The 115494-nt window shown below is 42.4% G+C and overlaps 3 protein-coding genes, 1 long non-coding RNA gene and 1 other non-coding gene across 22 annotated transcripts; 1 reads left to right on the top strand and 4 right to left on the bottom strand.

The window, feature by feature from the left end:
* Positions 1-24280: 24280 nt before the first annotated feature.
* On the bottom strand, positions 24281-57331 carry SLC11A2 (solute carrier family 11 member 2). Of its 9 annotated transcripts, XR_003108526.2 has the most exons (18): positions 57281-57328; positions 45889-45960; positions 44004-44155; positions 43182-43307; positions 42277-42396; positions 40619-40725; positions 40011-40081; positions 39834-39901; positions 38231-38386; positions 37424-37582; positions 36499-36585; positions 35494-35613; positions 35190-35339; positions 34587-34660; positions 33617-33770; positions 31953-32006; positions 26434-26644; positions 24281-25522 (listed from the first exon to the last, which is right to left on the bottom strand). XR_003108526.2 is itself a non-coding variant. In XM_006058525.3 (17 exons), the coding sequence occupies exons 1-17, from the start codon at positions 57321-57323 to the stop codon at positions 25445-25447; spliced, it is 1791 nt and encodes a 596-aa protein (XP_006058587.3). In that variant the 5' UTR covers positions 57324-57327; the 3' UTR covers positions 24281-25444.
* Positions 57332-73783: 16452 nt separating this feature from the next.
* TRNAE-UUC lies at positions 73784-73855 on the bottom strand. Its single transcript has one exon. It is a non-coding gene; the product is annotated as a tRNA-Glu (tRNA).
* Positions 73856-83008: 9153 nt separating this feature from the next.
* On the bottom strand, positions 83009-83994 carry LOC112584601. The gene is made up of 2 exons (XR_003108906.2): positions 83483-83994; positions 83009-83294 (listed from the first exon to the last, which is right to left on the bottom strand). It is a non-coding gene; the product is annotated as an uncharacterized LOC112584601 (long non-coding RNA).
* Positions 83995-84011: 17 nt separating this feature from the next.
* LETMD1 (LETM1 domain containing 1) lies at positions 84012-91702 on the top strand. 9 transcript variants are annotated; one of them, XR_006550600.1, is made up of 9 exons: positions 84014-84177; positions 84726-84877; positions 86481-86596; positions 87223-87305; positions 88628-88814; positions 88937-89038; positions 89139-89291; positions 89714-89818; positions 90638-90773. XR_006550600.1 is itself a non-coding variant. In XM_044941745.1 (9 exons), the coding sequence occupies exons 1-9, from the start codon at positions 84056-84058 to the stop codon at positions 90640-90642; spliced, it is 1017 nt and encodes a 338-aa protein (XP_044797680.1). In that variant the 5' UTR covers positions 84015-84055; the 3' UTR covers positions 90643-90773. The 9 variants fall into 9 exon arrangements, 7 of the variants coding, with proteins under 7 accessions (XP_025139960.1, XP_044797680.1, XP_025139959.1 ...); XM_044941745.1 differs by having other exon boundaries at positions 84015-84177; positions 89722-89818; XR_003108905.2 differs by having other exon boundaries at positions 84015-84177; positions 90696-91702.
* Positions 91703-92180: 478 nt separating this feature from the next.
* On the bottom strand, positions 92181-108095 carry CSRNP2 (cysteine and serine rich nuclear protein 2). Of its 2 annotated transcripts, XM_006058523.4 has the most exons (6): positions 107826-108095; positions 107004-107173; positions 102170-102407; positions 100625-100884; positions 97352-97648; positions 92181-95648 (listed from the first exon to the last, which is right to left on the bottom strand). In XM_006058523.4, exons 2-6 carry the CDS (start codon positions 107025-107027, stop codon positions 94725-94727), a joined length of 1743 nt encoding a protein of 580 aa, XP_006058585.1. In that variant the 5' UTR covers positions 107028-107173; positions 107826-108095; the 3' UTR covers positions 92181-94724. The 2 variants fall into 2 exon arrangements, with proteins under 2 accessions (XP_006058585.1, XP_006058586.1); XM_006058524.4 differs by lacking the exon at positions 107004-107173.
* Positions 108096-115494: the final 7399 nt, after the last annotated feature.

Here is a 115494-nt window from a genome sequence, read left to right on the forward strand (position 1 = left end):
GAAAGCTTCATGGCAAACAGATGGGAAAACAATGGAAATAGTGACAGACTTTATTTTCTTGGGCTCCAAAATCACTGCAGAAGGTAACTACAGCCATGGAATTAAAAGATGCTTGCTCCTTGGAAGAAAACCTATGACAAACCTAGACAGCATATTAAAAAGCAGAGACATTACTTTGTTGAGAAAAGTCTGTATAGTCAAAGCTATGGTTTTTCCAGTAGTCATGTATGGATGTGAGGCTTGCACCATAAAGAAAGCTGAGCGCTGAATAACTGATGCTTTTGAACTGTAGTGCTGGAGAAGACTCTTGAGAGTTCCTTGGATTGCAAGATCAAACCAGTCAATCCTAAAGGAAATCAGTCCTGAATACTCTTTGGAAGGACTGATGCCGAAGCTGAAGCTACAATACTTTGGCCACCTGATGCAAAGAACTGACCCCTTAGAAAAGACCCTGATGCTGGGACAGATTGAAAGCAGGAGAAGGGGACAGCAGAGGAATTGACGGTTGGATGGCATCACTGACTGAATGGACATGAGTTTGAACAAGCTCTGGGAGTTGGTGATGGACAGGGAAACCTGGTGTGCTGCAGTCCATGGGGCTGCAAAGAGTCAGACATGACTGAGCGACCGAATTGAATGAACTGAGATGAAAGCATCAGTTACTGCTATATGACAGTTATTTACACACAGCATCCACAGACTGAATAAAATACCATGGACAAAATATCATGCACTGCTTGTAGACAGTCAATTGGAATTTGCTGTATGACGCAGGAGTTCAACCTGGTGCTCTGTGACAACCTAGAGGAGTGGGATGGGGTAGAAGATGGGAGGGAAGCTCAAGAGGGAGGTGACATATGTATACCTATGGCTGATTCATGTGAATGTATGGCAGAAACCAACACAATAATATAAAGCAATTATTCTCCAATTAAAAATAAATAAAGTGTGAGATAAATGGAGAGAGTAGCATGGATACATATATAGTAACAAATGTAAGTAGACTGCCAATGGGAATTTGCTGTTTGGCCCAGGGAACTCAAACTGGGGCTCTGTAATAACCTAGAAGGGTAGGAATGGGTGGGAGGTGGGATGGAGATTCAAGAAGGAGGGGACATATGTATACCTATGGTTAATTCATGTCAATGTATGACAGAAATCAAACCAACATAAAAAAAAATAAATAAATAAAAAAAGAAAAATATTACCATGAATTAGTAACACTTTTAGATGGTTCAATAAATTGTATTTCAACAAAGCAAAAATTTGTGCTTTTGTTTTTAAAATTTTTTACCTATTATTTTTTAATTAATTTTTATTGAATACAGTTGCTTTACAATATTGTGTTAGTCTCTACCGTACAGCAAAGTGAATCCCTTTTGGACTTCCTTCCCATTCAGGTCACCACAGTGCATTAAGTAGAGTTCCCTGTGCCGTACAGTATGTTTTTCATTTGTTAGGTGATTCAACTTTTAAAATTAATCCTAACATTTATATTCTGTGACAATGGTACAAAATATAAAACATGGTTATTTAGTCTCAGGTAGTGCTTGGCATGGATTCAGACTCCCACAGGTTTGCAAAGCAGAGCCTAAGAACAATTTTCAGATAAATTTAAAGTTTAAAAAAATTGTAATGAAAAGGCAAACAACAAATGGAGGAAAAACATTTATAGCATACGAAGTCTAATTATACTAAAAGCTCTTACTAATCAGTAAGAAAAAAACAACAGCCTATTAGAAAAGTGATAACAGACATTAAGAAACAAATCAGAAAAGAAGAAATCCAAACAACCAATAACCTTTAGTAAAAGATGTTAAGATTAAAGATATGCATGTTATCAAAAATACCACATTACACATCAAATTGACAAAAAGTTATCAATATGCATTTATTGAAAATGGGCACTCACATCTATTGCTGGTACGAATGCAAACTGCTGCAGCTTTTCCAGAGGGCAGTTTGACAACTGGGCTTCCCAGGTGGCTCAGTGGTAAAGAATCTTCCTGCCAGTGCAGGAGACACCGATTCTATCCATGGGTCGGGAAGATCCCCTGGAGAGGAAATGGCAACCCACTCCAGTATTCTTGCCTGGAAAATCCCACAGACAGAGGAGCCTGGCGGGCTATAGTGATGTGACTGGGCAACTGAACACACATGGAATTTGACAACCTGTACCAACAGCTTTAAAAAGGCACATTTTTGGTTCAGCAATTCCACTTTTTAGCAAGTTATTTATTTGGAAATAATTTAGATGGTCATGAACACTTATGGGTAAGGATGTTCACTGTAACAGTACTTACAGTAGTGGAAACCTGGAGATAGTCTAAATTAGAATGGTTAAATAGGAGATGGTAACTTTAGTGGTGTGAAATACTGTGTAGAGATTTTTTCTTTCTTTGTGTAAAGATTTTTTAAACCATGTTTTAGAATAATACTCAAAATCATAAATAAAAGATTATAAAATAAAATGTGTATTCAAATCCTAGTATAGGGGGAAAATACATTTTTATATGGGCTTCCCTTGTAGCTCAGTTGCTAAAGAACTTGCCTACAATGCAGGAGACCCAGGTTTGATTCCTGGTTTGGGAAGATACCCTGGAGGAGGAGATGGCAACCTCCAGTATTCTTGCCTGGAGAATCCCATGGACAGAGGAGCCGGGCAGGCTATATAGGCCATGGGGTTGCAAGAGTCTGACATGACTTAGCAAATGAGCAGGTAACAGGCAGGAAGGCCAGGGGTCTCCAAATGCAGGAAATAGGCTGCAAGTGTCAGACATTTCTTGTCTCTCTTAAGAGGCAGGAGGAAACAAACTAGTGTTATATTTTTTTCCATTCTCTATACAAATTGTAAAAAAGATTTTTCTTAAAATTCTGTGTTACCATAATGACACCTGGTTCCACCTAAACTTAACTTTTCTCAAACCTTGAGCTAACCAATGCATTTTTCTTATGGAAATGTTTGGCTATGTTAATATACTATGCATTTATCCTAGACTCTATCTTCAAATTGGTTGCGCCTAAAGGCTCAGATTTAGGCTCAGAACTAACTTGACAAACCAGTATGTTATACTCATACATTGTCCTCCTAATCTATGTTAATGAAACTATATATTTGTATGGTAATCTGCCTTTCTTCAAGATCCATGTCTATCCTTTTATGGTCTGGGATGACTCACCTGGTGCCAATGTTATCTCAAAATGCATGTTGTGGGTGAGGGGCCTGGTGCCATTCTCTGAGTTTTGAGACATTTCCATTCTTTAATTAGCAGACTGCTAGTAGCTATATAACATCCAGCTAAAGACTAGCAGTGGGGTACTCTTTCTGCCCCCTTCTGATGTCTATGTCAGAAGCTTTCTCTATCTCTTTTATACTTTAATAAAACTTTATTACAAAAAAGCTCTGAGGGACCAAGCCTCATCTCCGGCCCCAGATTGAGTTCTTCTCTTCTGGAGGCCAAGAATCCCGGAGTCTTTTGTGGTTTAGCAACAACTTTTCACAAGTAAACCACCACACCAGCACCACATTTTCATAAAAAAGTACACACAAAATCTTAACAGTAGTTATCTTGAGGAGATGACTATTTTTCTTTGTAAACTTTTTCTCTATTTTCTAAATTTTCTAAAATAAACATATTGGTGGGACAGTATTACAAGCCTCTGGAGTCAAACAACCCAAGTGAAAAACGTGGTTCTGACATAGGTTGTATGATGTCGGACAAGTTGTTTATTATCTATGTGACTCTGTTTCCTCATCTGTAAAAAACAGGAATGATAATAATATTTACCAAATAAGTGTATTGTGAGGATTAAGTAGGTTAACATGTGACAGACAGGTACTAAGGATAGGACCTTGAATACTTTAAATTGCTTTAAATTTTAGCTATTATTATCCATTACTCTATGAACAGAAAATATGGATTGGCAACTCTGTATACAATCTGACAGAAGACGACACTATTAACCACAATGTTATGGTAGTAAGTTTGGATTTCTCCATGTTTTCTCATGAAGTTGGCCTCTGGGGCCACTGAAATCTGACATTTAATCATCTTATCGATTTGTTTTCCTCAAACTAAAAATCCTTGGTGTGTGTGTGTGTGTGTTTTTTTTTTCCTCAGGGACAAGCTTTTTATTTTATGGAGCATGTATTAGTAAAAGTAACTTGGAGCAAAAGTAATTGTGGTTTTCCATTTCTGAAATTTTCCATTAGATACTGGAATACGTTCTTAAAAAAATGTGGTTATGTTATACATCATTTTAACGTGCATGTCTCACTTTATGTTTTTTTGCTAATGATTTTTTCCCCAAACTTTAAATTTTTTATTTTGAAGTATAGCCAATAACAACGTTGTGGTAGTTTCAGGTGAACAGTGAAGGGACTCAGCCATACATATATACATATCCATTCTCCTCCAACCCCACTCCCATCCAGACTGGCACAACATTAAGTAGAGTTCCATGTGCTATACAATATGTCCTAGTTGGTTATCCATTTTGAATATAGCAGTGTGTACATGACCTTCCCAAACTCCCTAACTACCCCTTCCCCCGGACAACCATAAGTTCATTTTCTAAGTCTGTGAGTCTCTGTTCTGTAAGGAAATTCATGTGTATAATTTCTTTTTAGATTCCACTGTCTAAGGGATGTCATACCGTATTTCTCCTTCTGTGTCTGACTGACTTCATTCAATATGACACCCTCTAGGTCCATCCATGCTGCTATAAATGGCATTATTTCATTCTTTTAAATGGCTGAGTAATATTCCATTGTATATATGTACCATGTCTTCTTTATCCATTCCTCTCTCAGTGGACATTTAGGTTGCTTTTGTCTTCACTATTGTAAATTGTGCGTGTGACACAGGGTGCATGGGACCTTTCAGATGTTTTCCTCCAGATATATGCCCAAAAGTGGGATTGCAGGGTCATATGGTAGCTCTACTTTTAGTTTTTTATGGAATCTCCATACTGTTCTCCATTGTGGCTATACCGATTTACATTACCACCAACAGTGTAAGGAGCCTTCCCAGTGGCTCAGAAGTAAAGAATCCACCTGCAATGCAAGAGACACAGGTTTGATCCCTGGGTCAAGAAGATGCCCTGGAGGAGGGCATGGCAACCCACTCCTGTATTCTTGACTGGAGAATCCCATGGAGAGAGATGCCTGGTGGGCTACTGTCCATAAGTCATAAAGAGTCAGACACGACTGAAGTGACTGAGCACACAACAGTGTAAGAGGGTTCCCTTCTCTCCACACCCTTTCCAGCATTTGTTGCTTATGGATTTTCTGAAGATACCCATTCTGACCAGTGTGAAATGATATCTCATTGTAGTTTTGATTTGCATTTCTCTAATAACTAGCTATGCTGAACATCTTTTCTTATGTCTGTTGGCCATCTGTATGGTCTCTTTGGAGAAATGTCTATTCAGGTCTTCTGCTCATTTTTGCAGTGGGCTATTTTGAAGCTGTTAAGCATCATAAGCTGTTTACAAATTTTGGAGACTAATCCCTATCAGTCACACCATTTGCAAATATTTTCTCTCAACCTGTGGGTTGTCTTTTTGTTATATAGTTTCCTTTGCTGTGCAAAAGCTTTTGAGTTTAAGTCGGTTCCAGTTGTTTATTTTTGTTTTTATTTCCATTATTCTAGGAGATGGGCCAAAAAATATGCTGTGATTTATTTCAGAGAGTGTTCTGCCTATGTTTTCCTCTAGGAGTTTTATAGTGTCCAGTCTCACATTTAGGTCTTTATTTCATTTTGAGCTTATTTTTGGGTATAAAGTTAAAGAATACCATGATCAAATGGGATTCATCTCAGGGATGCAAGGACATTTCATCATTCACAGATCAATCAATGTGATAGACCACATCAACAAACTGAAGAATAAAAACCATATGATCATCTCAATAAATGCAGAAAAAGTTTTTAACAAAATTAAGAACGCATTTATGATAAAAAACTTTCCAGAAAGTGGACACAGAAGGTACAAACCTCAACATAATAAAGGCCATATATGACAAACCTACAGGTAGCATCAAACTCAATGGTGAAAAGCTGAAACCATTCCCTCTAAGATGAGCAATAAAGACAAGGATGTCCACGCCCGTTACTTCCATTCAACATAGTTTTGGAAGTCCTAGGTACAGCAATCAGAGAAGAAAAAGAAGTAAAGGAAACCTAAATTGGAAAAGAAGTTAAACTATCAACTGTTTGCAGATGACATGATACTACACATACAAGATCCAAAAGATAATACCAGAAAACTACTAGACCTCATCAATGAATTTGGTAAAGTTGCAGGTTAAAAAAATACACAGAAATCTGTTGCATTTATATGCACTAACAATGAAAGATCCAAAAGAGAAATTCAAGAAGCAATTCCATTTACCATCACATCAAAAAGAACAAAATACCTAGGAATAAACCTATCTAAGGATACAAAAGACCTATACCCTAAAAGCAATAAGATGCTGATTAAAGAAATCAAAGACATAAAGAGATGGAAAGATATACCATGTTTGTGGATTGGAAGAATTAACAGTGTCAAAATACCTATGCTGCCCAAGAAAATCTACAGATATAGTATAATCCTTCTCAAATTACCAATGGCATTTTCCACAGAACTAGAACAAACAATCTCAAAATGTGTATAGAGACACAAAAGATCCTGAATAGCCACAGTAATCTTGAAAAAGAAAAAGGGAAACTGGAAGAATCAGGCTTCCTGATATCAGACTATACTACAAAGCTATAGTCATCAAAACAGTATGGTTTGGGCACAAAAACAAAAATAGAGATCAACAGAAGACAGAAAATCTAGAAATAAGCCCATGCACCTATCGTCAATTAATCTATGGCAAAGGACGCAAGACTACACAATGCTGGAAAGACAGACCCTTCAACAAATGCTGCTGGGAAAACTGTGCACAGCCACATGTTAAAAAATAGGAAAAATAGAAATCATCCTTTGAATGTTGTTCTTGTCCTGGGCTAATGATATGTGGTACGATACTCTCATGATGGTGCTGGACAGCAGCAGCTCCCAGTCAGCCTCACCATCATGAAGGTAAACAACCAACACAGTTACAAGCACTTTGTACCCAACCATCCTGTTTTTCACTTTCAGTACAATATTCAATAAATTACATAAGGTATTCAACACTGTATTATAAAATGGGCTCTGTGTTTGATGAGTTTGCCTAACTACAGGCTAATATAAGTATTCTGAGCATGTTTAAAGTAGGCTAGTCTAATCTGTGATGTTCAATAGGTGTGTGGGAGTGTGCTCACTCTCTTCAGTTGCGTCCAACTCTTTGCTACCCTATGGACTACAGCCCGCCAAGCTCCTCTGTACATGGGATCCTCCAGGCAAGAGTACTGGAGTGGGTTGCCATGCCCTACTCCAGGAGATCTTTCTGATCCAGGGATTGAACTCATATCTCCTGCATCTCCTGCATAGGAGGATTCTTTACCACTAAGCCACCAAAAAAAGCCCATTCAATAGATGAGATAGTAAATGAATTTTTGACTTACAGTATTTTCAGCTTATGATGGGTTATCAAGATGTAACCCCATCGTGAGTTGAGGAAATGTCTCTTTGTCCTCTAATCAACTCCTTTACGTTTTTGTGTCTGATGTTTATAGATTTTTCAGTTTCTTCCATTATTGTTGGGTATCATCAGAAACTTCTGCTTCTAATATTCTGTGTTGCCAGAAGCTAGAAACCCATGCCCAAAAGAACTGAGTCAATTCAGAATTAAACAGCTCTGAATGAAACCTTGGGAGCATGAACTATGTGGTGTTTGTGCTCTGTGACCGGTTGCTGGCCTCCTGATGTGTTCCAGATGCTAACAATGATGGTTAAATAAACTCTAGTTCAAGAAGTATCAATATTATTATAGTTGTATCTGCAGTCTTGGCTTTTTTATCCTTTCCCAATAGATATTTAATATTTATATTTTTAACAAATACTGTAAGTATGTGACTTGCTATGAGTCGGACACGACTGAGCAACTTTCCTTTCACTTTCATGCATTGGAGAAGGAAATGGCAACCCACTCCAGTGTTCTTGCCTGGAGAATCCCAGGGACGGGGGAGCCTGGTGGGCTTCCGTCTATGGGGTCGCACAGAGTCGGACACGACTGAAGTGACTTAGCACGTAAGTATGTAAAGAAAGCTGAGCACCGAACAATTGATGCTTCTGAACTGTGGTGTTGGAGAAGACTCTTGAGAGTCCCTTGGACTGCAAGGAGATCCAACCAGTCCATTTTGAAGGAGATCAGCCCTGGGATTTCTTTGGAAGGAATGATGCTAAAGCTGAAACTCCAGTACTTTGGCCACCTCATGCGAAGAGTTGACTCATTGGAAAAGACTCTGATGCCGGGAGGGATTGGGGGCAGGGGGAGAAGGGGACGACAGAGGATGAGATGGCTGGATGGCATCACTGACTCGATGGACCTGAGTCTGAGTGAACTCCAGGAGTTGGTGATGGACAGGGAGACCTGGCATGCTGTGATTCATGGGGTTGCAAAGAGTCGGACACGACTGAGCAACTGAACTGAACTGAACTGATAAGTATGTGGACTTAAGAAAAAAAAAAAAAAACACCACACAGAATCTAAACACCAGTATTTTGTTTCAAAAGCTAAGTTTTCTCTTCCTTCTCTTTTGGATACTTTAGCTGCCCTAAGAATTATTATTGTATACTTCAGCCATGCCTCTTTTCTTGTGTTTATTTTGTCTGGAAACTATTAAAATAACTTATTTGAATCAGACATATATACAGGGAACTATACTCAATATCCTGTGATAAACTACAATGGAAAAGACTATGAAAAATACATATATAACAGAATCACTTTGCTATATAGGAGAAATTAACACAAATTGTAAATCAACTATACTTCAATAAAATTTAAATATATATATATAAATCAGACATACATAAATTTGTGATTCCACAAAACCTTCTAAAATAGGTATGTCATGTTTCCATTAAATGTCACTACAAATCTAGCAATTTTATAGGTGTCATTATTCACATATGAAAAAGAATCAAAATTTTATTTTATAGTAATATTCCATGTTTAAATGTTGCACTTATTTTTTTATTGAAGGATAATTGCTTTACAGAATTTTGCTGTTTTCTGTCAAACCTCAACATGAATCAGCTATAGGTATACATATATCCCCTCCCTTTTGAACCTCGCTCCCATCTCCCTCCCTATCCCACCCCAAATGTTCCACTTAATTTGATTAAGGCTTGTAATAGCAAGAAATGGTGGCAAACAATTTTATAGTGATTTCGTCTTCTTTAGCATTTTTAACTAGAAAAACAATTCAAGAACTCAGTGTCACTTGAACAGATCACTATAATGAACAGAGATTAATCACTAATCTATTAATTAATCACAGAAATTAATCACAGATTAACACTGTGTCTGTTGTAAATTATCTTGTTTTTCCAGAGACATTTAGGGTGACTAAACTAGAAAGATAAAAGTATTTCCAGCTAAACTCAATTATATACAAATTACAGAGAGGCTGTATGGAAAGCAATAAAGGTTCTGACTTTAATCTCAAAAAGAAAGAAAACAAATTTCAGTAAGAACAGTGTCTTGATTTGATAAGGGAAGAGCGTTAAGCTTTTGCTAGAAAAATAAATGATAAAATTTATATATATATATATATAATTAGTTTGTTTCATTTGTTTTATTAAGAATATCTACTTAGTATTTTACACTGCACAATGAAGTAACCTGTGCAGATAATTTACAGAATATACTTCTTAACTTGTCATTATAATTGATTTATATTGTTTAAAATCTTATGATCACTGCTAAGGTCTATGTGTACATTACGTGTATTTAAACTCTGTGGCAACAGATTATTTGTTTTTGCTTCTTTCTCAACATTGCCTACACGTACAATATTTTTTTAAGGCTATGGTAGTTTTTCTTCTGCTTGGGCCATTTGGGTTGTTTTGTTTTTCCTCATACATTGTTGATGTTCCTCAGTCACTCAGTCGTGTCTGACTCTTTGTGACCCCATGGACTGCAGCACGCCAGGCTTCCCTGTCCTTCACTATCTCCTGGAGTTTGCTCAAATTGATTGAGTCAATGATGCCATCCAACCCTCTCATTCTCTTGTTGTGCCCTTCTCCTCATACATAGTGTAGCCATAAACATCTTTGTGTCAACTTCTTGACTTTTCCTTTGCTTAGTTCCTTTGAGTATGTTCCCCAAAGTAAAATTTCCAGGGCAGAGAGCATCTTCAGCTTAATACCACTTATTATATCTTTCCAGAAAGATTTGGCTAAACTTACAGAGCTTTCAGCATTGTACCTCTTTCTCAATATACCTGCCATCATCATTTTACTATTATTTATTTTTTTGCTGTTTTTGTCATTTTTATTTCAATTTCCTTTATTGAAGCTGTGATATGTGAAAGAAGTGAAAGTGTTAGTCTCTCAGTCATGTCCAACTTTGCAATCTCATGGACTGTAGCCCACCAGGCTTCTCTATCCATGGAATTCTCCAGGCAATACTGGAGTGGATTGTCATTCCCTTCTCCAGGGGATTTCCCAACCCAGGGATCAAACTCACCTCTCCTGCACTGCAGGCTGTCTTCACCATCTGAGACACCAGGTCTTAAACAAAATACACCAAGAAACTACTGTGAAGTAATATGTTCCCCCTTTCATCATTCAGCAAACACTTATTGAGCATGTGCTATATGCAAGGTACTGTGCTGGTCTAGAAATATAAAGATAAAATAACTGCCTACCCTCATTGACTATGCCAAAGCCTTTGACTGTGTGGATCACAATAAACTGTGGACAATTCTGAAACAGATGGGAATACCAGACCACCTGACCTGCCTCTTGAGAAATATATATGCAGGTCAGGAAGCAACAGTTAGAACTGGACATGGAACAACAGACTGGTTCCAAATAGGAAAAGGAGTACGTCAGGGCTGTATATTGTCATCCTGCTTATTTAACTTATATACAGAGTACATCATGAGAAACTCTGAGTGGGAGGAAGCACAAGCTGGAATCAAGATTGCCGGGAGAATTATCAATAACCTCAGATATGCAGATGACACCACCCTTATGGCAGAAAGTGAACAAGAACTAAAGAGCCTCCTGATGAAAGTCAAAGAGGAGAGTGAAAAAGTTGGCTTAAAGCTCAACATTCCAAAAACTAAGATCATGGCATCTGGTCCCATCACTTCAAGGCAAATAGATGGGGAAACAGTGGAAACAGTAACTGACTTTATTTTGGGGGGCTCCAAAATCACTGCAGATGGTGACTGCAGCCATGAAATTAAAAGACGCTTACTCCTTGGAAAGAAAGTTATGACCAACCTAGATAGCATATTCAAAAGCAGAGACATTACTTTACCCACAAAGGTTGGTCTAGTCAAGGCTATGGTTTTTCCAGTAGTCATGTATGGATGTGAGAGTTGGACTGTGAAGAAAGCTGACCACTGAAGAATTGATGCTTTTGAACTGTGGTGTTGGAGAAGACTCTTGAGAGTCCCTTGGACTGCAAGGAGATCCAACCAGTCCATCCTAAAGGACATCAGTCCTGGGTGTTCACTGGAAGGACTGATGTTGAAGCTGAAATTCCAATACTTTGGTCACCTGATGTGAAGAGCTGACTCATTTGAAAAGACCCTGATGCTGGGAAGATTGAGGGCAGGCAGAGAAGGGGACGACAGAGGATAATATAGTTGGATGGCATCACCGACTCAATGGGCATGAGTTTGGGTAGACTCCAGGAGTTGGTGATGGACAGGGAGGCCTGGCGTGCTGCAGTCCATGGGGTCGCAGAGTTGGACATGACTGAGCAACTAAACTGAACTGAACTGAACATAGCTTGGTGTGAGAGGTGAATCAATCAGTGTTTGATGAGACTATAGAACTACTAGTAATAACACAGAGTAATAAGTTTGTTATAGGTATTTGGATTTATGTAATTGTAAGGCTGTTGCTTGTGTTTTAGTAGCTGTGACCTGAATTGGTCAGCGCAAGCAGTTAGAAGCGGTAGATGAAAAAGGAGAGAAGCAAGGAAAATCTGGAACCTACACGTATAACCTAGGACACACAGGACAGTCTGGAATGCTTATGGATTTCTCACCATTTCAAGCCTCCAAAGTAGATGCTGGGAGTGACATAGAAAAAGCTAATGCCCCTCATCCTGGAGCTAAACATGGACCTGGCCAAGGAGTCAGAGAAAACGAAAGAGGAAATTCAGCAGGAGCCATGGTAGCTGCACTCCCGATTGCCGTCCTATGCCAACAAGGTGGGCCAGCAGATAGGAAAATCATGCTGCAACGTTCCTTCCCAAGTTAATAGAACCTGGGTGCTACTTTACTTCTGCCTTCTAAATCTCATGCAAAAGTCCCATGTGCAGTTTTTCAGGGAATGAAAGAGTTGACTTAAAATGCACAACGTGAGAGTTGCGAGTTGAGTTCTACTTGGGGCATAAGGAGGACTGCGGTCCGAAAGACAGCACCTCAGATAGCTCTGAGAAACTGCTCCAAAGAGGTGGTGAGAGGCAGGGGCAGGGCAGTATACTGTTTTTGGTTAAGGGGAAATGCATGCAGTCAACACATATTTTTCCAGAAGGTTTCTGCTAGTCTCATGAAGCTTTCTACTAGTCACAAGAAACAGTTATCACCATCAAGTATTTTAGTGCTTTTCTAGATATGAGGAGATAGAAGAATTGGACTCATAAAATCAGTTCCTGAAAATATCTAACTACCTGAAGACCTGTCTTGCCAGAATTTCCCCAAGCTCTCCACCCTAAGCTCCTTTCATGGGGTACGGAGAATCAGCAGCTGCAGCAGTACATGATTTAGGGTGCTGCAGCACCTTGTAGAGGTAGATGGCAAGTGTCAATTTGTAGTTGACAAAAGGAAAGGAATTCTGGAACCTAGTTATAGTTTAGCTAAGTTGACACAATACAGATCCATCACTGTCTACCCCTTGTCAACCTGGTCTCCATATATACCTCTCTTAATATACTTACCTTCAAATAAACACAATGGGAAAACCAACCATTCCTTGTATAATCAAAAACAGGCTAACTCTCTCCCAAAAGAAGATACAAAGTCCCTTTGTACATCTTTGGATGCTGTCAATTCATCTCTGAGCTATTGTGTTCCCCTTTTCTATCCTGAGATATGAGGTTAACTACTATTAACACTTTTTATATTAGATGGTCGGTAAATGGAGGTGGCAAACAGAAAAAAACAATTGGTAAATGTATACACAAGTATATTCATATCAAAATAAGGAAAAATACACGTAACTATCAGTCTTGTTTCTGAAACTGGTCAGATGATCATGGCTTGTATTATAAATACATTTTTCCACTAGCCATTTAATCCATCCTTTGCCTTCTGCAAGCACAGTGCTTATTTGCCTGGGTTGACCCAAACCTGGGTCATTAATCGTCCTTCCTGTTTTGGGTGTAATTTTCCACTTTCTTTAATCACAGGACATTGGAGTACTAAGAAATGCCCCAGAAGGTATACATTCCAGACACGCTCCTCCTTATCCTACCAATATAGTAGCAATTTCCCCTTGATAGATCAAATCAATGTAATGGACTGATGTGATATCCTGTAGATAGACAGAGAGATGATCAAGGTCTTACAGACTAGATTGTGGCATAGGGCTGGAGAGTTCACACAGCCCTGAGACTGAACACTGAAAGTATACCGCTGGCCCTGCCAGATGAAAGCAAACTGCTTCTGACAGTCTTTTTATACTAAAAGGTGTACAGAAAAAAACAATCCATCGGATTCAGTTCAGTTCAGTTCAGTCGCTCAGTCATGTCCGACTCTTTGCAACCCCATGAATCGCAGCACACCAAGCCTCCCTGTCCATCACCAACTCCCAGAGCTTGCTCAAACTCATGTCCATCGAGTTGGTGATGCCATCCAACCATCTCATCCTCTGTCATCCCCTTCTCCTCCTGCCCTCAATCCCTCCCAGCATCAGAGTCTTTTCCAATGAGTCAACTCTTCACATGAGGTAGCCAAAGTACTTAGCATCATTCCTTCCAAAGAACACCCAGGGCTGATCTCCTTTAGAATGGATGGGTTGGATCTCCTTGCAGTCCAAGGGACTCTCAAGAGTCTTCTCCAACACCACAGTTCAAAAGCATCAATTCTTTGGCACTCAGCTTTCTTCACAGTCCAACTCTCACATCCATACATGACCACTGGAAAAACCATAGCCTTGACTAGACTGACAACAGCTGCAAACCAAATACCAAAAATTATGTTGATTTGCTACAGGAATGAAACCACACCTGTACAGCAGTTCCAATTAGATTGACCACCTGATTATGTTTATAGAAATCCATTCTCACTCTGGCCAGAGGCAAAATGAATAAAGATGCTGTAGAAATCACCACCCTGGCATCTTTATAGTTATTACTGATGACACTAAGCTCTACAGTCCCTCTGAGAATATAATATTGCTTTGGTAACAGAAGCATTTAGAATGGTTTATACTTCGCATTCCCTTCCATAAGAGCCTTTACTCCACAGGTCAGAGAACCAATGTGAGGATTCTGATAGTTACTGAGTATGTAAAAGATGCTTACTCCTTGGAAGGAAAGTTATGACCAAGCTAGACAGCATATTCAAAAGCAGAGACATTACTTTGCCAACAAAGGTCCATCTAGTCAAGGCTATGGTTTTTCCAGTGGTTATGTATGGATGTGAGAGTTGGACTGTAAAGAAACCTGAGTGCCAAAGAATTGATGCTTTTGAACTGTGGTGTTGCAGAAGACTCTTGAGAGTCCCCTGGACTGCAAGGAGATCCAACCAGTCCATCCTAAAGGAGATCAGTCCTGGGTGTTCATTGGAAGGACTGATGTTGAAGCTGAAACTCCAATACTTTGACCACCTGATGTGAAGAGCTGACTCATTTGAAAAGACCGTGATGCTGGGAAAAGATTGAGGGCAGGAGGAGAAGGGGACGACAGAGGATGAGATGGTTGGATGGCATCACCGACTCGATGGACCTGAGTCTGAGTGAACTCCAAGAGTTGGTGATGGACAGGGAGGCCTGGCGTGCTGCAGTTCATGGGGTCGCAAAGAGTCGGACACAACTGAGGCTCTGAACTGAACTGAACTGAACTGTTCCAATTAAACATTCCATCGCTGAGGAAACAACATAAGGTAGGTTCAGGGACCCAGCAGACCAACTATAAAATAGACCCACAGCACACCTCCACTTATCTGATCATAAACTCCTAGTTTGCTGGTAGAACTGGTTCACCAGGCTTTAGTGTCAATTCAGAGCCAATATTTAAGCGTCTCACAAATATGATTATTTCCCTCTTCCTCTTACACAAGCACCCTACTGAATAGTCACAGGTTCCTTGGGGAAGACTAGAAGGAAGATATGTAGTATTAGCATTTGGGGCTGTGAAACAGAGTCTGTCCTTAAGGAGATCTGACCTCTTTACTGCAGCGACTTTGGGTCTGTGAGTTAAACTCAAATTCAGGAACTGGTTGAGGGGCTATGGCTCTCTACTGTGATGATTTAAGTCAAACTTTTGCTCACCAAACCCAGAGCTTTTCCGCTTACATGCTGCTCACCACTTGTAATTCTAGGTACATGACATTGAATTAGCCAATATCAAAGATCAAACGATCTTAGACTACGCTGATTACTGCTTAGGCTTTGCTGCCCATTACAGTCACCATACTTTCACTGTTTTTGCCAAATAAATGCTGCCACTTGACCCCTGCCAATCTATAATCTCATCATTCCCACTGAATTCAGGAAGCTCTGAAATTGCTACTGTCATTTCTGGTTTACAGAAAACCATTACCATAGATCTCTTCAAGGAGACCAGGGCTCACTTCATAAATGTATTTCTCACAGCTCTGTAGAAGGAAGGAGATATATTTAGCCGCTGGATTAGCAGGATAAAGGTGGCTCGGTAAAGAATCTGCCTGCCATTGCAGGAGATCCAGGTTCAATCCCTGGGTCAGGGGTAGGTCCTCTGGAGGAGGAAATGGCAGCCCACTCCACTATTCTTGCCTGGGAAATCTCCTAAGACAGAGGACCCCGGGGGGTTATAGTCTATAGGGTTGCAAAGAGTCGGTCACAACTGAGCACACATGCATAGCACACATGAGCAGGATAAATCAAATTTAACATTCCAATCTCCCTAAGGCCTTGGATACCTTCTTTTATGGCAAAGTTTCTCAACCTCAACAGTATGACATTTTAGACTGGATTATTCTTTGTTGTGGAGGACTGTCTGTCCTGTGCATTTTAGTAAGTTCAACAGTATCCCTGGCCTCTATCCACTAGATTCCAATGGTACCCACCGCCCACCCCCGCCCCCCGCTTTGTGATAACCAAATTATCTCTAGACATTGTCAGATTCCCCTGGGCAACACAATTACACCAGTAAAGAAGAATCACTGCTCTACCATGGAAGTATACTAAGGAAGTTCTGGTATTTCAGCTTCTTTAAGTGGAGACTACTTTTTGGTCCAAGTTTCAGTCATTATTAGACAGAGATCAAAGGACTGTTTCTCCTGGCAAAGGAGTGTCTGTAAGATACTGGGGCTCAAGGACCCATTTTCACTGAAATCTGCCCATTTGTCCCCATCTCAATTTTCAGAGTCCTACTCCTTCCAAAGCTATGCCCTAAACTTTAACACAAGAGGTTGTGAGGTTGGGAATTTAATTTGTGTTGTAATTCATCACTTACAAGATTAGCCTCTTTGTATATTTTTCAAAAATATCAATCTCATGGCTAAGGAGTTAATACTTTCTTTTTCAAAGTCATAAAACTTTCAGGTCCCTCACACAAACTTAAGCTAGGAATTAAGAGCCATGAACCCAGGGATTTCCCTGGTGGTCCAGTGGCTAAGACTCTGAGCTTCCAATGAAGCAGGCCTGGGTTTGATACCTGGTCAGGGAAATTAGATCCCACATGGTGCAACTAAGACCTGGTGAACCTTAATAAAGAAATAAAATTGCTTCTCAAAACCAAAAAAACAACCCATGAACCCATCATATAGTTTTCCCAAGGTCTCCAGCACACTTAGAAGTAACCAATTGTAGTATACTCCTTATTTCCACTAAATGTTCTATGGCAGTAAAAACCTGATCACCCAAAGCCTTGCTTTCTATAGGCACCCGATTAAGGGTATCTGCAAAGTGATATTTTGTTTAATGTTTTGCTAATGCATGCCATGGACTGCCAGCATACTCTTTGCCACTGGAGTGGGGGAAAAGGCCATTAACATCTTGTATCAGATCAAGAGAACCAACCCCAGATAACCCAGAATCCTCAGTTATGTTCCTCTGAAAGCTTCTAATACCAAATTTTGTCTCAGTCTGTTCAATCAGATAAGCAAAACTACTAGTTGTTTTGGTTGTTGTTTAGTTGTTAAGTTGTGTCCAATTCTTTTGCGATTTCATGGACTGTAGCCAGGCTCCTCTCTCCATGGGATTTTCCAGGCAAGAATACTGGAGTGGGTTGCCATGTCCTTCTAAAACTACTAGTGAAGTGAAGTCGCTCAGTCGTGTCCGACTCTTTGCGACCCCATGGACTGTAACCTACCAGGCTTCTCCATCCATGGGATTTTCCAGACAAGAATACTGGAGTGGGTTGCTACTTCCTTCTCCAGGGGATATATAAAAAGAGATTTATTATAAAGACATGACCTCAAGCAATTTGGGAAGCTGGTTAAACAGTCTGTGTTAGGCTGTTGGTTATATTTCTAATCCTGGTACCCAAAGTTAACCTGGCAGCAATTGAGAAGGAAAGAGAAACTAGAATCTGCAAGGATGAACTAGAATCACAAAGACAGGTGGAAACTTGAGTCAGAGTCTTTATGACTCTAACCTTGATGGCATGATCTTTAGGAAAAGCTGGCAGCTTCTACCATGGAGCTAATTCACACCTGGCCCACGAGCCAGACAAGCTGGCTTGTGGAGGAGATCCACAAGCAACTGAAGGATCTGTGGGCCTGACTGCTGCCCAACAACTGTGAGGTGAGCCAGCAGATAAACAACACACACAAACTGGAATAGCACCGCTCTGTACCAAGCCTTCCAAGTGCAAAAAGAATTTGGCAGCTGCTGCTTCACCTTTCGCCGTCTATGGGGTCACACAGAGTTGGACACGACTGAAGTGACTTAGCATAGCTTCACCTTTCACCTTCAAATCTCAAGCAAAACGCCACTCATGGCCAAGCTAACCCATAACTCTGCAGAGAAGGCAATTCTGGAAAACATAAGAACAGGTTAGCTAAACTGATATAAAACAAATCCCCCAATAGATTAACATGGTTGCTAGTTGAGGAGTAACAAGATGAAGTAAGCCGCTGAGGAGTTTAAACAGGGGAGTGAAATAGAATAGCAGTTGAGAAAGATGCCTGCTAGGGGATTTCCCTGGCAGTTCAGTGGTTAAACTCCCAATACAGGGGGCATGGGTTCAATCCCTGGTCGGTGGGAATTAAGATCCTGCATACCACACTGCAGAGCCAGAACCAAATCTTTACCAGTAATAGACTGACTATAGTACATTTCCATGGTTTATAACTGCACATTTTGAGCAGCATGCTCAACACTTATTATTATTTTTTTTAATTTTAATTGGAGGCTAATTACTTTACAATATTGTGGTAGTTTTTGCCATACATTCACATGAATCAGCCATGGGTGTGCATGTGTCCCCCATCCTGAACCTCCCTTCCACCTCCCTCGCCATCCCATCCCCCAGGGTCATCCCAGTGCACCAGCCCTGAGCACCCTGTATCATGCATAGAACCTGGACTGACGATCTATTTCACATATGATAATATACATGTTTCAATGCTATTCTCTCAAATCATCCCACCCTTGCCTTCTCCCACAGAGTCCAAAAGTCTGTTCTTTACATCTGTGTCTCTTTTGCTGTCTCACATATAGGGTCATCATAACCATCTTTCTAAATTCCATATGTATGCATTAATATACTGAATTGGTGTTTTTCTTTCTTACTCTGCTCTCTATAATAGGCTCGTTTCATCCACCTCCTAACTGATTCGAATGCATTCTTTTTAATAGCTGAGTAATATTCCATTGTGTAGATGTACCACAGCTTTCTTATCCATTCATCTGCTGATGGACATCTAGGTTGCTTCCATGTCCTGGCTATTGTAAACAGCCAACACACTTTATTTATATTGGCTCAGATGGTAAAGCATCTGTCTACAATGTGAAAGACCCGGGTTCAATCCCTGGGTCGGGAAGATCCCCTGGAGAAGGAAATGGCAATCCACTCCAGTACTATTGCCTGGAAAATCCTATGGACAGAGGAGCCTGGTAGGCTACAGTCCATGGGGTCGCAAAGAGTCAGACACGACTGAGCAACTTCACTTTCACCTATGGGAGGCAGAAACGTCACATATAATATAATCTATATATAGGTCTCACACCCAGAAGACAGATCTTACTTGCCTACCAGTGAAGCAACAGGTGTGAACGAGGTGAGAAAAGGGATGGGATCAGAGCTCTGGGGAACACCTACATTTAAGAAGTAGTGTGGGTGTGGAGTCAGTCGTGTCCAACTTTTTGCAACCCCATAGACTGTAGCCCACCAGAAATTTTGTCTGTGGGATTTTCCAGGCAAGAATACTGGGTTGGTCCAAGTGGGTTGCCATTTCCTACTCCAGGGGATCTTCCTGAATTAGGGATTGAACCTGAGTCTCCTGCAACTCCTGCATTGGAAGGCAGATTCTTTACCATTGCGCCACCTATAAAGCCTTAAGAGGTAGGCAAAAGGTTAATAACTGTGTCTAATAAGCACAGGGAAATGAGTCATATAATTCTCTTTGAACCTGAGAATGTTATTTCCACAGATACCACAATGATTCAAGTTTAAACTTGAATCATGTTTTGGCTTGAATTTTATGCATCTTTGATAGTTACAGTACTATTTCATTAGAAAATGATGCAGACATATGCCTCATTTTGCTGATTAGGATGAGAACAATGAACTTACTGACACTATAGACTCTGTGTACTCTGTAGTTATTAACAAGAAGTGTCATATATAAAGCAGAAGGAAAATGAAGCAAAGGTTTAGTTTAGACAACCTAAGATAGCCGATGCCTTGACAACTGTTATGGAATGTAGTTTAATTCTGCTGCTCCCTATCTTGCTTTGGGTATGAACATTTGCTGACTTCCCTGAATTCACTGAATCAGCTCTTTCTCATGCTATCTTTCCAGGCCCTCCCCCATTTCTGCAGGGCCCTAGGATCTCATTCTTGGGGAAGATGTACACCTGTCTCATCTGCCTAAACACAGCTAATTCATCCACTGAATGGTAAATTCCTAGAAGCAGGGATTACAATCCATTCACTTTCCTTTTTATCAGAATACTAAGTACAATACTGAGAACAATAATGAATAGATGTTTGCTAAGTAGAAGTGTTTATTGTTTTTAATCTCAAGATCTTGCCAAATCTTCCCACTTTCCTTTTTAATATTTTAAAATTCAAACTTTAGGGTGGCATAGTAACATCATAAACTCAGATTTATACTTATCCTAAAGGGCTCTTAATTTTTTTTTTCCCCCAGTTCTGGAGCAAGCTGTATGATCCAAGCCAAAAAATAATAAGATAGAGGGTGTTTGCTTTCAATTGTTTTAGAAAAATACAAGTGATGAAATTCAGTGTTTGTTTCCTATCAATACTCTATAAGAAGTCTTCTGAAAAGTACTTACAAAAAATGAATTTTCAATATGTAGCATATTATACTGCAGAAATTTCAGTCAGAATTCTCACAGCCTTCAATTTTTTAAGACGTTGATTTCCAAATCAATTACCATAAATAGTCAACTCAAAAATACCTTTGTTAATGTCCTTTAGAACCTAGAACCGGAGAAGGCAATGGCACCCCACTCCAGTACTCTTGCCTGGAAAATCCCATGGACGGAGGAGCCTGGTAGGCTGCAGTCCATGAGGTCGCTAAGAGTTGGACACGACTGAGAGACTTCACTTTCACTTTTCACTTTCATGCATTGGAGAAGGAAATGGCAATCCGCTCCAGTGTTCTTGCCTGGAGAATCCCAGGGACGGCGGAGCCTGGTGGGCTGCTGTCCATAGGGTCGCACAGAGTCGGACACAACTGAAGTGACTTAGCAGCAGAACCTAGGACATGATTTTCTGACTTTTACAATTTTTATTTTCTAGTTAGCAGCAGAAAACAATCTATATTATGCCAAATCAATCTGAAAATTAGGAGTTATATAATGGCTATAGAAAAACTTTCACTATCCATATTAGACATGACACTCTATTCATCACTTAATTCTCTCCAAACAGGGCAAGGTAATTAAGGCTTTCATAAACTTCTTTTTAGAATGGGCAAATATCACATCAGAAGCGAATGAATGGCCACGTCATTATTTAAATTTGGTTCAGCCGGGAGGCCGCGTGTGGGAGTGTACCAGACAAGCACAGGAACACATGCAGGTTAGCACAGGTTAGCACGCTGCCTGGGGCTCAGTGAAATTTTTAAAAATAATTGGTTCACCACTGTGCACCTCACTCTTATACAGAAACCTGACTAATTTACCAGAAACATAAATGTCTAATATTGAAATATTTGTGTATTCATTTTTATACTTCTCGAAAGTATTTCTGGGAATACAAAGGTAAATTCAAAAAAAAAAATCCCTTTTCCCTCAAATGGCAGTAAAGATTTAGTCCATTTGTGCTACTGCTAATCTGGGATGACACTGCAGAAAACACAAGTAACAAAGAAGATAATAAATGTGAAGTATACCTGAGGCCTCAAGCTCCTCTGTAAGCCTAGGGTTCTAAAAACTAGTTCCACCTTGTTGAAGTCATAACTGCTATGCCTCAGATTTATTCTGACTCCAGGCCTGGGAAAGAAATGTGCTTAGTCACTCAGTTGTGTTTGACTCATTGCAACCCCATGGACTGTATAGCCTGCCAGGCACTTCTGGGAAAGAAAACCAAAGGAAAAAAAAGTACCCACTGAGATAAAATCAAGAATGCAAGGTAAAAAACAAAAAGTGCATTAAAATGCATGTAATATGATCTGTGGTAATGATTTCCCCTTCTTTATGTTTTTTGTAGTGGAGAAATACTCTGACTGGAAGGTCGTCTAGTATTTGGAGAAGGGAAAGATGCAACAATATTGAAAATATATCTGCATTCTAGACATTAACTCATTGTTCTGTGTATTATATGCACCCTTCTCTACTGGCTCAGGGTAATTATTTTTAAAGTTGCCATCTGCACCTACTATGAGGCTCTTCAAGTGCCACCAACAGACAGACATGTTCCAGTCAACACTTTAGAAACAGGCGAGGAAAGAATCCAACTACTCTATTTCACTACAGTAAACATTCCAGCAGTTGGTTATAATATCTTCCATGAAATCAGGAAATTTTAAGACCTCTGGCATAGAAATGTCATCCTTCATGTTGATTACACAATGAAGATACTTCTAATCAGGCTACCAGAACATGCTCAGCATTAAAAATAGATGAACTGAAGTGTTAACTCAGAAATGGGCTCTTCTCAAAACCCAAAAGATTCCAGAATTTTGTGATAATCTTACTCTGAAAGTACTAATGTACTTATTGCTTGAAAAAAAGCAATGAAAAATATTAAAAGTAGCTATACATAAGAGCTCAAAAATTATGCTTAAATTAAAATGTAAAATCATTTATGGAGAAAAGTACGCAGGAAGCCCATTTGCCCACATTAACTTGGACAAACAGGAGAGGTCACGGAGGGAAGACCCTATAAACAGATACAAACCTGAGTGTGCACAGTACTTCTGGGGCGAAGGCTCGGTGCTTAATATCGTGATGTTTAAAACTGAGAAGGCCATTTTTATCAGCTGCTATAACCTCTGATGCCTCCCTGACTATTGGGTATGCTCTGACTACCTTTTTATTAGGCCATCACACAGTTATATAGCAGCAGCTGTTCAGTAACAACTATTTAATTGCATTTTTCTGACATCCTGGATATAGACTATCAGAGTACCCTTTTATAAATGGACTCTGTAGTGTTAAACCTCAGAAACTGAGTGAGTATATGAATCTAGGTTAATCTTGACTATATTGGGACTTCCCCTTGTGGTCCAGTAGGTAAGACTCTGCACTTCCACTGCAGGGGTGGGGGGGGCATGAGTTCAATCCCTGATAGAGAATCCCACATTCCACACAGTGGGGTCAAAAAAGGGGGGAGACTGATTATATTATTTTCTATATAAGCATGTATCATGAAATCCAGACTGTAAATCATAAGGAATGATTAAATATTAACTTAGCAAAAATGTCTGTCCAAGACTTACTGTTAGACATCAGTCTCCTCCACTGGTTTTAGCATGATTCGGCTTGCTTTATTATAAAGTTTTCTGATTACAGGAGTTGTATGAACTGAGAGGTATACTTATAAATTTTTGCTGTAAACTCTAGTCTGTTCCTAATAAGATACAATTTAAGAATGGAGAAAAGCTACAGAAACCTCTCAAGTACTTAATCTCTATTTAACCAACCACCTTATCTTTTTATGAGTTATAAAACAGGATTCTTCCTGCCTTTTTTTTTTTTTCTTTTCCCAAACATCCTCTGGTAATGAAACTACTGAGAAATGCAACTGCCCAGGGAGGGAGAAAAAAATTCAACAAACTGATTCATATAGAGTTGCTGTCTCTGAATAAACAAACCAAAACACTGAAACTCATTTTTAAAGTCTCTTTTTCAAATAAAAGCTGATAAATGATGTTAATTCAGTTTTACTTTTAAGATCAGAAGGTCTCTAACCTGAGTTGCAAGGCTATTGCTCTTATCAGAAGTTTCAAGGGTCACGAATTAGAAATGAGGGAATTTAAAGAATAATCTTAGAAAAAAATCCGTGCCACTTACAGGATTAAATCATTATAAATGACAAAGGCGATGTCTGGATTTTTTTTAAGTCTTACTGAAATGTGCAAAGTTTTAGAGTAAGGCAGCGAGGTTTATGCTCAAAGAGGAAAATGATGCTCAAACATACAAAGGCTGCAGGGTTTGCAAACTCAAAGCCTTTGGGGCTGGAAGGAAATGAGAAGGCACAGACTGCATTCCATTAAAAATGGATAGCTACCATGCAGTGTAAGTCAAATGCACTTTCATGAAGGGGTGTGAGCCTGGTGTTCAAAATGTTCTGGCTTTTCAATCAGATCAATATGCAGAGACTTTCTGCAGAAAGTTTTAAGTATTTAATGTTTTATTATAAAAATGTTATGGAAAAAAATTCTGGTTAGGAAGAAGAGTCAAAATATCTATAACCCATACGTGGGCAGGCAGTTTACAACATGTGGACCAATCTTCCAAGTCCCAGTGTGGGTCTAGTCTCATACTACTTGGTATAAATAAACTTAAAATGCTCAGCATTCCCTAGGAGAGTCAGCATTAGAAACATCAGCCACTCCAGGAAATAGACTTTGGCCTAGAAATGGTGTCTGGAGTATTAATGGGAAAAGGGGGAAGACAAGACATGGTGGGACTATACACACTTTAGAAAGAACACTAATGCCTCCATTACCTTCTGTTGGGCTTTGTAAAGTTCAGTGTTAGAATTCTTTTTATACCTAAAATGCTAGAATGCGCTGAGTTCCAATGTAGCATGGAAAACTATTGGTGAAAGCATGATTTCTGGATATTGTTACTAGGTAGTAAGCTCTTTGGAAAATACCATCATATCTCTGAAAAAAAAAAACTCAAGAAAAACAACAACAAAGAAAAATAATAACCACAGAGCACACCGACAACCAGGATGAAACAAGACTGCCAAAGAAAAGAAACGTCTTCTTTTGGAAATGATGTGCTAGTACCAGGAGTTACCAAGGGTTGGTTGATTAAATCCAAGTCAAGTTTAACTGGCCACAGTCAAGTATCACTTTAAAAATCGGTCTATTTGACCAGTTCATTCTGAAAAAGAGCAGTGCTCTTTTTCCTTTGTTACATGTGATTTAGACAAAATAAATACGGTTTATCTGAACAAATTTGTTTAAAAAATACAAAATATCATTTTTATATAAAACTCTACCCAAACCAGTAAGTTCAGGTTTACATAAACATACACACACATATATTTAATTCCAGAAGTCCAGGCACAAGCCCATGGGGTGTGTGGCCACCATAGGCTAATCACTTAACTTGGGCAGTTGTAGGACTGTGGTGAGGTGGTGGGTCTCTGACCTACTCTTAACAGCTGTCAGCTTTAACACCCTTCCCATGAGGAAATTTTTACCTTTTGTTCAAAATGTTTGAACAAAACTCACCACTGAACAAACAAGAGAAATGTTAACAGGACACTTGGCACAAAAGGACTAAGAGAAAGTGGGTCTTATATAGTCCCTTAGGCTGTCCGTCATCTAGACACAAGTGAGTCAGCGTCCACGGTGTTCAGAAGGTAGAGTTCAGGTTGAACTGTCAATCCCAGATGGTACTGAGGACAAAAAGATGGAAAAGGGTTAGACTGATTTATTGGCATTCAAGTATCTATAATCAGCATATAAAAGTAGCTCTTATTTCAGTTCTGCTATATTGATTTTCTTCCAGAAAATAAATGGCTTATAAATATATGAATGGCTTACTACATATATAAAATAACTGACAGGAGCTGAAATAGTTAAGGATTTGTTAATGCCAAATACAAAATTCGCACTTTAACTATTCTTGTGACATACTCTACTTCGGCATGGGTGTTTCTGATCAGGATATTAAGAGCAAATGTACTGTGAGCTTTTATACCTTAATACTAAGTGTGTTAGAACTCAAATTTCAGGGAGTTCCCTGGTGGTCCAGTGATTAGGACTCTGTGCTTTTCCTACAGAGGGTTCAGGTTCAATCCCAGGTCAGGGAACTAAGATCCTATTAGCTGCACAGAACGGGCCAAAAAAAAAAAAGAAAAGAAATCAAATTTCAAATAGTCTAAATTCTGAGCCCTATTGTCTGGGCCCTAATTATCCTTTGGCACCTGAGCAGAAAAAGCCTTTCGTTAAACAAAAGAAAGAAACATAAAACGGCATGTGCTAAGAGAAAAGGATCCCAGATGTTTATCAGACTTTATAAGAATTACTTTAGCTGCCTTTAAAACACATTGCCAGGAACTTCCCCGGTGGTCCAGTGGTTAAGAATCCAACTTGCCAGGCAGAAGAAGGTGTGACCCCTGGTCAGGGAACTATGATGGCACATTCCTGGAGGCAACTAAGCAAGCTCTGGCTCTGGAGCCCACAAGCAGAAACTAGAGAGAAGCCTGCACACGGCAATGAAAGATTCTGCGAGATGCAACCAAGACCCAGTATGGACAAAAAATAAATACGAAAACAAAGCAAAAAAATATATTGCCAGACTCACTCCAGGAGGCCTAATCCAGATGATCTGTATCAGCATTTGTGAAGTTGTAGCTTACTCTTTTCCTCTCCTTTGCATTCACCATGGGACAATCACTGAGTCTCCTTTTAGCCCTACCGGTATCACCAGGGGTTTTAGGAACATTGTTGCCCCTTGGTACCAACAGCCTCTGTTGGGCCGTTCAGTTGTCTCATCTGTATAGAGACTGAACCTTCTGTTGGAAGAATCAAATGAGATCATGTGAGTGCTCAGGATGCCAAATGCACACTATAAATTCACAGAAATATTTCTAGTAGAATACAGTGCAAAAGGCACTGGGGCTGGGATCAAGCTCCAACTCTTCCATTTCCTATGACCTCGAGCAAGTTATGTATCCTTCTTGAGCCTTATCCTACTCCTTTGTAAAACAGGAATAAATGCTGCACTTTAAAATGCCAAGGACATTAATAAACTATCTCATTTTGTGTGTGTGTGGGTGGGTGTGATGTCGTGTCCGACTCTGTGATCCCATGGACTGTATAGCCTGCTAGGCTCTCCTGTCCATGGAATTTTCCAGGCAATAATACTGAAATGGGTTGCCGTTTCCTAATCCAGGGAATTTTCATGACCCAGGGATCGCACCACATCTCTTGCGTCTCCTGCACTGGCAGACCGATTCTTGACCACTGCGCCACCTGGGAAACCTATCTCATTTTAGTCTTCAGCAATTTTTTTAGACATTAAAAATGCCCATCAGAGGTTTATGATGACTGTGTGAAGATGAGACAAAATGGGGCCCATGATAAAACTATTCTCAACTAGAAGGCTAGGAATTACTGAGTCACACTGGCCTTAGGGCAGAAGCACAGCACTTCAGGTTTCAGCCTTTATACTCACTTCAGGGTTTTATGACTCAGGTTTTAGTAACCAAGAGCAATTGTCAGATACACTGACAATCCACTGCGGCCGTTTCTTAAGTGAACTATGGTGGTGGGGTGGGCGTGTAGTAAGCAAGGGCTGCATTTTTAGCCCTATGACCTCCAGGTTGTATCATTCATGGCTTAGTAGAGAAAACTCCTTCACTGGAAAAGTTTGTTGTATTGCTCAGGGACACTGAGAAATGGAGCTAAACAGCAGAGGAACTGGCTAAACCTTTCAAGGGCAGAGAGGTACTCAAATGAATAAACTATCGGTTCTTACTTATTGCTGGCCCTGCCCATTTTCCACATCCACCAGAAAAAGCATTCAGGTACTTTTGAAAATTTAGCACAGACCAGGCATGCTGCAATTCATGGGGTCGCAGAGTCGGACATGACTGAGCAACTGAACTGAACTGAACTGAACTGAAACAAAATTAGCCTATGAATTGGCAACTTTTGACCTAAAACATTCTAGCACTCATCAGAGTATTAAGAGGAGTATCTTTGATATGGTACTGTTCTTGGTGCTGCTAAACACCAAAGCTTGGTGTCCAAAGTATACTATTAAGTGTATACTACGTATTGTATCAGATGATTAGTAAAAATAACATGGGTTCTGGAACTAAGTTAGTCAGGCACAAATGCCAAATGCCTGCTATTTAGTGATGCGTTATTTTAGTTTCTGGCCCTTCAGTCACCATATATATATATATATATATATATATATCCTTTTGCTGTAAGAATTACATGAGATCATGTGCGCGCTGAGGGCTTCCCAGGTGGCTCAGAGGTAACGAATCTGCATGTCGATGCAGGAGGCCCAAGAGATGCGGGTCCAATTCCTGGGTTGGGAAGACCTCCTGGAGTAGGAAATGGCAACCCACTTGCATATTCTTGCCTGTAAAATCTCATGGACATAGGAGCCTGGCGGGATACAGTTTATGGGGTTGAAAAGAGTCAGACACGACTAAACCTGCATGCACACACACACACATATGCACAGTGTGCTCAGACCCCAAGTACCATAATAATGTGTTATTTTTACTGTTCCAAAGCTAAGGTGTCAAAAGACAGTGACACATCTGGACTCACTGGTGCTGTCCAAGGGAGGAACACAAAGCACTGCAGAGGGCAGAGCGAAAGGAAGTCTCAAACCAGGATCTTCCAATTGTGATGCATCCTATGTTAGCTATGAAATTACACCCAAATAAAGAGTTGCCTGGTGTCTTAGTGGTTAGAATTCCAAGCTTTTATGCCATGAGTCCAATTCCTGCCATGGATTCAATCCCTGGGCAGGAGCTAAGATCCCCGAAGGCATATGGTAGAGCCAAAAAAAGATTAAAAAAACCAAAACAAAACCAGGGTAAGAAGGATGAGTTAAATGAGAAGAACAACATGGAAAAGAAAATTCTCAGATGATGTCTATGGTATTTATTCACAGGATTTAGTTCCTGTAAGACAGACAGGGAAGGCTTGCAACAGAGAAAGGGAAAAGGAAGTTCTAGTGACACTCTTGGAACAAATTAAGGGTTGACTTAGTTTTTCATGCCATGTGTTTGGTGACAAGCCTAGCAGTTTACTGTGTCTGAGTTTTGTATTTCTATCCGGTCTTTGTATTTATATGCTTTCATTTCTAAGTTAAACAATTTTCCTTTCACCTTCCAAATACTCACACTTTTTACTGGCAGCATATACAGAATATAAACGCCTACCTCAATGGTGAAATAAGACTACAGACAGAAAAATGTTCAGCTTAGAGCAGAAAAAGGCAGAATGACAGTTTTTTTCTCAATTTTAAATATTTTAATGATGTAAACTTTAGCAATGGCAAAACTAATTAAATCAGTGATAGAAATTAGTGCTTGGTGTCTATAATTCATCAAGTCTTCTGGGAACTAAACCTATATTGAGCCTTGAACAAACTCAATTTGAACCTCAAGAGTCTCCTCATATACATTTTTTTTCAAAGGTAAATATGGCAGAAATATATGATCCCAGGCAGGATGAATCTAAGAACATGAAATCACACATTCGGAGGAACACTAAACATGAAAGGCTGAGTATACACATGAAGAGCTGACTTAAATTACACGCAAAATTTTTATTTCATGCCTCCATGAAACACCCCAACACCTAGATGTACAGGGAGGTCAACTGTATTCCTCTATCCCTTCTAAAGAGAAAAATCATGAACAGTGTGAATCTAGTATGTCAATCCAGGTGGTAGTTGATGTTTCAGTATTTCAAAGTTGTTGAGATCCCACTCATAGAGTATTTTCAAGGTTTTAAAAAAAAATATCCAGGAAACCAAATTGGAAAAAGGAAAAAAAAACTTTTTAATTACAAACCAAGTTTACATATTGTTAAATGGTCCCTAAAAGCTCATTGTAACCACTCCTAAAACCACTAGCAGGACCTCACAGGAGCCAAACTGCAGTTCTTGCCCATTGCTGATAATTCCCAGTATGCTATAGCAGCAGTTATTTCATGCCACATTTATAAAGAACAAGGACCAATTTACACAAAGTACAATTGTATATCCTTAAACATTTCACACAAACAGAGTGCACACGCTGGCACTGGAAGATGTCAGCTCTAAACACTGTTTACTGTACCCAAAGTAGTGGCTGAATAGAAAGCACACTTTCTATCTGAAAGCATTAGGTGGAATACAGTATGGGAGTGTTGTTAACACTGTAAAATACTACACACATAGTGACATAAACTGACATTTAACTGGGAAAAAAGTTTTCATCATTGAAAGACATATATATAACTTTGAAAAGAAAACTAGCAGCTTTTACCTGGGCTTCTAAATATTTGTGAATCTGAGACTGACTGCACCCAGCCAGACTCCAGGCAAAGGTAAATGATGTTAGTGTACCATCTTTTACAAAGAATTTCGTCAACATGGCCCTCACCTACTGAGGCCGGACAAGAGCTTAAGAGGTCAGTTCCCGATATCTCCAGAGTGCCCTTGTGAACAGCTTAGGGGATGATGGTAGGGGAGAGGGAGGAACGGTTGGGGAATCTGTCTCTCAGGATTCTGTGCTATGTCACTGGAGGGGCTGAGGTAAATGTATGGTCAGTGGAACACAGAAGGTTACCCTTAAAGCCATGTAAAAGACAGTCCATTCAGTCTGTGCTTTTGACTGTGTACAAAGTACTGGAAACAATGCTTTTAGGGGCTCAGGTGAACAGAGAACATCAATCAATAGGCACTCCAGAAGGAAGACACCAGAAATGCAGTCCTTCAATTGCATTCCCATTACTGTTCTCACAAAGTCAGTGGCTATAAAAGACCTGATTATTTATCTCCACCGGACAATGTGACTTGGTTTAAGATAATCACATGGTGTCAGGCTCCACATGTAAAAATGTCAGAAGTGGCTGAAGAGCAGCAGCTCCATGCTGAAGGGACCCATTTCCTCTGACTCCAGAGCTCCACCATCTGGTCTCAAAGTTTTTCCCTCTGAGAGAATGGCTGAAGAGAGGTAGCCCAGTGCAACCCTGCAGAGAGAACTTGGCAACCAGTGACACCAAAGGACTCGCTGAGAGGGAGCGAGCTTTCCAACGCTTACATCCAGAGCTCCTGAGATTGCCTTGCAAGTCGTCTTGGGCATGCTTCAGAAAAACATGATGATTCTGGTAGAAGGTGTTTTTTAGGAATAAAACAGATGGCTCCTCTTCTTTCAAGTTTTTTCACCTCACCCCAAAGTCTCTTGAGAACATCAGTTCATAAATGCTACCATCTTTTTCTATCACTACCCTCCTGGAGGAGGAAGGGGAAGGTTTCTCCACTCTAAGTGCTCAAGAAGAAATACCATCAAGAGAGCTCTGTACTAACATGAAAGTTATTAAAATTGGGACTCCCAAGAACATTTCAGTAAGCTCTCAATCTCTGAGGGAAATCATCAGAGTGATTTTTGAAAAAGATTAGTATTAGTCACCATGACCACAAGTGAGTTTTACCATCTGTCCATTTATCATCTTCTTTAATGCTTTCTTACCCCTCTTAACTTTCAATGAAATTAAAGTAAAAATAAGTTAAAAGAATCCTGAACCTGATGGAGGTAGACTATCTCATAATTTTATCTTTAATATGAATCAAACCACCCTAACTGAGATTTTATTTTTTATAGTTAATTCAAAGGGTATGCATAAGCAAAGTATTTCTCAGACTTTTAAATCCATTATCTTTTTATAAATAAAACTTGCATACCTATTCTGTAATTTGTATTATGTTTTTTTAACATATAGTCTTGTTAAGAATCATGCATTGAGAACTATCTCACATGAAAATAAAACAACTGACCCTGGGACAGTGAAAGAATTCAGTGCTGTTTGAGAGCAGGTATCAAGCTGTCAAAGATCCTAAATCCAGTTACCAGGTTAGGAGTTCAGGAGGAAAAATAATGCTATCTTTCAAACAAATATGCAACAAAGTCTTTCCCAACAAACGGCTGAGTCCTAAATGCAGTCTGTGCAACAGCACATACCTTTGGCTATGTTCACACAGTAAACCATAGAAACACACTGGCCCTGATGGCTACCTGTGAACAGTGTTTACTTAGTATAGCCAGTGGTGGCTTCTTCGGTCAGCAGGACTTTAGAGATGCTTACCGTGTGCCCACAGTCCAGGAAGGACATGCCCAGTGCAATCAAACATTGCCAACCCTAAAAGAGAAAATATGGTCATCATTCGCTGACCCCTCTGGAGAGCCCACTTACCCCATTCACCGCCCACACTGCACTGCTCAGATGCAAACCTCTTTGCTGTACTAATTTCAATCCTCAGCTCCCTCTGTTCCTACTGCTTTGTGTTTGTGGTGTGTTTGTGGCAGAATTCCTTGAAGACCACTACCCATTTCAGTCCTACTCCACTCCTCACAATGCAGGGCAATGACTGACTGGCTAATACAACTGCAATAGTCTCCTGGACTGAACAGTAGGAATTCATCTAGAACAGTCCTCAGCCTTGAAAATGGGTCTTCAACATTTTCTACAGCCTCAGGGTGACTAAGAACGACTTGGCACTGTCATAACTGATCTGCATGAAGGAAGGATCCTCTTAAGTTCTACAGCACTCTTTTTTTTGGCGGGGGGTGGGGGGGGGTGGGCGGCGGGGCGGGTTGCAGAGCTCAGTTCCCTTACCAGGGACTGAATCTGGGAGCTTGAAGTGAAAGCCAGAAATACTAACCACTACGCCACCAAGAGTCACCCTACAGCGATTGTTAAAACAATTTCTGTCAAGGCCATACTGAGTTACTTGGGTTTCCTGGGAGTAAGTCCTTGTATTGTAGGGTCAGTATTATCTTAGTGTGCCCATGGTTTACTGAGGAGGAAAAAAGCAGAGCTGTATCTATCCAAGACATAATTTCTCAACATTCATTAAAATGATGTTCCCAATCAAGTATCTGGCAGACCCTGACACGGGGGCTAGGTAAGTATTGTCAGATGAGCAGGGGGTTTCTATCATCCAGTCTTCCCATTCTCTGTAGCAGACATGGTATAAATTCAGCTGTCCCCAGTCCTCAGCCCCTGTGATTTTTAGAGAAACCTGTCTAGAATAATGAGGGAGATGTGTTGTTGGCATAGCTGCTTTTCATTGATATAAGTAATGTTACAGAAGAAGGTGAAAATAAAGAAAAGAATATATCCATAATCCCACCATCCAAAGGCAACTACTATTACCATTTTACATAATTTACTCTAGACTCTTGACCATTTTTTTATTATCTAGGTGTTTATAATTCTGCATTCCTTTTCTTTTCATTATTATTTATTTTGCATTCCTTTTTGATATAGCTTGTTTTATAACCATCATTCTTTAGTAATTCTAGAATAATTCAACGAGAGATTATCACTATTTACCTGAGTTGTCACTGGACAGCTATTAAGCAGTAGAGCTGGGCAGGGCTATGAACCCACGTGTGCTCCCTCCAAAGATTTGAAATCACAAGACACAGCTCTATTCTCTGACCCCATCTCATACGACTCTACTTTCTACACAGCTGATCTTTGAGTTCTTCAAACACACTACACTCTCTTGTTAGGAATTATTAGGAATGGAAACCAGACAGAGTGACAGATTTTGAAAAATGATAGCTCTTAGGAACAGAGGGAAAATTTATGGTTAAAAATATTCTTTAGTCATAGCTGGTTTAATGATTTCATACAATTGTGTCAGTAACCTGAAGACAGGTAACCATATGCTCTTTTGGGTCCTTTCTCTTCTGAGTGTTAGATGCACCTCACCACCCCTGCCTCCTCCCAGCTGGACTTACCAAGTAAAAGACAAAGCTCAGATAAGCTACGCTGACCACTGCAGCCACCACGTACAATGCCACGTGCCCTAGATCCTGCACATAAACCACGACAAAGTACATGTTGATGGAACAGATGATAAGGACCACAATACCGCCTGCAATCCTCCAGCCTCTGTCAAAAGAACCAGCACAGTTATTGGTAGAACAGTCCAACCTGCCCACAAACAGAAAAAAACACTGTGTCTTTTGGGGTGACAGGACAGGAGTAAGTGGCATTTAAAAACAAACCAAAAAGCTTGTCCCAGATTAGGTTAAATGAGCCAAAGTTACACAATGATAGGGAGAAAAAGGAAGAAGAAAAAAAAAACACTATCAAATAATCCCTATTATTTAAGCCCCTAAAAATGCAACAAGCCTTACAAGTGAAAAAGTCATGAGTCTCTAGAGATGCAACAAGTCATTTAAATACCCCATGTACTTTAGAGATGTATATAAAAGGTATTAGCTTATGCCTCCCTCATTAAGATCATTTAACATGGATTTAAGATACTTTAACCTTCAGTGGCTGAAGTTGAAGAGTTAAAGCCCTAAAAGCTAAAAAATTTGCCACCAGAAACAAAAAATGTGCTTGCCCTCTGTTGTTAAATTCATGGTCTCCATTTTCTTTGATTTTTTTTACACTGAAGTATAGTTGACTCACAATGTTGTGTTTATTTTTAATTTTTGGCCACACCCTGTGGCATGTAGGACCTTAGTTCCCTGACCTGGGATGGAAATCGCACCTCCTGCGCTGGAAGGCAGAGTCTCAACCACTGGACCACCAGGAAGTCCCCAACAGTCTCTATTTTCTAAGTCAGAGATTGAGGGGGCAGCTCTAGAATCATGTCTTAAAGCACATAGTCCCCCTATGACTTAATTTCTGACTGGTCAGTTTGATGAAGATACCCTTCCCCCCCACATCTTGGGGAACTAACAGAAGTGCACTCACAATCCATTGGCAAATTCGCTCATCACAGGCCGCAAGCTCGTAAACGTGAGGATGGGTATGAGAGCAAAGGGAAGCTGCAAAAGAAAAAAGTAAGATCAGACAGGGCTACGGGGGTTCCTGTAACATCCTAGAGAGCAGCACAGTTAGCAAAAGGGAACCACAGACCCTGCCTCACCTACTCTGTGAGAAATGATTCCTGTCATCGCAACATGCTGGAGGGTTATGTGGAAATCTGTAGCATGAACCTAGCGTCAGTTATGCTCACAGTGTCTACAAAATTTCTATCTGCCTTGCCTTCTTAATCTCTATAATACCCAACAGTCTCCTTTACATTATTTAATGTTTGCTTTGGTTAATGAATAATTTTGTGTTCTATACGTAATTACAGCTTATAATTCCCATTCAACAGGCTTAGAAAAAAAACAAGTCACTTCTAAAAACCTTTTAGATAACAGAGATTTCATATGCGTTCACCATAGACCAAGACTGTGCCTCTTTCTTCCTCTGAATTTTCCCCACACCCACACTAGGCTTGGTATCTAAGGACAATACAGAATGCCTCCTGACTCAACGGGATGTGAGTTTCCCCAGCTCCCTCCTCACCTGTAAGCTCTGAAGAACATTCAGGAAGTCATTCATTCCTGTTAGATGCTCCACGTCTTGGAAGACAGCCACAAGCAGAGTGGGGATGATGGCAATAGAGCGGGTAAGAATCACTCGGGCAAAGCGTGACCACTTTAGGTTCAGGAATCCCTGGAAGAAAACACAGAAGGAATATGAGTATCTGAAAGAGGAAACAGAAAAAGGTCTGAGGAGGTTTGGGAAGACCTTAGAGGCACAGAATTAAGAAAGGACAAAAGGGCAACGTCCCCTTCCTCTCGTCTATCCCAGTCACAGCAGCACGTACCTCCATGACAAACTGGCCGGAATAGGTTCCTGTCATGGTGGAGCTCTGCCCCGCAGCCAGGATCCCCACCGCCCAGATGTAGAGAGCGGCAGGCCCGAAGTAACACCCCAGCACAACACCCTGGAGAGGCAAGGGAGAGAGATCACCTGAGACAACACCCCACAGTGCTCCTCTGCGTCACCTCTCCCCATTCCTGGCTACGCACCCACCTCTACCGAGCGCTGTGCTGGCACTGTCCCAGAAGCGAGACTCGGGTCCTGACCTCATTCTAGAGGCTTTCAACCTAAAGTCTGCTGGATGGGCCCCCATTCCTCCTCAGCCTAGTCCCTTCTCTTCTCTAGGCTCCTAAAGCCTTTATCCTCAACTCATATGTTAAGTATCAAAAAGAAAAATGACTATAACACACTTCCCAAATTATATTCCTAAACACACTATTCTGGAAGATGGTAATAGGAATGGAGAGAAACCTCCAATAAATTTCAGAAATGTTAAATACTATGTGTTGTGTACCACTGGAGGTTCATAATGTAATCAGCATAAAAGGGACAGAGAGGCCCCAGTAAAGACCACTTTACTGGAACTTCCCTGGCAGTCCAGTAGTTAAGACTCTGTGATCCCATGCAGGGGGCAGAAATTTCATCCCTGGTCCGGGAACTGAGATCCCGCATGCCACACAGCACAATCTAAATAAATAAATAGTCTTCAGCCACACACACAAAAAAGACCACTTTACCAGGGATACTTCTTTAGTCTCCCCAATTAACACCTAGAAAACAATATGCTATCAACATGTTTGGGAATTGCTGATACAATTAAATCATCTTGTCAGCTGATCTCCTATTCCCTTCCACGTAATCCAAAAGGCTTGTCTGGCATCTGGACCTCTGAAAAAAAGACACTCCACAGAAGATATGCTGAGCTCTGAAGTGAACCCACTAAAAAGACCAGAGACTATGCTGAGAATCTTGATTCAGGAGCAGAGATCAGAAATCCGGACACGTTTACCCCTTTGTAGATGTCCACAGCCAGTGTTGAGTTATCGTCTGGGAAAAGGTGAGCGTGAGGACTGCTGCTGTTTTTACAGACCGCAACCTGGAACCAAAGCAGTTTAGGATCAACTTTTGAGTCTAAAACTCAGAGAAGACCTCTCCAACAGCTCACACACAGACGGATCATCTAAGAAACGAGTCCTGCAGGTGAGACACTGGACACAGGCTGATGACAGCAGAGGCTGGCGGCAGGTCTTTGAGCTCTGCCTCCCCACTCTTCCTACGCCCCCAGGTCACCAAAAGCTTTTCCTCGAGTCAGAGTGTGCATGGTAATACACGAATGCTGGGTCATTTTAAATAATAATAGGAGGTGAGGGCCCTTAAATAGACTTCAAATATGAGAGGACGCCCAGAACAGGGTGGCCTATTCAAAGCAGAGCCAGGAGTTAGAGGTCCTATGGGTAGGAATCAAAGGACTTATCAAAACTAGATTGGCAAAAAAAAAAAACACCTAGATTGGCAATCAGGAGTCAAGAGGACAGAGAATTCAGTGTGATAAAATAGCCCATCTAGCCACAGCTTTATTTTCTGTTGGTTGACTCCTCCTGCCTGTAAGCACTAAATGGCAGGACTGGCAAGCAGCCAGTAGTTGGTAAACAGGAAGCAAAAGGGGATGAGAACGAGCCAAACAGACATGAAGCCACCAACAACGGCACAAGGCAACCTCGGACTAAGGCACGCTTCCTTACCTGTTTAAAGCTACGAAGGAGGGTCTGGGCTTGGTCACAGCCCCAGATGTAAACCTGAGTAGTGCCATGACTCAGGGGCAGCACTGAGATCCATTTCCCCTGCGCTCGAAGTCACTGTCACGTTTTCCTGCCCCAATGCAGCCTCCTCTTTACCCTCACATCCACTACTACCCAGGACCCAGGCTTACTTACCACCTGCTCGTTGGTTTTCCCAAAAAATGCTTCGGCAAACACCGAGACAACAAAGACGTTGATGATAAAGGAAACAAAGAGAGCAATGCAGGATTCAATGAAGAAGTACTTATTCGCTTCTCGAACTTCCTGCTTATTGGCTCGGTCTACCTGTCTGGACTAGAGAGAACAGCAACAGTCACTTTTTGATGAGTTGGAACAAGTTTCCTTGTGATATTTCATAAGTCTGCAGTCAGCTGAAAGGCCTAGGGGGCAAACAACTGACCACATGAAATGTGAGGCTCCACTTACATCCTGGTTCACTGAGTAAGAAGTCATGACCCTTTGATGACATCACATGTCCCAAAGAGGAAAAAGTGAACGAGTGACTGCTGAGCCCTCAGTTATGTGGCTGGAAGAACTGCTGACCTATGAGAACAATCTGATTTCAGACCTAATGGGGACACCACCTTAATTACAAAGGTCTCTGAAATCTTCCAGCAAACGATTGTGATGGATTAACTGGTAAAAGACAGATTAGGCTCTTTCCTCCTGACCTCCATGAGGCCGTTCAGGCACCTGAGATTTAAAGACAAGAGACACGGTGCCCCTTCAGATCTTTTAAGAAGGACTCTAGTCCCTTCTCTATGTCACCTTGGTCCCATCTCTGGTCACCTTAGTGATACAAGAGTGTGCAGTCCAACTGTGGAAAAACACGTGCTCCTTCAGGGCTCCAACAGTTGTGAACTAAGTGTGTGTCCCTTGCAACGAAAGGAAAAGATGCCATGAAACTACACAGGCCACTGAGATAAGAAAGGTCTTGCTCACCTTAACTAAGGCAGAATGCAGGTACATGTTGTGTGGCATGATAACAGCGCCCACGATGCCCACAGCCTGCTCAATCTGTGGGGTACGACAGCCTGAACAGGATGGTAGGAACATGCCTTTGAGGACCTGGGTCTGGCTGGGTTTCACTGTAACATACTACACACAAACAGAACAGCTATTAGTCTTTTCTGGAACATGAGACTAGGGAGTAACACAGTACTAGAAAACACTGCATCTTTACTCCTTAAACCCCTTCATCAACAACTACACAGGAAATGAGGAACACAGAACCACCCAAAAAAACCAAGCAGCACAGTTCAGAGAATTTAGGAATGGGGTATCCAGACACTTCACACTGTATTTTAGATACACGAAATCGATGTGTAGTGCTGCTGCTCAGTCATGTCCAACCCTTTGCAATCCCATGGACTGCAGCCTGCCAGGCTCCTCTGCCCATGGAATTTCACAGGCAAGAATACTGGAGAGGGGTGCCATTTCCTCCTCCAGGGGATCTTCCCCACACAAAGACAGAATCCAAGTCTCCTGTGTCTCCTGCACTGGCAGGCTGATTCTTTAACACCAGCACCACCTGGGGAGCCTGGATGTGTTGAGAATCTTATTAATATTCTAAAGAAATAAAACAGCTGCTAAGGGCCTTATTGATATTATTGTCACAATAACTCCTGTGAGACACACCTTAGAACAGTCGATTCTTGATTATCCACACTAATCATGCTTCCATGTTCACCTATGTATAGAAAAATCACTAACACTTGCCACTAGCATCTGCTGAGACGCACTGAGAAACACTTTTTCCTGGTTCAGCATTTCTCTTGAAGCCTTAGACCAAGCTCTATCATCTACTCATAGAGTAGACACATTTTCAAAAGCTTAGCTAGGCCAATAAGCAGAAATCAGTTTATAATAACTGGACACAGACAGGAGCATTACTGAACATAATGGTAGGGTTAGGGTTACTTTTAACCCAATGTAATGTCCAGATTGGGGCACAAACTGGGAAACATGTACTGTATCCCCTGTAGTTCACTAACTGTTACAATACAGAGAAAGTCCAAGCTGCGGCTACTGTCAACTAGGATGAGCAAAAACAAACCCCTCTAATGCTAACAGCCGAGAATAACGCTGTAACCCCTTTCCTGACCCTCTCCAATGCTGTTCTGTTGCTGAGAATAACTTGGGACCAGAAGTTCTAGTACAGTTTTTTGTTGTTGTTGTTTTGTTTTTTTTTTAGTTCTACCAGTTTATTGCTACCAACCCGTGACCCTCCACCCTCATGCACACATGCTCAGTCATGTAACCCCATGGACTGCAGCCAGCCAGGCTCCTCTGTCCATGGACTTTTCCAGGCAAGAATACTGGAGTGGGTTGCCATTTCCTTCTCCATACAGTTTTAAACTAGGAGTCCCTGTAGGTCTTCCTGGACACTAGTCTCTGCCACATCCTTATTCCTTTAAAATTGGCCAGTGCTGAATTCGGCTTTTTGTTAGCATGTACTGCCTTTCATAATAAAAGGACAAAAGCCTTGTTTTAAAAAGTTAAGAAGAATAATAATAAAGCTAATGAATAAGCCTGTAATACTTGCCTCATAGCCAAATGTGAGGGCCATAATAGTGATGAGAAAACCAAAAAATGCTTCCAGCTTCCTCAAGCCTGAAGGGGAAAAATACAGTAGTGAGTTCACAGAAGGCAGATTACCCCATTAAGCCACATGATGGAAAGCAGTTCCTTTGAGAGACCCCTTCATTCCCACTGTCCTTACCATATTTGTCCAAAAAGAGAAATACAAATGTATCTGCAATGGTGATGAGAACTCCACCCCATAGAGGAATCCTAGGTCAGAGATTAAAAAGGGAGATTAAAGGAAAGAAACAATGAGAAAGACCCATTTCCCAGTTTCCCAAGAGCTCTCCAGATACATGACACCTGGAGGACTAAGGACTTGGGAAAAGGGAACAGCAGCAAGGAGGCCAGACCTTGGGTAGTTTAAGATCTCAGTACTAAGTAAAGTAATACATTCATTCGAATTTTGTCTACGATTTCAGATATTCAGGACACAAACCTAAAAAGTAGGGGTCTTATCTCTCAAGGGACTCACTTATCAAGTGGGATAAACTGAGATACAAATTAATTATAACACACACTGCCACACAGTGGATAACAACAGGTCTGCATAACCTGACATGAGAACATGGAAGACAGAGAGCCTACATCTGGCAGGAGAGAAGACGGTGGTTCCAGAAAGGTTCCACAGAAAACAACAATACTTGAGGTGAATCTTGAAAACTGAAAATGACTTGGGATTTTCTTTTCACACTTGCTTTGAAATCTGGCAAAACAATGATTATTTGTAGAGGAAAAACCCCTCACCTTCCTACAGACAGGAGATTGATGGCAATAGCTGAGCCAATAACTTCCTGCATGTCTGAGCCAATGATAGCCAGCTCCACCATCAGCCACAGGATGATTCGTGGAACCTAAACATCAAACAGCAGAAAGATACGGTTCTTAATTAATCATTTCTAAGAACTTCCTCCATAGTTTGGAATTCATATTTTGGCAGTGCTCCAATAACAGTCCTTTATTAAGCCTTAGGTCTAGAGATGAAGGACCAGAACTCAAGCTTTACTCGGTCCCTTGACGGAGAGGGCCAGGCTGCTCTTTGTGGTAGAGCCTGAGTCAAGGTTAGGGCAGCAGCTGATGCCAATTTCTTCTCCTTCCATTTTACTTGACAGAAGAATGGAGTTTCCATTCATTATTTCCACTTAATTTTTTGCCTAAAAACAATCCTGAAAGTGTTAGGGGGAAATGAGGATGCTAAGATGGTCAAAATACTGTTCAGGAGAGAATAAAATACTACAGAAGAAAATATCTATTCTGACCATAGCTGAAGAGACAAAACAAACATGAAAAGGTTGGAGTCATCCTTAATATAGTATTGCACAAGCAAGTAAAAAAAAGACAAGATATGCAAAGGGCCTCGGGGCAAAGTGTTGGAATTGGGTGTTCTATAATAAAATCTGGGAAATAATCTGGTCAAATAATCGAACAGAAAGAAATTTAGTAGTGCTAGCTCACTGAGGCCTGGAAAAACAAACAAAAACTAAGAAACATGAAGTGTAAGAAATGTAAGAAGAAAGAGAAGCTAAAACAAACTACAAGTTACTGATTTTTTTTTTTTTTTTTGAGAGGCATATAAGAAAAAAAAGCAGGTAAAGATACTCTCTCACAGCCAGGAAAGGAGATTAAACATTCAGGATGAACCAGAAGTCACTCAGTCGTGTCCGACTCTTTGCAACCCCATGGACTGTAGCCTACCAGGCTCCTCCATCCATGGGACCCTCCAGGCAAGAGTACTGGAGTGGGTTGCCATTTCCTTCACCAAGAGATAGATTAGTACTTATCTAACAATCAAGTCTCTCAAGAGTCTTCTCCAACACCACAGTTCAAAAGCATCAATTCTTCGGCACTCAGCTTTCTTCACAGTCCAACTCTCACATCCATACACGACTACTGGAAAAACTATAGCGTTGACTAGACGGACCTTTGTTGGCAAAGTAATGTCTCTGCTTTTGAATTGGACTGCAAGGAGATCCAACCAGTCCATCCTAAAGGAGATCAGTCCTGGGTGTTCTTTGGAAGGACTGATGCTAAAGCTGAAACTCCAATACTTTGGCCACCTCATGCGAAGAGCTGACTCATTGGAAAAGACCCTGATGCTGGGAGGGACTGGGGGCAGGAGGAGAAGGGGACGACAGAGGATGAGATGGCTGGATGGCATCATCGAGTCGATGGATATGAGTTTGAGTGAACTTCAGGAGTTGGTGATGGACAGGGAGGCCTGGCGTGCTGCAATTCACGGGATCACAAAGAGTCGGACACGACTGAGCGACTGAACTGAATGAACAATCAAGTCAGTTTAAAGCTATCCTCCAGACACTGGGTCTACCCATTCCTGCCTTAGACAGCAACAAGTCCCAAATGTCTAGACACACAGCTACCTATGATATGAGACAAGCACTGCTTACCCTGGGGTACTGGCGGTGACACACCTCAGCCAGATGCAGCCCAGTGACCACTCCCAGTCGAGCTGCAAGGCGCTGCAGCAGGAGCCCCACGGTGGTGGCCAACAGAAGAATCCAGAGCAACTGGAGAAGAACAGACCCCACCATTACACTCGTGAGATAACTAGTGGTTTAAGTTTGGTTGTTTGGCAATGTCAATGGGAAACAGTACACTCAGGAAAGAGCTCCGCTCAGGAATCCAATGACCTGAGTTCTGTATCACATTCTGCACAGAACTTGCTAGGTCACCTCGCACCTTTCTGAGCCTTAGTTTTTCCCATCTGCAGTTGTGCTTTTGTTCAAGGAAACTACCTGGGTAAAACAAAACTAAAAACCAACCACAGGACAAAATTTAAAAAACAGATGGAAAGGGCTTCCCTGGTGGCTCAGTGGTAAAAAATTCATCTGCTGATGCATTAGAATGGGTTCAGTCTCTCGTCCAGGAAAATCCCACATGCCACAGAGCAACTAAACTCATATGCCACAGCTCCTGGGCCTGGCCTCTGGAGCTTGGGAAACACAGCTATTGAAGCCTGCACATCTAGAGCCTCTGCTCTGTGACAAGAGAAGCCACTGCAATGAGAAGTCCGTGTACCCCAACTAGAGAGTAGCCCCCACTCTCGCTGCCACTAGAGAAAAGCCCGCGCAAAGCAACAAAGACCCAGCACAGCTAGGAATAAATAAATAAATACATTCTCATTCCTAGTTGGGATTAAAAATAAAAAAAAAGATGGAAAAGCACTTTTCATCTAAGTGTCAGAGCCAATATAGAATCAGCACATAGCCCACAAGGTTGATATCCAACAGGCAGAGCAGAGAAGTATGCTGTGAGTGTTTAAAAAGGAAAGGGGGGAAGACTCCATGTTCACCTTAAATCCAGCCACTGCTCCAGACTGCAAATCAGACTCAATGTTTCCTGGATCCAGGTAAGCAATGCTCATAAGAAATCCTGGTCCCGTGAAGGCCCAGAGTTTACGAAAGCTAAAACAAGAGTACTGTACAAGAGAGGAATACAGAACAAAATGATTATCACCTCCAGGGGAAGAGACTCCCTTCACTATCCACCCAAAACTAGCACAATATTGTTAACTGGCTATACTCCAATACAGAATAAAAAACTTAAAAAATAACAATAAAAAAAAATAAAATTTATCTTGGAGAAAAAAAATGATTACCACCTCCAAATTCCTGGTCTAACTTATATATTATTTTATCACATAAAAAGCAACAATATCAGCTTCATAAGAACAAAGGATTTCAGAAGTTGGACATAGGTGTGTCCAAGTTTCTTTTCCATCTTATCCATTCCTTATCAGCAACCTGGCTAGCTCTCTGTCCAAATAAGAGCCCTTCTCTTACCTGCCCTTCCAACAGCCTTTCATTCTAAAACCCCAGCAATAATAACCCCTACCTCTATGCTCAAACACTACCCAAATGGGAAAAAAGGCAACGTAAAAAAGGGAACATAAAAATCATGCTTTCTGGATCAAAAAATGCTCACCAGTAAAACTTGGCAATGGTTTTTCAAGGACCTTAGTTTCCTTAACAGTTTCTCTGACTACAAAAATTCAGTCTTCAGAGATTGCCTGCCAGAATTGACTCTGAGGTTGCTGATCTTCAGTTGTCTAGCAGACATTGTACACAGGTTTTCCCTAGATAATAATATTTTCCTCCAAGGACTTGTCACTAACCTCCTCCTCAGGAATGGCAATCTTCTCATCAAAGTAGGTGGTGAAGGGGTCCTCTGAGCCCGCCCCGGGGGACTGCGGAATTGAGGAGTTACTGTATGCAGGGTTGATGGCACCAAGACTGGCAGAGTCTCCATGGTCTCCAGAAGCATCTTCTGAGTTAAAAGAATTGAGAAAAAATGAATTAAAATGAACAAAATACACTAATATTAAGGTGCGTGGTCATGTCCGACTCTTTGCAACCCCAGGGACTGTAGTCTGCCAGGCTCCTCTGTCCATGGAATTTTCCAGGCAAGAATACTGTCCATGGAATTTTCCAGGCAAGAATACTGGAGCAGGTTGCCATTTCCTACTCCAGGGGATCTTCCTGACCCAGGGACTGAACCCACATCTCCGGTGTCTCCTGCATTGGCAGGAAGATTCTTTACCACTGCACCACCTGGGAAGTCCAGTGCAGTTGGTAATATCAATAATCATCTTTAGAAGTACTAAAATGAAATCTTTTTAATACCTCAGTAAATGCACAAGATCTACGTAACTCCATCTCAATTTCCAGTACTATATTTTTAAATTAATTTTTGAATTGGCAATACATTCAAACGGCTGAAAATTTGAGAAACACAAAAATGCTTACAGTAAAAAAGCTCCCTCACAACCCCCTTCTCCAGTCACCAAGCCCTATATCGGTTTTCAACACTAATCTCACAAACGGCCTCCCCGTAGTTTCACACTTCTACTGTCACTTGCCAATTTCTAGAATCATTTCATTTTCTTGCAAAATCACTGATGTCTAGGGCTCAATATGTAACATCCCCAGACTAGCCTCACTGATAACCTAAATCTTAACTTTTAGAAGGAAATAGGCTAACAGGACACTCTCTCCACCTCCCACCCATTATTTGGTAGGATTTAGTCAAAGGATCATCCTTGGACATTATATCTCCATCAGGCTTCCCCAGAAATGGCTAACTTACAAAACACTATCATATTTCAGGCTAAAATCTGTAGCCGCAGAGAAATGACCAAACAGGAACCCTTCGCCACCTGACATAGGCCTGCAGTGAAGAGCCTGGGGAGGGGGAGGTGTCACCCTTGTGACAGGAGGGCTCACCGCAGACTAATCACCAGTGTGATTAATCTTCCTCCTGCATTTCGCTGCTAATTTTAAAGCCGGCCAGCGGCGGGGAAGGGCGAGGGTCTCACAGAAAAGGGCTAACTCACCAGAAAGTTAGGAAACCCAGTCTGCTGAGACCATCAAATGGCTATTTTTAACCACAAAGCTCTCATCTCAGGGTTTCCAAGAACCCCTTGCAACCGCCAATTAGAAAAACAAAAGCTTTCTTTTTATAGGGAACTGACCCAGTTCACCTTAAGTGACACTGAATTGAGGAGTAAATTTACAGAAAAGGAATGGAAATTCTAAAGAAGAAATTTAGACTCAGGAAGAATTAGTCAAAGCATAAAGTCTCATGAAATACTCTATAAGGTGCTAGCTCAGTATTTTCCTGTTCCACTCTTATCTGAAGTGTCTTCAGCAGCCAAAGCACCCCAGAGGTTTTTATACCAGGTCTGCAAGTTAGACTGCCTTTACAAGCACTACTGCTACAGAAACCAGACTTGCAGCTAATCTTGGCTCATCTCAGAACTGGAAATAAAATTGAGGCAGGTCTCTGTGGTTATAAACCCATTTTCATTTACAGCCTAAGTCACCAGGTCACCTAAGTCACCTCTGAATGGAGCAGGTCTCCATATAGTTGGCTGGGGGACAGGAGATGGTGACAATTTTTGATGGAACAGAGGACAAGAAGGACATCATGGTAAATTTCTGTTACTGGCTTAAGCCTAATTTCAAACAAAAATGAGTCAATAACACAAAGCTGTAAATTACCATCTGGTATCTTCTGTTCAGGACCCAACACCATGGTGGATACCTGAGTGCCTGAGTTCTTAGAAAAGGATTCTGGAAAAAAGAGAAGAGAAGAAGGAGAATTAGCAAGAACAAATTAAAACAAGTTCACAACCAGTATTCTGTGACACTGTATAACTGAACCCTTATTATGCAAAAAGAATAACTGTTCTACTGAAATTACATAACCTTGAAAATAATCACAGTTTTCAGAATATGATTAAGAGATATTTAAGGGAAAAAATGAAATACTGGCAACACTTGGAAACCAAAGTGAAGCAAAAGGTATTTCAGGCAAGTGGGCAAGTAGTTTTTAATAAGTATCCACAGGAGATAGTGAAGGGCAGGGAAACCTGCCATGCTGCAGTCCAAGGGGTCGCAAAGAATCGGACACGACTTAATGACTGAACAACACCAAAAAAGCCTCCATCCAGAGGCTTCCAGGCAATCAATCACCCAGTCTCCCACCCTTTACCTCCAATTAACCCAAATATTTAAAAGACTGACTGCCCACCATTTTGATGAGCTTTTAAGGACAAAGATCTATAACTCTCTTTGATCTAACTAACAATTTAAGTTCATGTTTCAAGTTTCTGGAGGGTGGGGACGAAGGGGGAAAGACCTCACCAGCACACTGGTAGGAGGGTGGGGACGAAGGGGGAAAGACCTCACCAGCACACTGGTAGGAGAGGGCCACTGTTTCCGTCTCATCTTTCCCTGAGAAAGACTTCAGCTTTAAGGTTTCAGGTCTCATTCCCCGACACTTCAACAACTGAGAGAAGAGTGAATGACCATGCTCCCCTCAAGGAGAGCTGAGGCACCAGGAGAAAAAGGCACCAACAGCAGCCCGCCTGCTCCTCTCTCCATCAGCAATAAGTAACCTACAAGGGGGGATGAGGACTGAGGGATATTAGGGGTGAGAGGGGGTGTGGTAGTGAGGGGGTATCCCAGATGTCCAGCCTCCTACTGGGTTAAGTTTAACTGGGGTAGAGGGTTTAAGTTTAAGTCGGCTAAGTCTAACAGGGGGTAGAGGGAATATTAGTAAACCCACTGGGCCACAGATCTATGGCATATTCTCCAGTCAACTCCACCAATAAGGTTAATTGTTTAAAAATTCTGTAAGGAATCTACTTCTTAGTTAATTCTAAATTTAGAAATAATGGGAAAGGTAAATAATATTGTTAACCACTACCCCCTGAATCCCAATAACAACTATCCTGAAAAACTGAGGAAGCCTCCCCTTCTCTATCTTTCACTAGTCTTTTTCTACTCTTGTACCATTATTGCTTTTATGTGAACAGTGCTCTACTTTCTTTTTTAGATAATCTATCGACATATTCTAGGACGTCCCTGGTAGCTCAACAGTAAAAAATCCTCATGCCAATGCAGGAGACTTGTGTTCAAGCCCTGGTAGGGAAGATCCCCTGGAAAGGGAAATGGCAATCCACTCTAGTATCTTGCATGGAAAAATCCCATGGACAGTGGAGCTTGATAGGCTACAGTCCATGGGGGTCGCAAGAGTCGGACATGACTTAGCAACTAAAACAACAAATCAACATAGTCTATATCTGTTTTGCCAAATTACAGAATTAAGACCTGAAAGGGGTATTACATTTCATCTATTTTCTGGAGTATACAGCATAGCAACATCTAAATCTTGCTAATTTAGAAAATATAAACTTTCAACTCTATAGTCATCAATAAGGAGACTCCTATAATAAACAGTAGCCATGTCCTTCCTATCAGTTTGTGCTATGAGATGGTTTCGCCAGCAGACCTCAATACTGCTGACTAAATCCCACCCCTCTTTCAGCCACCACCTCAACTAAATGGGACTTACACATCTGACCACTCAGCAGCAGTACCACTTGGATTCCAATCACAACACAGATACTTTTACTTAATTCTAAGAAGCCAGGATAACACACAATAAACTAGAAACCACAAATCCAATCTGGGATTACGGCTCTTACACGGGAAATCATGGGCTATTTATATGAGACAACTTCCTTATACTTCAATCAGCTCTGAGAACATTATTATTAAGATTATCGGGAATTTCCTGGTGGTCCAGTGGTTAGGACTCAATGCTTTCCCTGCAAAGGGCAAGTTTAATCATTGGTCAGGGAACCAAGATCCCACAAGCCACAAAGCACAGGCCCCTCACCCCACTCCCCCCAAAAAGAGTATTATTATTGGGAGTTCCCTGGTGGCATAGCGATGAGGATTCTAGCCTTTCATTGCTGTGGCCTGGGATTCAGTTCAGTCCCTGAATGGGGAACTGAGATCCTGCAAGCCACACAGCACAGCCAAAAAATAAATCAAATAAATAAAATGGAAACACGTGCCAAAAAGTGTTAAGAGTGGTTATTTTTTAAAGAATATTATTATTAATGTTATATTGTTATTATTAAGAATAACTCAAGTTTCTAACTGCTGCCCTACTCATGAAGAATCGATAAACTTCGACTACTTTTGCGTGATGACTGACACTCGGTATCAGAAGGCACAGAAGCGTTCAGTGTATTTGAGGACGATCCCTGTCCAAAAGGAGCCTTTAAACCTTGCATCTTTAAAAAAGCAAAACAGTTGAGATAGTAGTGTGTTTTTCCCCAATATGAAGTGTGAAAAGGTGACAGTTAAGTAATTTTAAAAAGAAATATCTCAAGATAAAAATTTTAATAATTACTATTAGTATTCCAAGTGATTGCTCCCATAATTACTTACAGAACTTGTAAAACACAAGAAGTCTGATCTTCTCTGTGAAATCTCTCTCCAAGAAAGAAAATGGGTTCTAGATTCCAACCTGTTTGCTGGTTTGTTTGTTTGTTTTGCTGCATCATACAGCTTATAAGATCTTAGTTCCTGGACCAGGGATCAAACTGGGCCCCGGCAGTGAAAGCACTGAGTCCTAACCAGTAGGCTATCAGGGAATTCCCTATTCCAAATTTCGCATCAAAACACTGAGTCAACAAATTATAAGCTCCATTGCTTGCAGTGTCTAGAGAACATAACTAGAGCAAGGAATGGAGAGTCAGTACGCTCTGGATACTGCCCAGTGTTAAGGTCTCCACGAAAATCCAACACCCATACAGAAGGAGTAAGTTAATATAAGACCACTCTGCTCTCTAGGACCATACCACCAGGTCACTTCAGTCATTAAATTATGTTAAGAAAAAGATCAAGTGGCGATACAAGCAACAAGATTCAACCCTGCAGTACTCGGACAGTTATGATTAACAATGTGCCTTGACTTTCTAGCTCATCCCTAACCACTAAGTGTCATCTTCTCTTAAAGCCAGTAAGTTTCCTCCTATCAAACAGCCATCGACAGCAGGGGGAAAAAAGGCACTCATGGGTCAATGTAATATAACTATTTTATCCCATTCCTTATCAAAAAAGTTTTACGACTGTTTTACAAGATAAGAATGCTAATTACATTTTCTCTCTAAATGTCAAAAGTCTACATATCTTTGACCCAGCAATTCCATTTCTAAGAATGCATAATAAAGAAACATTTGTACAGGAAGTATCAGCATATGCAAGAATATTCCCCACAGCACTGTCTGCAGTGTCAAAAGACTAAGACAACCTAGGACACTCATAGGATGGAACACCGTAAACAAGGCAGATCTAAGCGGACTGATAGGAAACAGTCTCCAAGATACACGGTGAAGTTAAAGATACAATTTATAGAACTCTATGCTATCATTTATGCAGCAAAAGAGAGAGATTGAGAAAATACATGTACAGAGGAAATCCAAAGGACATGCCCAAAACTGGTAATGCCAACTCCAAGAGGAAGGAGTGGAGGAGCCCAAACGAGGTCAAGCAAAAGGACCTCTCATGAAAATACAGTGTGCAGTTTTACAATTAAAAAAAAAAAAATTGCCAAGTAAATGCATTATTTATTTTTTAAAAACATAAAGATCATGCAGATTTACTCAGTTCCCCAACAAACACCTCAGGAACTTTCCGTTTTTCAACGAACACTTCAGGGACCAATTCTCTCTGATGGAGCTTCTGCAGTGGATACCCAGAGAGCTGAAGCCTCAAGCTTAACTTACTACTACTTGGACTTAGTGCACAAACAGCCATGCTCTGAAATTGTGATTTGGAAGTTTCTCCTGAATCCAAAGAAATAAACAAATCCTCCTCAGCAAATCCTCCTCTTCACTCCCTAAAATGGGTTAAATGGCCCTCTTTCATGTTCCCCAAAGCATCTGTTGCTTACTACTATCATATCATGTTATTCTGAAAGCACTTATTCCCTGATACTACTCTTGCAACTTCTCTGCAAGTTTGAAATTACATCAAAATAAAAAGTTATATCCTCCAACACTTACTAGTTATAATAACTTATGAAATTTAATTCACAGTAATTCCAGGTGTTCTCTTGGCATTTACAAGAACTCTAGAAGAACAGTGTGAATAGCCCAAAACTGGTTTAAAAATTGCCAACAAGGAAGTGTGAAATACTGAGTATTTAATATATACAACTTCAACTTTTCCCCCCACGGCTAAAAAAATGCTTGAATTTAAACTAATATTTTTCTTAGAAAACTCTCTTATAGAGAGCAAGGGTACCCCAAGCCATTTCATTGATCTTAGGAACTATTGCAAAGGTCTCCCTAAAATTAATTTGAAGTTTTGGAGAGGACTGTTTTTTGAACTGTCCTCTAATTCTTCTCCCCATCTTTCCCCCATTATATAAATAAAATCAGAGACAGCATTAAGTAGGAAAAGAAGATTCATAGAGGCAACCATAAAAGTGTGCATGGAATCAGTTGATTAAATACATATGAACAGGAATGTTTAAAGCTGACTGGCAAACACACCTCTTCTTCCTCAGCCAATACTCAGTGTTCAACATGCTGGTGACAAGGTGGAAACTGCCAGAAACAGGCATTAAAAGTCATACTCAAGTTGTTTAATTATTAAAGAATAAAAAGGAGTTGTGATTTAAAAAAAAATTTTAAAAAGAATTCCATTTGCTTGAAGAAAACATAAAGATTTCTAGATCCTTCTAAAATTCCCTTTTCTCTAAAGGTCTACTTTAAGGCTAAAGTACTTGATAATCTTTCTAAACCATTATTATTAATCTAGCTTTTATATTATATAAGATGTTCCTCATGAAGGTGAGCTCCTGCCCCCGTATGATTGAGAGTCAACAAAACTGAAATATTCAGTGGTTCAAACAGAGCTCACTGCTGTCTGAACCTATGTTTTTAAAAAATATCTATTTATTTATTTGGCTGCGTTGGGTCTTAGTTGAGGCGCAAGGCATCTTTAGTTGTGGCATGTGGCATCTAGTTCCCTGACCAGGGATCAAACCCTGCCCCCTGTATTGGGAGCACAGAGCCTTTGCCACTGGACCACCAAGGAAGTCCCTGAACCTACGGATTTTAATAAGGAATACTACTGGCCATTTTTCAAAATGAGAAACGGTAACTTCCTCTGTTTTTCCACTCCAGGTCAATAAAGCACCCATTTCTCAGTATTTCCATCAAGATATCCATCTAATTGATTCCAAAAATCTCCCCCCACAGTGGGTGATGGGAGAGAAAACAGCTTAGAAAAGTCATGTGAATTTCTAAATTATAATTGAGGACGTGAAGTTTGGAATTGCTTTTTAAATTTCGATAAAAAAATAATCCTATTTTTCTCTTATAAAAATGAACTTGATATAAAATCGACATATTGAAAAAAAAGATAGGTTGGAAAGAGATTCATCTACTTCCTGACAAAATAACAAAGCAAAAAGCCCCTCTGGTTAACAAAAAGGCCTTGAAACACTAATCGTCTCCACCCTAGTGGGTATTTCAGTAGCAGAAAGCCGCACAAGCACACCCAGTTCATCGAGTACAAACAGTGCTGCCACCGCACAAGGTGCTTCACTTACATCAGAGCCTCTCTCTCTGGCACAAGGTCCACAGACTGTGTTCCTTTTTTTTTTCCCATGTTACTGACTTTTTATGTCATAGTAATGATCTGAAAATTGGACACATCTCATTTAGTCTTTCAGAGTACCACAATTTCAACTCACCAAGTTTGCTGTTTGCCACCTGACTTAGACTTTTGAAAATCTGTTTTATAGTTGAAAGGAAAACCTAACATGGAGACCATCTAATGATTAAGAAAGAAGAGAAAGGTTAGGCAGCAGTTAGAGGAGAGAGGGGGTAAGATACCCGGAGGAAGAGTACAGTTGATAACAACATCAGCTGCCTGGGTGTCAAAGACGATAACAGTGGGGAGAAATGTGGCCAGGCTGTCAAGAAGTACTGTGCTTTTAGACAAAAATATCACTCATCAGCCAGAGACTTCAGAATTAGAAGGGCCCAATTTGTATCTGTTAAACTGGGCTCTTCACTTTCTCTGCTCAGCCCTCTGAAGCTTAGTCAGGTTCCAAACCTCCTTGCCTGCTTACATGACAGGGCCACTAATATTTTACTTCCAGAAACTACAGCTTGGTCTTTGTTCCTCCCAACTCTCACTGTAAGTTTCCCCTGATTTCCTCCTGATCGACAGACAGATGTTTACAGCAGTATTTCCCTTTGACAGCCCAACCTGGCCTTCTGGGCCTGACACAACTATCTCAGAACACAACTCCAAGCATTGCAAAAATTTCAGAGACAGTTGTACCCTCAAGTAAGAAAGTCTATTAAACTAATCTATACCCACTTCTTGCCTCAGGATAAAAAAAATGTTTTGCCCTTATACTTAAGGTAGCTTTTCTCTGGCAGAAGTGAGGAATGATTACCATTAGATTACATTCAACTTATTTATTCCAATGAAAGATACTGGCTCCCTCGATGCAGACTGACCTTAATAATATTAAGTACATATTTTCCCCAAAGTTTCTTTGCTTAAAGCAAAGAAAAATTATCTGTAAAAACAGACAATATATATAAGATTCTCCAGGCCTCCTTCTACTCTTTGGATCCTGCTGAAATTTCAATAGTTAACTTGCAGCCTCCTTTCATTACGTAGGAATTTTATAGATACTCTATAAATGGATGGAACCAAAGCAAACAAAAATACCCACACAGGATGACCTACTAGTAATAAGAACAAAGACAAGACTGAGAACCCTAATTTCCCAATCTAAGTTTTTACTGGGAACCGATCCTTACATTAAAAAATGTAAGTTACTCTGATCTTAAATTAAAAGTGGAAAAGGAATTAGACAATAAATATATTTTTATCATTCCTGGCCAACTCTCTGACATTCCATTCTGATATTACAGTTTATAATTCATATTTATTGTTTTACTATATCCATGATATTCCTGATGATACCTAGAGGGCTCTTCATGTCTCCAGGAGCCAAAAACGTTATTTGTTCAACATACGTTTGTTAAATTATCAAGACTAAATGGCATTGGATGGCTGAGACAACAAGGATCTCAGTCTCCTAACTCCTCATACTCTGCACATTCAAATGCTCCCTGTCCTCTTTTCCAAAATATTTATTCAAACCAGACTCACATGATAAAGATGACAACAATATTAAAGAAAAAGGCTTCCCTCTCTGCCTCAAGCACTCAACTCTTTAAAGATATCACTCCCTGTCCTCCTTATTAAAGCACAAAGGTTTCACAATGGTCTCCACTTGCACAAAGCCAACATCAAACTTCCAACACTATACAAATACTAAATTGTCTTAATAAAAAGCTAGCAAACAGGCCAGCATACTTTATGCAGTAAGCCATGTTCTTTTTTTGTAAATCCAAAGCTTCTCATTTAGCGATTAGTTCCCAATTCTGCTACCTATGTAAACAGCAGTTTTCTTGGAAGGGGAGAACTGCAAGACAGAAACGTCTTCTATTAAAGCCTTCCAGATAGTATCAAGAGAACCTCAGAGAAACCTTTAAACTCACAGAAAGAGACTAAGTCTGTCAGCACACATTTCTATCTACATACACAATAAGGAGATAGGGGCTAAAGACATCTTTGATTTCACAGCACTCACCAAACTCTTAGAACTGAAAGTCAGAACTAAAAGCAGCAGAAAAGATGCTGCTTTGTAAACACCAGTATGTAACCTCACTTCATTGAGTCAAAACTGAACCAAGGACTTCCTGGGTGGTCCAGTGGTTAAGAGTTCACTCTCCAATGCAGGGAATGTGGGTTTGATCCCTGGTTGGGCAACTAAGATCTCACATGCAGCGGGGCAACTACTGAGCCCCTGCCGCAGAGAGAACTCAGCGCATCTCAGCTGAGACCCGATGTAGCCAAATAAATAATAAACAAAAGAAATAAATATTTTTTAAAAAAATGAACCAAAGCTGCTTAGCTCTGAGGCGTATTCCAAGGGATCACCGCTGATTTCCTAACAGTAGAATAAGACTTGCGTCAAGCTTCCCCATTCACTAATAAGAACTGCAGCCAGGCTGCCCAGAAATTCCCCGCCCAAGTCCCATGGCCATCCCAGAAATTTGAGGAACCAAGTGTGCTGCAATCATGGCCTTTTTGGTAGTGGGTCCAAAAAAAAAAACAGTCTGTAGGCCAAGACTGTGAATGAAATATTACTCAATGAAAAACCAAACAGCCAAAGAGGTTTTCATTTACCCAACACAGCTATCATGGACAGTACTGCAGAGCTGGAGTTTCCAACCTGACTTAATGATAAACACCCAGCAGAGAGTCTATAGTCACAAGTGAATGGAAAACAGGCCTAAGGGTTCACTGCCAATAGGCTCAGGGGATTCTGAACAAAGAATAAGTAATAAGGTCAGAATTCTTTTAGTGTGGAATCTTTTAGGGGAAAGAAGGCACTTACAGATAATATTAATAATATTATAACAAAAGCTCTTACATGCTAGGAACTGTTCTAAGCACTTTATGTGTATTAATTCATTTAATACTCACCACCAACTCTTTAAGATACTATCAATCCCCATTTTAAGTATGGGGAAACAACAGAACAAAGAGCCTAAGAATCCTGCTCAAAGGTTTACAGAGCCAAGAAGTGCTGCAAACTAGTTGGGGTTCAGATTCCACAAGAGTTAAGGGAGAAACACAAGGTCCCCTAGTTGCAGCAATATTCACTAGAACTATGGCCAGCAAAAGTTTCTGGAAACTTGTCTCCTCTTGCCTCGCATTCCATAGAATTTTTGCTTTTGCTTTTTGCTTTCAAGAGGTGTCACATTCCCTTAACTCCATCACACAGTGAACGGTATGAGAGTATCTTCACTTTACACACAGGAAAACTCAAGTCCAGGTTATTCAACCTCTTGAATGATGTTCTTTGAAACAGTCTGATAAATGAAGAGAATTGGGGGAAACCAACCGAAAACAAAACAAACAAACAAACAAAAACAGAACGTCCAAAAGTAAACATAGCTGCAACAGCAGGAACCTATGAAACCGAACAGATGTCGAGCAGCCAGACACCCTTCTCACACACGGAGTGCGACAACGCCCCTACAAAAGTTCCTGAGCCTGGAGGCTGCACAAACAGCCCTAAAACCGATACACAGCAGGACTCAGCGGTCTGTCCAGGCCCTTCACACGAAGAGGCGCTTCTTGGACGTCGCCTGTGGTAAAATGAATTCTTTCGCTGAATTGCGGCGGCGGGAGGCCCAGGGAGAGGACGGGGCATCAGGGCTCCGAAGATAACAAGGAGGCCGAGGGGACCTTGCCCCGCGTCCGTCGGCCTCTCCCGCGGCGTGAAGCGGGGTCAGCAGACCTTCGACCACGGGTCCCGGGACCGCGGCAGGTCCGCCCAGGGTTTCAGCCATTTTCTCTTTAGGTCTCCTTAGGCCGCGGCGGGGAAGGAGCGAGGCCCCTGCGACCTCCGGCGTTAGCTTCCCGACCCCCGCTCCCGGCGCCCTCCTCTCGCTCTTCCTTTGAAGAATGCGGCTCCATCTGGAACCCGCGTCCAGGCCCTCCAGCCCGCGCCGCCCTCGCAGACCCGCCTGGCGCCCCGCAGGCCAAATACTGGTAGCGGCGCCTGCTCCCAGGCTTGCCCTCGAGCCGCCCGGAGCCCGGGAAAGCGGGGCGCCCGCGTGACCCCTGACCTGGCCCACTCCCCACCTTACCGGCTCCGCAACCACCTGACAATCGGTCCCCGCTCCAGCGGCTCCATATCCCTGGAGCCAGCGCCACGCCAGCCTACCCCCTACACGCCCCGCGATTGGCCGACAGGATCGCAGCCGCACGTTCCTATTGGCTGGACTCTCCATATTCGCCGCAGCGGCCAACACGCGTGGCAAGCTGACTACGGATCCCGAGTCTCCGCCCAATCCAGGATGACTGGCGGCGGGGCCACGGAGGCCTGGGCGGGAGCTGTCTGCGGCTGAGCTAGTGCTGGAGCTGGTCCAACCCACACTGTGCTGTGGAGTCTCCCACCACGCTAGCAACCTGCGGACGAGTACGTTTCCTGCTGTAGTTCGCCGTGGCCTCGTTAGGCCCTGGAAGACAAGATCATTTCTTCTGAGACACGGCTCTATGAGAGTTCCAGCTCCACCCTGCAAAGTATAACCACCTCCCGCCCCCAGAGCCACATCATAGTATCTGCTGCCCCACCAAGAGCGCCCCACACCTGGGAGGAACCGCGAAGCATCAGTTAGTGCAGCCAGTTCGACTGCATCAGGTGCCCTATTCCGAAGTCTCAGCAATGAATTTTCCTTTCTCCTACTCAGCTGCCTCGCTTCTTCTCCAAAACTTTATTTTCCACCTGCCCAAAAGCAGTCCCGCTCCATTCCCAGTTTCAATCGCACATGCCAGAGTCTTTCTCTGAAGATGACGACAGGGCTAGTGGTGCTTCAGAAAGGAGAAAATAGTCTGACTAACCACCCTAATCTTCTACAATGTCCTTTACAGCTGCCAGAAACATTCTTAGACCCCTCTCTCTCCCAGCCCCCACATCGTCCCCATAACCGCTTTCCTTAAAGGTAACCAAGCATATCTAACCAAGTCATAGATCTACAGAAGAAAAGCATAAAACCCTCCAACATCTTTCTTCGTGTAAAAACTGCTAGGGGAAATTTTTATTAGTTGCTAAAAGAGTCCAAGAGAAGAGAAAAGGAGGATAAACTGCAAAAAAGGAAAATCCAAGTAAAGTACAAACAAATTCAGGAACCAAAAAAACTGATCTGAGCATCATCAGTGATCCGATACAGGCTGGTTTCCATACCGAATTTCTCCTAGGGAGAAAAGAAAATGTACAAATTAGTTCTGAGAATCTCTCTGCAACACATACGGAGTGTTTCAGAAAGGCTTGATGAAGTCCCTCCAGAACAGAACCTTTCCTTTGGGAACTTCTACTGCAACTAGAAAATAAAATGGCTGGAGCCTCCTTATCCCGTTCCAGGTCTGCTCTGGTGGGTAGATTCCCTGGGCTATTATATGCTTATTGCTGGCTACTTACTTAGCTCACACTGTGGGGCATCCTTCTTAAGCTGTTTCTTCATTGTGCAGGCTCGGTCTGACTTTCCCAGTGGCGCTCCTGTTTCTTGCCTCTATATATAGCGACAAGTGCGCCTCCCCTTGGTTAGACAGGCCCCCTTACCCTGCTCTGGGCAACACATTGTTAAAGACACTGCAGAGAATTTCAAGAAGCAAACCACACCCTTCAAAGCATAATCAAATTTCATCTTTGACCTGCCATGAAAAGGAAAGCATCATATATCTGCCACTCCTGGATATTAAGGAACAATTAACTGCATGTGAAAAATTTAATTCTAAGATTTCATCTCTGTCTTATTTCACGGGTGCTCGAGGCAAGCCTGTGTGTGCCAGTGGTGGAAAGGGGTGGAGTAAGAGGAATTGCTTTCCTTCCCAGATGCCACCCCCACTTGGAGTGAAGCCGGTTTGGGCACTTGAACAGGATTGCATGTGCACTAGGACTCTGCACCCTGAAACGTAAACTGAAACCACTTAACCCCAAGCCTGACAGTCCGTGAGTATTTTCCACATAGGTACGTGCAGTGCCAGTGTAATTATAGGGAGTCTCAGAGTATGGGTGAAAACGCCACCCAGTCCATCCCCTTGAGATCTGAAGAACCCGCTGGCATCAGCCTGGTCAATCAGTGATAAACAGGCGGACAACAAAGCCACACAAACCCGAGACTCAGTGTCTGATGTTAAAGAAAAAACAAAAAACACATGAGGCTGCTTTGTATATGTGTGTGATATATATATCCAGAGAAAGCCAGGATTGCTCAATCTGGGGGAAAAGTGGTGGAGGAATTTGCCTCAGGCAAATATCCTAGATTATTATATCCAGCCAGCCGGAGGCAAAGCTGGAAAGGAGAGGCATTGGAGGGGAGTGAGGAGAATAAGGGGGTTACTGGAAGGAAGAACTGGCTGCCTTCAGGAAGTTTTCTGGCAGTTTTATGGGAAATCTGCTTAGTACCATAAAAACATGCAATAAGCGTAAAAGATATAAACACCATAGAATAGAAAACAAAGAAAAGAGCAATCAATTCATATCCATCTTCCAGGAAGAGGCTCTAGTTCCTACACAGAATACCGTAGCATCACAAGATGAAGATCCTTTCATTCCAGGACTAGAAGTCATCTCACTACGATTTGACCTATCTCTTTGTCCTTGTTCTACAGCAGACAAGTTTCCTAAGGCAAAACTACCTTAGATTGGGTTGGGCTCAATTTATCCCCCTTCATGGGAAAATAGAAGAAAAAAAGAAGAAATATGAAATTACCCAAGAACTAACCTGTTGTAGGAAAAGACCCTGTTTTGGTTTAGGACTTCCAAAATAGGAATGCATTTTACAAGGAGACTCTACCATAGTCCTCCTGTGGCTTTTACTCCAGAACTGCTCCCAACATACATGCTCCAGTCTTGCCTGCTAGGTCCCCAATGCACTTATAGTAACTGACAACATTATGGAATTCTTATTATGTCTCAAACAATATATTTGATATGCTATAAACAAGAATTAATCTTCACAATAAATTTGTGAGGCAAGAACTATATCTTTTATTTTGCGTATTAGGAACCTAAGTCTGAGGGAGGGAGAGTAATTTGTTAGTTAAGGAGGTTAACTAATTCAAGTTAATTCAGCAATCAGGAGGTGGCAATAGAAGTAACACATTCCCAGAGAAGGCAATGGCACCCCACTCCAGTACTCTTGCCTGGAAAATCCCCATGGACGGAGGAGCCTGGTAGGCTGCAGTCCATGGGGTCACTAGAGTCAGACACAACTGAGCAACTTCACTTTCACTCACTTTTCACTTTCATGCATTGGAGAAGGAAATGGCAACCCACACCAGTGTTCTTGCCTGGAGAATCCCAGGGACAGCGGAGCCTAGTGGGCTGCCATCTATGGGGTCGCACAGAGTCAGACACGACTGAAGTGACTTAGCAGCAGCAGCAGCAGCTTTTATAAATTTGGTCACTAGTAAGTCAACAGGAAAAACTGACTGTTGTAGAGGTGCTTTTCCTTTGAGACTCAGAAAAGCTCACTGTGAATTTAACTTCTGTTGGGACCTTTTGTTTTTAATGACCCATTTGTACAAATATTTGGGTTAACACAAAATAGAGTGTGAGGCACTAATACTACACACTGGAATGCAAAGTATGGATAATTAAGATAAGAAAGAAGTCTGTTCTGTTTTATGTCTTACTACCTCAATTTTCCAAATTGCTTCCCTGAAAGTTATAATTTATTAATATGTCTTTAGTTGTGTCATATATTATAATTATGAAGATTAATAAATTAGTCTTAAAAATCTAAAAAAAAAAAGAAGTAACACATTCCAAAACAAACGCCAGAAGCAGAGTTTTAATAAAGGATTTGGATAGTAATTTGAAGTAGAGGATTTATTTGGCAAAAACAGAACTATGTTCAGCAACATGGAACTGAACATTATTTTTCATACAAAATTAAAAGTACATTATATTTCCTTCCTGAGTACTTGCCAGTCCCCATCTCTTCAAGAGAGATAAGCTTCATCTAAATTATTTCATCTCATTGCTGATTGTCATTTATAACTTTATTGCTACTTCTGTCTCCAGTATTCCTTTGGAAAAGGTGTGTGAATTCACTACATATTCTAATGTATTGTCTATAGATTATAAGATAAAGTCAAGCATGTATTTGCTGATACTTTTTAAGTTAACCTGTCTTTATACTTAGAAATGTCTCTTCTATAGGCTTCCCTAGTGGCTCAGATGGTAAAGAATCTGCCCGCAATATAGGAGACCCATCTTCAATCCCTGGGTGTCAGGAAAATTCCCTGGAGAAGGAAATGGCAACCTACTCCAGTATTCTTGCCTGGAGAATTCCATGGATAGAGGAGTGTGGCAGGCTACATACAGTCCATGGGGTTGCAAAGAGTCGGACACAACTGAGTGACTGTAACTCACTCAATTTAACTTTAACAGCAAGTTAGTGGTAGAGCCAGGCTTTGAATAAAAATTTGTTAGATCCAAGAGCCAGCATCCGAACTACCGTGCCATCATACCTCCATCTTATACACCTAAAACAATTTCCTTCCATTCAAATCTCAAGCTTATGTAAATTCACTGAACATTTCACATTACCACAATAGCCAACTGATTGCTGTGTAGATGTTAATCTGTATCTGTATCATGTGTGCTTTTTATTTGAATAGGAGACTTTTTTCCTTCCATGCTCACCTCCCACCCACTCTCCCACTATTCTTTTTCATACTTTTGTAGTCCCTGAACAACTAACTGCCTGATAGTAACTCCTCCCGTGCATATTTGCTCAGTCACTTAGTTGTGTCCGACTGTTTGGGATGCTATGGACTATAGCCTGCCAAGCTTTTCTGTCCATGGAATTTTCCAGGCAAGAATACTGGAGTGGGTTGCCATTTCCTCTTCCAGGGGGTCTTTCCAACCCAGGGATGGAAACCGCATCTCCTGTGTCTCCTGCGTTGACAGGCAGGTTCTTTACCATTGAGCCACCCAGGAAGCCCCCTCCTAAGTCCTCCCACAACTCCCTTTTCGTTGGAGGACAGAGGGAACAAAAAGCACCCATCAAACTGAGATGGCATCTTGAGACAGGAAAGCAAGACAGGCAGTTCCATGTAATCATGTTTCCGTTTATTATATGGTAACTTACTCACAGGGTGGAATTAGGTAAACAATATCCAGAAGGCTTTAAAACTACATTCCACACCACAATGTCCATTGGGACAATCTTACTGTTAAACTAGAGTATGGGGGTAGGTGCTCAAAACAGGACCTGCATTCCCAAGGCAAGATGTATGAATGGGTAACTAGTCTCATGGGAATACCTCAGCAAAGGCTGCATTGTTTGAGAATCAACAGAGCGTAGGTGCCACCTGATCCTAAATGATTATTAAACAGTACCTATTAACTACAAAGCACCTGACAACAGAGAAGTGATTCTCAGCACAGTATAGTCCTGGGTCGAGTCAGTGAAAGACAAAAGGAACTGATGCCATCTTGGGCATGATGGCGTCAGTTACGTTAATAGTCATATACCCTCCTTACCTGGAAAACTCATTATTGCTGTTGTTTTTTTTATTGTCACTATTATTGTGTATGTGTTAGGTCGCTTCAGTCGTGTCCAACTCTTTGTGACCCTATAGAGTGTAGCTTGCCAGTCTCCTCTGTCCATGGGATTTTCCAGGCAAGAATACTGGAATGGATTGTCATGCTCTCTTCCAGGGGATCTTCCTAATCCAGGGATGGAACTGACGTCTCTTCTGCCTCCCGCATTGGTAGGCGGGTTCTTTACCACTAGTGCCACCTGGGAAGCCCATTACCATTAACCATTAAGATATCCCCCTCTGTTGAAGCATTCCCTGATGCCCTCTTCCAGGCAGCATTAGCCCTATATTCTGTCTGCTACCCAAACACTTCTTACTCTACTCTAGCACTAACTCATTCTGAATACATTTATTGAAAATTGATTATATATCAGGCAGAATATGGGTGGTACAGATACAGTACAAATAAGGTAAGCACAGCTCCTATGGATTAATGTTTTTGTGCTTTCTTCTCCCACTAAAATGTAAGCTTCTCAATAGGGGCAATTATTTTATCTTGTACACCTGGTGCTAACAAAGGCCAGATATATAGCAGGTATTCCATAAATGTATCATCCCATTGTTTTAATATGTTATGACTGTCCAGCAATGAAGATGTATCATTATACTATATCTGTTTATAGCATAATGATTCATCTTCATTGTTTATATTTATTTATAATAAAAATATCTGTTTATATTTATGTATCTATTTCCAAAATGGAGTTTTTTTGTGTGTGCTCAATTCTTAAATCATGTCCAACTCTTTGAGATCCTGTAGACTGTAGCCTGCCAGGTTCCTCTGCGCATGGGATTTTCCAAGCAAGAATACTAGAGTGGGTTGCCATTTCCTCCTCCAGGGGATCTTCCCAACCCAGGGATCGAACCCTTGTCTCCTGCATTGGCTGGCAGATTCTTTACCACTGAGCCACCTGGGAAGAGAGATAAAATGAAGTCTTTATCTTAAAAATATTTCTCCTTCTGATGACACTGGAATGCACAGGAAGTATTCCCTTTGAGAATGAAGGACTTAACACTTCTGTTTGGAATGAGAATGCTACTGGCCTCGAGAGTCACGTCTTACCCCTTTCTCAGGCAGTCCACATCAAATGACTGATCTATGTGGGAAGGTGAAGATTCACCCCTCTCACCCCAACCAGGGACAGCTCTGATGATCTGCTCAGCCTTTATCCTACATTACAGCTCAACTTCTCCTCTGCAGACTGCTTCCTTCCCTTCCCTTAGTGTCTATCCCAAGATCACTTCCTAATAACAGACTGCCTCTAACTCGAAGTTGGCTTCCCTTCTTTTTATTTATTTATTTTCTTCAATTAGTGATAATCGTGCCTCGGATAAACCTCATTGGTTACAATACTGCCACTGTGAAAAGCTTGGCTGTGCTTCTTAGGACTTCCTGTATCCAGAAATTAACATATCTGCAAAAGTGGTTTGCACTCCTCTACTTCCTTAACACTCATTTTTTTTTCCATCCTTTTGTAATTCTCCCCTAGAAATTACGTTCTTATTAGCTAAATGGGATCATTGCCAAGTAGGGTCAGAAACCACTAACTCTACAACTCTCTCCATATTTGAAATGTGATACCATTCCTCTTACAACTCTGTCTTTGGCTTCCATCACACTGTACTGTTTGAGTTGTTCTGTTTGAATTGTCTCTCTCGCCTACCTTCACTGGGACTTTTCTTCCTCCTACTTCTTACATGTAGGCACTCCTTAGGTTCACTCCTTTCGTCCTCTTCTAATTCCAAGCAATCTGTCTGGACTTTCAGTGTAATAATACTGGGGACCCCCTCAGCATTAGAGACACTCGTGGGACAGTGAGAGTAAGAACAGCCTCTTAAGGGTAAAATAGACCTGGATACCAGGTCAAGCCAACTGAGAAATCGTGGGTAAATTATTAAAACTTTGTTTCATTTCTTTGTCTGAACTGAGTATGATACCAGCCTCACAAGGATATTCCCTACATTTTTTGCTCCCCAAATGCACCGACGCTCTCTTTTACCTCCCTGTCTTTTCACTTATTGTGCCTATGCTACAGCATTCTGGCTCTGCCCATCCTCTAACTCCTACTCACCATTCATGTCTCACTTCACTTTTTTAAAAAATATTCTTATTTTTCTATTTGATTTATTTTTAGCTGTGCTGGGTCTTCGTTGCTGCACAGCCCTTTCTCTGGTTGTGGAGAGTGGAGGCTACCTTCCAGCTGCGGTGCACAGGCTTCTCCTTGCTCTGGCTTCTCTTGTTGCAGAGCACAGCCTCTAGGGTTTGCAGTTCCTGGGTTCCAGTGCTCAACAGTTGTGATACATGGCCTTAGTTGCTTCGTGGCGTGTGGGATCTTCCCGGACCAGGGATCAAACCCATGCCTCCTGCATTGGCAGGCAGATTCTTTACCACTGAGCCACCAGGAAGGCCCATTTACTCTTTTTGTGTGTTTGTGTGCATGGGTCTTCATTACTGTGCATGGGCTTTCTCTAGCTGCATTGAGCAGAGGCTACTCTTCGTTGCAGTGCATGGGTTTCTCATTGTGGTAGCTTCTCCTGTTGCGGAGCACAGACTCTGGGCCTACAGTCTTCAGTAGTTGCGTCACATGGGCTCAGTAGTTGCGACTCTTCTGAGCTCGGTCTCAGAAGTTGTGCTACATGGGCTTAGTTGCTCAGCAGCCTATAGAATCTTCCTGGACCAGTGCTCGAACCTGTGTCCCCTGCATTGGCAAGTGGAGTATTATTCACTGTACCACTAGGGAAGTTGCTGATGTCTCACTTTAGATATTCCTTCCTCTAGCAGGGATTTCCTTGGTGGTCCAGTGGCTGGGCCTCTATGCTCCCAAAGCAGGGAATCCAAGTTCCATCTCTGGTCAGGGAACTAGTTTCCACATGCCACAGCTAAAGATCCCACATGCTGCAATAAGACTTGGCACAGCCAAATAAATAAATAGATGTTCCTTCCTCCAGAATGCCCTCTGTAATTCCAGTCTCTGAGTGAGTGTGTTTTCTATGTCACCCTAAACTGTATTCTTCCCTTTCCCGTAGCATTAGCCCATGGAGTTGCTTTGGCTATTTCTTTATCTAGAATCCTCTGTCAGGGCCAGAACTTTGTCCTGGGCACTCTCACTGCCTTAGGGAAGACTCCAAGGCTGGCAGCATTGCTTCAAAGCCCCAGAAGCATTTCACCTTCCTGAGGATGACTCCCGAGGGTTAGTCTCTGTAGCCTCCTCCCCCAAGCTACAGCCACCTCTGTCTCTTTCCCTGGACATCCAGCTGGAAAGTCAACGTTGCTGCATCCCAAGCTATCCTCCTCTCTCCTCACATCATCTTGTTCCAACAATTTCCCTGTATTTGCAGCTTCTGGAATTTTGGCAATGAAAAGCTCTCTTGATTCCTCATCATCTCTCTCATCACACGATGCTCATGACTATAGCCTATCTGCCCAAGTCAGGTGTTCCTGTCTTTCTATTTCCACTGTCACCTTCCTGCTTAGGCTTCCACTGCTCTGACCTCAATAACCTCATATCCTCCTGGTCAATCTGATCATTTCTCTTCCCCCCTTAGAAACTACCAAAGGCTCCCTACTGCCTACAGAGTAAAGGAGAAGAAAGCGGAAGGGAGCACGATTGACTGAGTGCCTTGTGGAAGATGTTTTGCCCACATTATCAAATTTAAATAAAGAATAGATTTTTCATCTGACATTCAAGGTTTCCCATGCCATGGTTCCAGCCTTCTTTCCACCCCATCTTTCACCTCTCCACTGTGCAAACCTTTCATTCCAGCTGAATATCATATTCTCTCCATCCCAAACACACCCTGAGCCTGCCTAACCCTGCACCTTGACTCCTATTGTTACTTCCATCTGCGCTTCTAGTACTGAAATCTTGTCCATTTTTCAAGATATAACTCAAATGCCACCCACCTTTTAAACCCTTTCCTGACTCTCATGGGATGTGAACTTTAGCTTGGATTTGACTTTACACATATGCAACCTATAACAATGCTTTTCAAGCTCAGTCTCAATACATTATTGGATTATGAAATCAATTTAGTGTGTCACAATTAGAATTTGTAAAAAAAAAAATGGAATAGGAGATATCAGAGAATGTCACAAGCACTAAAGTAGGTATTATTTTGTGAAACTTTATTTTAATAATATGTGTGTGTATACTGGGTTGATGTAAAATATTTTTCTTACTGTGGCAGTCAAAAAAAATGGAAAACCACCACCGTGATCCATATGCATTATTTCAGCAGCCGATTACAAACTCCTTAGACCTAGCAAACTCTACCCTTGCATTCAGAGAGAGTGAACCCTCCACTCTGAGCCCCACTTATTCCAGGGAGCTGACCTAGGGATTAAAAGACTCAAGGTGAAGAGCAAGGTCCTATCTCTAAGAGAGCTTCTCTTCTATTAAGAGAGACAAAAAAAAAAAAAAAGGCGGGGGGGAGTGGGGGATGTTCCCTGGTGGTCCAGTGGTTAGGACTTTGTGCTTTCACTGCCAAAGGTGTGGGTTCAATCCTTGGTTGGGAAGCTAAGATCTCACAAGCCACGCAACGTGGTTAAAACAAAAAAAATTTTTTTTAATTTTTAAAAATAGAGAAACAAAAGAAATTCGGAAAGAAAGTCTACAGTTACTTAAGTAGTTGACAAGCCATAGAATAGAGCCAAAGACCTACTTAGAGTTCTTGCTCTGACATTTATTAGCTGTTTGTTATTGGGTAAATTGCTTGATTTCTCTGATCTTCAGTCTAGCCAACCAAAAGAATCATCTATACCCAACCTCACATACTTGTGCTAAAATTAAGTGGTCATATATACAAGATTATTTTGTAAGCTATAGAAATGTTCAAAAGTTTTAGGTAAAAACCTGCATGTGCCATTTAGTAAACAAATGAAAATTGATGTAATATAAATTATACAGCTAAATGGGCATTAGATTTTTTTTTTTGGCTGCACCTTGAGTTTTGCAGAAATCTTAGTGTCCCGACCAAGGATTGCAGCCAGGCCCCAGTAGTGACAGCACCGAGTCCTAACCACTGCACCGCCAGCAAATTCCCTTGTTTTGGTCTCTGCTTATTCATGATAGAAACCCAATTCAAACCATGCTCAAAGAGACATAAATCACACACATAACCCAATGGTACAGTGAATTTGGACAGGGCTTCACCTGGGGACTCAGATAATATCAACCAAGCCACCATCCACTAGTCTCTTTTTACTAACTCCCTCTCACTCTGGGCTCTACTTCAGTCCCAGCATGGTTTATTCTCAGACAGGCTCTGCCTGCATGGTGGAAGCACCATCTGCTCTGGGCTGATGGAATCCTCACCACTAGCAGATAGATATCTTTTCCCTTATCGTTCCAACAAAAATCTCAGGGAGGGCTCTGTCTGACACCTATCTTGGGTTATGAGCCATATCTTAAACCAAAAATAGTGGTCAGGGGTACCTAAGATATAAGCTGACCCTTGGAGTTAGAGGGTGAGTCACCTGTACTAAAAAGAGGTTGGGGAGGAGTCTTCTCAAGAGGTAGGGTCAGCGGTTCAGAATGACCGAGTTTCCAAAGCTGAATAGGATTAGTTTAGAAAGACATATCAGTCTCTTCTGTTTAATGTCACCAAACAACATTAGAATAAGGACACACAAACACATATTTGTTCCATTTCATTTCATTCATATAATACAGCACTGAGGATCTACTCTGTGCCAGATACTGTTCTGCACACTGGAAAATAGCAGCAGTTAAGACATACGGGACTTTCCTGGTGGTTCAGTGGTTAGGACTTCGTCTTCCAATGCAGGCTGTGTGGGTTCAATCCCTGGTCGGGGAGCTAAGATCCCACACACCGTATGGCCAAAAAAAAAAAAAAAAAAACCATAAAACAGAAGCAGAAGGAAAAGAGGGCAGCAGAGGATGAAATGGTTAGATAGCATCACCGGACATGAATTTGAGCAAACTCTGGGAGATACTGGAGGACAGAGGAGCCTGGTGTGCTAGAAGGCTCGCAAAGAGTTGGACAGGACTTAGTGACTGAACAACAACAGAAATAGAAGCCGTACTGTAACAAGTTCAATAAAGACTTTAAAAATGGTCCACATTAGAAAAAAAAATCTTTAAACAAACAAAAAAGACATACAAAATTCCTGCTCTTGGGGAACTTACATTCTGGGACATGGGTAAAGATAATAAGTCAGTAAGCATATGTCAGGCAATGATAAATTCTATTTCAGAAATAAATTTAAAGAGCACAGTAAGAAGCAGTAAGAGCCAGAGGTGGGAGATAAGGACTATTTTAGAGGGACTGGTTAGGGAAGACCTCACTTTGAAGGATAAACCTGACTGAAGTGAGAGAGCAAGTCACAGGAATAACTATCTGGAGGAGAACTTCCAGGAAGAGGGAAAAGAGCGTGTGAAGACCCTGAGACAGAGCCAATGACTTCCGCCTGAGCAATGCCTGTACAGTTAGTAACATATATATTTGCATGTATATGTGAACATATTAGTCCTTTATTTTCCTACATTAGAACATTTGACAGTGATATTCTGAGAGTGATATTAAACTGCGAAATCCTTGGAGTCTTTCTAATATTCATTCAGCTATGTGAGACACCGACGAATCTCGCTGAATGTGCAGAGGTGCCTGCCCTGAGAATACCTTGGAACAAGGGCTTCCATTTTCCCACAGAAACCAAAGGCAGGAGAAGCTCAGTGAATGGGGCAGGTGGAGTAATGAGCCATGTGCCACAGTGAGTATCAAGGCCGATGGTAGAGATCCCAGGTGACCCTGCCAAAGCGGGGTGGGGAGACCTTCCCTCCAGGAGTCCTTACCTCTGTCCTTTTGCCCTAATTGCTGTGGACGTGCCAGGGAGCACAAAGTGGCTCCTGAGGGTGGTTCCCACTGATGCTGGGTAAAGGTCCCTAATTCAGAATCAAAGACTAACACAAAGTAAAACTTCCTCTGATCTTGAGCCTTGGCAAGGGTTATGTTGCCTAGAAGAGGAAAAGTTTGGGGTGGGGCATGTGTGTGATGGGTAGAAGGGAGTGGAAGAAGTTAGAAGGCAAGAGACCTGCCCTCCCTAATTGTTCGGTAATAGTTTCCCTGAACTTGAACCCTCATCACCTACCAGGCTCTGCTCTTCTCCCAGAAAGGCTCTTTTCCTTGAATTGCAGTGACTTCTGACATGTTTGATGTTAATACTTTACTGTCCATTGGTCCACATCTTCTTTATTGTCATATAGATATGTCCTTTGCTTATCTGCTTATATTAATTTTCATAGAGTGTGAATTCTTAGACTGTGTTCGTGAGCAATACGTTCTAAATTTATTTCAGTGTCTACCTTAATTGCTCATTGCAAGGAGGCTCCAATAAAGGCTTTTTGATGATTTTGACTGCCGAGATTACACTAGAAATCAAAGGTTACTTCTTGTAATTTTGGGATACGGCTCCTCTCTTACAAGTCTTCTCTCACAACTTGGTTTCAAGCTGGGCTTGCCTGAAACCTTCTAGTTTGATGATAGGAGACCTGGCTCTTCCTTAACTTCACCAAAAACTTCTATGTGACTCTATATGCTTCACTTTCACAGTCTTCTAGTCTAAGACAAAAAAAATCTCACAGGGTTTGAAGGTAGGGGAGAGAGATAAAATAAGAAAGTAGATGTAGAAGGGCTTTAGGACATAACTGGAGGAGAATGGAGATATATATTTGTGTGTATGTATAGCTGAGTCCCTTTGTTGTTCACCTAAAACTATCACAACACTGTTAATCGGCTATGTGAAAGTCGCTCAATCCTGTCTGACTCTGTGACCCCATGGACTATACAGTCTATGAATTCTCCAGGCCAGAATACTGGAGTAGGTAGCCTTTCCCTTCTCCAGGGGATCTCCCCAAACCAGAGAGAGAACTCAGGTCTCCCGCGTTGCAGGCAGATTCTTTACCAGCTGAGCCACATGGAAAGCCTTAATTGGCTATATCCCAATACAAAACAAAAAGTCTTTTTAAAAAGTCATAGGACATAGGATCCTGTCTCAAGTCTACACATCATTTCTTTCAGGGCCTGTCCTCTGAAACACTTCTTTCTCCCCACAAGCATAATTCTTCTTGCAGGAATCTTGGGTTCCTAGTCCTGGTGTGAAGGATGAAGAAGGGGCCACCCAGCGTAAGTCAGTCTATCATCTTTTGCAAGGATGCCTCTTGATGTCTCCTTTTACCTCAGCTTTGCCACTTCTTCTTTACAGGCTTTCAAAGAGCTAGTTTTCTAAACCTGGATCCTCACTTATGTTCCCATTCTGTCGTTTCTAAGAGAAAGACTCAGAGGGAGGAGGTAAGCTGGCTAGAGTGTCAGAGACTTCACACTAGAGAGAAATGTGGTGAAGAATCAAATGGTGAGCACTAAAAGTTTCAGAAGACAGAAAAAGCACAGGCTAAATAAACTCTAGGTGAGTGAAAGACCTAAAGTTGTAAAACAGAACCTTCAAAATTATCTTAAAAAAAAAAGAATATACTCATGATCTAATTTCTTATATCAAATTATAAAAAATGGGAAATTTTGATAAAACTTATTATAACAAATTTAAAACCTCCTACATAAAAGACATCTTAAGGTTAAAATATAAATGACAGGGAATGGGGAGAAGTTATCTGCAACATACAAATATATTTGAAAAAGACGGATATATGTACAGGATTCCTACAAACCAGCAACAACAACAATAATAAAGATGATAAACAACCCAATAGAAAAATGGACAAAGGCATGAATAATTTCCAGAAGAATTCCAAATAACCAATAATATATAGAAAAACTTACTCTACCTCTCTAGTAATCGGGAAAATGCAAAATCAACAATGAGATTCATTTCACATCTATTGGATTCACAATAACCTAAAAGTCTGACCATTTTAAGTGTTGGCGATGATGTGAAGAAACTAGGAGTCTCATATCCTGTAAAACAGACACAATCACTTTGGAGAGCAACTTGACAATACATATTTACTGAAGTTGAAAATGCACATATCTTTGGAACCAGAAAATCTGCTGCCTTACAGCAGTATTTTTCAATCCATTAGTAGGTCATGAATAAATTTATTGGATACATTCAGCATTTTACAAAAAAGGAACAGAACAGAAAATAGAGTGCATGTGGCAAAAGTAGGTATCATCTTATTAAACATTTATTTCATACATGAGCAGGGTCTTGATATAAAGATGTTTGTCACTATGAGTTAGTTACATAGAAAAACATTCTGAAAACATTGTTTAAGAGAAACTCTCATTAATAAAAACAAGAAGACATGTTAAAGCCTGTTCCATGTAATGTAGAGTTTGTAATAATGAAACATTGAAAATGAAGTACATGTCTATCGGTAGCAAATAAACAAATTGGAGTGTATTCATGTGGTGGAACACCACACAGCAGCTACAATTAATGAACTTGGTCTATGTGGATGAATTTTGAAAACAGAACTGAGGGAAACAAAACAAAAATGTCACACTAAACGAATTATATGAATTTTACAAACATTTAAAAATACTATATAGTATATATCCAGAAGTATATATGTATATATACATACACACACACCACAAGTAGTATATAGTACATGTATTTTTTTTTTAAGCATTAGAAGTAGACCGATATAAAAGGGATACCTAAAGGAAGGAAAAGAAGTAGGACTTGGAAGAAAAAAATAGATATGATACCATTTATTCATTTTGGGTGGTGGATATATTGATGAATATTATAATATTCTTTGTTCTTTCCCTTGAAAAATTTTTAATACGTAAGAAAAAATAAATGGAATTATGAAGTTTTTAATCTTGCTTTGAGTATCATAAAGTTGCATTAACCACTGGTTATTAAAATTCTTTCATCCTGCGATTCTTTTTTCCAGTGCCTGAAGAAGAATAATCTGTCTGAAATCAGCCTGTCAAACTCAATAAACTAGTATCTAGAGGCGGCAAATCACTGTGTCTATTATCTGTACTAGTGTTGCCAAAATATTGTCTCCCTGTCCACTGATGCCGAATAGAAATACAGAGACAGAGTTTGGAGTTTGGAGACGGTGCCCCCTTCTCTTGGTAATAGGGAGAGGTTTTTTATCCTCCTGAAGGTCTTGCTTCTTTTTTATTTTTTTTGGCAAAGTTTCAAAATGGCCACAGCTGGCATCCGGCAACTCAGCAGCTGGGGTCTGGTGTCACTAAAGCTACCAGCTCATAATCTTTTTTGAAATGTAGAGTGCTACAAGAGAGTATAGGGGAGAGAAGAAAGCCAGGTGCAGAGTACAACTCATATGTAGTCAAGACAGCAATTAGCTTTGTTTAGCTTTTTGAAGGACAAGTCCAGCTACAAGTGTTTGTTAGTAGTAATAGCTCAAAAATAACCAAGATTGCTTAACTCTTGCAGGCCTCTTGGGCTGGTATTATGGAGTCCCATACCAGAGTCACAGCAAGGGCACAGAAGCAAAGCCCAGTACTAAGGTCCCTGGAACTGACTGAGCCCCATTGTAACCATTGCCAAAAGCCCCCTTGCTTTTTACAGGTCAGCTTCCTGATCTTAAATGAGGCAAAAATACCCACCCCTGTACTCACCGTATAGCACCCTAACCAATCACCTAACGCCACGCTTCCAGCAGGAATTTTCTCTGTCTTGAAACTATACAAATTGGCTACTAACCCACAAAAAGCATCGGCTCTCCCTTGAGCTGGCTTGCTGTTCTAACAGTATCTCCCAGAAATGAACTCTGTTCTCCCCTGGGTCAGCTCTCCCTTGAGCTGATCCACTGTTCTAATAGCATGCCATCGGCTCTTCCTGGCCTGTCAGATGTCGGCCTGCAGTGCTTGCAGCACCCACATTATCTCTGCTCTTTGTTCTTAATAAACTCAGTCCTTTCTGCAATACTCTGTGTCTGGAAATTCTTTTCCAACCTGAGTTTGGACTGCCACAACAGGTATTTGGTGACAAAGGCCACTCATTCATTTCTGAGTGAGGCCACTCACTCACTCGTTTTGCTGTAACACTAGCAAAAGAGATTTTTCTTTCCCTGAAGCTTCGGCCTTTGATCTTCATGTAATCTATTCCCTCTTCTCAAAAAGTCCTTCCTCCATTGTCTGCCAGTCAATCTCCAATTTATCCTCCACTATGTAGTTCAAATCTTACTCTCTTCATGGTGAGACCAGAGGACAAGACGTATCTTTGGCTGTTGATGTCAGACCACACCACACACCTTCCCAGGCCTCTCCTGGATACTCTCAGAGTCCCCTCTGCCCCCAGTCCCCAGTGCAGGAAAGTCTGAGTTGGGTACTGTATTGGATATCTTTGTGCAACAGGAGTTAAGCATTTTGGGATATGGAGATTAACAGCTAGAATGAAAGGGGTGGGTCAGAGGCTAATGGTATTCACTATATATAGTTTTCAAAACTATTCTGTAAATATATATGGTGGTGGTTTAGTTACTAAGTCATGTCTGATTCTTGCAACTCCATGGACTGTATCCTGCCAGGCTCATCTGTCCATGGGATTTCCCAGGCAGGAATGCTGGAATGGGTTGCCATTTCCTTCTCCAGGGGATCTTCCTAACCCAGGGATTGAACCTGGGTCTCCTGCTTGGCAGGCAAATTCTTTACCAACTGAGCCACGAGGGAAGTCCCATGAATACATATAAACATATAAAATTTAGTAGATGCCCTTCTTTTCTCTCCTTCCCTTCATCAACCACTGGGAATGAGCTTCTCCTGTTCCCCAAAAAAGACAGTCTTCATGGATGACCTTGTCACCACCAGAATTTAGCAATTTACTACTCCTTCCTTTAACTTTCATTGTACCTTGACGTTTCTCTGTTACAACGTCTATTACATGAGAACATAATTATTTTTGAATGTCAATCATCTCTACTAATCCTGAGCTTTCTTAGAAAAATTTTACTTATTTTTTTTTGGCTGGGTCTTTGCTGCTTTGCACGAGTTTTCTCTAGTTGTGGTGAGTGGGGGCTGCTGTCTAGTTACAGTACACGGGCTTCTCACTGAAGCGGCTTCTCGTATGGCAGAGCAAGGGCTCTAGCTCGCGTGGACTCAGTAGTTGCAGTTTGTAGGCTTAAGGGCTTAAGTTCCCCATGGCATGTGGAATCTTCCCAGACCTGGGCTTGAATGCATGTACTCTACATTGCCAGGTGGATTCTCAACCACTGGACCACAAGGGAAGTCCTGTTGCTTTTTATTTCTTTCTGTTGCTTTCAAAGACTTGTTAGCAACAACATCTAAAACTTAAAACTGTGAGGTCCTAACCCCAGGATAATTCATTAAATCTGTGTTAAATTTTTTGGCTTTTTTTTTTTTTTTTTTTTTGTGACACTGCCCCACTTGCAGCTTGCAGGAATCTTAGTTCCCTGATTAGGGACTGAACCTAGGCCACAGCAGTGAAAGTGCCAAGTCCTAACCACTGGACCACCAGGGAACTCCCACTCCTGTATTTTTAAGTGATTCCATCCAATGACCTCTATAACCTTGCAGAACTAGCACTGACTGAGGTTGTATCAGGTTGCATCCTCCCAAGCAATATTTTGATTCAAAACAAAATATTATATATATATATATATATATGACATTATGAACCTACAATAGGACACTTTGTAAGAACAAGAAATATAAGGAAACTTCCTTTCAGAGGAATTATTATATTTTAAATTATTTATTTGTTTACATTTTTTACTACGCTGGGTCTGTGGACATTGAACAATAGACTGGTTCCAATTTAGGAAAGGAGTTTGTCAAGACTGTATATTGTCACCATGCTTATTTAACTTTTATGCAGAGTACATCATGTGAAATGCCAAGCTGGGTGAAGCATAAGCTGGAATCAAGATTGATGGGAGAAATATCAATAACCTCAGATATGTAGATGATACCACCCTTATGGCAGAAAGTGAAGGGAACTGAAGAGTCGCTCGATGAAAGTAAAAGATGAGAGTGAAAAAGCTGGCTTAAAACTCAACGTTCAAAAAACGAAGATCATGGCATCCAGTCCCATCACTCCATGGAAAATAGATGGAGAAACAATGGAAACAGTGACAGATTTTATTTTATTGTGCTCCAAAATCACTGCAGATGGTGACTGTAGATATGAAATTAAAAGACACTTGCTCCTTGGGAAAAAAGTTATGACCAAGCTAGAGAGCATATTAAAAAGCAGAGAAATTACTTTGCTGACAAAGGTCCATCTAGTCAAAGCTATGGTTCTTCCAGTAGTCATGTGTGGATGTGCGAGTTGGACTATAAAGAAAGCTCCAAGGAATTGATGCTTTCGAACTGCAGTGTTGGAGAAGACCCTTGAGAGTGCCTTGGACTGCAAGGAGATCCAACCAGTCCATCCTAAAGGAAGTCAGTCCTGAATATTCATTGGAAGGACTGATGCTGAAGCTCCAAAACTTTTTCTATCTGATGGGAAGAGCTGACTCATTGGAAAAGACCCTGATGCTGGGAAAGATTGAAGGCAGGAGGAGAAGGGGATGACAGAAAATGAGATGGTTGAATGGCATCTTCAACTTGATGGACATGAGTTTGAGCAAACTCCGAGGTTGGTGATGGACAGGGAGGCCTGGTGTGCTGCAGTCCATGGGGTCGCAGAGTTGGACAGGACTGAGCAATTGAACTGAGCTGGGTCTTTGCTGCTTCTTGCATGCTTTCTCTAATTGCAGCAAGCGGGGAATACTCTCTTGGTGCAGAGCACGGGAGCACAGTCTCTAGGCATGCAGGCTTCGGCAGCTGTGGCTCAAGGGCACTAGAGCGCAAGATCAGCAAGGGCTTAGTTGCTCTGTGGCATGTGGGATCTGCCCAGACCAGGGACTGAACCGGTGTCCCCTGCCTTGCAAGGCAGATTCTTAACCATTGGAAGACCAGGGAAGCCCCCCTGAGGAATTAATCTGAGAAGAAAAATATTACCTTATATTCAGGTACTTGTTCAGTTGCTAAGTCATGTCCAACTCTTTGCGACCCCATTGGCTGCAGTGCACCAGGCTTTCCTATCCTTCACTATCTCCCCGAGTTTGCTCAAACTCATGTACATTGAAAAAGTCATGTCATCCAGCCATCTCATCCTCTATTGTCCCCTTCTCCTCTTGCCCTCAATCTTTCCCAGCATTGGGGTCATTTTCAATGAGTCAGCTCTTCCTATCTGGTGGCCAAAGTATTGGAGTTTCAGCTTCAGCATCAGTCCTTCCAATGAATATTTAGGATTGATGTCCTTTAGGATGGACTGGTTGGATCTCCTTGCTGTCCAAGGGACTCTCAAGAGTCTCCTCCAACATCACAGTTCAAAAGCAGCAGTTCTTCAGTGCTCAGTCTTCTTTATGATCCAACTCTCACGTCCACACGACTATTGGAAAAACCATACCTTTGACTACACGGCCCTTTGTTTGCAAAGTATTGTCTCTGCTTTTGAACACGCTGTCTAGGTTTGTCATAGCTTTTCTTCCAAGGAGCAAACATCTTTTAATTTCATGGCTGCAGTCACTGCAGTGATTTTGGATCCTAAGAAAATAAAATCTGTCACTGTTTCCACTTTTTCCTCATCTATTTGCCATGAAGTGATGGGACAAGGTGTCATGATCTTAGTTTTTTGAATGCTGAGTTTCAAGCCAGCTTTTTCACTCTCCTCTTTCACCTTCATCAAGAGGCTCTTTAGTTAGGTATCTATTCATTTAATATTTAATGAGCACCGCTTGTGTGTAAGGCACTGTGCTAGGAACTGGAAATATAGTGAATTTAGAATCTCACAGGGAGGAATCATTAAGTGTATAATGCCACCACTAATTAATTATGATTATTTAAGTACTATGAAGGATAAGTTTAGTTAGCTACAAGATGAATAACTGGGGAACCTAAGTCTGTGGGGTTAAAAGTCTCCTATAATCATGCTGCTTATGTACAGTGCAGCAGTAATTCATGTGCCCAATTGGTCTGGGTTTAAATTTTAACTCAAATACTGAGTAGGTTATTTAACCTCTCTTTCCTTATTTATAAGGGGCTTCCCTGGTGGCTCAATGGTAAAGAATCTGCCTGCCAATGCAGGAAACAAAGATTCTATCCCTGGGTTGGGAAGATCCCCTGGAGAAGGAAATGGCAACCCACTTCAGTACCCTTGCCTGTGAAATCCCATGGACAGAAGATCCTGGTGGGCCATAGTTCATGGGGTGATTAAAGAATCAGACACAACTTAGCAACTAACAACAACAACAATAGTATCTACCTTTTGAAGTTATAGTGAGGATTAAATGAGTTTATACACTAAGAACAACATGACACACAGTACCTACCCAATAAATGTTATCTTTTGTTACCATTTCAGCTGAAACCTGAAAGACAAGCCAAGAGGAAAAAGGAAGGAAGAAATGCTAAGTAGAGAGCTACATTTGCAAATCCTAAATGAAATCAGTCCTGAATATTCATGGAAGGACTGATGCTGAAGTTCCAATACTTTGGCCACCTGATGCAAAGAACTGACTCATTGGGAAAGACCCTGATGCTGGGAAAGAGTGAAAGTGGCAGGAGGAGAAGAGGACGACAGAGGATGAGATGATTGGATGGCATCACCGACTTGATGGACACAGTTTGAGCAAGCCGGGATTTGGTGATGGGCTGGGAAGCCTGATGTGCTGCAGTCCATGGGGTTGCAAAGAGTCGGATACCACTCAGAGACTGAACTGACTGAACTGACATGTGTAAAAGCCCAGAGGCATAAAGTTGTCTGGCCTGTTCTAGAACTGAAAGGTCAATGGTTCTTGGCATAGAAAGCTAAGGGGAAAGAGATACCATGCGATATGAGATGAGGCTGAGAAGGTAGGCTGAGATCAGTAATGCAAGACCTTGTAGGCCAGGTTAAGGAGTCTGAACTTTATCCTTGGAGTCATAGGAAACTTGAAAGGTTTTACAAAAGGGTGCGACAATCTTAGATTTGCAACTTCAAAAGCATTCTCTGGCTACAGCATGGAGAACTAATTGGAAGCAGGCCAAAATAGATGAAAGGGAAACCAGTAAGGAGGCTGCTCTGGCAATTTAGATTAGAGGCTTGTCACTTAGACTAGGGTAGTGGCACAGAAGAGAGAAGGAAGCTGGACGACTGAAGAAAGAGAAGACAGAGCTGACAAGACTTAGTGCGTGCATATTAAGGTGAGGGGGCATGGAGGAAGAGGCAGTATATAGTAAATAAATAATTGAGGAATGAATGAATGAATTCCTGTGTGTGCCTGTCATATTGTTTTACCACATGAAACACCTTTTCTCTAGTCCGTCCTTCCAGGCAAAATTCTTTCCCATTTCCTCCACAAACCTGTCTCTGATTGATCTTAGCCCCTTCTTTCTGGGATATTCTAGAATTTTAGAGCTTAACAATTTTTTTTTTTTTTTTGGTCACAACACACGGAATGCAGAACTTCTGTGATCAGGGATCAAATACATGCCCCCTGCATTGAAAGTACAGAGTCTTAACCACTGGACCACCAGGGAAGTGCTAGAGCTGAACATTCTTGAGAAAAACATTGAGGGCTGTTGAGAGGACTTAGGAATTGTCTGAAGATGGAAATCATGCATTAGTCAACTTTCTGCCCCACCCATCCCCATCTTGCAGAAATACACTCATTTATAGAAATTTTCCTCTGATTACATGAGTGGTTCAAGCATAAACAACCTATGCAACTATAAACCTCTGTGACCCATAAAGCAATACACACTGTGGGAACATTCACAACTGTCTTCTTCTTGGGTCTTCAAAGAAGTCTTATAAAAATAGGTACCATTGTAGAGGAAATAAACTTACAACTAAAGTGACATGTCCAAGGTCACGCACTCACTAAAGGGAACAGCAGGGCTCAGATTTGAACCTAGACCCCTGGCCAAATGGGATGGACTTTCTACTACACTGCCAACCCTCCCATGGTAGGTGAATATTCATATGTACTCAGGGGGATTATTAACTCTTAGAAGCAACTGAATGCCACTGTTAGGGGAACCACTGACCAAAACAGCTCAGTCAATGGCCACTGTGGCCACTGACCTTCAACACCCCCTGAAAGGAGTTCAGGGTGGAGACCAGGAATGAGGCACTCTGTGCTGTGAGAAAAACTGGCAGAACAGACCTAGAGATAACCATTTTCAGAACATTTTATGAGCCCAAGTTCTTGCGTCTTCTATATCTAGAAAGGCACAGAGACTGTTAACAGTAACATCTGCTTTGGCCATTGAGGAGGGAAATGTTAATGCATTCAAAAGTCAAAACAGACTAACTGATTCATTCAAGGTAAAATTAGGTGACCGTTGTGGATTTCAGACACGTTCCTGTATTGCTGAGAACAGCTATGTCAGACTAGCTTAGAATGGCATTGCTGCTGCTGCTGCTGCTAAGTCACATCAGTCGTGTCCAACTCTGTGCGACCCCATAGACGGCAGCCCACCAGGCTCCCCCATCCCTGGGATTCTCCAGGAAAGAACACTGGAGTGGGTTGCCATTTCCTTCCCCAGTGCATAAAAGTGAAAAGTGAAAGTGAAGTTGCTCAGTCGTGTCCGACTCCTAGCGACCCCATGGACTGCAGCCTACCAGGCTCCTCCACCCATGGGATTTTCCAGGCAAGAGTACTGGAGTGGGGTGCCATCGCCTTCTTCCTAGAATGGCATTAGCCATTCTCAAATCAGTGTCCACTAGCAGCTGCAATCTTACAGTTTCAAGGTATCTGTCAGGCAAGTGTAATCTCTTCGGTTCTGTCTCGTCTCAACAAAAATTTGAAGCGACGGACATTTAAGCCCTCGGTGCGTCACAGCTCTTGGACAGACTGTGTTATAGCTCTCGGTTCTTGAACAGATGGTCAGTGTTACAGCTCCGTGTTACAGCTCAGTTTTATTTAGAAAATATCAGGAAAATACATCCTCGAGGCGTGAGGGAATGCTGACCCAAAGACTCGAAGAGAAGAGAGAGCCCCAGCCCTTTGGCTACTCTTTTTATATGTTTTTTTCCTCCCCCCAGGCCTTCCCTGTGTAAATTGGGCTAGCCAGGAGTGCTGTTTGTTCTACCTGAGGTCTTCACTCCAGTCCTCAGACCTTCCTTTAACCTTGCTTTGTTCTGTTTTTGCCAGCTTTTCCCTTTCTTATCTTTCAGCCACCCCCATTTTGGACTCCTGTTTCCTATTCTAACTACCTAACAGTATCCTCTTGTAACTATTAAATATTTTAGAGAATAAAATTGTTTTAGATCAGATATTAATCAAAAAGGGGAGACATAAGTAATGGCCAATAGCTTCTGTTATATATATGTTAATACTACATCAGGAGTTAAAACTTAGATAAAATTAGACAACTGGCAGGACTTCCCTGGTGGCATAGTGGATAGGAGTCCACCTGCCAATGCAGGGGACACGAGTTTGATCCCTGGTCCAGGAAGATTCCACATGCCTCAGAGCTACTGGGCCTGTGTGCCATAACTAGAGCCCACGCTCCACAAGAGAGGCCACTGTAATGAAAAGCCCATGAACCACAAAGAAGAGTGGCCCCTGCTTGCAGCAACTAGAGAGAGTACGCATGCAGCAACTAGAGAGAGTACGCATGCAGCAACAACATCCAGTGCAACCAAAAATAAATAAATAAAAATTAAAAAATAAACAACTGGCTATCTCGTTCCAAGTCTCCCTTGAAGTGCAAGTCCAGACTGAGTTTCAGGCTTATTCTCCTAAATTCCCAAGCGATTGAGATCTTAATCATACTAAACTCAGATCCAGGACTTAGAACTCAGAAATACTTCCAATTCAGTGTTTATTCTCCAAATTGAGGTAGGACTATGCAGCCATGAAATTAAAAGATGCTTACTCCTTGGAAGGAAAGTTATGACCAACCTAGAGAGCATATTGAAAAGCAGAGACATTACTTTGCCAACAAAGGTCCATCTAGTCAAGGCTATGGTTTTTCCAGTGGTCATGTATGGATGTGAGAGTTGGACTGTGAAGAAAGCTAAGCACCGAAGAATTGATGCTTTTGAACTGTGGTGTTGGAGAAGACTCTTGAGAGTCCCTTGGACTGCAAGGAGATCCAACCAGTCCATTCTGAAGGAGATCAGCCCTGGGATTTCTTTGGAAGGAATGATGCTAAAGCTGAAACTCCAGTACTTTGGCCACCTCATGCGAAGAGTTGACTCACTGGAAAAGACTGATGCTGGGAGGGATTGGGTGCAGGAGGAGAAGGGGACGACAGAGGATGAGATGCCTGGATGGCATCACCGACTCAATGGACCTGAGTCTGAGTGAACTCCAAGAGTTGGTGATGGACAGGGAGGCCTGGCGTGGTGCGATTCATGGAGTCGCAGTCGGACACGATTGAGACTGAACTGAACTGATGCCTCATTTTAGCAGGAAATGGCCAGAGCCATCATCACCCAGTTTCCTAAATTAAAACTCAGCAGGACTCCCTGGGGCTCCAGAATACAAATCCTTTCTGTGTCCCTTGTTTCTTGTTTGTAGGATATAAACTTCCTTCAGTCTCCTGGACCTTCCCTGAGCTTCAAAGGGCAAATTCACACAGTTGCTAATCAGGGAAGAGAGGCAATGTAAAAACCAGGGAGGAATAGTGGAATAGTGGTACAGCCTTGGGGCAAGGTCCTGGTTCCTCCTCAAGGAATATGCCTAATACCTCTGAATTCTTCTGCAGAACTGGAGCCCCTACCCAGGCAGAGGATAGTAATGCCAAGCTGAGCACAAGACTCCTTGAAGCACTGCCTTGTTAACTGCGCCATCAATAATCAGAGGAAAAGTCACACAACCTACAGCCCTCACCCCAAATTTTGCCTTCCTTTGCTTGGCCCAGCGATGACCATCCTGTTAGACCTCATGCTTAGCCACTGTCTGCTTCAACTGTTTACACGGTTCATTTCTGACAGGGTCCAACAGTCAGGTCCAACTGTTACTATTAGGATGAATGCTAATTTGAGGCACAGAATACCTTGATTTAGATCAGGTGGCAAGAGATTTCTACTAGGCAGGGCTATGCCCACTCTCAGCAGGAAGTAGTTACAGAACAGAGAATCCCGTGCCCCAGTTCCCAAAGAATATCTTGAGAATGAAGTCTCAGTAGGGGGTTGTTAGGGGAACCACTGACCTGATCAGGCAAGATAGTAACCACTTGCATGAGTTATCTTAAAACAGCAGGTCCTGGTAAGGAAGTGGAACTACAAGCTACTACCAACCAGAGGAATTCAGGTAAGGTGAAAGAGAGGAGATGCCAGTATGTATGATTTTGGCAAGGCAGCAGTGGGTGGTGGTGTAAAATGAGATCTTGATTCCTTGCCCAGGAATTGAACCTGAGTAGCCTGGATGAAAATCTGGAATCCTAGCCACCAAACCAGCAAGGGCTAGAGGTAGAGCTATTTTTCCCTGGAACTTTGCCCCTAATGAAAAAATTTATTTCTCAAGGAGGCAAAAACTAAACGCAGGTACAAAGTTTATTTTTAGAGATATAGCACAACCAAAAGTGGGAGAACACAGAGAGAAATAGTTTGTTAAGATAGAAGCAAGGCAGAGATGTGTATCAGGAAAGAAAGGTGTGGGGTGTCTCCCTGAATAAGGAGTGTAGTGAAGAGGTGGTTAAGTCATTTATATAGGTCAGTTCTTCCAGGTCTTTGTCTATCTTTAGCCAATTATCTGGTTTCTTTTTCCACATCTGACCTGCCTTAGGACCCTTCCCACTATGAGTGCGCAGGTTTTTTCCAAGATAGATTTCAGTCTAGGAGCCTATGGGATCACGTATTAGCATCACATATTATGGAGTGGAGCTCCCGCCTCCTTTTGACCCCCAAGGAGAGTTTCTGCACATGTGAAATGTCTCCTTTGTCCCAAGAATGGGAGGTGTGTGATTACCTCTTATAGTCTTTTAATAGGGTTTAGTCCCACTCTGTCCCTGCCATAAAAATGCCTAATGTCTGGTTATTTACTCTCTTCCTTTTGCCTAGATTTCAAAATATAGACAGGAGTCCGGTCATAAATATGTAGTGTAGCCTGGAGAATCCCAGGGACGGGGGAGCCTGGTGGGCTGCCGTCTATGGGGTCGCACAGAGTCAGACACGACTGAAGCGACTTAGCAGCAGCAGCAGCAGAGCGCATTTGTCTTTTGCTTCAGGAAATGTATAGGCGGCTGGTGATGAATGGCGCTCATCCCAGGAAGCGTGAACAGGAGCCCAATTATAAATGTCTAGACTGAAGCCCATCCATTTCCTGCCTCACATATGTCCTACCAACCTCCCCAAATCCTTCTCACTGGAATCCATCTTGGCTGGGTGATGCATGTGCCACCAGAAAGAACCCTTAGAATAATTTGCCAGAGACAACCAGAAAACTAACTCCATCATCATAAAACCTGAGGCTGAGTCAAGTGGCAGAGCAGTTCTGGGTTCCCTTACCCTGCTGCTCTCTGTCCAGACGCCCCTACCTAATGAAGTCTCTTGCTTTGTCAGCATATGTATCTCCTCATACAATTCATTTCCGATTATTAGATGAAAAACCCACTCTCTGGCCCTAGCTGGGGTTCCCCCTTCCTGCAACATCACTTCTGGCAATCCCTCCCAGTTTCAGGGATTAATGAATGTAGTCAAACATGTTTATTGGGCAACGACTAATGCGGGAGACCCAGGTTCCATCCTTGGGTCAGGAAGATCCTCTGGTGAAGGAAACGGCAGCCCACTCCAGTACTCTTGCCTGGAAAATCGCATGGATGGAGGAGACTGGTAGGCTACAGTCCAAGGGATCGCAAAGAGTAGGACACGACTGAGCGACTTCACTTCAGGCGACAGGCATGACACCTAGCGGTGGCGGAACAGTACAACAGTAACTAAGGCAAGAAGGTGCTTGACCTCAGGCTGGTTCAGGCACCTGGTCAAAAGAAACAAACGTATAAACGTTGTGGTTAAATGCTATAAAGAAAATACACGGAGGGTAATGGCAGAAAATGCATGTCCTTCTGGTCAGAGACAGCCTCCCACAAAAGTGACTTTAAGGTTGAGACCCAAGCTTGGTCTTCAGGAGGCACTTAATGAAAGACATTATTCCCACAGACCTACTTTGAAAAACGCCCACAAAAGAGAACGGCGTAAGTGGTCCACGCAGGGGCCGCTCCCAGACCGCCAACCTTCGCGGCCAGACCTTGACTGGCACTAGAGGGCGCCGGGGGTCCTCCCAGGACCAAGGAGAAGCCGTGGCCAGAGGCCCTGCCTAACTGCCGTCTGGCACCTGCCGCGCCAAAGCCCTAAAGCCTGGCGCCACACGGACAGAAAACAAGGGCGGTGGTGCCAGGAAACCTGGAGGCCCTAGAGCTTCTCCAGGGGTCACCAGACCCTCAAAGACCGAGCTTCGCAGAACCACAACCCAACCAAGGGCAGATACTCCCTTGCTCCCTCTGGGATAGCCGGGTTCCGGCGTCTCTAAACCAGGAAGTGCTGGTGGCATCCAATCCTAGACCTCCTTCCGCTCTTAGCCTTCGCGTCCACGGCTCGCCGCGGGGGCGCACGAGGCCAGCGGTCTATGGTTACCAATGAGCTCTCAGGAAAGACGCATGCGTTGTCGAAGGAACGCAACGTACGGGAACTTTGACCTGAAGACGCCTTTCCCCTGTCTGCCCCTCCCTCGCTGTGAAGATGGCGCTCTCCAGAGTGTGTTGGGCTCGGGCTGCTTTGTGGGGTTCGGCGGTGCCCCCTGGACTATATGTCGCCCGAAGGCTGCAGTTTGTTCGCTCTGGCCTGACCTGGGGGGCCCCTCGGTGAGGGACTTGGAGAGAGAAAAACATTTTTGACGTTCAGGCCCTGCCAGTGTCTCAATATTGTTTGCATGCTGTCTTAATTCTCAGGGCTCTACGCCCTGGCCCCTGGATTTTTATTCTTCCGCTAAGAAGTCGCACCCGTATCCCTGCTAGAGACCTGGCTTCCTGACCCTCTCAGTTCTCAGCGTCGCGTGTTGCCTGAATTCTCCGCTGTCCTGAGCCGCCCTTTTGCGGCTCAAGATTTTACTGCTGCTTACCTGGATCTCACCTCTCTGGCTTTAGCCTGCTGCTCAAATTGTCCCTCAGGCCTGCTTTCTCCAGGCTCACCACTCCCCCGACATTCATTCTTGTCTGGCCTCTTATTTGCCTTATCTGTTTTTCTCAGTCTAATTGCTTATCTCTCCGTGATCTCAAGATCTTCCTTGGATTTCAGAAGTTTCAGGTCTTAGCATACATTTTCTGAAGCCTGTGTTTTACGTTTACGGACCCGTGCGGAGAAGCGGGTTCCAGGGCTGGTTCCCAGAGAGTCTCTTTCATCTTCCTTGTAGGTCTTCAAAGCTTCATCTTTCTCCAAAGACAGATGTGAAGAGCTTGATCTCTTATGTGGTGACCAAGACAAAAGTGATTAATGGGAAATACCATCGTTTCTTGGGTCGTCATTTCCCCCGCTTCTATGTCCTGTATACAATCTTCATGAAAGGTAAAGACAAAACTAAAATGAAAATCCATTGGATCAGCTCTTGGGCAGTGTCAGAGAGAATAAATAAGATCATTTCCAGCTCTGCATGGGGGGTGTGAGCTGGTGTGTCTTGTGTTTCATAAATGCTTGAGCTGCTTCTTACAAGGTAGAGCTTCTTGAGGATGTTTCTAGAAGGGTAATACGAGAAACAACTTCTCACAACACCTAGGAGGAATATAGGTATTTTTGCACTTTGCTTAACCACACATCTGCCTATAGTAGAAATTCTTTGTCATACACAAGGCAGAGATCCATAGCTGCACAGACCTGCCCTGTGATTTATCAGTTCACCTGGCTTGTAAGAAAATATGGTTTAATATTTGTCACAGATCTCTCCTCGGTGGCATGTTGTGAAAAGAGCACTGTATGTACTTGGTTTCTGAATGTTTCAGTTAAAATCAGAGCTCTGCTAGTTACTAAGAGATGGTACAATGTCAAGCATCCACTCTGAAGCCAGACTGCCTGGGTTCAAATCCCAGCTTGTCACGCTAGCTGTGTGATTGGACTTGTTACCTAACCTCTCTGTTCTTTGGTTTTCTCATTTGTAAAATGAGGGTAGTAATAGAACCTACCCATCGACCGCATAGTTATGAAGATTAAATAAATTCTTACATGTAAGCTCCTTAGGACCTAATACATAGTAAGCACTCAGTAAGTGTAGCTATGACTATTAACTCTGTACTTCTATTGTAGTACCAATTATAGTTAACTTCACATTGTCAGCCCTGAATATTATCATAATTGCTACTAGCTTCATGGACTTGTAAAAGCTGTACAGTGGAGATAAGAGTGGCTGCTTTGTCTGCTCCCCAGTTTATACTAGAATCAAACAAAAAAAAAGTCTGAAAGCATTTTGGTTGTTTGTTTTTAAGCCTTATATTCTGGAAATTTTTAAACATACACAGAAGTAGAGTAATATAATGAACTTTCATATTCTCAACCTCACTTCCACAATTATTGACTCCTGGCCACCAGTCTTATTTCATTTATACATTGGCTTTCTCCTGTATTACTTTGAAGCTAACCTAGATATTATACCATTTCATTCATAAATAGGAAAGCATTTTTAAAAACTAAAGTCCTAGATCAGTGTAAGGATTATCTTGGAATGGAGAGAAAATGCAATCTTAGAAGTGTGTTGAATTCTAGTAATTATAAAAGTGTTCTAGAAAGGAAATAAGTTAATATCTGGTTGAGAAATACACAGGATAAATTAGGCAACACTTACTGAGATTAAAGGTCATTGAATTTTTATTTTAAAAAGGGAGTGAGTAATGAACCAGAAGAGGGAGACCATTCCCTGGTAGATCACAGAACACCAGCTTGGCAGGAAGAGAGGTGATACTCTGGGGGCAGAGGTTGGTATGAAGCAGAAGGGAAAAGGATAAGAAATGAAATATAGGTCAGCCTCACAAGAGTTTCAGGTGACCTAGTTTAAAGCTTTGATTTAGAGTAGTGTTAGGGAGGGAGGGACAAGTGTGTCTTGTAGATGAACGTGGAGCAAAAGTCTGTGGTAATCAAATTGGGATAACGTCACACTCTCTCCTCTCCTTTAATGAGGCAGGATTGCAGATGTTATGGGCAGATGCCAAAAAGGCTAGAAGAATAAAGACAAACATGTGGAAGCATAATATAAAGTTTCATCAACTTTCATACCGGGAGATGGAGCATTTGAGACAGGTATGCACCAGGGACAGATATCCAGAAGTTCATGGTGAGATAACTAAAGTTAACCCAGATCTCAAGTTTTTTCTTTCCTATTTTCTTCACTACTGACCAAGCTGTTGCCCCTTGCCAGAAGATCAGATCATTTGGCAGAATCAGTTCGTTTGTGACCACCGCGCTGCTGCGCCACCACCCCCCACCCCCACCCTCCAAACACAGGTCCATAGAGTTTTGGGCACACTTTCTGGATAAAAGTTGTAAACAGTAAAATCCAGTTTGTTTCTGAGCATACAAAAATCTGCACGGAAGGATCCAAAAGACAGCAGGAAGTAGTATTTGGTGATGACTTGTTGGTAGATTTGAAGCTGAGAATAATCTAGGACCCATTCTATAGATCAGGAAGAATTTACTGAGGGATTTGGTCTAATGTCAGGCCCTGTACTAGACAGTGTTTGGAATACAAAAGTGAACAGGCAGATCAGGGCTTCTGTCCTTAAGGAACTTACCAACCAGAGGCAGATAGAAATAACTTTGATCTTTATCTGGGCTAAAATAGAAGTTTACTGCATAGTGGGGTGGAGGGATTGTCCGTTGTATCAAACACTTGGGTTAAAACTGCATCTGTGTTTATTTCTGCTTAGTTTCGTCGAGACGTCACCAAGTGTCTTTTCCTAGGTATTCTTTCCATTCCACCCTTTGCCAACTACCTGGTCTTCTTGCTAATGTGAGTACAGAGTTCTGTCTCCCTAGCATGTTGAAGATATGTAGATTTTTTTAAAATTAGAAATTAAGAGCTGTCCATTTCAGAATCTAGGCAGAGGTTATCAAACTTCTGCTCCAGTTTTCTCATTAGGCTAAAGTTCATAAAAGCCACTTGGGTTACTGGAACGGCTGTAGGAGTAGGTGTCCTGGCCTCTTAGCTGTTCCTGTGTGATGTGAAATAAGATCTTTTCCATCATCCCTAGAGGCACAGCCCACTCCCTGAGAGGCATAGCAACTTAGAACATTTTTTTTTTTCCCTTCTGGAGAAAAATGCATTTCTTATGCTGATAATATCCATCTTTATTACTTTACCTTATATCCAAAGATGATACTTTTAAACTATGACCTTACATGCTGTGCTAGTTATCTATAGTTATTGCTATATAACAACCTCAAAGCTTAAAAGCTTGAAACAGTCAGCATTTTCATGATTTTATGGGGCAGGAATTTGGGCAGGGCTCAGGTGGGTAAATGATTTTTCTCCCGTGTGGTGTTGACAGAGGTCCCTCAATAACACCTAACTGGTGAATGGACTAGTCAGGACAGTCTAAGGTCACTCTTAGGCCTGGTGCTTTAGCAGAGATGGCTTTGGAAGACTGGGACTGTCAACTCAGGTGCCTACCTGTGGCCTCTGTAGTGTGGGTGGCTTCAGGATAGTGGGACTTCTGACATGGCAGCTCAGGGCGCCAAGAATGACTGTTTCAGCAAATAAGAATCTGCACGACCTTTTATAACCTAGCCTTGAAAGTCACAAAGACTGACTTCTGCTCTATTCTCTTGGTTGATGCAGTCATTTGTATTTTAAAAGCCAGGGACATTAGACTTCACTTCTCAATGAGGAGAGTGCCAGGGAATTTGTGACCATGTTTTAAAACCCCCACATGTGTAGAGAAATGAATTAAAGAAATTCCATTTTGTATGCACATAGGGACAGTGAACAGTTTGCAGCGTCACAAACAGTGATGCCCTCCAGCTCTGAAGCTCTGTCCAAAATATGTTCTTCACATGCTTTGGCTCAAAAGGAGTCATTTGTCTGATTGCTGTGTGCAAGGCTCGTCTCTTACACTGTTTCCTTTTACATAAACCTCAGTAATATTGCTTGAAATCGGGCTTCAGTGTATCTTTAAACCTTGATCTGACTCTCATTCTCAGGAAAGAACAGTAAGGTAGGGAAAAAAGTGTTTCCATCTCTTCCTCCTAGCATTCATGTCTGCTAAATGCTCTTAGCTCACTTTGAAAGATGCTAGTTTCAGCAAGTGACTTTGTGATTCCTTTTCTTTTCAGGTACCTATTTCCTAGGCAACTGCTGATCCAACATTTCTGGACCCCAAAGCAACAAATTGATTTCTTAGATATCTATCATGCTCTCCGAAAGCAGTCCCACCCAGAAATCCTTTGTTATTTAGAAAAAGTTGTCCCTCTCATTTCTGATGCAGGACTCCAGTGGCATATGACAGAGTTGTGCACCAAGGTATTCCTCCAGTTAAGCCTTCCTGCAAACCAAGAATCTTGTTAGATGCAATGTGCACTAAAACTAGGTAAAAGGGCTAGTCAGGACCTTCCTAACATCTTCCCATCTCTTACTCTCCCAAGATGCAACGTGGTACCCATCCAGCAGTACATGATATCCTGGCTCTGAGAGAGTGTTTCGCTAACCATCCTCTGGGCATGGACCAGCTCCGTGCTTTGCAGATGGTGAGCACTTTGAGGCTTTCTCTCTTCCACGGCCTCACCTCGCTCTAGGTTTTACAGTAACACCGAGTTGACTTTCTCCCCCTATATTGTTGTGTCACAGAAAGCCTTGTGTCGAGCCATGCTTCTCACACCTTATCTGCCTTCTGTCTTATTGAGACACCGTTTAAAGACTCACACCACTGTAATCCACCAACTGGACAAGGCTTTGGCAAAGCTGGGGGTTGGCCAGCTGACCGCTCAGGAGGTGAAGTCGGTAAGTGCTTCATTGCAGTATCAACCGGCAGTCCTTGGTGGGCTCTCAGGGGCTGGGAGTTTCCAGGGAGCTCCTGTCTCTGGTTACATCGGAGTCCAGGCTCTTCATTTTCTCATTTCATTTCTACATCTTTTTTCTTGGCTGAACTTAACTCGTGGGAAGGAACTCCCCACAGTAATTTTGGTTGATGTGTCTTCTGGTCCTTCAAAAATCAAGAATGCTACATTTTAGATGTACTGATTTAGATTATATAGGCCTTTCCACTTCTCCTCTTGTCCATCAGAGTTCATATCGCTGTGGTGAAAGGTTTCTTGTAGGGTTGAGGTTTTAACTTATTTAGAGGGGATTTGGGATTCTTTGTGGGTTCACGCTTCCTTGGCATACTCGCCCTGTGATAGTTAAGGATTGTTTTCTCTTCTGAGTGCTATAGGCTTGTTATCTTCGTGGCCTGAATTCCACCCATATTGCTGAAGAGAGGTGTCGAACTTGGCTGGGAGAATGGCTACAGATTTCCTGTAGCCTGAAAGGTAAGACAAATCCCTACGGTTAATGCAACAAAAAGCCAAGTCATTTTTGAATTCTATTCTAAGGTAATTTGGGAGCTAATTATTAAATAGTGTGAGACCCTTATCTAACTTGTGTGTCTAATTGAAAGGGCGCAGTCACTTGCCTACAGGCAGCTAATGAAGTAGACTGTGCAAGACAGGGAGGACTGGGCACTGTGGGAGTCTGGGCATGAAGCAGGCTTTCTCAACCCTGGCGCTGTTAATGGCTTTGTTGTGGGGGGCTGTGCTGTGCACTCTAGGACAACATAGCAATATCCCTGGCCTCTGTCCACTAGATGCCAGTAGCATCCCCCGACCCAGTGCTGACAACTAAAAATGTCTCCCGACATTGCCACGTGACCTGGGGAGGGAGTACAGAACAGAATTGTTCCAGGACAGAAGTACTAGTCCAAAGGCATTCAAATTCAAAACACTCACCTAGCTAAATGAAAAGTATCCACGGATGGGTGTTAGGCCTGTGGGTCTCCTGTTTGGAACCCTTGCCTAGTTATTTTCTAAGCCTCTGAACGTCAGGGTAGGCCTCCTAATCTTGTGGCTGAGAAATGTCCCTTGAGGACCAGCTTCTCCCAGAAAAACCCTAAGGGTGACGGTGCTGTTAAGTGCCGTTACCATTAATGCATTTTCTGCTGCCATCACATGAGAATCAAGTAAATACAGATATACCTGAAAGCAAGCAAACTGCAGGGACTGGAACCAAGCAGTGGGGCTTCGAGGACAAGGGCCTCTTAGTACCTCCCTGCACTTGGCTTCCCGCCTCTGCTATCATGCTCTGCACTACAGGGTAGCTGGAAGGCGAACTGTTCCCTGGCCAAACCTTTAACGTTGATGGTGCTTTCAGAAACTGAGCTGTCCCTCTTGCTACACAACGTGGTCCTGCTTTCCATCAACTACGTCGGGTCAAGGCGCTGAGTGGACATGAAGTGGCTGGCGGCGTCCTGCAGTCACAGCCCAGCAGCGTGGGACCAAACAGCACCTGTCAGCGAAGTCTGCATGCACTGTTAGGTGTGGGAGACGGAGGAACCCGTGCCATGGGCTTCACGGCGTAGTGCCCACGTGGGAGCTGGAACTGAAAGAAGCCCTCCTAGTGGGGTGGCCCATGAGAGGTGCCATCCCAACTTCCTCAGAATTCACTGGAACTGGCAATAGCCTCTCTACTGGTCTTAACTGTGGTGTTTTAAGTTCAGATCCTAGGAGGCTGAGCTTTTGCCCCAGGAGGGAATTCTCATTTGGCCTTGGACTTACTCGCTGCTCTAATCTTCACAGCTGTTTTTGTTCCAGACAGTTCCCGGCTGGTGAGGGGAGGAGCACTGCTTATACTGGAGCCTTTACATCCACTCATGTACTTGGGTGCCCCCTCAACACTTTGATATGACCAAAAATAGGGATTTGCTGCTTCTGTAGTTCCCCTCACTGGGACTGGAATAACCACTTCCTGTTTTTTTCAAATCCTTTGAGCACTTTTTTTTTTTTCTGTAAGTGAATAACTTACGGGAACATTCTAATGGAAAAGATAAAAGGAAATGCAAGTGCTTCTTGACTTTCTCCCCAAGTGTTTACAGCCTTCACTTCCCTTGTCTTAATTTCTGGGCTGCACTACAGCCCCTGTGGATCTTAAACTCTTTGCTACCTCCACTGTGTCGCAGCGATCCACCTGTAACTGACAGTGGCTGCCTTCTTTGGTCCATGATCAGTCCCGCTAAGGCACTCATCACTGCCCAGCCCGAGGTCTACACTGAGAGAGTAACTGGGTTCAGCTTTTCTCTGTGTATTTCAGTGACCTGTAGTAACTTATTGTAAATGCATGAAGCACCGTTTTTAAACTCAAGTAAAGACTGCCTGAAACCAGTTGCTGGAAATTACTTACACGTCCCCCAGTTACTAATGCTCTTTACAGGACTGATTGACATAACCTAATGGAGAGATAATTGGTTGGAATAGAACCTTCTAAAGGGATGGAAATAACAAAGAAACTGATATGAAGTTGATGCTCTTGCTGGATTTTTAGACAGTGAATAGGAATACACACACACACACACATATAAAGTCATGGAATTGAAAAGTGGGCCCCAAGAGTAGGGACTGAGTCAGAAAAGCTCCAACAGGGCAGATCAAGACTTGCTTCAGCTGAAGAGGCGCCTAAGGGCACATGATGCAAGTGAAGCTCTTGATGCTCCATAGAATGTTCTGTTTTTCCACTGTAAAACATACCTATTGTTAACATTAATCCTTAACTGACCTAATTGGTTTTATATATAGTACTAGAGAAGCATCTTTTCTCTAACAAGTAACTGAATTGTGGTCTGCCAAGATAAAGAGAACACCATTCTTTTGAATATTTCTTTAATATTACATTTAAATATTTTCTTTAAATACAGCATTATCACAATGTAAAGGACCTAAAAGCCAAAAAAAAAAAAAATTTTTTTTTCAGAGAACCAGACAAGCTTTGGATTCACATTGAAAATACTACCTGTGTACAGTATGTGAGAAAGGAAATTGGAAAATATTACGACTTGTAATGAGTGATTTATCTGGATTTCTTTTATCCCACCTAGTCTAAGCAGGACTGAAGCTCTGCTTTTGTGGTCAGCAGCCTAGCCTTTCTAGCAACCATGCGCTGTAAATCTGTCTGTCCAGCTCAGGTAGCACCAGAAATGAGATGGACTAGGTTGCATAAAAGGCCCTTTGCTTGACAAGATTGTTAATGTTAATATTTAGCATTTAAGACGTTGGGACAGGTGAGTCAGAACTGTAGTTAATGAAGGGAGGGATTTATTATCTTGGGGGTTGGCAATGAGTTTAATTAGTTTGAGCTTCTTGGTCTGATCCCAAATGTCTTATTAACAGGTGAATCCACTTCCTAGCTTAGGCTGGAGCCCTCCTAAGGAGGGAAGATACAGCACTCACCCTCCCCTTCTGACACAAACTTCTAGCAAGATTCATCTCGAGAGTCAAATTCCCAACTAAACTTCAATCTTATATCTGAGGGGACCAGTCTAAGGTGGCGGAGTGTAGCTCAGTTGAGGATAGCACCTATTTCACAGGTGCTTCGGACTCTCGACTCTTTTGTGAGCCTAGAGGAGAGAGATAAGGGCCTATGGCTTATTAATTCACCTCCAAATGTAAAACCAGCAAAAACAGGAATGAACAGGAGAGGCAGAATAAGTTAAAAGGATGTATCCGTGTTGAATATAAGGCCTTTCAGGCTCAGTTTAGGTTTGATAAGTGAAATGCTACTGTGATATACATACATAAAGACTGCTTTCAGACACCGGGGCCTTAACATACCACAAGGCTTTATAAGCAAAATAAGTAGGAACAGTTACCTCCTCCACCAAAAAAAAAAAAAAGGTTTGTACTTTGTCTTTTCCTGGTTAATAAACCATACCAGTAATGAAGCATGGTGTGAAGGATGCTAGAGTATTTTGCTCCCTACTGCCTCCCTTTTCAAACAGAGGCAAAGAGCCATTAAAAAAAAAAAAAAAAAAAAAAAAGAAAACAGAGGCAGTGGTAACTTTGCTAGTGAAAAGAATTTCAGCAGAGCACATCCTGGAACATAAACTAGACATAAGAGAACAGGAACCATGTCCCCCCTAATAAAGGTACAAACAGAATCTGAGTTCCACGCTATAGACCTCAAAAGTTACAGTTAGAACTTGACTTCTTAGAACCTGGGAGCTGCAGGAAGCATTTAGGAACTGGTTTGGCTTCCAGTCTTTATATATCAAGATGGAGGAAGCCAATAAGCATTTGCAGCTCGTGGGAACAGTATGTGAATATAAGAACTCTAACCCTGTATATCCAAGAGGGATCAGGAGGGTAGATCAAAAGGAAAAAACAAGAAAGGTAACACAAAAACACTAGTTGGTGAACTTGCCACATCCTACATTCCTTTAAAGCTTAATTTGGGAGAAGGGGGGGGGGGGAACAGGGTGGGGAAGAACCTAGGTGAAAAAGCAAGCACGGCACAAAGAAAGTCATCTTTCCAGACAGCCGCCCGTTCCTGCTGCCTCCTCTGGACATAGGTTAGTGCTCCATATAGGCCTCCTATGGGATGTGTGAGCCCCAGATTAAAGCTGCCTGATGGAGCTGCGGTTAGACACGAAGGGAAGACTAGCTCTTGATGCCACATCCCAGCCAATCTAGCTCTTTCCCTTCAAAGGAAAAAGGACAAAGCGGGGGCGGGGGAAAGACAAGTTTAACTCTAGTACCTAAAAACGTGTGAAAGAAACACTTCAAGTTAAGACCAGGAATCCCCAGTGTGGGGAACAGGTCAGAGAACAAAAATGTCAAATATTAACTTATTTACCAAATAAGGGGGGGTCAGGGAAGGTAGGTTCAATTTTTATAGATCTTAGGGGTTTTGTACAGAAGCAGAGACACTCTCAGCCCCTCTCTAGACTCAACCAGCTGACGATTCCAACTGTATTACTATGATACACCAAAGTGGGGTATCAGAGTAACTGCTGAGGAAGGTGAGCTTAACCCTGCCTGGAGCTCAGAAGAGAAGAAGGGGCTTTGTCATGCTGTTCAAACTGTCATGTTCTGGTCCCTACGTGAATAGCTGCTTGAATTACCCAGCTCCTCCTATGAGATCCTAGTTCTTTGTTCCGAACGCCCAGAAAGCTCAGGATGCAGCCTCCTCTGCCCCAAGACTGTCCCCTGATCGAGCTGGGGCTGGTCTCCTTGGTTCTGTTGGCCCTTTAAAAAATACTTGTACAAACAATCCTTTCCCACCCTTTCCCCAGTGACCCCAATAAAATAACATAGGAGCAGCAGCTGCTTCTACAGTTTTGTTTTTGAAATGGTGTTAGATAAAATAAGGGAATAAATAGAGAACGGGTGCGAGGCAGTCTCCGCCCCTGCGTCACACTGCCAGAGGCAGCTCCAGGGCAGGCTCCTCCGGGGGCCTGTCCGCACTCTGCGGTGCGGTCTTCTCCACTGCACAGCCCTCTTCCCTGTCCGTGCACATGGGGAGGCTCGAGGGGGACCAGGAGGGGCGACAGTCTTCGGTCCCAGGCTCCTCGGGGTTACAATCTTCGGGCACTAGCGCTTCTAGAGTGGATGTTTTCCCCACCTCTGATTTACAGAGGGCAGTTGGGTCTGTGGGGCCACAAGCCACCAGTGAGGTAACAGGGAGAGAGAAGACATTCAGATCCTTCTCCTTGGGGAAGGAGGGTGGGCCTTCTTCCGTCCCAGGCTCTCCTTTCACCCCCAGGACTGGCCTCTGCTCCACCTGGTAGTAGACCAGGGGCCCACTGTTCAAGTAGGATGGGTTGTTCACGGCCGAGGCGGTCGGGTGGTCCGAGTTCTCGGCAAAACACAGCACGGAGGAGCCTGGGGGCAGCTGAGCCTGGATGAGAATGGGGGCAGTGAGGCCCGGGCACAGCTCTTCCGGGACAGCCAGGGGCTCCTCCAGGATGCACACACCCAGGCTCTCGATGCCAGAGTCCAGGCTGGCACTGGAGCCGCTGGAGTCCTCCTCCGCCTTGAGCCGCTCCAGTTCCTCCGCGCTCTGCAGGTGCATCACCGCCGTCTCGTTCTCGGCAATGAACTCCTGGAAGTCCTGTGTTTCCGCACCCTGTGCTGCTGCCAGGCTGCAGCTGGTGGTGGGAGAGGGCTCCTCGTCTGGGGCTGGCGGGCGGTTCACCTGCCGCTTGCTCTCCAGCTCCAGCTTCATGATGGTGTGGAGGTAATGAGTCCGGACCCGGATTGGATTGAATTCAATGCGCCCAGCCATGTTGCCACAGCCATCCCGGGAGCAGCCACATGGAAAGGACATGCGATCCACCTGAGAAGACAAGGTGGTTGAGGCCAGATGAGATAGGAGACGTTAGCTGGCGGACACAGGGAGTCAGAGTTTGAGATCTTCTTAGAAGAGAAACAGCAGATTCAAAACATAACCTCTTGGGGTAGAATGAATACATGTATATGTATGGCTGAGTTTCTTAGTTGTTAACCTGAAACTATCACAACATTGCTAATTGGCTATACCCCAATACAAAATACAAAGTTTAAAAACCTTAAAAAAAATAAATAACCTGCCCTGTGAGCTACCACACCACCTGCCTTTTAATTCCAGCTCAGCCACTTTTCTTGAGGTCACACTTACTAATTAGTAAGTGTGACCTCAAGAAAAGTCATCTCTCTCCTAGGGCTTTGTTTCTTCTGAACAAAAAATAGACAAAGATCATGTCAAAGAGCCCTTCCAGTTACAAGTCCAGAGAGAACTCTCTGAAAGCTGACAATTCTCAGAGAAAACGAAATGCAGGGACCCCTGAGACTCTTCCATAACTTACCTACTTTATTAAGAAAACAAAAGGCCAGGGCCCAAGCCTGTTCTTTGACGACAGGGATGGAAAAGGATGTAGAAGACCTAGCCAGTCTAAGGCAATACATTCTTGGGAAACAAGGCAAAAGTGCCTCTGTTGGCTAAGATGTTAGAGTGATGATTCAAACAAAATAATGGCCCATTTTCCCTCCTTGCTTCATTTTCCCCTGATGGTTGGCCAGCTTGGTTTGCAAGCAGTCATCAAGACAATTAACTTACACACCAGGGATATCTGGAAAAGACATGCTTTCTACCTCCTCCTCTCCCCTTTGAATTCTCCAGATGAAAAAACCCCACCCATACCAAAAATAAAAATGCGAATAGACAATAAGTATGGACAAATACACAGGGTCTTCCTATGATATCAAACTTCTAGAACTCTCCATTCCAGTTTTTGGGAAAAGTCCATTTCTTAGAACTAACCTCAGCTCTGTGTGTAACAGACCAATTCGTTATGGCACTTAGTCTGAAAAGCATTATCTGGTCAGACCTGTTATAGTTATCTGATACCAACCCAAAAATAAGAAAAGCTTAGGATACATTCTACCCCAAGGACTGATAGACTCAGTATACAGGTTCCAGATAAATATTCTTTGCCATTTTCCAGTTGAGATTTGTCTTCCAAACTGTCTCTTGTCAGAGGCTCTCTGGGAAACGATGCTGTCTTTAAGGATGCGGTGGATTTCAGCCCAAATCTGATCCTGAGTTACAGATTCTGAGGACTATTCTGATTTTTACAAAAATGGACTAGAGGTACCATGAGGAAGTGTTTATCTAAACACTTTTATCTAAAGCCTACCTCAGTTCTTTGCTTCTGTTTACAAGGAATCAGTATTTAAGGATAGCTACTAAATGTGAAACTTACTAACCCCGTTCCTCCAGGTGCTGACAACTGCTTCTTATCATCTCTGAGGTGAGAGACACAGGGAAAAAAAAATCATCCCTATCTCCACAGCCTGAGAATCCTGCCATACTTGTTTTCTTGGTTGGTGGAGGAGGGCTATAGAATGGTGAGTGCTACCCCCTACACAGGGACCCGCCACATTCACTGGCACCCACACCAGACAACACCGCTGACTCTGGGATGCCAGGGGTCACAGGTCACCTGTGGTCAGGTGACCACACCATGGTCACTATGCCACCACAGGTCAGGGAGGACTTACCTGGCATTTAATCCCAGCCTGGCTGCAGGCACACGCTTCTGGATCACAATACAGTCGACAGTCACAGCCACACTCTTCCCGTGACAGGCGGATGGCTCGAAGTTCTTGCTTCTCTTCAGCATCGATGCGGTGGACCCCAGAAGCCCGCAACAGGGCGCGTCGCCGCTTGGTGGGCAGAGGCTGCAGGAAGAAGTAATCATCCACCTCCACATTTTCCACATCAATATCTTCATCTGAAACATCATCCAGTGTCAGGCCGTCGGCCTCCACCGACTCCACCGTTCCGTTCTTGGTCAGCTGCCAAGAGACAGGAAGGAAGGTCAGGTGCCAGAGCAGGATCAGCAGGAGCCTCCTCACCGGGCACAACTAGAGCAGGTCAGGCCAAGTGAACCTGCTGCCATGATGCAGACGTCCACGCAGCCTGTCCCGGCGCACATGTGGCTCCTGAGCATGGTAAACACACTGAACTTTAACCCTTATCTCATTTTAATTAAGTATAAATAGCCACTAGTATGGCAAGTGCCTACCATACTGGATAGAGTCAGTCCAGAGAATAATCTAGAGCAGGAGGACAGGAAGCCTATGTAGCACCAACACCAGCCCATCAACACAAGGGACATCAGCTTTCTGGCTCAGAGTTTCTCCCAATCTGTCTCACATTCCCCCCCAGAAGATAATTTCCCCCCACAGTTATACCCTTCATTTGCAGCCTTCTACCCCTTAGCTTCAGCCAACCTGCCATCTAATACATGGACGAAGAGAAGGCACTTCAATGGATGGATATTCCTTGGCTGTAAACAGCCTTGCAAAACACCTGTTAGCTTGTACTCTGAAGGACCCTAAACCACAATTCTGGGAAGAGTACGTTAAAGTGTAGTACAAGGCTACCTATCATGTCTTTGTCAATGAACCTGAATCCTCACAGTCTGAGTAATAATCTGAGCATACACAGAAGAGCTTCATTTTATGGGGAGGAGAAAAAAGTGAGCAAGTTATCAATGGCTATCAAGAAAGCCCTCACTTCCCATGGCCTAAAAGAAATATTCTTTTTTCTTTTTTTTGGCCATGCTGCGTGGCTTCAGGAATCTTAGTTCCTGGACCAGGGATTGAACCTGGGCCCTCAGCAGTGAAAGCACTGAGGTCCTAACCAGTGGACCACCAGGGAACTTCCTCTTTCTCCCTTCTAATCCTTTTTATTTGGTTTCAAAGGAAAGCTGCATGTGAGGTAGGGTGGCAAATATAATACTGCGTGTACTCTCTGCAGGAAGGAATCTGGGTTCTCTGGCTAAGGACAAAGAGGCAGGAAGGGCGATCTGAGTGGAAGGACAGGCTGAAGACAATTTGTGGCTGAATGAGTTCTGAAAACCCACTAGAGAGTTCAGGTAAAGAAAATGAGGCCTCACGATCCCCAGGGCTCTGGAAGCTACTGGCAGGATGAAAGCCAAGCTACTGGTGGGTTTGGCTCATTTCATCAGCCAGTCAGAAGAATGCTGGTAAAGGAATAACTCCTGGGAGAGATGTGATGCAACAGACCTGGCTAATAAGCTACAAACCTGTCCTGTTTGTTTGTTTGTGGGGAGGTGAGAAGAAGAATGAGAGAAAGTGGTGCTTCTGGGGAACCCCACATCTATTATTTCTGTTGCAGGCAGGCCAACTACGAGGGGCCTTCCTGCAGACCTGAGCATTGCTCCTGCCCATTTCACCAGGGTTGGCCTCCTCCAAAGCACCTCCCTCCCCTCCTTGATATCCTATCAAAGGAAAGAGATTAGAAATGCAGTAGAAAGAAACCATGTAGACAGATAGGAGAATTTAATATAGCCTAATAGAAGAACACTTCAAATCAGTGAGAAAGATTCTAGTCATTAAATGGTATTGGGACAACTGTCTATTCTTTTAGAGGAAGAAAAAATTAAGTTAGATTCCCAATTCATACTATTTGTTAATAATGAATTCCATATGGATGAAAGGCCAAAGAAAGTAATAAAACTGTTAAAAAATTATAGGTACTAATACTGATGCAAAGCAGCAGTGTTTTTGTTTTTCTGGATGGAAGTCCAAAGGGAAAACAAATATTAGATGGCATATGGGAGATGCAAAATGTATTATTTTTGAGAACAACTGCCTCTTTATAGTATAAAGTGCTAAAGATAGGAAAGATTTCTAAGAAAAGAGTAAACTGGTCCAAAGTAAGGGTGTTCTCTTGACACAGAAGGAAAGGGAAGAAAGCCTTCATGGCAAATGACAAGTTTATTTGCTCAGCTGTTGCTATAGCAGCAGAAAGGTGATAGGTCAGTGATGGAATTCCTCAGACAGAAGACAGGGAAGCCTGAATGTCACTGTAGTTAGAAAAACAGGTGTAAGGTTTGAGGCGTGGACTGCAGGCAGCAGACACAGAGCTCTCAAAGGGACAGAGCACTGAGGTCTAGTTCATACACAACCTCTGTCACTGGTTCTCCCACTTTCCTGCGTTGTGTGTATCATCAGGATTTCACCCATGACCCTGGAAATAATGCAGCCACCTGTTTTAACATGGGTCTGCATACTTTGAGCCCACAAAAAAGTCGGCCAGGCCTGAACCAGTGTTCTCCAAGCTCAGAATTAGGAACTCGAGGGACAATATTTTGCAGACTGGTGGAAACCACAGCTGTGGCGTGCCAGATGGTGCAAAGAGCAAATGTGGAGCTATTAAAGAGAAATCTGAGGTGGGTCTTCCAGCCCTACTCTCCTCCTAAACTTGAAGAGCAGCATCAGACTGCAGGCCCAGTACTATACAAATCAAAAATAACTATTTGGTAAGGCTATTGTTTATACCTGAAAATCTATCATCTAGAAGCAACTGGGTACAGAATTGGCAGCATCCTTTCAAAAGATCCAAAAGATCCAACACCTGTTCTGTGCATCAAGCCAATGGACAATCATTTGATGAGAAACGGAAACACTGAGCTTCCTAAGGGCCCAGGGGTGGCAGACCGGAATGTCTTCAGGTAGGCATTCAAATTTTAAACACTGATAGATGGGGGAAGAGTAGGGAAGTCTAGGGAGTCTCTGCTAGACTCCCCACCACAGACAAGAATAGTGTCTCAGACTGAGATTTGATTCCAAATCTGAGATTCTTCATTAGAAAGATGTGGAATCTCTACATACCAAAGGCAACAGTCCAAAACCAAACCAAACCAAACCAAACAAACAAACAAGAAAAACACAATAGACCTAGATGGTTTTCTGCTTTTTCTTGACACAGGCCAAGTATCAGACCCCAGACCCCTTAGGCACCTTCATTTTCTTGGCATGGAGTTTCTCCTCCTTCAAGTGTTCACGAAGAATCTCCCGATGGTTCACCTCCTGCTCCTGAGCAAACTCACAGAGCGTGTAGCTGCGTACAGAGTTATGGCGCTGGGCCATGCCCAGAGAGCTGCCGCCCTGGCTGGGCACGCTGGTAAAACCCTGGCGCCGAGCAAAGTAGTACACAGTCACCTGGTCAAATCGCACATTTTTCCTCCGCAGCTGCTTCTGCCGCTTCAAGATGGATGTGGCTGAGAAGGGAGCACAGAAAGTTTTATTAACCCAGAGAGGGCCTGTTGGAGGACCTCATTCTTTCTCATCCATCTAGGCTCTCAACTCTTCTCCAAAGGTGCTCCTTGTACCTTGAGACCTTCCAAATCTTCAAACCTTAAATGCACAGTTGGAAAGGACCTTGACCATCACCAGGTCCATACCACTGTCTCCTGGCTGACTTCTGCCCAACAGATGACCACAAAATCTATTTTTAGAGATCAGTTAGGAAGAGAACTGTAGGTAATCTTTTCGGGATTTAACAATCTACACAACTTCACTGTCCAATACAGCAGCTGCTAGCCACATGTGACAATGTAATTAAAATGAAATAAAAACTTAAAATTCAGGTCCTCAGTTAAACACTAATCACACTTTAAGCACTCAATAGCCACATATGGCTAATGCCTACCATACTGGACAATACAGATACAGAACACTCTGTCATAGCAGAAAATTCTTTGGGACCGCATTTTTTTGTTTTGGCCATACCACACAGGTTATGTAGTATGTTTGGCCTACACGGGTTGTAGGTCAGCTTCCTGACCAGGGATTGAGTCTGGGTCACAGCAATCAAAGTGCCAAATCCTAACCACTAGATCAGCAGGGAACCCTCCCTGGACAGTGCTGATCTATAGCAGTAAATGGCAAACTTCTTCTGTAAAGGTCCAGGTAATAAATATTTTAGGTTTTGTGGGCCACAAGGTCTCTGTTGTAACTACTCAACTCTGCTGTTATAGCATGAAAGCCACTGTAGACACTGGGTATTGTGGCTGTGTTCCAATAAAACTTTATTTACAAAAATGGGCAGTGGGCCAGATTTACCCCACAGATAAGCCCTGATTTATAGAATCAGAAGTTCCTTCCAAGAAACTAACTGAGCTGTAAGAATTAAGAAGCCTTGAGATGCCCCAGTTGCCTTAACAGGCAGTAAGCATTCACTTCTTGCTAGAGCTACAATTTTGTGGAACTATATGGGATTCTGGTGGGAAAGGGTCAACTCCTGGACTCCTCCTTTTTCAGTTTAATTCGACCCATTCTGGGGACCCAAAAACCACAGCCCAAGTAAAATCAGCCAGAATAAATCCCACTTAAGTCTATGATATTAGAGCAATGAGATCCTCCAAAGAGCACGACTGAGCCAAGAGTGGGAGAGATTACAACTAAGGACAAATCCCCAAGCTGGACAGAAGCTGGTGTGAGAGCTGCAAAGGGCTCCAGTGCCTGGGGGACTTGGGTGCAGCTGGGAGGGGGCGGCTCACTCACGTGTGAAGCCGGCAGCTGTAGGAGGATTCAGGCTGTCGCAGCTGTCGGCACTGTCACTGCTGGAGATCTCATCATCGGAGTTGGAAACTGAGGAGCCCACATCCACGTCATCAAACTTCCTCTTGAGACCCGAGCCCGTGAATGCATCCATTGGTTTCAAAGGGGTTTCCTTGGGGGAGCCCACCACGTCGGCCCCAAAGCCCCTGCTCACCAGCAGGTAGCCAGGTGCATTAGGATTCTGCCCAAGGGAGAAGAGGAATCAGCACTCCAGTCCTGAGACAGACCACTCCCAAGTCTATGCACACAGCTCTCCAAGTGCAGAAAGCAGGCCCGAGTCACTAGCATGGACATCTGCTCTCTTGAGACAAGGTCATATCTGTACTTCTTCCAGTCAGCACTCTCCTCCTCCTGTTTCTCCCTAGCCCCTCCAGCCTCAATCACTCTTCGAATAATGAGATGAGTAACAGCAGCACCTTTCCCAGTGGAGTGAAGGCCTTTGGTTCCAAGCCAGCTGGGCTCAAGGCTTCATTAGCCCTGGGTTAACAGTAGTGCTCTTCTGCTCGCCCAGGAGAGCTCTCCACAGGGCCCGCAGGAGGGACTGGGGATCAAAGGCAGAATTAGGCTATGCCTCAACCTATACTAGATCCAATTATTTTTCTGGAAATATAGCCTGGCATTTCCCAAAGTGTATCCACTAAATAAACTAGTTCCACACATATTAATTAATAGAGGCCTGGGGGGGGGGGGGGCAGGGGGCGTGTGTCAGCGTGCCTCAGTTTCCTCCTACAACAACTGAATTTTTATAGTATCTGAAAATTGGAGACAGGGGTGGGGTGGGGGGCTTCCCTGATGCCCCCAGGTAAAGAATTTCAGATGGTAAAGAATTCGCTTGTAATGCCCAGGTTCAGTTCCTGGGTCAGAAAGATCCTCTGGAGAAGGGAATGGCAACCCACTCCAGTACTCTTGCCGGGAGAATTCCGTGGACATAGAAGCCCCTGGTGGGCTACAGTCCATCACAACTGAGCGACTAACACACACACACACACACACACACACACACACACACACATACACACACATCCCCACCCCCCAACACGATATTAATATATTAATAGCTTTTACATGGAAATAAGACTGCTGTGTCAAAATACTTAAGAAAACTCTTTTACGAAGACCTTTTAGAGACTTTTAATATGTTAAAGAACCTGGCGAAGGGTAAGAGGAAACAGAAGGCAGGGCTTCCACACATCTGTAATCCTTTGTTTCTAGAGTATCTTACAGGGCAAAGGATTTGGAACACATTTTGGGAAACACTGCTGTAGGCTTTCAATTTCAAAGTACACTGACAGGGAAATGCTTTACTCAGATCTTCACAAATGTAAAGTGTCTCACCAGGCTCCTGAAAAGGACAAATTAGATTCTAAAGAATGGACTGAAGGGGGGGTTGGGTTGGTATGGGGGGAAGGAATGGACTGAAGATTAGAAACCCAGACTCTTTCCCAATTGCCTACTGCTCCATAAACCTGGGCTCGGTTGACCTACCATCATCCTCTCTGCAAGGCTTCCCTTTACAAACCTTGCCCTCTATAAAGAAACTGGCAAGGGCATGACAAATAGCAAAGAAGTGACGATTTACTCTGGTTACATTATTACAGCAGGCAGTGTTTTCAACATGCTGCCACACAACCAAGGAGTCTGGGATAGTCCATTTCCCAAGGACAGATCTTTCTCCTCCATCTTTGGACTTGAGTTCCCGAGGATATGAATCTGCTCAACAGAAACGCTGTCAGAGCCGGGGCCACATATGATGATGCGAAAGCTCCCTGCTCTGCCTCAGTAATGCCAGAATCTCCCCAGACTATGATCTCACTAGTTGCTAATTATGCAGCAGGAATAACAACACTGCCCAGAAAGCCAGGGCTGCATGACTGCAGAGCAACTCCCCAGAATATACTGTGGTGGTGTTAAGAGGTGCCTGCTACAGTGCTGATTTTCTAGACTGTGTTTTGGAAGCAATTTGCCTGCTCTTGGTTCAGCTCCACAGTCAACCAGACCTAATAAGTAGGTATTTCTTAATTTACCTAGCCAGATCTCATAAAAATTCAAGTCACAAGATGCACCTAAGAAACCTGTCTTCATAGGTCTCAGACCAGCACACTCCTGAAATAAACTGGCCAGAAAGATAAAAAACATCAAGTACTAGATACAAACTGTAATTAAATTTAAAAATGAGCCCAAAGTATCAATTTTGTTCTTCAGGTTACCCATCTTAGGAGATCACATTCTTAGGACATGATCTTGGGTCACGACATTCCTAGGACGTGGGTAAGAATGGAGACAGCCATGGACTTTCATTTAAGGTTAAGATTTCAGCTGGGCTTAAAGATGCCTATTAACTAACAAATCTCATTTCATTCTATTATTGGAGGAGGTGAGACCCTTGCTATGGAGTACTTATGGGGGAGAAATAAAAAAAGAAAAACAATGTTGACCACTGAACTCAACATTTCCTCCCCACCAAAAAATCTTATTGACCATATAAAAAAGCTGATTTGAGCTCAAAATCCTTCTTAGAAAGGACTGAAGTCCAGCTTCAGTTTTAACTGAGAACCAGTTAATACTGCCACTAGGGAAGTGCCTTGTTCCTAAGCCTGAAGGTACTCATCAGTTCAGTTCAGTCGCTCAGTCATGTCCAACTCTTTGCAACCCCATGGACTGCAGCATGCCAGGCCTCCCTGTCCATCACCAACTCCCGGAGTTTACTCAAACTCATGTCCACTGAGTAATAGATTTGTTTTTAAATCAAGTTTTTAAACAAGTCTTACTTATTTATATTTTTTTGGCGGCATCCTGTGGCATGTGGGATCTTAGTTCCCCAACCAGGGATTGAACCAATGCCCCCTGCGTTGGAAGGCAGTCTTAGCCACCGGACCACCAGGGAAGCAAATGTGCTTCCTTGTCCTTTCTTGTCCTCTGTTCTGGTGTCCCTTTGCTTCCAGTAGTGTGGGTTCCTTCTGAATGTTTCTCCTTAAGCCCTGCATGTGATTGAGTCTGGTCCAAGATGGTGTTTTAATATAATCCTCCACTGTCTTAACCCAGGTGCCCCCAGGCTATCTTTTCTCTTCAGGTCACTTTTTGTGCACTCTGGGCGCCCAGAATTGCTGGCTGCTTTCTCTATTCTTTTTTTCCCTACGTCTTTCTCACTCCCATTTCTGGAAAAGAGGTTTCTGGGCAATGATAGGAGGAGGCTAGTAAGAAAGAAGAAGAAAAGATGCAAAACCTGGGAGAAAAATATTTTCCTTAAAATGTCTGAGAATCATCTGAATGGCTATATACCTACGTAATGTGCATACTGACTGAGCTCTTTTCACCCTATCCAAGATGTTAGCATCACTTTTTCTGCCATTAACCCATTCTTATAAAAAAAAAAAAGAAAAAAAAAAACCCCAAAATTCTGTCCTGAGAACCAGTATAACTTAAAATTTCAACCCAGCTTTCCTTGTCCAGCTCTCTGGAATGAACTTGACTTGTGAGATAAAGATGCCCACTGGGCACCAAGAAACCTCCCATCCACTTCCACTGTGGCCTGAAGAAATCCTTCTCTGAAATAGCAATAACAACAATGGGTTCCACTTTTCAATTTATCAATTCAACTTCCTTTCCAACCACAGTTAGAAATCAGTCATCCCCACCTCTCTCAACTATTTATTCTTTGGCAGAGGATCAATGCCTAGGTTCAAGAAAAACACTTTTAACTTATACTCCAAGCACTTAACCCATACCGAAATAAGATGAGATTGGAAATGCAGGTCATAACTGACAGTTAACTGTCAAAATGACCAACTCAAAGAATAAATGCTTTTGGAGAAAATAATGCAAACCTCTATAAAAGCTTTTGTGCCATTAAAATGAAAGGTCAGCTGACACTTTCTAGCTGCATGCCTTACTGCCTTTTAAGTATTTCTGCTAGTTGAACATTTCCCAAAGGTATACAAAATAATTCAGATCCATAGTATATAGAAGAGATTAGGCTAGCACCAAATAAAACAGATTTACAGCATGTATGTATTTTAGTACTAAGCTTAAGCCTTTTCAGGCCTATGAGGATTCCTATAACCACCCTCAAACCCCAAAACCCAGCATATGTGAGACTAGCAAGAAAGGAACTGCCCCTCCCCTAATTCTGTGGATGCAGAATGTATTGACAGAGTTTAGGTAATGAAATCTCTCTCCTAAATGAGTCCAAAATAAGACGAGGTACCTCTCACAGCCCACTTCTACTCGACTGGAACCCAATCTTCTGCTAAAGGTCAAGGGCCGAAAATCTCTAGTAAGATGTCAGCGCTACCATGTGTAGCTGGATTAGAGGAAGGAAAGCTTGTTGCTAAGTGTTAGGATCAACCTAAATAAGATGAGCAGTCCTGCTTCTCCTTTTACAAAATATTGTGAGCTGCTCCTCAAATACTATGAATTTTGTGGCTCCATGTGTCCTTGTGATAACCAGGATCATGAACTCACAAGGTGCTGAAGTGAAAACATTTTGTTTAAACTAAGAATTTCAAGGAAGCTTTTCCCCGCCAACCCTCCCTCTCTGGTTTCATCCCGTCACTGACACAAGGTTAGGTTCTGGCTTTCCATGTCTGAACTCCCATCCTATGAAGGGCACAAGATCTTTGTGGGAGACCTGGAACATGGTGCTGCAGGACCCATGAACTCTCAAGAATCTCCAGTCGTTTATAACTCTGGCACACATCAACATCCTCCTGGCTCTGGACATTTGCAAATTGGAAAGTCGGTAAAAGAAAAGGAAAATCTGAATTAACGATGGATTTACCTTGAACTGAAAACTGCAAGACATGAGGACACTGTGTCTCTCGGGGATAACTTCTAACGTTTCATACTTAAGAACCGTGTATGTGTCACATTGCCACTCTAGCTCCCTTTAAAAGGATGAATCAAGACCGTACTAAAAGGAATGGATGGCAGTCGGCTGCGTGTTTGGGCCTGTGAAAAAAGATCCAACTAGCAACTAGGGCAACTGATGCTTTCGTTTTCCCACACAACGCCGCAAAAAAAAATGGGAGACCTCAGGAACCTGGGTTGAAAGGACGTGTCCAGTCACCAGTTCCCCTTCATAAGACACCCCCGCTGAATCCTTCAGCGCTGGGGTACCTTTTCACTCTGACTCCTGCGAACCTTCCTGCTCACTCCAAGCGTCTGCAGCCCCTACCCAGCTTCCCATCCTTTCCTGCCTGCTACCCACAAATTCCCAACCACTCCTCCCACATTTTCTTCTATTTCCCCCCTCCCCTTCCTTCACTTCCCTCCATCCTACATCATCTCCACTCCATTCCGAACTCAACCCGCAATCCGAATTCCTGCCGGCTTCTAAGCCGCTGGTCGGTCTCCCTCAAGCTGCCCCCGCAGTTCGGGCCCGCGTCCTCCGTGCCCCTGGCTCCCACGCCTCTCCCGACTCTTTCCCTTCCCGGCGGCGCTCTAGCTCCCCGCCCCCCGACCGCTGCCGTCCGTGCCTCCCTCATTTCTGACCCCTCCATCCGCGCGGCTCTGGGTTGACCACTCCTCCACAGTCGCCCGGGGGCCGATCCCGAGAAAGGACGAGGAGGCACCCTCCGCCCCCCACCCCTAGGCCCATTACCGGCTCCGCCGCAGCTGCCTCCTCCCGTGATGGTCTCTGCCGCCCCCGCTGCCGCCGCCCTAGCCCAAGTGGAAGGAGGGAGGAGAAAGCGAGTCCCGGGGCCGCAGAGACGGTCTGGGAGTTCCCAGGGCGGCAGGGCGGGGAGGGACGATGGGTGGGCAGGTCGGCCGGCAGGCGGCAGAAGGCGGGCGGCTCCGACGACTCGGGCGCCCCCCGGCAACAGCCGCCCAGAACCGCCCCGGCTCCGGCTAACAATAGGCTCCGGCCGCAGCGCTCTGGCTCTTATAGGCGCCGGCACGTCCGGACTGAGCCCCGGGGCAGGCTGGGAAATGGAGTCTACGTACTAGCCCTACGCCCAGCGGCATGCCGGGAGTTGGAGGCGGTTACCTGCGCAGAGCCGAAACTCTCCGACAAACAGACTCAGGAGGTGGTGATTCCGCTGCAGCCTGGGAAAGCGAGTTTGACGTCGCTGCAGCCTTTTGAAGAGGATGAGGGGAGACCCTCAGCTCCAGATCTTCGATGACTAAACAGATTCTCGTCTAAAATTCCCCTTTTCCTTTCATCAGGCCCGCACTTCCAGGTCTAAGGAACGTAATCCCCCTTATCCTCGCTCAGGGGATCTAAGTCTTAAGCAGCGCGACGTGCTGCAGCCTGCCCAGAGTATAAAGAAAATAGAAGCAATGCAGAGTAATCGTCAGTGTGTATTGATGGATTGTTTTCTTTCCAAATTTTCTTACGTGATTTCTGATCTTCACAATTTTGCAACTCATTTTTAAAACCGAGAACGAAGACTCAGAAATCGGAATGTTGTACGTCATTTGCCAAGGACACCAGTCTTGGTCTTGTCTCACTCAGAATGGAAGAACAGGTCTCTCCTTTGACCTGTAAGGCCCTGTAAGATATAGGTGAATCCTCTCGCCTCACCAGCCACCATCCTGTATGTCAGCTTGTCTCTTACATTTCCCCTGCCTTTCTCTGTTTTAACTGCCCTGGCCCACTAGATTCCTTGCAATAGGACAATCATGCTCTCATCTCAGGGCCTTTTCCCTTGGAACACTCTTTCACCAGCTAGACCCATACTTCTTCACTTAATATTTGCTCAAACGTCCCCTTATCAGAGACACTTCCTTAACCATATTTCTAAATTGGGGCTTCCCCTAAGTATCTAGCCCCTTGCCCTATATTTCTTAAGCATTTACCATTTGACATATATTTATCCTTCAGTCTTTTATCAATTGAGTAAATTTCATGAGAGTAAGAAGTTGTTTTGTTTACTGTATCCTCAGCACCAAGTACAAAGCATGGTATTTGGCATTTAGGAGTTTTTATTTATCAAACGGATGGATGGCAGGATTTAAACTCTGGTTAGGCTGGTTCCACAGCATGGTGCACTTACATTGCCACCAAGAACTATGAGCCAGATCTACCGGGTACCAAGCCATCTCAGTTTTAGAACTGAGAGGTTAAGTGACTTGGAAAAATGCCAAGAATTCCAGTTCTCTCCCCTAAGTGATATAAGAGACTCAGAGAGACCAAGATACAATACTGCAAAATGAAAAAAAGCAGATCACAAAAAAAAAACAATCCTTAGAGTAGTGATCATCCACCTATCTGCTAAAGTTAGGCATGATATAACATGTAACCAAGAGCATGAGATCTGGAGACAGATGGCCTGACTACAAGCCCCAACTCCTCTTACTAATGGTGTGACCCTTGGCAAGGTAACTTCCCTGTGCCTTGGCTTCCTCATCTGCAAAATGGGGATAAAAGTATGTATCTCATAGGATTCTGTGGATGTTAAATAGTGGTATTAACTATTGACAACACAGTGTGATATAAATGTTCATATGCTTCAGCAATATGTGAACTGTGAACTTCCTGATGTTCAAGCTGGTTTTAGAAAGGCAGAGGAACCAGAGATCAAATTGCCAACATCTGCTAGATCATAGAAAAAGCAAGAGAGTTCCAGAAAAACATCTATTTCTGCTTTATTGACTATGGCCAAAGCCTTTGACTGTGTGGATCACAATAAACTGTGGAGAATTCTGAAAGAGATGGGAATACCAGACCACCTGACCTGCCTCTTGAGAAATTTGTATGCAGGTCAGGAAGCAACAGTTAGAACTGGACATGGAACAACAGACTGGTTCCAAATAGGAAAAGGAGTTCATCAAGGCTGTATATTGTCACCCTGTTTATTTAACTTATATGCAGAGTACATCATGAGAAACACTGGACTGGAAGAAACACAAGCTGGAATCAAGATTGCCGGGAGAAACCTCAATAACCTCAGATATGCAGATGACACCACCCTTATGGCAGAAAGTGAAGAGGAACTCAAAAGCCTCTTGATGAAAGTGAAAGTGGAGAGTGAAAAAGTTGGCTTAAAGCTCAACATTCAGAAAACAAAGATCATGGCATCCGGTCCCACCACTTCATGGGAAATAGATGGGGAAACAGTGGAAACAGTGACAGACTTTATTTTTCTGGGCTCCAAAATCACTGCAGATGGTGACTGCAACCATGAAATTAAAAGACGCTTCCTTGGAAGGAAAGTTATGACCAACCTAGATAGCATATTCAAAAGCAGAGACATTACTTTGCCAACAAAGGTTCGTCTAGTCAAGGCTATGGTTTCTCCAGTGGTCATGTATGGATGTGAGAGTTGGACTGTGAAGAAGGCTGAGCACTGAAGAATTGATGCTTTTGAACTGTGGTGTTGGTGAAGACTCTTGAGAGTCCCTTGGACTGCAAGGAGATCCAACCAGTCCATTCTGAAGGAGATCAGCCCTGGGATTTCTTTGGAAGGAATGATGCTAAAGCTGAAACTCCAGTACTTTGGCCACCTCATGCGAAGAGTTGACTCATTGGAAAAGACTGATGCTGGGAGGGATTGGGGGCAGGAGGAGAAGGGGACGACAGAGGATGAGATGGCTGGATGGCATCACTGACTCGATGGACATGAGTCTGAGTGAACTCCAGGAGTTGGTGATGGACAGGGAGGCCTGGTGTGCTGCGATTCATGGGGTCGCAAAGAGTCGGACACAACTGAGTGACTGATCTGATCTGATCTGATGATTCTGTTTTTCCTGGACAGACAGGAATCAAAAAGGAAGAGAAGACCCCAGAATGTTTAGAGTCAGTGGGATGAGTAACAAAAAGTAGCCCGAAGGCCATGTTGGGTAGGCTAAAAGTGTTTCATATACCAACACATCTAGAATCTGAGCAGTCAGTGAGGGAATTTGTCAGAGTACCATCAGCCTCAATACCCAAGCTTTCTTGGTTAATGACACCAAATTAGAAGACAGCCAAAGCAAAGTTAGCACATCCTTTGAGAAGACAGCAGAATCCAGTTTGCCAGTAAGCTGTAGATCAGTCAAAAAGATCATCTGGATTGTTAGAACAAACATCACAACCACTTCTCACAGAGCCGCTTATTCACCATATTTCATTGTCTTGATAGAATCACTAGGTAAGTTATTACAATGGTGCCAGTTCACTCATAATAATTGTGATTCTGCTTACAGCCCAAGCAGGACCAGTGGAGGTCAAATGACTAGGAGTGCAGTAGAGTAGAAGTTATAAGGAAAAGTAAAAAAGAAATGCTAATATTAATATGTAAATTATAGCAGTGGACATGACATCTAATTCTAAATGTGACTGTTTTGTTCCAGACCATGCATAATTCATAGCTGGGTGAGTTTTAGGGGCAAAAAATTCAAGTAGGAAGGAAAGACAGATGATCAAGAACAACAAAGACAAAAACCAAAGGTCAAATTTTATATCCTGGTCAGTGTTTATACCTCTGTCTTTTGGTTGTAGAGGTGATCTTGCCTTCAATAGTATCCTAAATTTATTAAGCAAGGGAATAAAACTGCAACAAGATATAACTGTTTTATACTTATTATCCTTTGTAATCTCCTTAACAACCCTATGAATTAAGAGTTATCTCCTTTTTAAGATGAGAACGTTGGGGTTTAAGAGATTGTTTTGTCCAAGGACACATCCAGGAAGCCCAAGATTTGAGATTTAAACAAGAGTTCATCTGACACCAAAGTATACATTTTATCAACCACTCTTTACCAAACAAAAGATAAAAGAGTACACTCTCCTAGGAGGCTGAAAATGAATAGATCAGAGGATACTATGTAATGAGATGCTTAGAGAAAAAGAGTTAAGATAAAAATCCAAGCCACTGTTATTTGTTTTTCAATAGGGAATCTGTAGATTTAGCCCTGAGGCTGTATGTTACTTTACTAATTTACATTTAATTAGAATCCAGATCTAGAGAGACAGGCACCTTTGTGACTAATTCCACACTAACCAAAAGAGATCAGTAGAGCAAATCTGGGAGAAAGACAGGGCCATAGCAATTGAAAAGCACAAACAAGAAGAAGCTGTATGTTTTACCAAGGAAAGTTTCAAAAAAGACACTCACAAATTGATGTACATAAGTGTGTAAGACACACAAAAATCTATTAATAAAGCAAAATAACAACCATTTTTGAGGAGCTACAGTGCAAGGATGAATTTAGAGAAGTCAAGCTTAATAAACGTAAAAAAGGTGAATGAAAGGTTCAAGCAAAGTTATACAGATGTCTAAGGAAAGATATTAATTAAACCCTTAAATGAAAAACTAGACATTAGAATTCAGAAAGAGAGAATTCACTGGCAATTCAGTGATTTAAAAAAAAAGAACTCAAAGAAAACAGCAGTCTGCAGTGATTAAAATGAGGAATGTGTACCTCACCTTACGCAAATACACAAAAACACAGATCCACAGAACAGAATAAACCTAGGTTATTACTCATGTCCCCAAAGATTCCACATAATACAAAACAGTACTGTTTGGGTGAGGTACACATTCCTCATTTTAATCACTGCAGATTGCTGTTTACCTCCTGAGGGCTTCCCTGGTGGCTCAGACGGTACAGAATCTGCCTGCAATGCAGGAGACCTGGATTTGATCCCTAGGTTGGGAAGAGCCCCTAGAGGGCATATGGCAACCCACACCAGTATTCTTGCCTGGAGAATCCCAGGGACAGAGGAGCCTGGCAGGCTATAGTCCATGGGGTTGCAAACAGTTGGACGTGACTGAGCAACTAAGCACAGCATAGCACATAGTAAGTAACACATTAGTATTTCTTAAATACCAAGTTCTCTTATAATTGATATTAATCCAACTGAAAATTGTAAATTCATATGCAACTTTTTTTTTAAGTTGGCTGTGCTGGGTCTTAAGCACTGCTCTGGCTTTTCTCTAATTGTGGTGACGGGAGGTTACTCTCTAGTTGCAGTGCACAGGCCTCTCATCGTGGCTTCTCGTGCTATGGAGCACAAGCTCTAGGGCGAGTGGGCTCAGCAGTTGCGTCTCCCCAGCTCTGGAGCACAGGCTTTAGTTGTGGTGCAAGGGCTTAGTTGCTCCACAGCATGTGGGATCTTCCTAGATTAGGGATTGAACCCACATCTCCTACATTGGTAGGCAGATTCTATACCACTGGGCCACCAGGGAAGCCCATAAACAACTTTTACATGTCTGAATTTGAGAATGCAAATGCTTAGATTTAGATTTAGTTGTAATTTCCAAATTAATTTGTTGAACAGGCCAGTATTCATAAAGAAAAATATAGAAGAAATCTGGAAGTGAAGAGGAAAGATGAGGAAAAGGGGAGGAAGTAGAAATAGATGGGAGTTTAAGGTCAAAGGTAAAATAAAAGGTCATTAAAAGAAGCAAGGAGGAGAAATAAGGTATTAATAGAACAGAAAACAAGTACTGATGCCATTAACCTCACATCACAGTGAGAGCATCTTTCTTCCTCATTTAAGTCTTGGAGTTTGTATAAAGAAACAAAAATTTAATCACAAATAAAAATAAATATATTTTAGCAGGAAAAACCTTAGCTCACAACTGAGAAAATATGAGCAGGAGAAGCAGAAGAATGAAATAGGACTATTTTATATATCAGTAAAAAGATACAGCTAGATGGGAGCATTTGTGCCATTCCTGGTGAGGCTGGAGTTTTCATAACAGACCAGCAGAGGCCATAACAGATCAGATTGCCATAGAGGAACCATCCGTAGCCAAGAAAGCCAACTAAAAATCCAGAAAAATGATACAAAGGTTCAGTTTGAGCTCTTGGATCTCAAGTTACCTGGAATTATTAGGTATTGGCCAGAGAAAAAAGCTTCAGTGGAGAAGAAAAAACTCAGTCCTGACTTAAAATATCTGCATCTGAAATTTGTGTTCCTTTCAAAACTAAATGCTGAAGCTTCAGCCAGTACTTCATGGAAGTTTGAAGACAGCCCAAATCTCTGCAGCAACCCTATACAAAAGACTTTCTCAGAACACTTGGGGATACAAAGGGTTTTCAGAACATTCTTTCATTAGGCCTAAATGAGACATGGCTAGTTCCATTATGCCAAGCCTTCTCCACTTGCCAAGCTTCCCCTTGCTCCTCCAACTCACAGTGGTCAGATCGTGCTCTGCCCCTCACAGCGTATCCAGTGCCTGATGGTGCCAGACTTCCAGGAATCACGTCCACCCCGTCATGAGGACCTCACTTGCTCAGGTCTCTCAGACTCTAGTTGTCTTGTATTTGTCACATTGTAATCTCTCTCCAGACAAAATGACAACCTCCATTTCCACTCCTTTTAAATGGCTTCTTAAATCATTTATGTGGGCAAATGTTCTTATCCTTGGGGCATAATATGGGACCTCATTACTTAGTAGTCACATTTTATGTCGTGACTGGTATTCAGTCCTTAAGAATTCTGCAATGATCCTTTTACTTTCCAATGTCTCCCTTTTAACTATCAAAGTCTTTATACTATAGATTCTTCTAGATGGAACCTATTACACTTCAAGGGAACAGAACAGACAATGCTAAGTCAAATAGGATGCTATTACAGTTCTCAGGAGGGTCTAAAGTCTAACCCTTCTCCTTCTTATATAGCCTCACTCTACTGGAAATATTAAACCATCTTCTTTATTTTAAATACCTACTATCACATGGTTAAAGAGGTAAAATCCAGCCAACTTTATTTCTTGGAAAGTATCTTAGAAATAAATGCAAAAAATTATTAGAATATATGCTTAAATGGACTTAGCCTAAATGCCATTCATAGGGAATGGCCATTTTTCAAAAGAATGATGTCAAACTATAAATTTTAATATAGAAAGATGTTCAAGACATGTTAAACACAAAAAAGAAAAGTGCAGACCATTAATACTACATGAGCCCATCAGCATATGTGTGTGTGTTTGTGTGTTTGAGAGAGGAACTTTTTGCAATGACTACCTCTATAGAGTGGGACTAGGACATAAGTAGAAAAAGTTATATTTTATTATAAGTTATAATAGTTATTATAAGTAGAAAGTTATTTCTTTATTGTTGAATTTATCAATTTGTGTATTACTTTCATTATGAAAAAGCTAGTTTAAATTTTTCATTTAATTGAAAAGATCGATAGTGAAGAAATGAAATTTTTTAAAGGAAACTGAATAATTACAATGTTCTATCACTGTACTAATTCTTACCAATTATACAGCATTGGCACTATAAATATTTTTTTTGGAGCTAAAGAAAGCCTAAGAGATGTTCTGGTTAATTTGAAGACCTATGATTACAAACATATAAATTCATCTCTATATAAATCTGAGAACTACTCT

This window comes from Bubalus bubalis, chromosome 4 (genome assembly GCF_019923935.1).
Source record: "Bubalus bubalis isolate 160015118507 breed Murrah chromosome 4, NDDB_SH_1, whole genome shotgun sequence".
Lineage (NCBI taxonomy): Eukaryota > Metazoa > Chordata > Mammalia > Artiodactyla > Bovidae > Bubalus > Bubalus bubalis.

Bases quoted from the DNA above. Each gene is read 5' to 3' on its own strand.
- SLC11A2 (XM_044940616.1), bottom strand. From the start codon at position 57,323: ATGAAGAAACAGCTTAAGAAGGATGCCCCACAGTGTGAGCTAA. The intron at 35,340-35,493 runs GTACGTGCTGCT...GTTTTCTTCCAG, and splicing joins CCGGCCAGTTTGTCATGGAG to GGATTCCTGAACCTAAAGTG. The intron at 33,771-34,586 runs GTGAGTGCACTT...TTCTTTTGACAG, and splicing joins AGCGAATTTGCCAATGGATT to AGGCTGGAGGATTGCAGGCG.
- LETMD1 (XM_006058522.3), top strand. From the start codon at position 84,056: ATGGCGCTCTCCAGAGTGTGTTGGGCTCGGGCTGCTTTGTGGGGTTCG. The intron at 84,878-86,480 runs GTAAAGACAAAA...TTAATGAGGCAG, and splicing joins GTATACAATCTTCATGAAAG to GATTGCAGATGTTATGGGCA. The intron at 89,819-90,695 runs GTAAGACAAATC...TGGTGCTTTCAG, and splicing joins GATTTCCTGTAGCCTGAAAG to AAACTGAGCTGTCCCTCTTG.
- CSRNP2 (XM_006058523.4), bottom strand. From the start codon at position 107,027: ATGTCTTGCAGTTTTCAGTTCAAG. The intron at 102,408-107,003 runs GTAAATCCATCG...TCCCTTGGGCAG, and splicing joins CTTGCAGTTTTCAGTTCAAG to AATCCTAATGCACCTGGCTA. The intron at 97,649-100,624 runs GTGCCTAAGGGG...GTCTCTTGGCAG, and splicing joins TCCATGCCAAGAAAATGAAG to CTGACCAAGAACGGAACGGT.